Below are 121,896 nucleotides of genomic sequence, written 5' to 3' on the forward strand. Positions count from 1 at the left end.
AGACGATCACCTGGCCCAACAACACTTCCCACCTCAATGGGAGGCACATCAGTTGGCGGGCCACCGTCCCGCTCCGCATTCTCTAGTTTGCCAATCATAGTAGAAAAAGGGAATAACTCTGACTCAGAAGAAACTCCCTCCTCCACTACATCGACAACCTTCTCAAATGGATCGGGGTTGTTCACCTCTGGAACAAAACGGCTTTCCCACAACTTCCAGAAGTGAGCAAAGTCTCTCCCCAATATTGCATCGTACATCAGACCATGTACCAAACCTACAGAAACTATAGCAGAACCACATGGTGTCTCGATGTTCACCTCGGCAGTAACATAATATCGAGTATCCCCATGTATGCAGGTCACACCAACAGTTTTCCCCTCACGCCGCAAGGGGTTCACCAGCTCAGCTTTTATAAGTGTCACCCAGCTACCAGAGTCTAACAGTGCCTCTACTCGGTTGCCATCTACAGTGAGTACACACATGTGCTTATCAGTCACAGCCTGCCGGTCAGCCGTACAGGCTATCTGTGCAAAGAAAGACCCCCTGCGGTAGACATGAGCAGCATCACATTGCATAGGTTCAGTTGTAAGTGAACAATTAGCGGCAATATGGCTGAAGCCACCACATCGGAAACACTGAGTCATATTAATGTCTAGTCGTTTACGGGGCAAGAACCTTCCCGGCCTGGCAGGCCTGTCTCCAGGTTCTACACCCTCAGTCTTAGGTACATTCCACCGCCCAGCACCCTTCTCCCCTGGAACAGTCTTACCAGTGTCTGTGGGAGTTCGCCGGTGTGCCATCGGGGCTCGGTGGGGCATACTCATCAGCTCCTCAGCCGCCACGTACCTCTCCACCAGCTCGACCAACTGGTCCGCGGACTTAGGGTCTGCATGGCTCACCCACTTGTGCAGAGTAGCAGGTAATGATCACAGGTACCGGTCCATCACGACCCTTTCCACGATCTGTGGTCCCGTCAGCGTCTCGGGCTGTAGCCATTTTGAGGACAGATGGACGAGGTCATGCATCTGTGAACGTGGAGGCTTGTCCATATGGAACTCCCAGCGGTGGACCCGTTGGGCATGAACAAAGGTGGTGACTCCCAAGCGAGTTAGGCTTTTCAAAAAGCCGAAACTCAAGCCTGCTACACTGCAGACTTTCTCCTGGGGGTTTAAAACACACAAGACAGGAATCTGGGACAAATGTACCTGCCACAGACCACTTTACCAGTGATCCTATCACAAAATATATATATATATATATATATATATATATAACAATATCCGGGGTGTACTCACTAGTAGAAGTCCTAGAAGATAGTCATTGAGGTATACATCGGGTCCAACATTTGTCAAGAAACAACAATGGTCCCGTAGAGGACCGAAACATTGGACCTAAAGTAGGGGTGAGCGGGTTCGGATTTCTGAAATCCGAACCCCCCCGAGCCCCCCCGATCCGAGTCCGATCCGAATCAGGCTCGACTTTTCCCGCCTGACTCGGATCTGAAATCGAGGCAAAACGTCATCATCCCGCCTTCCGAGTCTCGCGGGTTTTGGATCCTATATAAGGTACCCACGTCGGCGCCATTTTCTCACTCGGCTGTGGACAGTGAAGAGGGAGGGTGGGAGTTAGGGCTGTGTAGTGTAGTGCTGCTGTTGTCCACTACTTCAAAGTCCATAGGGGCTGGCTGTGTTGTGCTGTGCTGCTGTTGTTAATAGGGGCTGTGTCCACTACTTCAAAGTCCGTAGGGGCTGGCTGGACTGTGTTGTGCAGTCAGTTCTCCATAGGGGCTGTGTCCACTCCAAAGTCCTGTGCAGTGTCCCAGTCCTAAAGGGGTGCTGTAGTGTTGTCCAGGGGGTGCTCTGTCCATCAGGGGTGCTCCCCCCAAGTGCTAAAAAAATAATATATTTTCTGTGTTTGTGAATTGTGTGCGCAGTAGCCGCACGTGCATCAACAAAGTAGTGCCAAGCGTGCGCCTGTGTCATAAGTAAAGGGCCGGCTGGCTTGACCGTTAAGGGTGCTGTAACCCCCGAAAGTACACTCCAGTCCAAACCAAAAAAAAAATTATTTTCTGTGTTTGTGAATTGTGTGCGCAGTAGCCGCATGTGCATCAACAAAGTAGTGCCAAGCGTGCGCCTGTGTCATAAGTAAAGGGCCGGCTGGCTTGACCATTAAAGGGTGCTGTAACCCCCAAAGTACACTCCAGTCCAAACCAAAAAAAAAATTATTTTCTGTGTTTGTGAATTGTGTGCGCAGTAGCCGCACGTGCATCAACAAAGTAGTGCCAAGCGTGCGCCTGTGTCATAAGTAAAGGGCCGGCTGGCTTGACCGTTAAGGGTGCTGTAACCCCCGAAAGTACACTCCAGTCCAAACCAAAAAAATTATTTTCTATGTTTGTGAATTGTGTGCGCAGTAGCCGCACGTGCATCAACAAAGTAGTGCCAAGCGTGCGCCTGTGTCATAAGTAAAGGGCCGGCTGGCTTGACCGTTAAAGGGTGCTGTAACCCCCGAAAGTACACTCCAGTCCAAACCAAAAAAAAAATTATTTTCTGTGTTTGTGAATTGTGTGCGCAGTAACCGCACGTGCATCAACAAAGTAGTGCCAAGCGTGCGCCTGTGTCATAAGTAAAGGGCCGGCTGGCTTGACCGTTAAAGGGTTCTGTAACCCCCAAAGTACACTCCAAACCAAAAAAATATATATTTTCTGTGTTTGTGACTTGTGTGCACTGTGGCTGCACGTGCATCAACAAAGGAGCAGCGCCAAGCGTGCGCCTGTGTCCCATAAGTAAAGAGCCGGCTGGCTCATTTCTTAAAGGGTGGTGTAACCCACAAAGTGCACTACTCTCCAGCAAAAATAAAAAAATATTTTCTGTGTTTGTGTGCGCTTTAGCCGCACGTATATATATCAATATAACATAAATGGAGGACCAAACTTTCTCCGATAAAAATAAAATAGGGAAAGATCAAGAACCACTTCCTCCTAGTGCTGTTGCTGCTGCTGGGAGTTGTTCATCATCCCAGAGAGGAAGTAGGAACATCACTACTTTTACTAAACAATTGACCCTCCAACAGTCCCTAGCGATGAGGATGAAGTACGACAGCAGTCATCCTGAAGCAAAACGTATAACTGAGGCCTTGACTGCTATGTTGGTGTTAGACGTGCATCCGGTATCCGACATTAGTGCAGTGGGATTTAGACAATTGATGGAGGTAGTGTGTCCTCGGTTCCAAATCCCGTCTAGATTCCACCTGCATCCTCAAAGCAGCAGCGACAAGCGTGCGTCTGTCTGTTAAAGGGTGGTGACACCCTCAAAGTGTGCTAAACAAACAATTAAAATATTGTTCTTTTTTTTTCTGTCTTTGTGAATTGTGTGGGCTGTAGCCGCACCTGCATCCTTAAAGCAGCAGCGACAAGCGTGCGTCTGTCTGTTAAAGGGTGGTGACACCCTCACAGTGTGCTACACAAACAATTAAAATATTGTTCTTTTTTTTTCGGTCTTTGTGAATTGTGTGGGCTGTAGCCGCACTTGCATCCTCAAAGCAGCAGCGACAAGCGTGCGTCTGTCTGTTAAAGGGTGGTGTAACCCTCAAAGTGTGCTCCACAAACAATAAAAATATTCTTTTTTTTTTTCTGTCTTTGTGAATTGTGTGGGCTGTAGCCGCACTTGAATCCTCAAAGCAGCAGCGACAAGCGTGCGTCTGTCTGTTAAAGGATTACATCGGTGACAGCATCCAAGTAGGCATGTCAGACAGTCCGTACCTGTACTGGCAGGAAAAAGAAGCAATTTGGAGGTCCCTGTACAAACTGGCTCTATTTTACCTGAGTTGCCCCCCCTCCAGTGTGTACTCCGAAAGAGTGTTTAGTGCAGCCGGGAACCTTGTCAGCGAAAGGCGTAGGAGGTTGCTTCCACAAAATGTGGAGAAGATGATGTTCATAAAATGAATTATCAACTCTTCCAGGGAGACCAGCCTCCAGAACGTACAGAGGGACCTGTGGTTCCAGCAGGGACGAATTAATACTCTGTGAGGATGAGGATGTACACACTGAAGAGGGTGAGGAATCGGTGGATGAGGAGGATGAGGATGACATCTTGCCTCCGTAGAGCCAGTTTGTGCAGGGACAGATAAATTGCCAGCTTGTTTTGTGGGGGCCCAAACGAACCAATCATTTCAGCCACAGTTGTGTGGCAGACCCTGGCGCTGAAATGATTGGTTTGTTAAAGTGTGCATGTCCTGTTTATACAACATAAGGGTGGGTGGGAGGGCCCAAGGATAATTCCATCTTGCACCTCTTTTTTTTCTTTGCATTATGTACAGTTTGGGGCCTAGTTTTTCAATGCCATCCTGTCTGCCACTGCAGTTTCACGCCTAGATGGGTCACGTGTTTGTGCCGCCCACTCGTGTCGCTTAGCATAGTCATCCAGCTACCTCGGTGCAACCTTTTGGACATAAAAACACTATTGTGAGGTGTGAGGTATTCAGAATAGACTGGAAATGAGTGGAAATTAAGGTTATTGAGGTTAATAATAGCATAGGAGCAGAAAAACCTACAAATTCTGTGATTTTAGCTGTTTTTATGCTTTTTTTCAAAAAAATACAGATCCAAAACACAAAACCCAGAACCCAAAACACGGAAGGGTGGTTTTGGCAAAACCAATCCAGATCCAAAACACGAAGAAAGATCCAGATCCAAAACCAAAACACAAAACACGAAAAGTGGCCGGTGCACACCCCTAACCTAAAGTATATCTGTATGCCTATCTAATTAAATGACTTATACTACACTGTTGAGTGCACACCAAATTTTATTCTATGTTTGGACTAAGCATCTTTATCCTCTTATGTATTTTGTGCTGAACTTCAGCAATTTATTTTTAAATATGTTAGTGCAAACCTACTCAGGTGTCTGTTTATATATTTTACAGTGGAAAAAAGTGCTTAATGGGACTACATGGGAGAGTTGATTAGGACACTGGAGCACGGCACATGGGAGAAATGATAGGACACTGGAGCATGACACATTGGGAGAGATTATTAGGACAGTGGAGCACTGCACATGGGAGAGTTGATTAGGACACTAGGGCATGGCACATGCAAGGGATGATTAGGATACTGGAGCACTGCACATTGGGAGAGATGATTAGGACACTGGAGCACGGCACATGGGAGAGATGATTAGGACACTGGAGCACGGCACATGGGAGGGATGAATAGGACACTGGAGCATGGCACATGGGAGGGATGATTAGGACACTGGAGCACGGCACATGGGAGGGATTATAGGACACTGGAGCATGGCACATGGGAGGGATGATTAGGATACTGGAGCACTGCACATTGGGAGAGATGATTAGGACACTGGAGCACGGCACATGGGAGAGATGATTAGGACACTGGAGCACGGCACATGGGAGAGATGATTAGGACACTGGAGCACGGCACATGGGAGGGATGATTAGGACACTGGAGCATGGCACATTGGGAGAGATTATTAGGACAGTGGAGCACTGCACATGGGAGAGTTGATTAGGACACTAGGGCATGGCACATGCAAGGGATGATTAGGATACTGGAGCACTGCACATTGGGAGAGATGATTAGGACACTGGAGCACGGCACATGGGAGAGATGATTAGGACACTGGAGCACGGCACATGGGAGAGATGATTAGGACACTGGAGCACGGCACATGGGAGGGATGATTAGGACACTGGAGCATGGCACATGGGAGGGATGATTAGGACACTGGAGCATGGCACATGGGAGGGATGATTAGGACACTGGAGCACGGCACATGGGAGGGATGATTAGGACACTGGAGCATGGCACATGGGAGGGATGAATAGGATGCTGGAGCATGGCACATGGGAGGGATGAATAGGACACTGGAGCATGGCACATGGGAGGGATGATTAGGACACTGGAGCACGGCACATTGGGAGAGATTATTAGGACACTGGAGCACTGCACATGGGAGAGTTGATTAGGACACTAGGGCATGGCACATGCAAGGGATGATTAGGACACTGGAGCACTGCACATTGGGAGAGATGATTAGGACACTGGAGCACGGCACATGGGAGAGATGATTAGGACACTGGAGCACGGCACATGGGAGGGATGATTAGGACACTGGAGCACTGCACATGGGAGGGATGATTAGGACACTGGAGCACGGCACATGGGAGGGATGATTAGGACACTGGAGCATGGCACATGGGAGGGATGAATAGGATGCTGGAGCATGGCACATGGGAGGGATGAATAGGACACTGGAGCATGGCACATGGGAGGGATGATTAGGACACTGGAGCACGGCACATGGGAGGGATTATAGGACACTGGAGCATGGCACATGGGAGGGATGAATAGGACACTGGAGCATGGCACATGGGAGGGATGATTAGGACACTGGAGCACGGCACATGGGAGGGATTATAGGACACTGGAGCATGGCACATGGGAGGGATGATTAGGACACTGGAGCACGACACATGGGAGGGATGATTAGGACACTGGAGCACGGCACATGGGATAGATGATAGGACACTGGAGCATGGCACATGGGAGAGATGATATGGACACTGGAGCACGGCACATGGGAGGGATGATTAGGACACTGGAGCATGGCACATGGGAGGGATGATTAGGACACTGGAGCATGGCACATAGGGGAGTTGATTAGGACACTGGAGCACGTCACATGGGAGAGATGATTAGGACACTGGAGCACGGCATATGGGAGAGATGATTAGGACACTGGAGCACGGCACATGGGAGGGATTATTAGGACACTGGAGCATGGCACATGGGAGAGATGATTAGGACACTGGAGCACGGCATATGGGAGAGATGATTAGGACACTGGAGCACGGCACATGGGAGGGATTATTAGGACACTGGAGCATGGCACATGGGAGGGATGAATAGGACACTGGAGCATGGCACATGGGAGGGATGATTAGGACACTGGAGCACGGCACATGGGAGGGATTATAGGACACTGGAGCATGGCACATGGGAGGGATGATTAGGACACTGGAGCACGACACATGGGAGGGATGATTAGGACACTGGAGCACGGCACATGGGATAGATGATAGGACACTGGAGCATGGCACATGGGAGAGATGATATGGACACTGGAGCACGGCACATGGGAGGGATGATTAGGACACTGGAGCATGGCACATGGGAGGGATGATTAGGACACTGGAGCATGGCACATAGGGGAGTTGATTAGGACACTGGAGCACGTCACATGGGAGAGATGATTAGGACACTGGAGCACGGCATATGGGAGAGATGATTAGGACACTGGAGCACGGCACATGGGAGGGATTATTAGGACACTGGAGCATGGCACATGGGAGGGATGATTAGGATACTGGAGCATGGCACATGGGAGGGATGATTAGGACACTGGAGCACGGCACATGGGAGGGATGATTAGGACACTGGAGCACGGCACATGGGAGGGATGATAGGACACTGGAGCATGGCACATGGGAGGGATGATTAGGACACTGGAGCACGGCACATGGGAGGGATGATTAGGACACTGGAGCACGGCACATGGGATAGATGATAGGACACTGGAGCATGGCACATGGGAGAGATGATTAGGACACTGGAGCATGGCACATGGGAGGGATGATTAGGACACTGGAGCATGGCACATGGGAGGGATGATTAGGAAACTGGAGCATGGCACATAGGGGAGTTGATTAGGACACTGGAGCACGGCACATGGGAGAGATGATTAGGACACTGGAGCATGGCACATGGGAGGGATGATTAGGACACTGGAGCATGGCATATGGGAGAGATAAGAAGGACACTAGAGCATGGTACATGGGAGTGATGATTATGACACTAGAGCATGAAACATGGAAGTGATGATTAGGACACTAGAGCATGGCATATGGGAGAGATAAGAAGGACACTGGAGTACATCACATATGAGTGAGGATTAGGTCACTGGAGCACAGCACATGGAAGAAATCATTAGGACATTAGAGCACAGACATCGGGAGAGAGGATTAGGATACTGGAGTTCAGTACATAGGTGAGATAATTAAGACACTGGAACACAGACCACAGGAGACCCACTACTTCATTAAAGCCTTCCAGCTCCCATCATAATTTGCTGCAACATGCTCCTTCCTCCCTGTTTACCCCATCTGTGTCACACCTGTTTGTCTGCCCCTCCCCTTTAGAATGTAAGCCCTTACGAGCAGGGCCTCTACCCTCTTGTGCTTCTCCTTACTTTACCTTCATCTGCTTCTTATGCCCCACCAGGACACCTAACACTCGGTTGCTTAAACTCTGTTGCACATCTAGGTATTATGGTCACTAATGTAGCAATGTATATTATAAATGTCCTTGTGCTATATTGTACTGTAAGTCACTTGTCAAATTATTTGTTTATGTACTTTGTAAGGCACTGCAGAACACTTGTGGTGTCATATAAATAAAGGATAATAATAATAAGGAGAGATGATTAGGACATTGGAGCATGTCACATGCAAATGAGAATTAGTACACTAGAGCACAGCACTTGGAAGAAATCATTAGGACATTGGAGCACAGAGACTACGGCAGAGAAGATTAAGACACTAGAGCATGACACACAGCAGGCAGTCAGGAATCCAGCAAGGTAAGATGATGGATGATTTGAGAAGCGACTACCAGAAGAACAGGTTTAAATAGGGAACTCCCATTGGCTGAGCAGATCACGTGATCAGAATTTACAAAGGGGAAACTAATGCTACCAACTTGTGGCTATAGGAAAGAAGGTGACCGGTTCAGCTTCTATCTGAAGTGGCTCTCATGGCCCAACTGGCATTTAACTGGAAGAATACCATAGCCCAGACTTGGTGGGTACACCCCATGCACCAATGCATGGCACTCACTAATTCAGCTGCAGGATAGATATAATATATGACAAGAAAGATATCTGTCTTTCATAGCTGTCATCTTAAAGCCTCAAGTACAAAGCACTCTGTCACCGCTTGTGAATGCAATCTGACATGTCCCACTTTCCATTAATTGCACACTGAGCTTTACACGCACTTCATTTACATAATCGTCCTTTGTCTATTTACATTAATAACCTCATCAACAATAGCTGCTTTAATAAGCTAACTTACAGATAAAATAAACTTTATTTCACATTGTGCACTGCGTGCTATACTGTATATGTTACAGAATATCAATTCATTATATTAATGGAAAATGAGTGATAATAATCTCCCAAATTCTTTGTACTTGATGAGCTAGAAGAGTTGAATAGGTCAATAAGCACCAATCCATTATTGAAGTGAAATGTATTTAGGAGTAACACCGGTTGACACGAATTTTGAGTCTGGGTCCTGCATATCTAATTTTTATTTCTTCCACATTACTAATTAAAGAAAAAATAGTTTTAACAGAAAAAGTTTGCTTTTGTAGCTATCAGAATGAAATTACGGATTTTAAGAAAATTTCCCTATTTTCATACCTTTATTGTATGTAAAAATCAAACAAACTTTTGGAATTACTTTTATTTACATTTTTTTTTTAAATAAACAATTACTGTAACAGAATATATAAAAAAAAAGTTTAGAAATGAATATTTTTCGTATTTCTTCTGTGATTGTATGGACTTTCTCGTATTAGCCCCCAAATATAATCCCCCATCATACTCTCATTGTTTTACCTCTGATAACAATGTTCCAAGTGCACCACATCTTGATGAAAACGTTCACCTTGCTCTTCCGAATAGGTCCCCGCGTTATCTTTATATTGGTTCAAATGAGCATGTAACATATGCACTTTAAGGGACATTCTGCAACCCATGATTTTAAAGTTATCAAGCATAGTTGAAATAAGCTCTTTGTAATTCTCAGCTCTGTTTTTTCCGAGAAAACCATGAACCACTGCTTTAAGGCTGTCCCAGGCTTGTCTTTCGTGAGTATTGAGTACCTGTGGAAATTCGTCTCTGGCCATTATTTTCTTTATTTGTGGTCCGACGAAAATACCAGCTTTAACTTTGGCTTCGGATAACTTAGGAAAATAATTCTTTAAATATTGAAAAGCTTCAGAATCTTGATGAAAAGCCTTTACGAATTGCTTCATAAGGCCTAATTTTATATGCAATGGAGGCATCAATATGTGTTTAGGCCACACAATTGGTTCTAATTTGACATAATGTTTTCCTATCTGGAACTTGGTTCGCTTAGGCCATGAGTGCTATTGGTAATGCACTGTGTCTGCTCTACTGTCCCATAAGCAAAGGTAGCAAGGATATTTAGTATACCCGCCTTGCATTCCCATCAGAAAGCCAACCATCTTAAAATCCTCTCTCACTAGCCAGGTGTACTCTTTATATTTTAAACTCTCAAGCACCATTTTCATACTCTCGTAATTTTCTTTGAGCATTACGGAATGAGCCAAAGGAAGAGATGGAAATGTATTTCCATTGTGAAGAAGGACAGCTTTTAAGCTTTTTGTAGAACTGTCTATGAAAAGATGCCAGTCAGAAGGAATGCATGGGATTCTGATTACTTCAAACAAGCCTTGCACATCAATACAATAGCAAAGTCTGATTTTAGTGAAAATGCAAGAAAATGCTCATGACCCTTTCTTTGAGCACTTATTTTAACATTTATTTCAAGCAATTCCACTGTTTCAACCGAGAAGCTAGGATTTCTGCTTTACAGGTTCAGATCTCTAACTAAGTTGTTTAGTTAATGAGGTGTGGTTCACAACTTACTGATTTGATCACAAAGTTTTCGCTGTCATAGCTACTACTAGAAGTTTGTGATGCAGGCACTTGGGAATCCTTCAGTTCTGGATGAGAAGGTACAAACAAATTTTCACTATGGGGCACTGGAGCAGACGTTGAAGGTAGATCTGGACAAACAATCTTTTTGTCATTTTTTCCAGCCCGACGATTACCTGGGTTGACAATACAAAAATAGCAATCTTGAACATGATCAGTGGGTTCCCTCCATATTCTTGGCACTGCAAACCTCATAAAAAATAAATTCTCCCTGATACCAGGCTAAAAATAAAAAAAACTATCATAAGCAATGAAAAAATATTAAAAATAAAGATTAAATTGGCTTAAAAGATGTATTGTGTCTACTTACCTTCTAAATTGTTTTTGCAGTTATCACATGAGAAATGAGTCACCCAGTTTTTATTTTGACTTTGAATGGGTAGTTTAAAATAAGCTTCATAGACTTCAAAAGGATTTAAATTCGTAGTCAAAGCAATTTTTTTATTTCTTGTTTTGATAAATTTGCCAGAAATATAGCAAAATGAGTCTACATCATGTTTACAACTTCTTGAGGCGATTTTTGGACCTAGCGTCACACAAATATCATATTGTCTTGTTAGTGATCTCATGTGACAAGTTAATGTTCTGCTCTCTGCTAGTTCATTCTACTGTGTTCTGTGCAGATCTGCATTTGTTCGTCTATGCTTAGCTGCCTTTTGCCTTGTGACAGGTCAAAGGGTTAGATCCTCCTTTTTTGTTACTACTCAGCATACTTGCCTACCCTCCCGATTTGGTCGTGAGCCTCACGAAAATCTGATGCCGCTCCCGACCTCCCGGGAAGGCAGGCAATCCTCCTGGCTGGCGTCCACCCCTTATATGTCCCCCGCAATTACCTTAGCAACCCCGCAGCGGGGGGTGGCAGTGACGCGATTCACGTCATTTTGGCCCCGCCCCCTACATCACAATGCCTATATTATCGGTATTGTGTAGTGGGGCCAGGTCCAAACTGACGCAATTGGGTGGCCCCACCACCACCACGCCCACAAGTGCCCATCACCCGCCCGGCCACTCCCCTTTGTCCTGGCCACTGCCCCCCGTGCTGCTGATCTGGCTGCTCCCTCCCGGAAGGATCAGCCAGAAAGTCGGCAGGTATGCTACTCAGTTATCTGTGCATGAGTTGCTGACAGAGGGCCTGATTCAGACCTGTTCGCGAGCGCTGAGCGCTCACAAGCGGGTTGATGTAGCCCAAGTGGCAAGAGGCGGCTCCGTCGTGCGCATGCGCAAGACCCAAATGGGTCTCACACCAAAGGGGGCATGCTGTCGATGGTGATTGACAGCACGCCCCCTTTGGTGGGCGTGCCGGGGGTGTGGCTGCCCAAACGGAGGCGTTTCCATGGGCCGGCCCCACTGACATCACTAGTCATGTCAGTGGGAGTGCTTTTGGCTCTGATAGAGCCAAAAGCACTCCAGGGCGTGCGGCAGCGAGACCCTACCGGAAGGTTCTCGTCGCAAGCCCGATGGTCGCAATGGTCTTAACCATCGCGACCATCATTTTGGCCTCTTGCTTAAGCTGTGGGTGGTCACCCACAGCTATGCGAGCGGCCAGGAGGCCACTCCAAAAAGTAGGAGGGATGGCCCTGATTCAGAGCGAGCGCTCTATCAGAGCGTCTGGCTCTGAATCAGGGCCAGAATGTGTTAAGTCTCCTCTACCCCAGAGACTTATATCTTCTTACTATGCACTGTTTAGTCTCTTATTTGTTACATGTACAGTGATCTATTCTGCAGAACTACAGCTATATTATATAGACAATGATTGCAATCATTACAGTCTGTATTAATAAAAGGTTTACAGTTCCAGAAACCTCATCGTCTGTGCATTGAGAGATTTACATCGTTTAGCTATCCGAATAGTTACACACTGCTTACGTGTAATGAGGGACAGAATACCACTTGCGTTCCCCCCCCGCTCGTCCCCTCCCTTATTAAAACACCCTTCTCCTTATATGGTCATTCAAAAACTTTCATATTTATTGATCATTGTAAATGGGACAAAAGCAAAGTTTTTTTTTTTTAAAAATGAAGGTTTTGGATATTTTTCGATATAGAGCATCAGAAAATAATCATTAAAATAAAGACTCAAAAAAACATTTTTTTTTTGTTGACCAGTGTAATTGTCTGCAGCAAACATTTAGATTGGCGATGAGTTGGTCCAGTTCTCAGAGAACTATATATACGTATTAGGAATTAAAATCCTGACAGCGGCAGCCTGGCAAGGGTGAAAATCCTGATCGTTAATTAAGGTAAGTACCGCTAACCTTTCTACCCCCCCCAACCCTCCCTTAGGGGTGCCTAACCCTAACCTTCCCCCCAAGTTCCTAACCCTAACCCCCCTCTAAGTGCCTAAACCTAACCTCCCATTCCCCGCAGCCTAACCCTAGGCCTCCTGGGGGGTGCCTAACCCTACCCTTCCCCCGGAAGTGCCTAACCCTAAGTCTCCCCTGGGAGCCCCTAACCTTCCCCCCCCCCCGCGCCCTGCTTACCTTCGAATGGGATGCCAGGCGTCGGGCTCCCGGCGTAGGTAAAATGACAGGCGTTGGGATGTTGATGCCTGTCATTAGACCTTTGCTGGGATTAGACAGTCGGGATGCCGATGGTTGGCATTCAGACCATCAGCATCCCGACTGCATACCACTTATTAACATTCTTATTAACATCCCTAACTATACCCATTATCCCCCTATCGGGGTGGATCATCCTCATAATTAGAGATGAGCTGGTCCGGTTCTCCAAGAACCAGACCTGCCCGAACTTTGCTATTCCGAGTCGGATCAGAGTTCGGCTCGGGTTTTCCCTCCTTACTCTGATCTGAAAATGACGCAAAATGTAATCAATCCTGCATCGGATTCTCGCGGGTTTCGGATTGTATATATGACTCTCCCTGTTGTGCTGTGCTTCGTCCAGGGGGGACTATGTTGTCCAATCCAGGGGTGTGCTGTGCTACATCCAGGGGGCTGTGTTGTCCAATCCAGGGGTGTGCAGGAGTGTGCTGGGCTCTGTCCAGGGGGCTATGTTGCCCATCCAGGGGTGTGCAAAGGTGTGCTGTGCTCCATCCAGGGGGCTGTGTTGTCCATCAAAGGATGTGCTATGCTCCATCCAGGGGGCTGTTTTGTCCATCCAGGGGTGTGCTGTGCTCCATCCAGGGGGCTGTGTTATCCATCCAGGGAGAATACCTTATTGTGCAAGGTGCTGAAACCCTTCAAAGTAGTCACCTGGGAAGTGAGAGCCTGATGCAGGCCCAGAATCTAAGCCGCGATTGCATGCTATGGCCAATAGTCGCCCGTCTGCACATGCGTATGCGTCGCAGTGCACATGCATGAGCCAGTCACTGTGATCGGGAATCGTGTTCTCGTAGTACACAGACTGAGTGCTAATTTGAGTGACAGATAGTGCCGTTTGAGGGTGGTGTCAGGGGATGGTCTATGAAAATGGGAGGTGTGGATGTGTGAACACAGGCATGTCTGTGTGTTCTAATGGTGTTTCACGAACGTGCATAATTAGCATGGAGGCATCATTGTACACGTCACCTCATTGTATTTCAACCTACAGTGATCGCAGTGCTTGCGGCGGGACAGGACCTGCCTCAAAGGCCTCGAGCAGCTCCGATGGCTCTCGGTGCTACTGAATAATCATTCACTTCCTGGAGATGATGTGTGGGTGTCATTACACCGGTGTTCGATCACTTTGCCATGTCTCTAAGAGATGGAGGGCGTCCTTAAGCCTGGCCGTGTGAAAATGGAATTTGCATACCCGGTCCCTGATGGCTGCAAAAGTGCGCTGTGTTGCATCTGGGTCAGAATCACCCCCTGAGTTCAGACACTGCCAGCTTGAGTCAGGTAATTCCCCTATATAGACTGTTAGATTGTTGGAAAAGCAGCTTGAGAAACTGAAGGAGGAGCTGAAACGCAGCGATTTTGCTAAGTATGTTGGATTTGTAGATCAAGTCCTTTATTTGCTTTGCCAGGTTCTAAGGGTTGTCAGGATCTTCCAATCATATCAGTACATTTTGGCAACCTAGGTTTAAGTCATACTTCGTGTCTTTCATCCCAACGGACAAAGATCTAAAGAGATGCAAGAGCTGTTGGTAAGCAAATTGTCAGCTCAAGTGGCACATGATGCAGCGATAGCTTCTCCTTCAGTTTCTCCAAGAAAAAACTAAACTTTCCCAAAAAAAACCCCTGGTGATGCAGATGAGTCAACACAACCAAGTTTTGACATCTGGTTAGGTCTAAATGAATTGCCTACAATTAATAAGACCTCTACCATGACTCCATCTGATATGGTCACCATTCAAAGATTGGTTGAGGACTATTTTAATGATAGTGTCCAAACAAGTATGTCAGATAGACTTTTTGACTAATGGCAGGAAAAAAAGGCAATTTGGAGAACCTTGCACAAATTGGCTTTGCTCAAGTTGAGCTGCCCACCCTCAAATGTGTACTCTGAAAGTGTTTTCAGCACAGTCGGGTACCTTGTCAGCCATCTGCATAGGAAGCTACTGTACTTCTTCAAAATGTGGAAAAGATGATGTTCATCAAAATGAACTACAAATTCTATGAGGAAGACCTTTACTGCCAAGTATGTCCAAAAAATACAGAGGCACTTGTAATGGTGGATTCCAGCGGGGACAAATTAATATTGTGTGAAGATGATGTACACACTGAGGGTGAGGAATCGGATGACGATGGCAACAACATCTTGCCTCTGTAAAACCAGTTTGTGCACGTAGAGATCATTGCCAGCAATGTCAGCTGCCCATTGGTAGCTTCTTTTGTGGGGGCCCAAACAAACCAATCGCTTCAGCCACAATTGGCAGTCCCTGTCGCAGAAGTTTTTGGTTTGTTAAATTGTGCATGTCCTGTTTAATATATACAACATAAGGGTAGGTGGAAGGGCCCAAGGACAATTCCATCTTGCGCCTTTTTTCTTTGCATTATGCGCTGTTTGGGCATTGCTGACTGTCTTTTTGCGTAGACGACAAACATTTTTTATAGATTATTAAACTGCCATACTGTCTGCCACTGCAATGCCACTCTTGTTTCCTAGATGTGCCATGTTGGAAGTCGCACTGCCAAAAATGTTCTGAAATTGTTATGGCCACAAACAGCATCTCCTGTATGCCCCTTTCATTTAAAATAAAATGTGAACCTCCAAGTTGATTGGGTGGGCAAAACATGGTACATTTTCAAATTTACCCAGTTTTTTTAATTGCTCCCCCCAACCGGTTGCCCCCAACCCTGGCGAATTGATAGGCTGTTATAAATAACGGTTCAGTTCAATAAACAACTGCGTTGTATGTAGGTGACTCTAAGTGGAATAACTGGATAATGTAGATGGTGGGTGTCATGCAAGAGACCAGAAATATGAGCAGCAGCACAGAGTATCTTCCTGCCAGGTTATGTGCAATAAAGTGCAAATACATTTAATACAAAAATTAGTTGTGTATATTGGTCACATACATACATATTTACATGGTACATACCGAGCATAAAGCAGGCTGAGGTAACCTGAGGCACGTCACCTCATGCTGGGAGTTGTAGTTCAGCCAATGTAAACAGAAAGTCTTGGTCCCATTATCCTCAACAACCTCCCTGAGCACAAAGTAAACATCTATTTACAGTGTGTACTATTTAGCAGCACCACCACAAGCAAGGCCACCACATTTCTATTAGATGTATAAAAAATATACAGTGTATATGGGCTGAATCAATATTCAATGAGAATGTGGCATAAAATGGCTACCCTCACTGTGTGTTAGTGACAGGTACTCTGCAGATGTCACTTAGGTGATCAGGTTATAGGTGGTTGGTTCACATAGGATTGGACACAAGTGGGCTTCAGTGAACCTGCTCCCATATATATATATATATATATATATATATATCTGTGCAATGGTGCAGACACTGCATAATATCTTCTGAGAAACTATCCATGTGTGAATACCGAACCTTCTCCGGATCAAAGGTGTCTTTTAGGACCTGAAGAACTTGATACTACATTGATCCTCCCTCATAAATTTTCTTTAGAATAAAAAAATTTAAATACATAAATGTACAAACTATTCAATTATTTCGTCCCTTCCCTGTCTTTAACTCCATAAACATACTCCAACTCCCTCAGGCCTCTGATCTAGTACTTAATCAATGAAAACATTCTTGGTTTCTTTTTATGGGGTCGTATAGTTTATTAAACTACCATACTGTGTGTCACTGCAGTGCCACTCTGTTTCCTAGATGTGCCATATGCGAGGCTAAACTGCCACATGTTTGTGACGCCCACTGCTATTGCTTAGCTTAGTCAGCCAGTTAGCTTGGTGCAAACTTTTGGCCTAAACTGGATTAAATCAATTTTGTGAGCTGTGAGGTGGTCAAAATTGACTGAAAATGAGTGGAAATTAATGTTATTGAGGTTGCAGATTCAAAATCAAAACCAAAACCAGATCCAAAACATGAAGAAGATACAAAACCAAAACATGGGGTTCGATGCACATCTCTACTGGGAATCTGTAATGCCGCCGGATATATTATCCGGCGGGCAAAATACCAATGCTGGAAGCCTGAACCATCAGGATTCCGACTGAGGCTGGTAAGTATCCTAACCCTCCCCTCTCCCCCCCCTAACCCTCCATTAGTGATGCCTAACCCTAACCTCCCCCCAGTGATGCCTAACCCTAATCCCCCTTCCCGCAGCCTAAACTTAACCCTCCCAGGGGGTGCCTAACTAACCTCCCCCCAGTGGCCCCTAACCCACCTTTCCCCTAGCCTAACCCTAACCCTCCCCGGGGGGTGCCTAACCCTAAGTCCCCCGGGGGTGCTTAAAACTAACCCTTCCCCCTGAAACTAACAGCTAACAGTCCCCACTTACCTCTGTTCTGGATGCCTGGCAACAGGATTTTGGCATCTGGCTAAAGATAGGCATCAATATTTAGATGCCTATCTTTATTACAGAGTCAGGCTTCCAGCACTGGTATTTTGCCCGCCGGATAATATATCCGGCGGGCAAAATACCAATGCTGGAAGCCTGAACCATCAGGATTCCGACTGAGGCTGGTAAGTATCCTAACCCTCCCCTCTCCCCCCCTAACCCTCCATTAGTGATGCCTAACCCTAACCTCCCCCCAGTGATGCCTAACCCTAATCCCCCTTCCCACAGCCTAAACTTAACCCTCCCAGGGGGTGCCTAACTAACCTCCCCCCAGTGGCCCCTAACCCACCTTTCCCCTAGCCTAACCCTAACCCTCCCCGGGGGGTGCCTAACCCTAAGTCCCCCGGGGGTGCTTAAAACTAACCCTTCCCCCTGAAACTAACAGCTAACAGTCCCCACTTACCTCTGTTCTGGATGCCCGGCATCAGGATTTTGGCATCTGGCTAAAGATAGGCATCGATATTTAGATGCCTATCTTTATTACAGAGTCAGGCTTCCAGCACTGGGATTCCGAAGTCCGGCATTCCGGATGCCAGTAAATAAACTGCATCCACTCAACTGTATACATAGGTATACTCAGCATTATGATACCGCTGAATTGAACATAGAAACAAAGTATGGTCCCATGGTGGTCACTATGGGATTAGTTCCTTATTTGATGTTTGTTTCTATATTGGGGAGAGCCTTTTCCCATGTCTGGAAGCTGTGTTAATCTCAAATTGTTGCAGAAGTGAATAAGCCAGACTTTTTTTGATAATGATACTGTTAGAGTGGTAGTGGGAGTTATCCCTGAGTCTGAAGAGTTCCCTTTTTCAAGCATGATTGGGGTGCAGAAGGATGCACCCCCTACTGAAGTATAAAATGTTGTTGAGCCAGTTGACTGTGTGCCTGATCTCGATATAAGAAAATACACATTTGCCTTCAGAACAGTTAAAAGACCCCACTCTGGTTAAGTCTAGAGAGAATGTAAAAGTGGCTAATGGAAACCCAGTAGAGCCTGATAGTAGGTTGTCACACCTCACATAGTGGTACATCAAGATTTGTTGTATCAAGTGGCCAAGAAAGTAGAAGATATTGTGGAACAATTGATAGTTCCTAAGCCATATAGAATAACAGTGTTAGACCTGGCTAATGGTTACACAACTGCAGGACATCTAGGGGTAGAAAAAACCTCTGAGAGAATTTAGTTTGTTTCTGGCCAGGGGTCCATAAAGATGTACAGTGTCTGACTACTGTGCATCCTACCCTGAGTGTTAGTACCATGCTCCCAGTCCGCATTATAGAAGTCTACTTGTCCCATTACTCATTATTGAGGTCCGAATAGCTATGGATTTGGTTGGATCTCTAATAAAGTCTGCCCGGGGTCATCTGTATATTTTGGTGGTTATGGATTATGCTACCAGATACCAGGAAGCAATACGATTCTGAAATATCTCAACAAAGACAATTGCTACTAGTACATGTCTTTAGCAGAGTGGGAATATCTAAAGAAATCCTAACTGATCAGGGTACCCCATTTAAGTCAAGAGTCATGAAATAGTTGTGCCGCCTGTTTAAGGTTACTCAAGGACCTCTGTATATTATCCTTAGACTAATGGTTAATGAAGAGATTTAACAATACTTTGAAGAATATACTAAAGAAAATAATGGCTAAAGATGGGAAACATTGGGATTGTTACCTATTTTTAACGCTGTAAGACGTACCCCAGTGTATTCACGCAGTGTCATTTGTGAGTAAAGTTTAAAATAAAGTTTCAAAAATAAATTTTGTACAAATTGTGGTGTGTGCTGTACCCCACTTCATTTGTGTTTGTTGATATGGAGAACGATCAGTTGACAGGAGAGCAGGAACATCATACAAGTGCTGGAGCTGCTGCCACCAGTCATGATGATACTAGTCTGTCAACGTCATCTACCAAAGCCGATGCCCAAGGGCATAGAGGGCTTAAGAGGGCTTAAGTAAGGCATCTAAAATCAAATAACCTATATTTTACAGTGGTAAAGAAAAAAAAACATCAAAGGGAAAGTAAGCTGCAGAAAGACATAAATTTGGCAATATTGTTAATGTCTCTTAATGAAGAGATTTAACAAAACTTTGAAGAATATACTAAAGAAAATAATGGATAAAGTTGGGAAACAGTGGGGTTACCCTATTTATTGCTGGCTAGTAGAGGGTTCCACAATCTTTTACTTTGCTGTATGGGAGACACCCAAGGGAATTGCTGGATATTGCAAAAACATGGGAAGGGCAATGCAGTCCTTATAAGACAATTATTAAACACGTTTCTCAGATACAGGAAAGAATAGCTGCAGTGGTTCCGATAGTGAGAGAGCATTTGGAACAGGCCAACAGGCACAGGAAAGGGTGAGTGTTTGTTTTGGTTCGCATGGTAGAAAGTACATTTTTGGCCAAATTTCAAGAACCATTTGAGATCATAGAAAAAAATGGGTGAGGTTAATTATAAAGCATTTTAGACTAGGAAAAGAAATCCAGAACAGATCTAAAATGTAAATATAAAAAAATCTTGGAAAAAGAGTAGCTCTGTCAGTTACCCCTGAAGCAACTATAGCCAAAACCCTTTCAATTATTCAACAACATTAGGCTAAATAATTTCTTAATAGAAATAGAGATTTGTTTTCTGACATACTGTATGTGGTAAAACAACAGTCATTAAACATGACATAATCACTGAACCAGGGGTTAACTTAAAACCCTATAGAATCCCTGAAGCCCAATGGGAATCAGTGTCTTTATGAAATTTAAAAATGTTGGAGTTAGATATAATTGAAGAGTCACATAGTAAGTGGTCATGTCCCATTATACTCATTCCAAAATCCGACGGGAGCTTACACTTCTGCAATGATTTCCGTAAATTGAATACTGTGTCTAACTTTGATGCCTACCCAATGCTTCATGTGAATGAACTTATTGAAAGGCTGAGAGACTCAGGCAAGGCTGGAAGAGGCATCGGTGGAGGGAGAGGAGGCAAAAAGGGGTAAACGAGTGGGTATTAGAACCAGGCTCAATCTATGTTCTTTTAGACCCCCTTGCCTAGTTTATTTGTATCAAATTTTCAGTCTTTGTCTTGTAAACTAGATCAATTACAAATGGTTCTTACAAATAAGAAGCATCTGAAGTTATGTTCTCTACTAATCTTTACCGAGACTTGGCTGAATGACTTAGTACTTGACTCTGCAGTGTCCTTTGATAAGAGGATTTAACTTAGAGCAGACAGAACTTCTGCATCAGGAAAAAGCAGGGGCAGAGGGCTGTGCTTGTATTTCCAGCGTACTTGGTGTACTGATGCTGTCTGTATTGGAAATCACTGCTCAAATGATATTGAATATTTGACAATCAAATGTAGACCCTTCTATCTGCCCAGAGAAGTTTCAGTGGCAATTATTGCTGTTTATATTCCCCCACAGGCTAACATAAAAACTGTCTTGGAGATTCTGTGTGAGGAAATTGTAAAGCTACAATCTGCTTATGTAGAGGCAGTTTTCATTGTTGCCGCTGATTTCAACCAGGCTGACTTGAAGAAAGTATTGCCTAAGTTCTATAAAAATGTATCGGCTCCAACCAAGGGCGTGCACACCTTAGATCAGGTATACACAAATTTCAAGCTAGCTTATGAAACTGTTGTTTGCCCCCATATCGGTCGATTTGATCATATGTCCCTGTTTCTAATACCTGTTTATAAACCGCTGGTTAGGAGATCACGACCGGTCAGACGCTAGGTAACCACTTGGCCAGAGGATGCACTGGTCATACTACAGGACATGTGGGAATTCACAAATCGGGATCTGTTTATTGATGAGAGTAGAAAAAGTAATGATATAGATATTAATTTCTTAACATCAATGGTCTTATGCTACATTAATTGCTGTACGGATAGTGTTACAGTAACAAAAAGTATTAAAATGTTTTCCAATATAAAGCCTTGGTTGAATGGGGAGGTTTGATCCTTACTCAAAGCTTGTGATAAGGCTTTTAAATCTGGTAACCTAGTGAAGCTGAAATATGAGTTGCGGAGAGGTATTAGGAGGGTGAAAACTAGTTACTACGTTAAGATCGAAGCTAGAAGCAGTGAAAATAGGAATCTGAGAAGCCTGTGGCAACTGATCCAGGATATTACTGGTTGCAAAATAAAAAAAAGGGTGAGGTTAGCAATGAAAATAATTCACTAGTTGAAGACTTGAATCTGTTCTTCTCTAGGTTTGATGGTGAAAATTGCCTACCCATTATTCCCCGAATTCCCCGGGAGGAGAGAATTGTGGTCGAATGTTTACGTCGGGTCGATTTGAGTAAATCCGCAGGCCCGGACGGGATTAGTGTAAAGTCCTTAGAGGATGTGCAGATCAACTAGGTTGGATATTAACAGTCCTATTTAATTTGTCCCTTTTAATTTGTGTAGTACCAAAATGTTTTAAGACTGCAAGTATTGTTCCAGTCCCCATGAATGCTGTGGCAAAATGCCTTAATGATTATCACCCAATTGCATTAACCTCATTAGTGATGAAATGCTTTGAAAGGTTGGTATTAAGATGCATCCAATCTTCTATCCCTGTAGATTTTGATCCCTTTCAGTTCCCGTATAGGAAAACCCATTGCACTGACGATGCGGTACTGACAGTGCTACATTCCTCTTTATCTCATTTGGAAGCGAGTGATCCCTATGTTAGGATTCTTTTTGTTGATTTTAGTTCTGCTTTTAATATGGTCATCCCCATGTCACTAACATCTAAATTGTTCGACTTGGGTTTAAGTGGGTTAATTTGTAACTGGATTTTACATTTTTTAACTGATAGACCTCAAGTGCTTAAAATGGGAGGTGCAGTGTCTGGGGAGGTGTTGATTAAGACAGGTGTTCCCCAGGGCTGTGTCCTCATATTCGCTACTTACCCACGACTGTGTGTCGACTTCTGATTTTGTGAAAATCATTAAATTTGCTTACGACATTGCAGTCGTTGGGCTAATTAGCGGAAATGATGAGTCCCACTACAGAAAGGAAATTGAAAAATTGGTTGCTTGGAGTGGTGATAATCACTTGCTTGGTAATTGATTTTCGCAGGAGATGTTTAGAGCAGAAACTGCCAGTATCTATCAGCAGTCAGGATGTGGAGCTGGTAGAGTCCTTTAGATTCTTGGGCAATCATGTTTCATCGAACCTGACATGGTCTTTAAATACACTGTCACTAATCAAAAAATCACAACAGTGCTTCTTTTTTTTAAGGCATTTGAGGGCTTCAGGAGTAAGTAAATTAACCCTACTGAAATTTTATAGATGCTCAATTGAGAGCATTCTGACATTTGGTATCATTGTCTGGTATGGCAACTGCACTGCGAGTGAAAGGAGGGCACTGGAACAAGTTGTCAAGACCGCTAGTAAAATCATTGGCGTGCAGATGCCAACTATTCATGATCTTTATGGGCTTAGGGTTCTAAAGAGAACCAGAAGTGTCATATCAGACCCAAGCCATCCTTTTTATGGATTTTTTGGCAAGCTTCCACCTCTAAAGAGCAGGAACTGAAGACAATTGCAGTAGAGGCCTGGCAGAGCTTCACCAGGGATGCAACCCAGCGTCTGGTGATGTCTATGCGTTCCAGATTTCAGGCTGTAATTGCCTGCAAAGGATTTGCAGCAAAGTATTAAAAAGTGAAAGTTAGATTTAGGATTGTTTAGTTTGTCCCATTACTTTTGGCCCCTTAAAAAGTGGGAGGCACATATAGAAACCATTTTAATTCCTACACCGTTCACCTGATTTGGATGTAATTACCCTCAAATTAAATCTGAAAGTCTGCAGTTAAAGCACATCTTGTTTGTTTCATTTCAAAGCCATTGTGGTGGTGAATAGAGGCCAAAATATGAAAATTCTGTCAATGTCCCAATATTATGCACCTAACTGTATAATAGCATATAACATAGCATGCATTACAGTATTCTTAAAGAAAATGCTATACTGAACAATATTAGGTATTTTCCTGGGAACTAAACAATAAATATTTTTATACTGCAGTATAAATTACTCAAACAGTTTAGTGTCTCTGGAGCCTAGACTCTAAATATGAGCTCGGTGGTCTACAAGGACTTTGGTTATCTACATAAATGTTTCCAGAATGATTTTTGATTGAAGTTAGTGTTATTAGTTAATTTGAGCTTTGTCCCAGTAATGAGAGTTTTGTGAACACACTAAAGCTGGCCATACACCTGCACGACCAGCATACGTTCTGATTCAGCATCCGACTCCCCGGCGCTCCCTGGCAGTCCCGGCAGCATGTTTGTTGTTTTTCTTAGCACAGGATCTGTCGTATGATCGATCCTGTGCCTCACGTGCTGATTAGGGAAACAGTAATTGAAATTACTTGAATTGCTGCACGATGGATTGCATGAACAAAATAAATCGCACGATCTTCACACGATACAATGGAACATATGGGCTGCACATCTGATCATAAGATCCGATTATAGGAGCTGCAGGAGCGCGCATCGAATCTTATCTTATCTTACTAAAAAATACACGATTTTCACAAGTTCCATCATATGACTCATCGAAAATTGGGCAATTGGCCCGAAATCGTGCAGGTGTATGGCCAGCATAAGGTACTGCTATGGGTTCTCCCAATAGGAGAAATAAGCATTTTCTAGTTGGCTAGTTGTAACTGTTGCTAACAGGCTAAAGTTTATTGCAAAGCAATGGTTACATTGTGGCTGCAAGTTATCAGGTCTGTGCAGAGAGCCAAATAATAGTTACTGTGTGCTATTTACTTAATCTCTAATGAGTCTGGTTGTCCTTTTGCAGAATTCTTTATTTATCCTAAGCTCCACATCACCTAGATTTGGATCAAATTAAACAAGGCTTAATACTTTCCTCTTCCAGAGTTAATATGATGAAGCTAGGTCAATACTGCAGGTGATCTGAGAGTTTGTTTAACTCCTCTAATACACAAGTTCTCCTTTGCTCTGTTTGTGCTAATTACTTTCCTTCTCACCTCCTGAACTGTTCTGTCAGCGTTATCTGTTGGGTGGAGATGTGGGTGATGTAGGACAGGATTGTGTTTCTATGAAGCAGGTATCAGTAACATGATCAGTTGTTAGGCTCACCACTCCTGTGCAGGCACTGAGGCCCCGCCTCCTGCTGATAAGGACTCATCATGACACAGCTCTCCCTGCTCTCGGCTCCCTGCAGACTGAAGCATTAGTATCTGGACTGTTCAGGTCCTTTCTTGGCAACTCACTGAAATAGGACTACACTTCCAACTCCATGATGCCGCATCACACACAGCCCATGTCAGCAGCACCAACTGTTCCTTCAGCGCCGCCCCCAGTGAACTGCCACAGGGTAGAAGGTAGACAGAACTGCACAATGAGTTCCCTGTCTGTGTAGCTCCCTCCAATGCTGTCACTGCCTGTCAGCTGTAATACTAGCGACACTTCCGCTTTCTGACTGGCCAGTCAAATAGGGACAGCTTTCTCCTCACAGGCTGTTCCCTCCGACCACACGCTAACGGTCAGAGCACCTCCTTTGATCAGTTCCTGCAGCGCGGGCCACTCTCCTTCCCACCAGGGCAACGAGACACCGCACAGCCGGCACGTGGCCATCCAGAATCTTCTCCCACACGCTGGCTACTGCAGCTGCTATCCCAGTGCTTTTCACTGTCACCAATATTATGCACCAAATACATATACAGAGGGCTGTTGTCAGACCCCCACACCGACAGAGTAGATGTATATACACTCATAGTATATCTTCAGAATAAGTGGGGTACCACATACTTCCCCACTAGAATCATGCGTGTCCCCACGCATTAGGTACTTTTAAGAATTAAATATTCAAATAATCACTTAATAATTTTTTTATGAACTATTTACACAAAGCAATCTGAATTGATACATTTTTCACATATTTACTATAGAATATATTCAACTTATTCCTTTAAATACTCTATTTTCTACAGCTAATGGGAAGTATCCCCTTTATACCTCTTTCCTGAGGGTCTCAATGCTTTTTGCAGAGTTAAGGACACTTTTCTTGAATTTATAACAGTATATTCATCTTCTGGGACCCCATATTCTGCTAGAACAGACATTATGGACTTCTTGGCCGCAACACAAGGTTCCTCAGGAACAGCATTTTTCCACTCCTGCACAACAGTATTTAGATGTTTCAGCACTGGAGATCCCAACCTCTCGGTTGTGGACAAGTTAGCAACCCTTTCTATGTCTTCTCTACAGTCAGTGACATACCAATCTGATTGGTTATGGTGGGCCATACTGGAATGGGTGTCTTCCCTGTTAGGTTTACTCTGGCATGAAAACTCCGGAGGAAGTCGTGGTCTAAGAACTTCTTGCAGGTTCTGTTGCAACTATTTCCTCATTTCCTCTATTTTCCTTGACACTACACCCTGTACAAGGGCATTGGGACACTGCTGTTTGATCCATATGATCTCCTTGGACGATATGGTGGCTAGAAATGTCTCCGGTAGGGCCGTGGTTGACTAACACCCTCTCCCACTGCAACACTTCCAACTTATTTTGGCATCTCTCCACTTTCACGGTGTCTGTAGTTTCGTTGGTAGTCACGTGGAGGATCCCAGTAATCATTGCAATCTGCTGCATGTTTGCTGCCTTGCACTGGAACACCACCAGGAGAAGTCACATTAATGGCCTTGACACCCTACTCTTCATTTACCACATTAAACTCAACAGTTCTCCTCCTGTCAGGCATCGGAAGTATTTTGTAGGATTGTTCTTTTTGATGGGCGTGTAGTATACAAAGATATCTTTCTTGGTGTCATCTTGATTTATGAAGCCATATCCATGTTGTACACTAAACCATACAACTTGGCCTAAAAATTATCTCACACAGACTGTTGTAACATCATCTGCAGGTGGCATACCGACAGCTTTTGTTTGGTTCCGCAACTTTGGACGGATGCTCACACCTTCCTCCAAGAGTGGACCTATTCTTTTCGTTCTTCCTGAGGGTTGCTCCTTGACTTCTGAGTTTAAATTCTTCAACTGTTGACAGCTGTGTTCGAATTGTCCAGTTTTCTGGCAACCCCTACAGATTGGCCGACCCAGTTCATGAAACTTATCCGCAGCTCGTCTTCCAGAATTCCAAGCTACTTCCCGTCGGCTGTCATAGTGGTGCCGACTTTCTGATTGCCAGTCCTTCTGTTCCCTTCTAGGTGTTTCCTTCAAGCACTTTATCACTCTACACAGGTCTGACATCCAATGGGTAAGATCAGCAATTTGTTCCATCAAGGCAACTAAGGTGTTAGGATCTGTAGTTAAGCAGATCATATTGCTTGGAGCTAGAGCCTTAGTTGCTACTAAGGCACTGCGCTAATTACTGCCTGTCTGTTTGCAGTGTCAGGTGCACTAATTGATTCTCCTGTCTGGACACAGCCCAGCTGCACAGTAATCTGTCATTAAGGGAGACTTGCTCTGATTGGACTCGCTCTGAATCAGGGCGTTTTTTTGTTGTTGTTGTTGTTGCGGCCTCCTGGCCGCTCGCTAAGCCACAGCTTTTGTGAGCGGCCAGGTGATGGTCACGATGGTCGCAACCATCGGGACCATCGGGGCTGCAACGAGACCCTTGTGGTAGGGTCTCATCCATCGCAAGCCCCAGAGAGCGTCCTGCTCTAACAGAGCAGGAAGCCCTCCACTGACATCACTGGTGATGTCAGTGGTGCCTCGCACAAATGGCAGGTGTTCCTTCGGGAACGCCTCCATTTGTGTAGTCACCCCCCCTCCCCGCCTACAAAACGTGGCGAGCTGTCATTCAACATCAACAGCTGCCCCTTTTGTAGTGAGTCCCGAGCAAGAGAAATTCTCTCTCGCTCCAGGGCTTGCGCATGCATGCTGCGAGTGCGCAATACCCCACCATCGACCCGCTTGTGAGCGCTATGTGCTTGCGAGCAGGTCTGAATCAGGCCCTATGTCTCTGTTAAAATCCAGCCAGCCCTGCACTCCATGCCAGTGATAGAAGTTTCTTCGTACTTCCGGTTTCCTGTATCCTGCCTGTCAGTTGAGTTCAGAGTCAGTCTTGCTGTGCTCCATGTGTGCCATTTGTTCCATCCAGGTGTAATCTGTCCACACGTGTTGCTTGTACCATCTGGGCAGCACGGAGTGCTTCCTACCTCCGAAGCGCCTGTCACCATCCAGTGGCTTGTGTCAACCCAGCGGCGCTAGCCGCAGTTCTGTGGTCCAGGTGTGCAATCTAGCACACCGTCGCCAGTGTCATCCCGGTGGCACTGGTTGCAGCTCTGCGTTCCAGGTGCACAATCCAGCACACCATCACCAATGTCATTCCGGTGGCACTGGTAGCAGCTCTGCGTTCCAGGTGTACAATCCAGCACACCATCACCACTGTCATCCCGGCCGCACTGGAAGCAGCTCTGCATTCCAGGTGCGCAGTCTAGCACACCATCGCCATTGTCATCTCAGCGAAACTGGTAGCAGCGCTACATTCTCTGTTGCATTCCTCTCCTGAGTCTAATTAGCCCAAAGGCTGCAACGGTCCTGGGGCCCCAGGTCACTATCAGCCCACAAGGCTGCTGCAACAGCCCAAAGGCTGCTTCACTCCAGTAGTCCCTTGGCCATGACTATAAAGGCCACAATCAGCCCCCAAGGCTGCTCCAACAGCCCAAAGGCTGCATCACATCATCTGCCCATTGGCCACGACTAGTCTCTATCAAATCAGCCCTCAAGGCTGCTCTCTGTGAGAGTGCTGAATCTGCAGTTAACCACAGGGTGTGACGGCATAGCATATCTGTATTGTGCAAGGAACACGTCCATTAAGGCGTCAGCCTTAATTATATGAATTTCATTGCTTTTTTCAAGTTTGAGTGTCACAAATTCAGTAGGTTTTGTGAAATTTCAGATCATGTCTAAGAAGCCTTAATGGGACATGTGAAACCGTAAGGTTTTTTTGTCTATGGAATATATATATGTGTATGCGTTTGTGAGTGTGTATATATAATCTCCAATAAATCCACACTTGTGTCCTAATTAAATTTTCACTGCTGGGGTAGCAATCTTGGTCTGAGCACAGCGGCTCCAATGCAAAGTAATCCAAAACGTAAGATGCACTCACCAGACTTGCAAAGTAGAAAAACTGGACATTAATCACAATTCAGCCATCAAACAGAGGATCAACATTTCAGTCCTCACTGGGGACCTCATTCAGAGCCGCTCGCAAAATGCGAGTGCTCGCTCTGAATGAGGGCAGCTGCTTCCATTTTCTGATCCGGCCTCCTGGCCGCTTGCTAGGCTGTGGGTTACCACCCACAGCTTTAACGAGCGACCAGGATGATGGTCGTGATGGTCCAGACCTAATAGTCTAATAGAGCTGGAAGCTCTCCCACTGACATCACTGGTGATGTCAGTGGGGCCACCCACAAATGGCAGGTGTTCGCTTGGGAACGCCTCCATTTGTGAAGCCACCCCCCGCCACGCCTACAAAACGGGGCAACCTGTCGATCAACAGTAGTGAGCCACGGAGCGAGAGAATTTCTCTCTCGCTCTGGGGCTTGCGCACGCGCAGTGCGGTTGCTGCGCGTGCGCACAGCCAAACATCGGCGCTTGCGAGCGGGTCTGAATGAGACCCTGGGTCTGTTGTCAAGACAAAAGTCAAAAGTCAAGGAGAGGACTTAAACATCGATCCTCTGTTTGATGGCTGAATTGTGACTAAAGTCTTATTTTTCTATATAGAAAATAGAAATAATGATAAACTTGGAGCTGTCTACACCCACTACACTAGTGGTTAGGTACTGTATACAAAAATAAGGTGAACACTCTCTACTTTAATAGGTGGTTGCTTAGTTCCAGTGATGCACGATGAAGAGCCACACCTTAAAGTGCAAATGTGTATAAAAAAGAAACAAACAGCGCCTTAAAGTGCATATATATGTGTATGAAGTGAACACTGTGTTAAAAAGTGCATAATTTAAAAATATATTGCTTCTTCTATCCTTCAATCCTTGGCTAGTCCACAGGTCCAATAGGACAATCAAAAAGATATAAATTGGGAAACAAGATAGACAATAATCAAAACATTGGCCCTGATTCAGACCCACTCGCGAGCGGCTGTCCGCTCGCAAGTGGGTCGATGTTCTGCACTGAGCATGCGCACGACGGAGGGAGCTCCGTCGTGCGCATGCGCCAGACGCGACGAGCGAAGGAAAGTCCTTCACTCATTGTGTCTGATCAAAGGGGGCGTGCTGTCGATGTTGAATGACAGCACGCCCCCTTCGGTGGGCGTGCCGGGGGCGTGCCTCCCTGACGGGGGCGTCCCCACTGGAACGCCTCCCGTCAGAAGCCGGCCCACTGACATCACTAGTGATGTCAGTGGGAGTGATTTTGGCTCTGATAGAGCCAAAATCACTCCGGAGCTTGCGGTTGAAAACCTCAACCACAGGCTCCGGCTCGCAGTTTCGATGGTCGCGATGGTCATGACCATCGCGGCCATCAAACTGCACGCTCGTATAGGCTGTGGGTGGTGACCCACAGCTATACGAGCGTCCAGGAGGACGCTCCATTTTTATGGAGGGCGGCCCTCATTCAGAGCGTGCGCTCTGCTCAGAGCGTACGGCTCTGAATGAGGGCCATTGTGCGGATTTATTAAACCTTTGTAGAATAAAATTTCACCTAAAATAGGAAGGCAGCTTTTGATATGCTGTAAATGACTTTAAATACCTCACATCAATTTCCAAGGATCCCCTGAACCTTGGTAAAACACACGCACGCTGATAATGTATGCTTTATAATACATGCATGTTAGTAATATTAAAGTTTGGGTGTGTTTACTAGATTTGAGTTTAATAGTTCAGCTTCATTTTTTAAATTTGATTCCCCCAGCAGCAGGACTACAATACAAATGACAGGAATCAGAGGTGAAAAGCAGCTGTTGTCACATGGGATTTGTTGCTAAGGTAACCTCTTGCTTGGATTCTTAATATCTGTGTTTTCACAGTGTGCATGACCCATTTTGATTTTCAATGGAAAGAAAAAAAAAAGAATTACTCAGAGAATTAAATTGAAATAGTTATCGTTAAGCTTTGGTAATATGGGTAAAACTATAAATCAAACGTTACTCTTTAGAATAAAAAGTTATATTAATTACTTTTGAAAATAGTTATTTGTAGCCATATAGCAGTATCCAATAAACAGCGGTAAATTACCGCATCTTATGGATCTCCCTGGGGCTTTCCAACTAGCCCCATCACCGGCACTTAGCGGGGATTATTTTTTTCAGGATCTGATGCGTTCTGAAAAATATTCCCCGAAAAGTGCCGTGTTTTCGCCTGCTCAGTGGCAATAACACATAGGTCCGTGAACTTACCCTATTTGTTTGCCCGAACCAAATAGGATTATAGAGTAATAAAAAAAATGTAGAAAAACTGGGATTATCGGTGAAAAATCCCTGTTCTTTCGCCCCCGAAAAATATATCGGGGCTAATTGGATACCAGGGATAGTCTGATGTTTTGTTTCAGATATAGTTATCAGTAAACAATGGGCGCAGTTGAAGTGGACAGTGTGTTAGAGGTGAAGTTATTGTCTACTATGGGCCATATAAACATACATGTAGTTTGTCTGAACTGCAGTTACTGCTTACTGCACTCGCTGCTTGGACATTGCAAGTACTCCCCTATCTGTGTGCTGCTCTTGTTGATTGAGCTTGTTGCTCAAAACACTTCTGACTAGATCGGCTCTGTATATTGTAATTTTTGCCTTCATACTACAGAAAATCTTGTTTGTATTTGGCTTTTTCAATTGCATCACATCAATCCACTTCAATCATTCTTTAATAATTAATTCCTTCTCCCACTACTCACATACCTCTCTTTATATATCACTTTTGGAGCTGTGCTCATACATTAGAGGCGCTGTTCTTTTACCTGTATTTTTGAACATTTAACAACTTTTATCCACACTGTCTCTATATCACACAGACTTCACTCCAGTTTTCATCATGTTTATTACCTCGTCCACAGCATGAACGCTCTTACTTCAAACACCCACTTATACAGTGTCCACATAATCCTCTACTTTATCCATCCCTATCCTCCCCCTCTTGTCTCCTCCACTTGCTGTTCCCCCTATTTTCTCTCATCAGTCTTATTTCCAACCCTCTGCTCCTTTCCCCCACCTTTCCTGTTCCTCCACTCTACTCCACCTCCCTCCCTCCATGGCTTTGTTACCCCACCACTAAGCCCCATTTCCTCCTGGTTCTGTCTGTCACCTCCAGGGCTGCCAAGAGAAATTCTGGGCCCGGAAACAGCAACATCCTTTGGGACCACAGTATGTTGGGCATGGCTGCACCCATTTGTGGGTGGGTCTAGCATGTGAGATGCACCCACTCACAGGAGCATGGCATAGCACCCAGCATCTAGGACTAAAGTATTCACTACACTATTAGGAATGTCGGGACAATCCCATAATAGCTGCATTTTTAGCAGGATGTATTTAGATGATAAAATGGAACACACAAAAATTAAAGCGCTACAGCTTTATTTTGTACATCTCACAAGTAATAACACATAAACAAATCTATTTTCTGTCATAGAGATAGATGAATGACGGACTTAATTTTCACATAACATCAAGTCATTTTTAACACACACATTCCGCAAAACATATCCTAACCCACTGCTCCATGCTCCTTCCTCACTATCTGCCCCATCTGTGTCGCCCCTGTCTGTCTGCCCCCCCGCCTTTAGAATGTAAGCTCTCACGAGCAGGGCCTTCGTCCCTCAAGTGCTTCTCCTATCTCTACTTATAGTATTATTAACTCCTAACTCCCCAATTTGCACCCAACATTTGGTTGCTGAGGCCCTGCTGCTTGTGTTATGCAGCTAAGCTTTGTGTATAAACCATGTCCTTGTCCTGTATTGTTTTGTATTACTATTAACTGTTTTTCTTGTGTGCTCATTTATGTACTGTGTAAGGCGCTGTGGAACCTTTGTGGAGCCATATAAATAAAGGATAATAATAATAATAATAATAATAATAATAATAATAATAACTGCAGGGCCGGCAACATAATATCATTCAGTTATTATTTTTCTGGGCATCAGTGCCCTGAGCACTAGCTTTCCCATTTTATATTTGAGACAATGGTATCGCTATCACTTTGCTTCCATGTTCAGACTCTGTGTGTGCACTGTGCATGTGCGGCTGGGATGTAGTCATGTGACCGGCGGACGCAAGGCCGCCGGTCACAATCCCGACAGCGGAATGCCGGCTAGGGATTTATGACAGGTGTCTAAATACCAACGCCTATCATAATCCCGGAACACTGAGGACATCCCGAACGAAGGTAAGTCTGGGGCGCCCTTAGCGTTAGCCGCGGGGGGGGGGGTGTGGGTAAGGATTAGCGAGTCTAGTGGGGTTAGGTTTGGGGGGGAGATTTGGGTTAGGCACCCCTAGGACCCCAAAACCCACAAATAGACTGCGCTGAAGATCAACAATTAATACATAATAATAAAGATAAAAAAAATATATAAACTTATGTTTGATTGATAGGATTAGTAAGAAGACTACAAAAGGCTTCCTCAGTACCACTTATTTATTTTAATATAAAAAATGCAACAAACGAACAGCGTAATATTCAAAATATATCATCACATCAGGAACAGATACACATCTCTTCATATTAGTATACAATTGAATAATAACATCATCAATTACTAAAATAGGAATAAGGTCACTTTAAGAGAGATAAAATCCTAGAAGTATCCACTTGATAACTGCAAGCTTGTACAGGTTTTATAACTTAATGTTTAGTTGTTCACTCGTATAATGAGGATGATCCACGTATGCAGGATGATACTCTCTTGTGTCCAGCAGTAGTGAAATGGCGAATATACAGTCACTAATCATTCAAACCTATTACTGTTAGATGATTAGAGTGAAATGGATATAACATTTGGGTGTGCCTCGATTATAATGCCTGTAGGTATGGGCTATTATTTAAGCGTATTAACTAGGGGTGTGCACCGGCCACTTTTCGTGTTTTGTGTTTTGGTTTTGGATCTGGATCTTTCTTCGTGTTTTGGATCTGGATTGGTTTTGCCAAAACCACCCTTCGGTGTTTTGGGTTCTGGGTTTTGTGTTTTGGATCTGTATTTTTTTTTAAAAAAGCATAAAACAGCTAAAATCACAGAATGTGTTGATTTTTCTGCTCATATGCTATTATTAACCTCAATAACCTTAATTTCCACTCATTTCCAGTCTATTCTGAACACCTCACAATAGTGTTTTTATGTCCAAAAGGTTGCACCGAGGTAGATGGATGACTATGCTAAGCGACACAAGTGGGCGGCACAAACACGTGGCCCATCTAGGAGTGACACGGCAGTGGCAGACAGGATGGCAGTTTGAAAAACTAGGCCGCAAACAGTACATAATGCAAAGAAAAAAAAAAGAGGTGCAAGATGGAATTGTCCTTGGGCCCTCCCACCCACCCTTATGTTGTATAAACAGGACATGCACACTTTAACAAACCAATCATTTCAGCGCCAGGGTCTGCCACACAACTGTGGCTGAAATGATTAGTTCGTTTGGGCCCCCACAAAACAAGCTGGCAAATAATCTGTCCCTGCACAAACTGGCTCTATGGAGGCAAGATGTCGTCCTCATCCTCCTCATTCACCGATTCTCCACCCTCTTCAGTGTTGTGTACATCCTCATCCTCACAAAGTATTAATTCGTCCCCGCTGGAATCCACCACCACAGGTCCCTCTGTACGTTCTGGAGGCTGGTCTCCCTGGAAGAGTTGATAATTCATTTTTATGAACATCATCTTCTCCACATTTTGTGGAAGCAACCTCCTACGCCTTTCGCTTACAAAGGTTCCCGGCTGCACTAAACACTCTTTCGGAGTACACACTGGAGGGGGGGGCAACTCGGGTAAAATAGAGCCAGTTTGTACAGGGGCCTCCAAATTGCCTCTTTTTCCTGCCAGTACAGGTACGGACTGTCTGACATGCCTACTTAGATGATGTCACCGATGTAATCCTTTAACAGACAGACGCACAAAAAGAAGAAAAGAAAAAAAAGAAGAATTTTGTATTTTTTGTGGAGCACACTTTGGGGGTTATACCACCCTTTAACAGACAGACGCACACTTGTCGCTGCTGCTTTGAGGATGCAGGTGCGGCTACAGCCCACACATTTCACAAAGACAGAAAAAAAAAGAAGAATTTTTTATTTTTTGTGGAGCGCACTTTGGGGGTTACACCACCCTTTAACAGACAGACGCACACTTGTCGCTGCTGCTTTGAGGATGCAGGTGCGGCTACAGCCCACACATTTCACAAAGACAGGAAAAAAAAAAGAATTTTTTATTTTTTGTGGAGCGCACTTTGGGGGTTATACCACCCTTTAACAGACAGACGCACGCTTGTCGCTGCTGCTTTGAGGATGCAGGTGCGGCTACTGCGCATACATTTCACACAAACAGAAAAAAATAAGAATTTTTTATTTTTTTTGGAGTGCACTTTGGGGGTTACAGCACCCTTTAACGGACAAGCCAGCCGGCCCTTTACTTATGACACAGGCACACGCTTGGCGCTACTTTGTTGATGCACGTGCGGCTACTGCGCACACAATTCACAAACACAACATTTTTTTTTTTTTTGGAGTGCACTTTGGGGGCTACAGCACCCTTTAACGGACAAGACAGCCAGCCCTTTACTTATGACACAGGCGCACGCTTGGCACTACTTTGTTGATGCACGTGCGGCTACAGCGCACACAATTCACAAACACAAAATTTTTTATTTTTTTTGGAGTGTACTTTGGGGGCTACAGCACCCTTTAACGGACAAGCCAGCCAGCCCTTTACTTATGACACAGGCGCACGCTTGGCACTACTTTGTTGATGCACGTGCGGCTACTGCGCACACAATTCACAAACAGAAAAAATATTTATTTTTTTTGCACTAGGGGGGGAGCACCCCTGATGGACAGAGCACCCCCTGGACAACACTACAGCACCCCTTTAGGACTGGGACATTGCACAGGACTTTGGAGTGGACACAGCCCCTATGGACAACTGACTGCACAACACAGTCCAGCCAGCCCCTATGGACTTTGGAGGAGTGGACACAGCCCCTATGGACAATAGCAGCACAGCACAACACAGCCAGCCCCTATGGACTTTGGAGGAGTGGACACAGCCCCTATGGACAACAGCAGCACAGCACAACACAGCCAGCCCCTATGGACTTTGGAGGAGTGGACACAGCCCCTATGGATAACAGCAGCACAGCGCAGCACAGCACAGCACAGCACAACACTACACTGCACTACACTACACAGCCCAGCCAGCCCTAACTCCCACCCTCCCTCTTCACTGTCCACAGCCGAGTGAGAAAATGGCGCTGACGCGGGTATCTTATATAGAATCCAAAACCCGCGAGACCCGGAAGGCGGGATGATGACGTTTTGCCTCGATTCCAGATCCGAGTCAGGCGGGAAAAGTTGAGCCTGACTCGGATCGGCCTCGGATCGGGGGTGCTCGGGGGGGGGGTTCGGGATTTCAGAAATCCAAACCTGCTCACCCCTAGTATTAACCAGTGTAACAAAGTCACATAACGTAATTCCCCATTCACTTACGGAGTATGGTAGTAAATATGTTGCTGCTCAAAGAACCAATGCGGTCTTAGTAAAGACCACGTGGTAAAAGACAGTCTACTCCGTATAGCAGGGAATGAAGAGTGCACCATCGTCCTCTACCGCAAACTCCGCTGCAATGCGTGGCTTACAGCTTCACCGCAAATGGCTTGTCTCTGTCGACAGGTAGTTGGGGGCGTGATAACCAGCCTTAATATTACCTTAGAGGGGTATTCAATATGCTGTCGAAGTTTATGTTTCATATCGGAGCTTTTACCTGGGATAAAGTATCGGGCGCGCGCCCGCTTATCCCCGTATTCAATATGGAGCTAACGAAAACGGGAGCCTGCGAAGTGGGATTTGCGTAAAGTTACGAAATTTTCCTTAAAAAAATTGTAGGACCCCCCTAAAGTTGTAAAAACATGGGGGATCACTATGGGTACCCCCGTTTTAGCCTTTAAATGAAAGTCGGGGATTTAAATAGCCACAGCAGGTGTTTTTTCCCGACATTGAAGAAGTGTTGCAGAAGAGCACTTAGGTTATTTCTTTCATTTTTTTAAGTGGTCCCATCAAATTTGGGGTACATGAAAATGGGTACTAGCATATTTTGATGTCCCTAAAGTAAGTTTTTTCAAATTCTGCAATTGTGCACCTGCCGCTATAAATCTATTCTAGAAAACACCTGCCGCATACTTGCAGAATAGCCCTGAACCTATTTCCCTATTGTTAAACAATTTTTTCCCATTTTTTTTGTTTTTCACCCCAATTTTTAAATACATTTTTTGGGGTGTCCCTATTTTTTTTTTAAACTTTTTTTTGACACAGTTCTTTTTAAATGTCATTCCCAGGGGTGCAGGCAATTTTTTTTAAGCCTGCACCCCTAAACCCCAATTCTGCACTTTTTTTCGACACCTATTTTATCAAAGACTTTTCGAACCCGCGAAAAGTCTTTGAAATTGAATACGGTGTAAAACTAAAACCTGCGATAATGACATCATAGGTGCAATATTAACGCAAAAACTGAGTTTTCGCTCCCATATTGAATACCTCTGTTAGTCTTTGTAGAGGGCTGTTACCGCATATGCACTGGGTGCTCAATAGCTGATGAGGCACAACATCCAATATGATCCAAAGTTTCCTGTATTGTGATGATCCAAAAAGTAGATAAAAAGTAAAAACAAAATAGTCTCTCCCTCATCGACCTAGTTTCGCTCCACAACTGGGGGCTCTTTCAAGATCATATCATTCAGTTATTATTTTTCTGGCCATCACTGCCCTGAGCACCGACGCTCCCATTTTATATTGGGATGCTGCACTGCTGCTGGGCGGTACTGGCGGAGACGCTGGCTGAGCACTGTGGTGGGGGCGGAATTACCCGATGACTCCTAGGATCTCTTAGCCAGTGTTCCGAAGAGTCAGTTCAACTGATATCAGACTTCTCGGACCATTGGCTGAGGGATCCATGGAGTCATCAGCTAGCTCCGCCCCCACCCCAGTGCTCAGCATCTCCAAGGTCCCGACGTCGGCGACACTTTGACAGTGAGTGTCAGATTGAAGAGCAATACATGCAACATGTGGCTGCAGGAAACTGGTGCCCCCCAGGGTTTAAATTGTACCGGCCCGGGGGGCAAATGGCACCCTGCCCCCCTGCCTAGCCCGTCCCTGCCTAGGGGGCAGGGTTATGGTTAGGCACTGTCTAAGTCAAATAATTGGTTATGATCGTTGTACAATTATTATCTGACGATATAGTCGTCTATGGTCGGATGACTTGTTACAAGGACGCTACTTTGCATTGCGCAATCCGATGCGCTAAACTGCATATTCACAAACACACATACACTGATGCACATAATGCACACACATATAAATGTATATATATACATATATACACGGACGCTCATATGCATATGCACATACTTACACATGGATGCTCATTTGTATATAGTCACATACATACCGACACATATTTGCTATTTCAACACACAGACGCACATATGCAGACACATATGTGCAAGATGGTTCCCACACATTATAGTTAATAACCAGTGTTATTAAAGGTATTTTTAGCTAATTATTATGATGTAATATGTACTTAAATGAGATCTAAGGTTTAGAATATAGTGGACATGTCATGTTTGGTATCATACTAAATCCCTGTTTAATTGCAGTCATCCGTATCTATCGGCAAAGAAGTTGCATCATGCATCCGCTAGTTATGGATGACAGGGACTTATTGGATAGAAATGTTATTAACCAGTTGTTCGGCGGGACGCTTCACAAAGAGACCGTTGCAGAACTGAGCCATGCCCCTGATGACACAGTATGAACCGACCAATGACCAGATTATCCAGAAGCAAGAACCAATGGAAACCTGTTACTTAGTCCCTTTGTTAACTCTGAACTCTGTAAGGTATATAAGCTGTGTCCCTATCCCAGTGTAAAGGTATCTTTTTGCGACCACAGACGTCTGGATTGATGACTGTATGCTGGGACCTGTGCGCAACGCATGCGTATGTATCGGCTTGTTCTTTATTATTGCTTTTTACTCTAATTGTTAAATCTTTCATCGTGTTACTTTTTCTTTACATAAATAACTTTTTGTGCTTTGGAACCACACGATTGGACTGGAAAGCAATTCTTTCTTAAGCGACTTGCAGCGCTAAATAGCGACTAGCGACTATTAGGAATCAATAGCACCCCCAGGGAGAGTTTAGGGTTAGGCACCCCCCGGGAGGGTTAGGTTTAGGAAGCGGTAAGGGGGGGTTATGGTTAGGTACCCCCTGGGGTAGGTTAGGCACTAAGGGGGAGGTTAGGGTTAGGCACCACTAAGGGAGGGTTAGGGGGGGACAGTAGAGGTTAGGGTACTTACCTGCCCCTGTCAGGATCTTGATCCTGTCAGGCATCCGCTGTCGGGATTTAAACAGCCGTCGGCATTTCAATCCCATTCCGTGCGGACGTCAGGCTGCGCATGCATCAGTGGGGTTAACGGAAAGGGATATGGAGGATCGCTCTCCGCAAAAAAATGTGCGGCAGAGTAGGCTACTAAGGGCTAACACCATCTGAAGATTCTGGAGCTTGGTAAATCTGACAGTTTAGCAGACCCCATAGGAACCTATGGGGGCTAATTTTGGGGGTTGGAAATGTAGGAATCGCAGCAGATCTCAGAGAAATCTGCTGTTGTTCCTCTTTCTTAAGTCCTAGGGATACTTACCTTCTGCAGGGATCCCCCGAAAGCATCTGTTTCCAGAGGGATATCCAGCAAAATGAGTTTCATAAATATGCCCCCAAATGAGAGCAGAATTTACATGCAATAAAACAAGGGCACCTGAAGAAGGATTACTCAGTATTAAAAGGAGAGCAACAGATAACATTTCCAAAAGAGTACAAGCAAAAAGTTAAGGGTCACCTTTCCAATATATATAGAACCGGAATCAGCAAGTGCGGAATGTATGAATGTGATACGTCCCGCCACTTACTGCATGCATTGCAGTGTTTATTAACACCATATGCATTAAGTTCTTCCAATAAGATCTGTTCATTGCGATATGAGGACTTCCGGGATTATGACCCGTGGTTCCTACTGTGATGCGCAGCTGTCGTGGATTCAGGGGCTGGCTGGACTGGAGAGCACGTGTATTAATGACCGAGCACCTCTTCAGCATTTTCAAATAGTAACAAGCTGGCTCTTGTACTTATTAAGCATTCCAGTAGATGGCTCATATTATTTCATTTACAGTAGAATGGAAGCTGGAAGGGTCTCAGATAGAGTCTTATAATACTAGTTTAGCAAAGGCAATGCAAGATGTGACAGTTTATGTGCCTTCTCTGTCACATGAGGTGAGCCAGAAGCAAGATGAGTAAGAGCACCATATTGAATAATATTGAATTACTTGGAGGATGGGTCCATTACACATGTGAAAATGCTAGTTTGAAGCCTATTCATTATATGGGGCCTGATAAATCTTTTTCTCTAATTTAGATCCAAACAGTGCATTACCAGAATAGCATCCCGAGATTACTTTGATTCTGGATCAACATGCAACAATTTGAGCCAAGGAGTTTGCTGTCAAAAATATTAGCAGCAGAATTACCTGTTCTTCCTGGACTCCCAAACTGCCTAGTAAAATGGATGGGGTGGAGCTTGCAATGATGTGGCTCTCTGACAATTGCAATATCTTGGCCCTGCCCTCAGAGGCCCTTGTGTCCAGTGACCAGAAGCTACCAGTGAGAAGTTGCATCTCCCATTTGGAGATAATCCTGGAGGGAAACATTGTACAGTTGGCAAGCAGATATCTTACTTACACATGCAATGTAATTGGATGCTTCCTGAATATGCACAAGTAGCATCACTAATTTTGTCACCCTCAATACCTTCAGACTGCCGTCCAGACCACATCAGAATTCTTTTTTAACCCAAGTCATACCCAGCATAGACAGTGCCGGATTAACAATAGGGCAGCAGGGGCGGTCATCCAGGGGCCCACACACATGGGAGCCCTCACACATAGCTGTATCACCAGATTTCTATTTGGCATAATGTGAACTGGGAACACTTCAGTGTGTTTACCAAATTTGTTGTGCTGGGAATTTCTTTACACATTATACAGTACTTATATCATATTGACAGTTTTATAGACAGGGACCCCAAACGTTAGTTGCCTTGGGCCTCCACAAACTTTAATCCAGCCCTTAGCATAGGCAGTGCCAGATTGAGGTCCACATGGACCTGGAGCTGAAATTTGTGAAGGGCCTATTGTATGCCGCTGAAGGGTGTGTGTCCAATGCCACGGAAGTGTGACTAGTTATGTATGTGTGTGGTCTATACAGGGGGCGGGATGCACTAACACAGGGCGGTCCGTACCGCCAGACATCACATTCGTACTGATCGTATATGCACTAACATATGCGATCAGTACTGCAGAGGACAGCTCTTCCAACAAGAGCTGTCCTTTGCGATAAGCGCTGTGCCCTGGACTTCTGGGTTTATGACCCGGGAGACCATCTGCGCATTTGCAGAGTGACGCGGCGGCCACGGTGCATGCTGGGAGGGATCCGTTCGGATCACTCACACCAGTGCGATGGGGTAGATGCCCATATACTTCTATAGGGTAACGCCAAAATTAGTTTTTTATTGCATTTTCTATTGATATATAAAATCAGTGCTCAATTAATGGAAATTGAAGTTATTATTCAATACTCTATGTCCTGGTGGGAGGGAGGGACAGGAGCATGCCTATGCATATAGATATAGATAGATATTAGATAGATAGATAGATAGATAGATACATGGGCGTCTTTACAATGGGTGCAAGGTGTGCGGTGCACACGGGCCCCTGGGTCCTGGTGGACCCACACCACACACCTTGCACTTCAGGTAATCATACTTACCTCTCTGCCGATTCCCGAAGTGCTGCTCCGCAGCGCTGGACCGGTGCTGCTGAGCAGCAAACACTCACTGTGATCTGCGCATGCGCAAAAAAGATGTCCCCGGGAAAGTAGGTGCGGGCGCCATTTTCCCGGAGACCCACGCATGCGCTGTAGATTCTGGCATGAAGCCAGAATCTACAGCGCTGTGCCGTGCTGAGCCGCCGACAGAGAGGAGGGGGTCAAAACGGAAGCTACACACGGGCCCCCTCCTCTCTTAAGACGCCCCTGGATAGATAGATAGATAGATAGATAGATAGATAGATAGATAGATGTGAGATAGTTAGATAGATAGATAGATAGATAGATAGATAGGTGATAGATAGATGATCGATAGATGATAGATAGATAGATAGATAGATAGATAGATAGATAGATAGATAGATAGATAGATAGATAGATAGATAATCAGTGCTCAATTAATAGAGGTTATTATTTAATAATATTTACAGATTTAACAGGTAGTTTGTTAGCATTCAATCAAATCCATTCACATGCCTCACCCTCCATTGGTATTTTGGGAGCCCTCGTTCCAGTCAGACTGTTAACCAAAAGAATGCCTGATTAAACAGGACATCTCCGTCTCCTGCCTACCTCCTCCTGGCTCCCTTTAATGCCTTAATAAAGACAGCAGAGGAGAGTGCGCACCGTGGTCAGTGTGTCAACACAAACACACTGACTGACTGAGCCTGCGGCTGTGCTGTTAAAGTGAGCCGAGGCAGAAGACAAGAGCCGAGGTTCGTGTCCCACAGCGCCGATGAAGGGTGATGATGATTGATCATCAATCATCACCCTTCATTTTAAATAAGCAGAGTGACCCACCTCAACGGCCGGCACCCCACTCCTGTCTGTCACCGGGGCACTGAGTGCAAGCCGGAGGGGAGAGGCTGAAACATTATGCGGCGCAGGGAGGGCTTTTGAAATATCCCGTTGTGCTGCCATCTGTGTGACACCCAGCCTGTATGGGTGGCCGGGATTTGTTCGTGTGGTGACAGCCTGACGGGGGTTCTAATGGGCGGAGCTTCGGAGGCTGATTGTCATGCTCCTCAAAAGACAGGAATTATTTTCCTGTCTGCAGCAGCACACCAATCCGGTGCTGTGGGCCTATTTTAATGGGTGGCCTGGAGCTGTAGCTCCATCCGCCCCATTGCTAATCCGGCCCTGTCTGCAGCAGCACACCAATCCGGTGCTGTGGGCCTATTTTAATGGGCGGCCTGGAGCTGTAGCTCCATCCGCCCCATTGCTAATCCGGCCCTGAGCATAAGTCTAAGAGAAGCTCCTGCTGCAACAAAAAAGATGTTTCAGAAAAGCGTTACACTTCCTTTATGAACCATCCGTTAATGGTTGTTGCGCCGGATGCATTAAGCATTGCATTTTGGATGTGGTGCACCCTGCCAATGATCACATGCATACCGGCATTTAGTAACGCTATATGCATGTACATTTAAGCAAAGGATGGCTCTTCCGATAAAAGCTGTCCTTTGTGGTGTGGGGACTTCCGGGTTTATGACCAGGAAGTCTCTCTGTGCTTGTGCGGCTGTCGGCCAGTGCATACGTGTGCTGCTCGGGACCCTGGGAGGGGTCCTATTGGATCCCTCTCAGGCAAGGCTCTGAAAATAAGCACATAGGCTTCTATTAGGTAATGCCTATTGGGTCCAAGCTATGGAAAGCTTAGCTTTCCAAGGTTTGGACATATTAAAAGTGCAGTCAAACCTCTGAAAACTGCATTTTTGGAGGTTTGACTACATTTTTAGCATTGATGTATCCCTCTATTATCTTAGAAAGCCTTGCAATAGGTGCATTAACTTTAGGGGAGAGGTAACAAACTAAAAGCATACAGTACTTGCCTACCCTCCCGGAATGGCCAGAAGGCTTCCCCAGTGAAGTGAGTGTAACAGGTGGCTGACGACACAATTATCGTTGAATCATGTCATCGTGGCTCCATCCCCCTGCTCCACAATGCTGGTAGTCTCTGCATTGCATAGCGGGGGGTGGGGTTACGATGATGTGACTGTGTTGTCGGGCCACCAGATCCGCTCTCTTTGGCTGAGTCCCACCCTACTCCACCCCAGTCCCGCCCACCTCCTCCTAGCCTCGCCCTACTCAGTGCCGACCTGGCTGTCTCATTCCAGAGAAAGCAGCCAAAAAGTCGTCAGGTATGACTAAAGGTGTGTGAGAAATCTTGTCCTTTCTGTTAGGCTTTGCCCATGCCTCTACCAATTGGTTGAACTGGGAAGAGACCTGAAACAAACTGTATCTTATTACTTTTAATAAAGGAAATCTTAGAAGAAGCTGGATTATCAGCTATTTCAATTTGTAGAGTGAAGCACAGCTCTTGCCAAATGGGCTTCGGTGTCACAAGACTGTCATCGAGCATCCACACCAGTCCTGCAGGCAATTTAAAGTAGCAATAGAACATTAGAACAGATGAAAAATGTCACTAATGTCACACCACGCATACATCCCAACTGACCCAATTTCAGTGGGACAATCCCGTTTTAGAGGCACTGTCCCACTGTCCCACCCGCATGTCGAAGTTGGATAATTGGCTGAGAGAGAATCTGTTTAAAATTAAATCTGCACGACGCCATTTTGCGAATGGCAACAAGTCGCCATTTTGCGACTGGCCGCCCAGTGCCATTTTAGCGAATCTCACACATAAGTACATACGGCGATGCTATTATTTAGCGTCATGCGATTCCCACGCAATAGAAAGATGTTAAAAGTCCTCATTATATAAATACCGACAGTTACTATAACATATAATATGATCAACTCTGCAAAACACGTACCACGGTGTACTCCACAAAACACGTAGTCGCACAATGCTAACTAGCGTCTTTTCTCAATACCCCAATACATACACTCTACACACTTTCATAAAAAGGTTCCCTAGCATTAAGGTTAATATGTAAGGTTTAATTTATTATCAGTAATGTTGTGAAATACATGTTATTTGATATCTAAGGTTTAGTATATGATAAGCAGACCGTGTTTGGTGTCATTCTAAACCACTATGTCTTTGCAGATTTCCGGTTCCATCGGGGAAGAAATCGCAACATGTGTCTGCAAGTTATGGATCATAGAGAGTTAGGGATTGAAATGTTTCCTGTAATGTAGCCAGTCTAATTTGTTATGCAGCGGGAAAATGGACACAGAGAGCTGTTGGAGGCTGGAATGTGACCATACTAATTGACCTATGAACTGTACTGTAACAGAAGAACCAGAAAGAAGAACCAATGGAATCATGCCAACCTGTTCTATTGTATTGCCTATCTCTGCTAGAGTATATATGTGGGCTCTCTGAAACTAGATGCCAGTCTTCTTGCTTTGCTGTTGACGGAGGTTTCATCTTTGATGCCGGAATCTGGATCCAGAATGCGTGCATATGTAACGACTGTACCTTGTGACTGTATGATTTATTTGTGCTAATTGTATTTAGATCACAGCCTGTAACCATCTGCTTTTATATTGAATAATAACTTTTTTGTGCTTTGGAACCACAAAGTCGGAAAGCAATTATTTCTATTGTGCAACTCATAACACTAAGTAGCGACAATTTTAGAGTGTATAGATAGGTAGGAATCGTTAGTAGGGGGCTTGCAGTGTGAAATCATGCTACTACTTACACGATAGACACACGGTCAGCGATCTCTCACCAATAGGGTGGAAAGGTGCCATAAGCAGGAAAGAACGCTTTGCCTTCAAAAACCTGCAATCCACGGACAAGGGAGGAAAAAGTTTGTTTTCCTTCGTTGATAGAATTTTCATGTTAAAAGGGGAAGTCGGAACAATAGCGTAAGGGTAATAATACGTTTTGTGTAGTAGTCGCATTATTGTGTATGTGACTAGTCGCACAATAGCATATACATATTGCCCGTATTGCGGCCACGTGTTTTAAACAAAGCCGCTGAGATTGCATTGTGATATTGATAGATAACATTGTTGTAAATATCTTGATCAGTGTTGCCATAATCTGGGAAAACGTTTATTTTTCTGCGCAGAAAAAGGGTATGTAACAGTGAACATTTGTTGGTAGGGGTAACATGTTCCCTATCGTAGGACCCTTAAGTGCTAGGCACCTGGTGTCAGCCTAGTGGCTCGGTAGAAGATACCACAGTCTATATACATAAGCAGGTTTAGTTGTTGTCTTTGTTGTAGGTATCGGCTCTCAGTGTGATTGCAGCATTCAGTGATCAGTAAGGGTTATTGGAGCATTGCAATTGAACTGCACAGTTGTGGCAAACTGTGATTGTGAACTGAGCAGAGGGTGGACGAAATCACTGAAAAGGGTAGGTGTCATTGGAATGCCTAAATGCTAGCAGTTGAAAGGTAGTCAAAAAGGGATTAGGTGCATGGAAGCAGCCTGGTTAGTCTTCCATAGGTGTGTGGGCGCACCCTGTTAATATCGTCCACAGGTAAGTGAAAGTAGTCTTGACGTTCTTTCACCAGTCTAAATGTCTATTGAAAAGCATAAGGTCATTTTCCCAGAATGGGAGCCAAGCAAACAGTAGAGATGCTAGATGATTGCTGCTGTTGGAAGCGCCGCTTGGGTCAGCATGGCATATTATGCATACTAGGTATGGTGCCTATGCAACTAGGTACTGTGATGTATGTTTTAAAATGACTAGGAAGAGTGTTAAACCGTTTCCCAGAATTGGCAGCTTTGATAAGGAGGTATTGAACAATGTCCGAGACAGCATCTGTATGGTGCACTTTCGAATGAAAAAGATAAAGTATAACGAGTGTTTAAAGTTGTGGCAGCATGAGGGGGATGCATGGCTTAAAAGTGTGCACGCGGCGCAAACTAGCGTCACGAGCACGATGCAGGAGAGTGCACACGCGGTGCTAAACTGCAGTGCGGGCGCGCCGTGAAATAGCACGCACAGCAAGGTAGCATTGCGGAAAGTAATGTCAGTAGTTCACGCGCACCGCCACCGCCCTATGCGGATGGGGGTGTAGGTACAGTCGATGTCAAAACTCATAAATATGTAACATGTAACTTGTACCCTCTCTTGAGTAATCACAAGGAAAATGTTTCTGATGCGGATGATGAACCTGTTGTTATGTCTGCCATTTCCCATGCTGTACACATGTTAGATGCTCCATCACAACAAGTACGAGTGGTGACCCCATCTTCATCAGTGGTAGTACAGGAAGTGTTAACATCCACTGCACCTGTAGAGGAATTTGTTAACTCTATACGTAGCAGTAGTAGGCTAAATCCCCAGCCAGGTAACAAGGTCAAAGGTAACAGTGTGGCTGGTCTCCATCCCATCCGGACAATAACTGTTCCAAATGGGAATGCATATGCGAATGGTGTAGTGCCAACAAGGAAGGTAGCAATGCATTGTCCTTGGACAAGAGCTGAGCTAAATTCCATAATGAATGATTTCCCTGACCCTAAAAAGGAATTAGCAAAATGCCAAAGATTTTTGAAAAATTTGGGTAATGCTCACGAACCAACCAATAAGGATTGGCGAGTGGTGTTAAGGGCTTGTCTTCCACACAATACTGACGTGAAAAAGTCTATCACGGATTGAGTATTGGATGGAGATAGTCCCTTAACAGACAAGGGTAACCAAGGTTACATTACCCGCATAATAACTCAATTGGGTGTATATTTTCCAGTAGTAGTTAACTGGAGTAAAATTTTCACCATAAAACAAAAAGAGAGTGAATCTGCAAAGGATTACTGTACCCGAGCTCTACAGTACACTGGGATAGAAGATATTAAAGATAGCACTCATTACAGGGAAATGATAATCACGGTACTTATGGATGGTCTAAAAGAGAATCTAAAGACCCGAGTCCAGACCTCTCTACCTGGCTGGAGAGGAGTTACTGTAAACACACTTAGGGAGTCTGCTATTGAGCATGATAAAAACATCCTCAAGAAGAGAGAGACCCAGAGCCAGAAACTAATGGCTGTTAGTATTCAAGTTCTAGAAGGAATGACTGTAACATCACAGCCACCAGACACAAATGCACCTGCACTGCTACATGCTCTCACCAATCCTGCACCGACACAGCCTTACCCCACTTATCACACACAGCCACAAAACCCATACTATTCACAGCCACCATATTACCCTCAAAATCCTTATCCACACCCACAATCTTTCTCTACCTCTCAACCCACACAGCAACCCTTTCATCCACCCCACTCATGAAGGTGCTTTAACTGCAACCAAGTGGGACATGTAAGTAGGAACTGTAAGGTGAAGAAGGTAGGACCCCCTAACCAGGGAGTACCTGGATATCCACATCAGGGATATACACAGAGTGAAGGAAATTTCCAACAGTTACCAGCTCCAACTGTGGTCTTAAATGCTGTATTGGAGAGTGAGAATCAACACTAGGGGTCAGGTCATACCTGTAGTCTACAGATAGTCAGGTTAATGGGAAGTACTAGGGAAGAACCGGTGAATGATGGTTGATGCCTAAACATCCTTTTCTTGTAGACACAGGGGTGACCAGGTCAGTGATAAAATCCTTAGCTAACTTACAGGTGACCAGTGAGACAGTACCAGCAATGGGTGTAATGGGTAAAGTGCAACATTATCCTTTAACCAAATCCACAGGGGTTACTATCGGGCCATTGCATACCAGGCATTCTTTTCTCCTGGCAGCAACGGCTCCTACTAACCTACTGGGAAGGGATTTGTTATGTAAGATGGGATGTGTCATATATTGTACCCCTGATGGTATATTTCTAGATATTCCAGAGAGAGTTGCGCACGAGGTGAGGGATATGTTGGACACTCCCCAAAGGTTAATGTATCACTCTACCGGTCCAGGTAAAAATCCATCTAAGGTAGATCAAATGTTATCCCAAATACCAGGTTCACTTTGGTCCAAGTATTGAAAAGGACAGGACACTGGATTAATGGCAAATGTAGCTCCTGTAATGGTAAATCTAAAAAGTGGTAGGCAAGCTCCAAAAAATTCACCAGTACCCATTAAAACAGGAGGTAGAGTTAGGGGTTTATCCCATAATTAAGCGGTTATTACAGCAGGGAACTTTAGTCTGTACAGCAAGTGTAGCCAACAGTCCCATCTTCCCTGTGAAGAAAAGTGGTGGGAGGGGTTACAGGCTGGTACAATACCTTAGAGGGGTTAATAAGGTAGTAGAGAGCCAATTTCCCATAGTGCCGAATCCAGCTGTCATTCTTATGCAGATCCCACCAAATGTGACCCATTTCACTGTCATTAACCTCTGCTCTGCATTCTTCTCTGTACCTCTTCATCCTGACTGTCAGTACCTATTCGCTTTTACATACAGGGGTTTACAATACACATGGACGCGATTGCCCCAGGGCTTCATAGACAGCCCCAGTATCTTCTTCCAGGCCTTACACTATTGTTTACAATCTTTTCAACCTGCCAATGGATCTGTTCTAATACAATATGTGGACAATTTATTGTTATGTTCTGATTCGTTTATGTCATGTTTAAATAGTAAACTTTTATTGCTTCATCTCTCGCAAACAGGACACAAGGTTGCTAAGGAAAAACTGCAGCCATGCCAGTCCAGGGTTAAATACTTGGGACATTGCCTAACCCAGGAGTTCTGACATCTGACAAATGACAGAATCCAAGCCATACAGACCATGACACTGCCGCAGAACCAACAGCAAATCCGTACCTTCTTGGGAATGTGTGGATACTGCAGAATGTGGATCCCAGGTTTTTCTATTTTGTCTTGCCATTACAGGACTTAGGACCTCATTCAGAGTTGGTCGCGAGCACCGATGCGCTCGTAACCGACTCGATGGTTTGGCCTGCGCACGCACAGCGGCCACACTGCACGTGCGCAAGCCCCGGAGCTCGCTACCATTGGGGTGGCTGTTGATGTTGATCGACAGCTGCCGTCGTTTGGTAGGTGCGCCGGGGGGGTGGTTTCCAAATCGGAGGCGTTTCTTTATGAACACCTACCATTTTGTGGGTGGCCGCACTGACATCATCAGTGATGTCAGTGGGGAGCTTCCTGCTCCATCAGAGTAGAAAGCTCCCTGGGGCTTATGAGTGCCCAGACCCTACCCTAGGGTCTGGTCATAAGCCCCGATGGTCGCGATGGTGATCATCATCGCGACCATCAACCTGGTCGGTCGTTAAGCTGTGGGTGGTGATCCACAGCTTAACGATCGACAAGGAGGCGGCCATTCAGGATGCAAGCGGCCGCCCTGATTCTGTGCGACTGCGTGCATCTAATGACCGCCTCTGAATGAGGTCCTTAGGGGGACATTCAGACCCGGTCGTTAGCAACGATGCGCTCGGACCGGGACGATGGCCCCCCACAGAGCATGCGCACGACGGCGACGGCGCGCGCATGTGTGAGACCTGCTACGACCGACAGCGCCGGTCATAGCGGGTCTCGATCCAAAGGGGGCGAGCTGTCGATGTTGATTAACAGCTCACCCCGTTTGGAAGGCGGGCCGGGGGGGGTGGCAGCCCAAATGGAGACGTTCCCATGGGAACGCCTACCATTTGGGGGAGGCCCCACTGACATCACTAGTGATGTCAGTGGAGAGCTTCCGGCTCAGACAGAGCCAGAAGCTCTCCGGGGCTTACGACAAGGGAGACCCTAGCCTAGGGTCTCGTCGTAAGCCCCGCGACCATCGCGACCATCAACGGAGCGGTCGTTAGAGCTGTGGGTGTTAAACCACAGCCTAACGACCGCAACAGAGGCGGGCGGTCAGGATGCAAGCGGCCACCCAGTTTCTGAGCGACCGCTTGCATCCTCCAACCGCCTCTGAATGAGGCCCTTAATCTCTTCCTCAAAGCCCGATCATGTCATACACACAGAGGAATCAGAACAGGCTTTCCTTAATCTTAAGGATAGTCTGACAAGAGCACCTGCATTGGGAATACCTGATTATGAAAAACATTTCGATTTGTATTGTACGGAAGTTGATGGTTGTGCAGCAGGTGTTCTCACACAAAAACATGGTTATGCCGTAGCATACTGCAGTACACAATTAGACACTGTGGCAAGATCACTCCCAACGTGTTTAAGAAGTGTAGCAGCAACTGCTCTATTGGTCAATAAGAGTGAGGATGTGGTATTAGGCCATGATATGATTGCCTATACTCCCCATGCTGTATCTGCTTTGCTAAACTCTGCCCAAACCAGACATGTCTCCTCAGCTAGGTTCACAAAATGGGAACTAGCCCTTATAGCCTGCAAACATCACCATCAAACGGTGTAGTATGTTAAATCCAGCTACGTATTTACCATATGTGCAACATGATGCACAAAGGGTGGAGAGAGGTGAGTCGCTGACGGAAGGTGAGTTCTGCAGGTATATTGATGCACATGATTGTATGGAATATCTGAATCAAACCTTTACTGCAAGACCTGACATACAGGATACACCTTTAGAAAATGTAGATGTGACATTTTACACGGATGGGAGTTGTCATAGACAAACTGACACTGGAGAGTTATGTACAGGTTATGCTGTGGTAAATGACGAAGATGTCATAGAGGCTGAACCTTTAGGTCCACCACACTCGGCCCAAGTGGTGGAACTGGTAGGATTAAGGAGAGCATGTGAATTAGCAGAAGGTAAATCCGCTAATATCTACACTGACTCTAGGTATGCCTTCGGGGTAGTACATGATTTTGGTGCTCTATGGCGTCTGAGAAATTTTATGACAGCAGCAGGCACACCAATCGCACATTCCAGACATATAAAAGGACTACTGACAGCGATCCAATTGCCTAAGACAGTGGCAGTAATTAAGTGTAAAGCCCATACATGTGAGGATGATCCGGTGTCACTGGGCAACAACAGGGCAGACAAAGCTGCCAAATGGGCAGCATGGTTAAAAGTAAATGTGCCAATTAACCAAATGATGTTTCAAACAATTGATATGCTGAAAATAATTGAGATGCAAAATTTGTGTTCCATCCTGGAAAAAGCAGTCTGGAGGTCCAGGGGATGTGGGCAAGAGTCTGGACTCTGGAGAGATGGACAAGGGAAGCCAGTGGCTCCCAAACCTGGCTGAGGCAGCGCACGGTCTGACTCACTTGGGAAAGCAAGGTATGTGCAAATTGGTGAGAGCATACTGGTGTGCACCAGCTTTTTCTGCTCAAGCAGAAAAGAGAGCAATGTCCCGTCTAACCTGCTTGAGAAAAACATTGGGAAAACGATCCTTACCGAACCATCCCACATTCCTCCAACCGATGGACCTTTTCAGGTAATACAAATTGATTTCATCCAATTGCCACCCTGCAGGAATCTCAAGTATTAGTGTGCACTGATGTGCTTTCTAATTGGGTTGAGGCATACCCAGCTGCCACTAATACTGCTGCGTTTACTGCTAAGAAAATTGTTCAGGAGTTTGTATGCAGACACGGTATCCCTAGAATTATTGAAAGTGATAGGGGCACTCATTTCACAGGTGATGTGTTCCAAAACATGTGTAAGTTAATGGGTATTAATAGTAGACTCCACACCCCCGACCGACCGCAAGCCAGTGCCAAGGTGGAGTGGATGAACGGCACTATTAAAAATAAATTAAGTAAAATCATGGTGGAAACTGGACTGGGTTGGCCAGAAGCACTACCATTTGTCCTTCACAGTATCAGAACAACTCCTAGACCCCCTCTCAATCTGTCCCCCTTTGAAATACTGTTTGGTAGACAACCTCATTTGATTATAAGTCCGCAGTAAGATTTGAAAAAGTAACAACGACGTAACTGTAAGGTATCTTATAATAATGAGTAAACAGTTAAAACAGCAACAGCAAAAACTGAAATTGTTGTCACATGAGATGCTTGAAACAAACTGTCATGATGTTGAACCTGGATAATTTGTTATGATCACAAATTTCTTGCGTTCAGGTTGACTGATCGGTGGGAAGGTCCGTATCAAGTGTTACTGACGAGTACAACTTCATTGAAGGTGGCGGAGAGAGATACCTGGGTCCATTCCACTCACTGTAAGAAGGTCAACCAACCGGTGGAGACAAGGCGGAATCAAGGCAGATAAAGTAGACCTGTCAATTGCAAGCCTGTTCCGGGAGGGTTAAAAGGTTACAGTGAGATACCTGAGCTAAAGAAATTTGTAGATCCGTGTTTTCAGCAATGGATTGGTTTGCTGTGGTTATCTTTGTGTTTTCTCCCAGAGTCCTCATTATCTTGGGTTGTTTCGGTATCTCTGGTTTCTGTGATGGAGGACAGAGGACGGAGAGGGGAGCTGATGGTGATATTAATGGAGTGGAGTCGGGAGAAGGAGTGCTAAACCTACTGGGAGAGTATCTGACCAAACCCAGTACAGTAATTGGTAAGAGATCTGCTATTCTGGATACTCGGAGACAGTGTGAAGGTCTATCGTATGAGGAATATTGTATGTGTGAGTTCTGTGAGTCCGTAGTCAATGAGAGATGCATCCAACAGTGCCAACCTAAGTATAACCAGTATTGGGGTGGGTATCCTTTAGAGGATTATCATACCATGGTGGGCAAAGTTTTAAACCAAACCGACTGTTGGATGTTCTCTCGCGTTCCCCAAGGACAGCATAATGTAGGATTAGTGCCATTTCCATTAAATGTCTCTGAGATGCTAGAATTACAAAAAGAGAAGACACCTGATGGAAAATTTCTTAACACCAAACCACCCCATTTTAAACTCCACCAGTACCAGGTAGATAAAACACTTTTATGTTTAAACATCACCAACTCCATTGAACCAGGAAGTTGGGAGGTGACTGGGAATAACCAGACGATGACCTTCTAAGAGCTGATCATGAGCCTATGAATTATGAACTGTTACGCACAATTAGGTCGGGTGGAAGACACTTCCAGTATAAATATACACTAAGTTCCACCAAAGAAATGGTTGGCAGAGTACCAGAAGGGTACTGTGCTAGGGTTATACAACCAGAAACGTGTATTAGCCAGATGAGAGAACCTGAGATAGGATCATTTGTTAGGGAAATGTGTTGGATGATCATGATGCATTCTATTCCTTATGTTCTCCCCGATGATGTATATTTTATATGTGGAAGGAAAGCGTATAAGTGGCTCTCTCCGAGTTCCGAAGGTTTGTGTTATCTGGGAAGAGTACTTTCAGAGGTTATGACCCTTACACATGGTGAAATGCTTGGTATTCATAAAAACACACCATAATCATATCTTCACACACAGTATGAACACAGAGACAAAATAAATATGATACCTGGTGACGTACATAAAGCCACACAGTTAATTAGTGAGACAACTGGCTTTCAAGTTTGGTAGCGTTGGATCCCACCAGTATCGCTCGGGGTACACTAAATTTTAGATATATCCAAAATCTTGCTAAATTAATAGATAATATCACCGAGATGTATGATGACACATTTAGGTACACAGGTAAGGAGTTGCAGGCCTACAAGAAAGAACTGGTGCAACACAGATTAGTTTTAAATTATTTAACAGCTGTCACTGGAGGGTACTGAGGAACTTGAAAGGCGTGCAGGTGAGTGGGAAAATTTTAAAAGTGCAATATTAAAGGCAACAGACCTTTGTATCAAAATGGTTAGGAAAACCACAAGGAAAAGGAAGCCAGTGTGGTTTGGAAAAGAGGTAGCAAGTATTGTGAAAGCAAAAAAGATGGCCTTTAGGAAATAAAATAATGAAGACAAAGAGGAGTATCTTGTAAAGCAGAAGGAGGCTAAGAAAGTAATCAGATGTGCAAAGGCAAAAGCTGAGGAGAAAATGGCACAGTCAGTGGGTAAAGGGGGCAAAACTTTTTTTAGGTATATAAGCGAAAGGAAAAAAACAAAAGGAGGAATAAAAAGACTAAAGACAGAAAGAGGGAGTCTTGTTGAGGGAGACAATGTAATAGCTGATCATCTTAATAATTATTTTTGTTCAGTATTCACTACTGAAAGGAGAGGGCAAGGGGTCACAGTTAAGTTGCAGGTGTAATCAGAAAAATGAGGTAGGAACAAGAACATTTACAGAGGAGACAATCCTAACAGAACTCTCAAAACTGAAAGTGGATAAATCAATGGGGCCAGATGGGATACATCCAAGGATACTAAAAGAGCTTAAAGGGGTGCTGGTAACACCATTAACAGAATTACTCAACCAGTCACTAGCTACTGGAGTAATTCCAGAGGACTGGAAAAGAGCAAACGTTGTCCCACTGCACAAAAGTGGAAGCAAGGAAGAGACAAGCAACTACTGACCAGTGAGCCTTATATCAGTAGTAGGGAAATTGATGGAAACACTCTTAAAAGAAAGAGTCATAGATTATCTCAAATCCAACAATTTGCAGGATCCCAAACAGCAAGGATTTACATGTCAAACAAATCTTATTGACTTTTTTGACTGGGTGACTAAGGAAATAGATAAAGGGGGAGCCATAGATATAGCTTATCTAGACTTTACTAAGGCTTTTGACACTGTTCCACATCGCAGACTGTTAAATAAACTGGAAAGCATGGGATTGGATACAAAGATAGTTGAATGGATAAGATCATGGCTGCAGGATAGGAAACAGAGAGTTGTAGTAAACAGACTGCAGTCTCAAGAGGGAAATGTTACCTGTGGAGTACCTCAGGGATCTGTACTTGGACCAGTGCTTTTTAATATCTTTATTTGTGACATTGCAAATGGTATTGAAGGGAAACTATGACTTTTTGCAGATGACACAAAGGTATGCAACAGGGTAGACACACCAGGAGGAGTAAAACAAATGATTGATGATCTAGGTAGACTAGAGGAATGGTCAAGAACGTGGCAACTACAGTTTAATGCCAAAAAATGCAAGATCATGCACTTGGGTCTCAAAAATCCAAAGGCTAAATATAGCATTAATGGCACTATACTGGAAACTACTGAAGAGGAAAGGGATCTAGGAGTCACTATTTCAGGTGACTTAAAGGCAAGCAAACATTGTAACAAAGCATTGAGGAAGGCAACTCAGATGCTTGGTTGCATAGGGAGAGGAATCAGTAGCAGAAAAAAAGAAGTGATAATACCACTGTATAGGTTATTGGTACGTCCTCATCTCGAATACTGTGTTCAATTCTGGAGGCCATATCTCCAGAAGGATATTAATACATTAGAGACCGTACAAAGAAGGGCAACTAAAATGGCGCAAGGTCTACACCACAAAACGTACCAGGAAAGACTAAAAGATCTTAATATGTATTGTTTGACAGAGAAGGGATAGGGGGGACATGATAGAAACATTCAAATATATAAATGGTTTTAACAAGGTAAAGGAAGGAGACATTCTTCAAAGAAAGAGAAGTATTAGAACAAGAGGATATGTTCTAAAACTGGAGGGTGGTAGGTTCAGGGGAAATTTGAGGAAAAATTACTTCACAGAGAGGGTAGCCTCCCATCAGGGGTGGTAGAGGCTAAGACAGTAGAGCAATTTAAACATGCATGGGATAGACATAAGGATATCCTTCAGAAGAAGTAAGGATCAATAAGGGTTGTTGTAATTATATGTTTAAAAATGGGGCAGACTAGATGGGCCAAGTGGTTCTTATCTGCCGTCAAATTCTATGTTTCTAACTTTGGCCACCCAATTTGGTGTAAAGTGTTGCACATACATTACAAATAATACTAGTGAGCCCAAGGAGGTGATAGACCGGAAGATGGATAAAATTCTGCAGCTGAAATAGGAATTTCGGAAGAACCATAATGCTTCAGTGGCTGAAGTAGAGGAGAAGGTAGAGGAATGGGTTTCATGGTTGAACCCAGTGAAATGGTTCTCAGGTCTATGAGGGTGAGTCCAGGAAATGATTGAGAGTATAGGTAAACTCCTGATCCTCATACTGGCTGTCATCATAGTAATTGGTTTATGTGTCAGGTGAGTTCCTATTGTGTTGAAATGTGGAAAATGTAAAGATAAGGTAAACCAAAAGAATGAAATTATGATGGTGGGCAGTTGTAACAATATGAATACTGAGGTAAATGTAGGACTGCATTACAACCCTGAACTAGAAGGTACCATCATATGATGTATAAGATTTAGACATGCATTAAATGTGTTATTAAAATTTTATTTTAAAACATCTTAAATAATGTAAGTCCCTATCCCCTTCAAGACTTCCTTTATAGGATTGGTGCATCCCCACATCTTTCCCCTTGATCTCCCAAGATCCGTGGTGTGCGTATAAGGGTAGTATTATGACCTCTCCTAGAGACACATTATTGATGGTTTAAGAACCCCCTTGTGCCATCCCATAATATAACACTAAATAATATATCATAATATAAGCCTAAATTAAATTAATTGTAAAATCCGAGTGTGATAGCATGTTGTTTGCTATCAAAAGGTGGACTGTCGAAGCTGGATAATTGGCTGAGACAGAATCTGCTTAAAATTAAATCTGCATGACACCATTTTGCGAATGGCAACAACACACCATTTTGCGAATTCCCGCCCAGCGCCATTTTAGCGAATCTCACACATAAGTACATACGGCGATGCTATTATTTAGTGTTGTGCGATTCCCATGCAATAGAAAGATGTTAAAAGTCCTCATTATATAAATACAGACAGTTACTAAAACATATAATATGATCAACTCTGCAAAACACGTACCACGGTGTACTCCACAAAACACGTAGTCGCACAAGGCTAACTAGCGTGTTTTCCCAATACCCCAATACTTACACTCTGCACACTTTCATAAAAAGGTTCCCTAGCATCAAGGTTAATATGTAAGGTTTAATTTATTATCAGTAATGTTTTGAAATACATGTTATTTGATATCTAAGGTTTAGTATATGATAAGCAGACCGTGTTTGGTGTCATTCTAAACCACTATGTCTTTGCAGATTTCCGGTTCCATCGGGGAAGAAATCGCAACATGTGTCTGCAAGTTATGGATCATAGAGAGTTAGGGATTGAAATGTTTCCTGTAATGTAGCCAGTCTAATTTGTTATGCAGCGGGAAAATGGACACAAATAGCTGTTGGAGGCTGGAATGTGACCATACTAATTGACCTATGAACTGTACTGTAACAGAAGAACCAGAAAGAAGAACCAATGGAATCATGCCAACCTGTTCTATTGTATTGCCTATCTCTGCTAGAGTATATATGTGGGCTCTCTGAAACTAGATGCCTGTCTTCTTGCTTTGCTGTTGACGGAGGTTTCATCTTTGATGCCGGAATCTGGATCCAGAGCGCGTGCGTATGTAACGCCTGTACCTTGTGACTGTATAATTTATTTGCACTAATTGTATTTAGATCACAGCGTGTAACCATCTGCTGTTATATTGAATAACTTTTTTGTGCTTTGGAATCACAAAGTCTGAAAGCAATTATTTCTATTGTGCGACTCATAACGCTAAACAGCGACAATTTTAGAGTGTATAGATAGGTAGGAATCGATATGCGGGCCGCAGTGTCCCATGGGCGGGGAAGTTGGGGAGGACCCGCTAACACCGCTGCTCTACATAGCTGAGCAGTGGTGAATGGATGACGCTCATCCATATACACATTGCTGGCTCTTGAAGAGGCTGGGGGGCTGTGCAGCAGCTCCCGGATTGCTGGGCAAGCCCCCAGCATAACGAAAACGGGACCTGGCTTGCGGGCACGACACGCCCCTTGTCGATAGGCCACACACCCTATTTTGTCCGCACATCTACGGTGCGCGCAACTGTCCCTCCTGGCAGGACTTACATGTTGGGAGGTATGCACCACTTGTAGAGACTCTGGTACTGCTCCTTTTTTCCGACATGTTGAAAGTAAAAGGATGAAAGAGATAAACAAGTATAGAACAAAATCAGAAAATAATAACTATGTAAAATATAATTTAGTATAGAAATGACAAGCAAAGGGCTCTCAAATACTTCCCTCTGGCAGAGTCCTATCAAAACGTCTTACAAATGGAAATGCCAGACAAAAGGGAGCTTTAGGGTTCCATTTATCAATGATCACATACTTAATGTGATCTGGGCACAATATTAGTGTCCATAATTGCACTGCAGTATGTGATATTAGTGACGGAATGTATAAATAGTACAGGCAGGGCCGATTAAAGGGGGGGGGCGACCAGGCCCGCCAAGAGCCAAGGTGTGGCCTAATCTCGGGAGGCGTGGCCACGCCCCCTTGCTGAAAAAAAAACAAATAAAAGAGATTTGTAGCGCCGCAAAGCGGCGCTGCGCTCCGGGGAGGGGGGGGCGCTCTGAGCCACGGGCAGTCTCCAGCTACAGCTCAGCACACGTGTGCTAGGCTGCTGTGAGGGAGGGGGGGGCGGCGCCGGGCCCCTCAGGAAGCCTGGGTAATCTGTATCCGCCCCCCCCCCCTCTCGCCGCCCCTGGGGGCGACCGTCCCTGGGCCCCCACACATTAAGGGCCCCCACACCCAGCCATCGGGGTTAAAGTGAACCGGAGGAGATGGAACCAGTTCCGCCTCCTCCGGACACCTAACCCCGTTGCCGCACGAAGACACCAGGCACCCGCTGAGATTGTAACCAGCGGGCGCCCGGCTCCCCCTCCGCAGCGGCAGCCAGAGCCGGAGACTAGAGCTCACTCGTGAGCTTCGGCTTCTGGCTCAGGCAGTGAACTATGGGAGAGACGTCATGCGTCTCTCCCATAGTGCAGAGGAGCAGCGCCAGCCGAGCGGATCAGAAGGCAACGGGAGCGGGGCTTAAGGTAAGTATGATTTTTTTTTCTCTTTAGCGCAAGCGGCTTTTCCACTGCTGGGGGGGGGGCATTACTCTGGGGGAACATTACTACTGGGGGCATTACTCGGGGGGGGGCATTCCTCGGGGGGGGCATTACTACTGGGGGCATTACTCGGGGAGGACATTACTACAGGGGACATTACTCGGGGGGGGGGCATTACTACTGGTGCCACTACCACAGGGGGCATTACTATTGGTGCCACTACCACAGGGGGCACAACTACAGGGATATTACTACTGAGGGCAATGCTATTGGGCACACACAGGGGGCATGACTACTGGGGGCACAACTACAGGGGTATTACTACTGGGGGTATTTATACAGGGGGCATTACTATTGGGAACACTACTACTGGGGGTATAACTACAGGGGGCATTGCATATAAGGGGCAACACTCCTGGGGGCACTACTACTGGGTGCACCGCATAAAGGGCACGTAATAGGGGCCCCCACATGTTTGTTGCCCAGGGGCCCCCATAGACCTTAATCCGGCCCTGAGTACAGGCAGGGACAGCATGCTGGGACTTGTAGTTCCACAACAGCTAGAGTGCCACAGGTTGCTCAGACATGAACAATCATTGTACAGAAAGCTCTCTCTGCCCAGGTACCATCGTCGCCCTAGTAACCAGAGCATTCTCGTTGCCCTGGAGACCGGTTGCATCAGTACCTGATGCTGCTCTTCCATTGGCCGCCCCCGAGCGAGCGCTCGAGAAGAGTCCAGAACGCGGAAGCGGAAGCGGCACGTGTAGCCGGCGAGGAGAAGCCGCAGCAGCATCTTCTGGAATCTTCCACAGGAGTTATATGTAGCTGATCCGCCCCCTCCTCCAGCCGTCAGACGCCGCCGGGCTCCTCGCATCAGCATCACCCAGCGCCGGGATACAGCGGGTATTATTACACTCGGGCTCTCGACGCTCGCTCGCACAATGTCAGTGGTCGGATTCGATCTCGGATTCCAGAACTGCCATGTCGCTATTGCCAGGGCCGGCGGCATCGAGACCGTCGCCAATGAGTTCAGTGACCGATGCACCCCGTGAGTAGCGATCAGTGTAACGCCGCCTCTTACAGCTATGGGTATGAGGCGGGGGTGGAATCATTATAGCCTGGTATCAGGAGAACCAACCCCTTCCATCCCCTCCAGTGACATTCAATATTACCTGGCTGTAGTTATTATATACATTACTTCCCGATGTGTATATTATAGTATGATACAGCCTATTGTGTAATGTTACAGTATACTGCCAGGTGTGTGATATTACAGTAACACGCTGCCGGGTGTGTGATATTACAGTAACACGCTGCCGGGTGTGTGATATTACAGTAACACGCTGCCAGGTGTGTGATATTACAGTAACACGCTGCCAGGTGTGTGATATTACAGTAACACGCTGCCAGGTGTGTGATATTGCAGTAACACGCTGCCAGGTGTGTGATAGTAGCAGTAACACGCTGCCAGGTGTGTGATATTGCAGTAACATGCTGCCAGGTGTGTGATATTGCAGTAACATGCTGCCAGGTGTGTGATATTGCAGCAACACGCTGCCAGGTGTGTGATATTACAGTAACATGCTGCCAGGTGTGTCATATTACAGTAACATACAGCCTGGCACATGTGATATTACAGTAACATACAGCCTGACACACGTGATATTACAGTAACATACAGCCTGACTTGTGTGAAATTACAGTGACATACAGACAGGCATGTGTGATATTACAGTAACATGCTGCCAGGTGTGTGATATTGCAGTAACATACTGCCAGGTATGTGATATTACAGTAACATACAGACTGCCATGTGTGATATTGCAATACAGTATTTGCAGTCTAGTAATTATATAATATTGGTAACAAGTATTGAGTTGTATTTCCCTAGTTATTAATTGTGATGTATCTAGTCTAGTGTGTGTGGTCCCTGTCTTCTGACGTCAGGACTCCCACATCACTGTGATGTGAATGGAAGGGTCTGGAATCTTCCAGAATTTTTATCCTCTGTTTGCAACAATTTCCTCCTACAATAACTATTCACATGCTGCCTGCAGTAATGGCTTAATGATCTGCCCTCAAAATGGTTTAATTACGAATGTTAACTACATCTTTGTAAATTAGCTTAAACAGATCTATTTTGTTCTGATGCTTTATATGATCACATTTGATTGCCAAATAAGCTAAGATGCCAGAAGCCCAACGTATGTATTCCTGGGATGTTTAAGAGCAAAGTTTTATGTAATATGTTATTCAGATAAAAATGTAAATAAGTGATCTTATTCCATTAATGGCTTCAAACAGTTTATTAGCTGATTTTTGTTACTATTGTAGTACCATGATTCTCTGCAAAGATGATGAAAGTACAGTTTGTGTCTGTATCTGGTGCTGCCCTATGACTACATTGGGGCCAGTGAAGCAGCTCTTAAGGTACCCAAACTCATAGCGACATTTTAAACGATTTGGCCGATTTCGACGAATCGTGACGACGAATTGGGTAAAAAAAGTACAAATCGTGAGTTTATACTCACGAGCATGATGCCGATGCACGTCCCCGCTCGTCGTACATCGCATCTTCTGATCTGCCGTGCTGTAGGGCAGATTAGCCAATCTGGGATACAATGCATTGGCTGCAAGATAGATCTTTAGTCAGATTGGACATTTTTAACTCCAAACCGTGATCACGACGGCAAGGGAGCTCCCGTGAAAGTTCATGAGGAAATTGGCCATAAAATCGTATCGTGAGGACATCGGTTTGTGTGTGGGCACCTTAAGGATGTAGCTACTGGCTTCGGCACGCCCAGAAAACTGGGGCGATATTCCCCCTGCTTTCTGTAACACTTCCTGTCCCCGCCCCCAAAAGCCAGCAGCATGTCAATCTTGCTGCAGCATTTGGGGCACTGCGAGCAATATCGCATCCCCAGATCTGTGTCTTCTGCGCATGTGCAGATCTAGAAACATTCGGCCCAATTCCTATCCCGAAATAACGTTAAAATCTCAGTATTGGGGAGAAAAGTCAGCAAAAGCTTTATATTTTTTTATTTTCATTTACTCTCCACCTCTGTCCTCTCTTGAGGGGCGTTTTAAGAGAGGAGGGGGGCCCATGTGCAGACTCAGTGCGGGCCCCCACCTCTCTCCGGCGGTGCAGTAGATTCTAGCTAAGTGCCAGAATCTACTGCACGTGCGCGGATCTCGGGGAAAATGGCACCCGTGCCATTTTTCTGGGGACAGCAGTACTGCGCAAGTCATTGGGAAAATGGCTCCACACCCTGGACCCATTATAGATACGCCCCTACCTCTCTGCCATCCATCCACCTCCTATTCTCTCTGCTATCTGTCTATCCCCCCCGTCCTCCTTGCTATCCTCCAGCCTCTGCTATACTTCTGTCTCTTCTACTCTTGCTATCCTCCCTCTCACCACCCCTTTTAATTACCTTAGTCACACTGCGGTGGTCAGGAGGGGCTTCTCTTTTCGGTGGGTGTATTTTCCTCTCCTCTACCAGTCCCAGCTGCTGTACAAGAGCTGAAGTCCCATGATGCAACTGCCCTCAGTTACTGATAGGCTTGGAGCGCGCAGTGCAGTGACATCATCACTGCGTAGCGCTCTACCAGACAATCAATGATTGAGAGCAGCCGCATCATGGGACTCCATCTATACTACAGGCCGCTTTGAGAACCTGAGAGAAACTGGTAATGTAACCAGAACAGAGAAAGTAAGTATTATTATCCCACAGCCCCCCAGCTCAACCAGTGTGTTTTGAATCCCATAATATCTAGGATTTTATTATTAGAATCCTGGGTATATATTTAGTACTCAAAAACATCCAATACCTAGTGTGATCACACAGCTGTAATATATAGTCCAAGTGGAAAGTCAGTTTGGGGCAGAAAGTTACAGTAAGGAGCGCATATGCTGTATTTCTGATCCAGAAAGTTCCAAAAGCCAGAGGAAAAGTAAAATGATATGACTACTTGGGCGGAATTCAATTCTTTAGAGCCGCTATTGCGCCCGACGGAGCTATTCAATTCTTGCTCCTGTCGGGCACGATGAGCTGCCAGCGCTACATTTCAGCGCGCAGCCCCTGGGGGATGAGAGCTGAAATGTGCGAAAAGTGACATGTTTGGGCGCCCAAACATCACTTTTCGCGATCGCGCCCAGCACTTTGGTCGGGTTTAGCTGCTTTACGCGGCTAAACCTGACCTCTATGGGCACGATCAGCGCGAACATCTTGGACAATTGTATAGCGGCCCGCGATCTCCTGTCACTTTAGACAGGAGATGCGGGCCGCGAATACAATTGAATTTCGCCCCTTGTGTTAGATGATGTGCTCACCCATAGCCACAGAGTCCTTACTTTGGGGTCTATGTACTAAGCAGTGATAAGAGACAGAGTGAAAAGTGATAAGGTGCCAGCCAATCAGCTCCCAACTGTCATCTAACAGGCTGTGTTTGAAAAATGACAGTTGGGAGCTGACTGGCTGGCACCTTATCACTGCTTAGTACATAGACCCCTTAATCTTCATTCTAGCACCCTGCACCTGTCAAAATGTGCAATTCCTCTTTCCGGCCTGGGGTGTCACTCTATGCTCTGGTGCTTCTAGTACACTCTGGTCTGTATATCAGAAGTTTATTGCATCAGCTGAGTGTGCTTAAAGCTCCAGAGCAGAGAGTGACACCCCAGACAGGAAAGAGGAATGCACATGTTTTGACAGGTGAAGGGTGCTAGAATGAAGACTGCTTACATCTGTAGTCACAGTGTTTGTAGCAGATTTGAATGTACGCTGTTTGTGGAGTTCATCTTGCGTGTTTCCACACTAAGCATGCTCCAATATGGAGAGGACACAACTACGGACAATGCAGCAGAGTCGTACGCTTTTCAGTCGCATATAAACCTGTCCATGCGTGTCAGTGGAATTGCGCATATGCAGAGTTAGCCAGAAGCGTAAATATGCCAGTTCAGATGTATGTGTTTCACCAAGTATAGGGCTAGTCCAGGCTCACGCTGCTGATGATGGGTATCAAACCAAATAGGGCTGGGCCACTCAGACCTGATTATGGCCCTCATTCAGAGCCGTACGCTCAGAGCAGAGCGCACGCTCTGAATGAGGGCCGCCCTCCTAAAAAATGGAGCGTCCTCCTGGACGCTCGTATAGCTGTGGGTCACCACCCACAGCCTATACGAGCGTGCAGTTTGATGGCCGCGATGGTCTTGACCATCGCGACCATCGAAACTGCGAGCCGGAGCCTGCGGTTGAGGTTTTCAACCGCAAGCTCCGGAGTGATTTTGGCTCTATCAGAGCCAAAATCACTCCCACTGACATCACTAGTGATGTCAGTGGGCCGGCTTCTGACGGGAGGCATTCCCTTGGGAACGCCCCTGTCAGGGAGGCACGTCCCCGGCACGCCCACCAAAGGGGGCGTGCTGTCAGTCAACATCGACAGCACGCCCCCTTTGAAGAGACACTACGAGCGAAGGAAAATCCTTCGCTCGTCGCGTCTGGCGCATGCGCACGACGGAGCTCCCTCCGTCGTGCGCATGCTCAGTGCAGAACATCGACGCACTTGCGAGCGGACAGCCGCTCGCGAGTGGGTCTGAATCAGGCCCTATATCCCTAGTTCCATTCAATCAATGCAGTAGAGTTGCTGCCAACTCGTGTTCAACTCTGCATCAGCCCCACTGCTAAGCTCTATAATGAGGATAGGAATGCCAGAGACAGCGTGGTTAAAGACCCACCTGACTCTGGGAGGAGATCGCATCAGGGCCAAGCCAGTCCCATTGGTGGAGGAGGTGGTGTAGTCGTTACATCTACCAAACCTGATGTTTAGATTATCAGTTTGCGCTCTTCTGGACTCCGGGCTTAAGGACCTGAAGTTATAGAGATGGAAGTTCTACAGTGTCTAGGTAGACAGTCAATATATCGACACCAGATGGTCAACAGGGTTACATGGTCAACACAGAAAGGGTCGACAAATGGTTTTTCATAATTTGTAGTGTTTGGGTACGGAAGGGATGATTAGGGTTAAGCACCAAGGTAAGAGTTAGGCACTAGGGGGAGTGTTAGGATTAGGCACTAGGGGGAGGATTAGTGTTAAAATAACATAAAACATGTCAACCATTTAACCCTGTCGACCATTTGGTGTCGACCCATTGACTGTCTATATAGAGACTGTCTATCTTTCATACCACACCCGGACCTGAAACTTTGTTTATATAACCTAGCAATTGCTAATGCTGATATAGCTATACTTTGTTAGGTATTGTGAGAAACTCCATACTGGGTCCTAAGCATACATATTACATGCCATTTTGGCACCTATCTTTTACATACTGTTGCACTGTGCCCACACATGTCCTTGGCATACAATAATTTATGTGTAGGCATCTGCGGGAAGTGAAGATTTATTCCTGTCAGCTAAAACTCCCTTTCTTTTCTCACTATAGATGACAGATGTGCTGTGTAGAATGCATTAATATTATTATAATCATCTGTTTAATTGTCCTTGTATGTCTGACTGTATTTTATTTTCAATCAGGTCTGTGGTTTCTTTTGGAACAAAGAACAGAACAATTGGTGTTGCGGCCAAGAATCAGGTATGTTTTGTTGTGCAGACTCCCGCTAGATAGTATATAATCTTCTGACTAAAGCTGGGTGCACAATATGCAATCCGGATCGGAACAATATATGGTGCGGATTGTATAGTGTGCACGGCGATTGTTCATCGCATCGTTTCATCTGCTGTGTTGCATAGCAAATGGGATGACTCAATGAACTACGCCGAGCTACTAAATGTAGCATGGAGCGATCTATATCGCGCGGTCCTACACAGGATCGTGTAGTGTGTACAGCCAGCGCGATATATTGTTCCATTGCATTCTGCCGTAAGTGGGGTACACACATTGTATAGTGTATACCCAGCTTAAGCATGCAGTCTGTGGATATAGGGCCTGTTTCAGCAAGTGCAATGCTGAACGCAGGTTCCCAATTATCATGATTCTACATGCGCAGGACCCGTTCTGCGCATATGCAGAAAGGGTCCTGTGCGATCGCAAGCAGGCCCCTGACTGACAGGTAGAGGCGTGGGCGGGGACGGCCTGTGTACCTGGAAACAGGAGCCCCTATTTTCTGTGAGTAGCAAGGCCAGGATCTGCGTCCACAGACACCATTTCTTGCCCTCAATTGCCGGCCAGCTTACTCAGCTGGTCGGTGCCGTCCAACACCGACGGTCGCGATGGTGATCCCATGAGGTGCATTTTAAATTCGACCAAGAGACAAAAGAAGACTCTTTTTTTGGGGGGGGGGCACTACTTAAGTAAGATACATGATCTAATTAAAAATTAACTTTTAATAAATTACACTTAAAAAATCGAGAACTAGACACACAAACATACACAGTACAAAATATACATATATAAACCTTATTCAATAAGGAGAATATTATCCAAGAAAGATATATCCTATACAAGGTCCGATAACCCTTATATATTTATAGTTAGTGATCAATCCATGCAAATGTTTAATAGACAAAATAATATATTCTAGTTCATAATCCAATTTGTCTATAACAATATAGTATAAAGGATATCTATTCATAATCTTACTTGCCTGAACATACACATTCACACTGACTCTTATTGGTAGTAAAACTTTATATTTCTATGGATGCAGTAGTATAGAGACAGGATGATATGTATACCTAATTGTCTGTACCCTTAATGTCTCACCCTTGTCACAGATATAAACATAAATTGATACAGGCCCTGTTATTGATATGCCCCTATATAAAAATAAAAGAAAGAGGGGGAAACAAAATTTCTTGTGAACAGAGATACTGCAATACCAAAAAGGTTTCTTCTTCTCATATAAGCACAAACTCTTTAAAGATGTATCTTGCATCTATAGCTGTTTCAGTAATATTCAGATTAACAAACACATTGTATCAATGTATATCACATATTGTAATTAAACAGTATAACACGTTCAAACGATATACCAAATTGGATGGTATACTAAGAAAAGAGAGGCTACCCGTAAATCATAATGAGATACAGTTTGCAACTTATCTTGTATTGGTTCTCTGTTAAACACTGCATCCACTATTGCATTCCAATCGTCAATGCCTGAACAGCATCAGTGAGGGATCTCGCCTCACGCTATAACCCAGACTAAGTCCGGTCATTCCCCCAGGCTACTCCGTTATGAATAAGGTGTATTCAGGCATGTGCATAAGTCACAGGCATCGGGAGTATCCCTCTACACTGCACACTAGGAAGGTACCTTTCCGCTATCAGTCGTCTGCCTGCTGTGTAGTCGGATCGGGGAACACGGCAAAGGCAGCGGGAATGACCCTCCACGCTGCGCTACAGGAAGGTACCTGGCCGCTTCTGACCATGCGTCCTGTTAGTGGTCAGGTGACGTATGTTTCGCCAAGGCTTGATCACACCTTTTTGTCTCTTGGTCTATTTTGAGTTTTTCCCTGACTCTGGGGAGCACCACCAACAAACATTGATATAGTCCACTGTGTGGCAATTAATATCTGAAGTTGGTAATTGTCAAATGTCAATAGGCTGATATTATATTTGTCTAATCGGGTTATTTTGGATCCGACATTATTTCACCAGTCCTGTGCGATTCTCATTTCCTTGTATTCATGAGATGCATTTTAGCGAGGACGGAATTGCAAAGCTGCTCTTATGTGGCTTTGTAATTCACCCCCATACACTCTTCCACTCATGTTGTACAGATAAACTAGACCAGGTCTAAGCTAAATCTCTCGTTAGAGTATCCCCAGGCACTAATTTTACTTTGACTTCTAGTATATTGTGAAGAACTATGATTTCATTAAAATGTAATGCTTAATATGATCTTTGCCTTTCTACAGCTAATAACAAATGCTACCAACACAGTATACAACTTTAAGACGTTTCATGGTCGATCGTTTTGCGATCTCTTTGTTCAGAAGGAGAGGAGTAATTTGGCCTATGAACTGGTTCCAACCAACAATGGTGGAGTTGGCGTTAAGGTACGGATTTGTCACGTGTAAGTGGTTTTTATTTTTTCCGAATTAAATTGTTTTCATGAATTTTTATCCAAATCTATGCATTCCGTGCAGGTGATGTACATGGAAGAAGGACACGTGTTTAGTGTTGAACAGATAACAGCCATGCTCTTGACTAAACTAAAGGAGACTGCTGAGAATAACCTGAAGAAGCCGGTGACGGACTGCGTCATATCCGTAAGTGAACCCTTGTTTAACACAGTGGATCAATTGTAAGAGTATTGCGGAGTTTGTCAATTTAGCTGCAAGATTTAAAGCTACAGGTAATTTTTTGTGTTTTTCCAGATAAAATCAGGTTGGTCAGCTTCAGTAACCCGCAGGCTATTACATTTGGCCCTATGTGTTGCATTTAAGATGTTCAGTGTAAAACTTTTTAAGCTCCTTGGTAATGTATTGTACTCAGGCTGGTATTTGTCTGGCAGGTTCCCTCCTTCTTCACAGACGCAAACAGGAGATCATTGCTGGATGCAGCTCAGATAGTTGGATTGAACTGTCTGAAATTGATGAATGATATGACTGCAGGTAAACTGACCGTTCACCCCTTACGGTTATGGCTATAATTTGTTTTTATATGTAGAATTAATTAGTCTTATTGCTGTATGGTTCAATGACCGAAAAGGTTTTGGGGTGTTGGGTGAGCGATCACCTTTCATCAGATCTGCTTCGTCCAGCTAGGATAAAGTAAGGGAATCGGCTCTCCCCCATCTTGTCATATAAAAAACGATCTGAAATTTTTTAAATTTTTCTTCTTAAAAAAAGCATTTTAATTTTAAACAAAACTTTTTTTTTTTTTTTTGTGCTGCTTGTAAGAAAAAGAAAAAAAAATCCAGTTTGCTTTTGTTTCCCTTTCTGGCAATTTCAATAACCTCCCCCCCACCCCTGTCCCCTTTTTTTATTTGGGTTACAATTTAATAGATTTGTCAGAATGATTGAAAAGTCTAATGACATAATACAGTGGTTCCAAACTTTCTCAGTTCATGGTACCCTTATTGCCCCAGAATATTTTTTGCACACCCCTAGGCCAAGGGGTAGATTCAGTTAGCGTTGAGATTCTTTTGGAACTTCTCATGCTAAAGTAATGTAACATTAGCAAAAACAAGGGTCAATAACCTCTTATGTGCGCAGCGCTTAATTGAATCTCCCCCTAAAAATTGTCTGTCGAGATACTTATTAATACATTTAATGACAGAAAAAATATATTTGTTATGCCCACATTACAGCCCTAACCTACATGCCCCCACAGAAATACCCAGCACCTGGGCTCCATGCTGTTATGCCACATAGATATGACCCACATTGGCCCTTTAGTACAGCTTGCTCCCTCAATGCCCCTTTATGTAATTACATCCATTGCCCCTTTGACATTGTGCCCACAGAAATGCCCCACATGGGACTCATAATGTAGTGACTTAGATATGCCCCCACAATGTTTCTGTGAAAAAAATACACACCCAAAATCACAGATAACCTGAGAGGCTGAAAGCCTTAGCTGAGGTGAGTGACTGCTGCAGCCTCTGCTGTTGTGTCAAACTCTGACGCCTGGCAGCCTTGCTTCCTGCTGACTGCAGTGACTGACTGGGGTGGATTTTTCATGCAGGTGCACTGTGCTCCTAGCCCTGACATGGAAGAGGATATTAGAAGCAGGAGGCAGACAGTCCACTTATCAGATGGACTTGTTACAGCTTGGAATCTGGTTGGCTGCTCAAGGAGCATCCTCTGTGTAACTGGCCGCAGACTCTATCTATATGGCTAAAGCAATGTGCGTTTAGCCTAATAACCCAAAATTTGGGAATGGACTAGACCAACAGGCCACGGCACCCTTGCAAGTCTGCTGTAGCACCCCAGGGTGTGGCGGCGCACAGTTTGGGAAACGCTGACATAATAAGTCTTTTGAAAAAAAGGTATAATTTTGTGTGGGTAGTGCATAAAAAACCAAAAAAAAATCTTCGATATGTTGGAATGTGACTATTTCAAATGTGAAGAAAAATTACCTCCACACAAGGATGAGAGAACCTTTAGCAGCGAAGGGGTTAAATGCCATGTGGCATGCTATGCAAATATGTGACTATTGCATTGGTTAGAATCAAACATTTCCCCAAGTGGTCACATTTCCATAACATTTAGTTGTTCTCTATTTTGTGCAGAGCATCTTGCACATAAGTGTACGTGGGATTTAGTGTGTGTTGGCAAAGGTCTTAATGTAATGCAGTTTTCTTCTTCAGAGTCCATAGGGGATCCACAGGGATACCATGGTGGGTGTGTGGTTAGTGATCCGGGCTCCAAACAGTTAAAGCTTTAGCTCCCAGGATGCCCCGGGCCTCCTCCACATGTACCACGCTCCCAGCCATTGGCAGACCGTTTTTTAGAGACTGCTTAGGCAGCCCCAAGCTTTATTTTTATGAGTTTTTTTTCTTTTCTTTTTTTATTATTCTGAGCAAACAGCAAAGCATCCTAATGGGCGCCTGTGCGGCTGCTCCAGTTACCGGCGCCGCAACACCGGTGGGTGGTCTGGTGATTTACTGCGGGCACCAGTGGGGCTCTGCGAGCTGCTCTACTGGGGACCCAGGACTGCAGCCGGGCAGACTGAGAGGTACAGGTATGGCGTTTCCCTGCTTGCGAGGAATCTCGTATTGTGCAGTCCTTACCTCCGGCGGTGGAGACCTGCCGGAGGATGCTGCAGTGGGGTGGCTGGTTCGTCCACTCCCCTACTAGACCACAGGGCCAGTTAAATGCTGGCGTCGGGGACCATGTTAGAGGCCAGCGTCACCCAGTTGCAGCAGTGGTGAGGTAAGCTCTCCCTTGGCAGCCCCTCCTCCAGCCCAGAGCCTGATCCCTCACAAGAGGTTTCCCGTCTGTGAGCTGCTCCTCCTCACCCTCCTCCCAATATGAGATGCTCAGCAGCCATTAATGAGAGGCTTTTCTGAAGCTACAGGTCTCTGGCGTTTCTGGTACATTCTCCCTTTGTACCTCTCCCTACGGCCAGGTTACCCAGCACACAAATCCTACCAGCCCTTTGAGGCTTGAGTAGTTGATTTAGTGCCCATTATAAGTATATTTATATGCATTGTATGTGACTTGTGCTAGCTCTGCTGTGGTCATATTCTGCCTTAAGCTTTCTGACTGTCAGTTAGATCTATCCCTGCTGCTCTTTCTTAAAACCCTCAACTACCAGGTGTGTAGGGGTTCATTAACTACTATTACTTCACATATACTTGTATTGTGAAGGGTGTCACATTGCATTATTAGCTTTACACTTATTGTGTGCTACTTACTAGCTATTTCTAGGTCTTCTAAAGGCAAGGATAAACAGGAGGCTGACCCCTGTGCTGGTTACATGCAAATCCTGTTCGCGGACTTGCCCTCTCAGGATTTCATACAGGATGGTCTGTGTGCTAATTGTTATAAATCTACTCACCAGTCCACCTTACCAGACACTGTCCAGGAGCCACCTTGGGTGTCCTCCTTATCCCAGGTTATGACGCAGCTAGTGGATTGCTTATCTCCCATGGAGTACCCACAGCTATTACAGCCTACTATGTCGGTACCCCCTATGCATTTCCCTTGGATGGATCTTAATGCCCACTCAGTTCAGAATATGGCTCGTTCGTCTGCCGCCTCTCAGCAAAAGTTACAGGCAGACTGTATCATCCTCTGTCTACCCAGCTTTCGGATTCTGATGCATCATCTGAGGAGGCAGATGATGCACAAGGTTCTTTCTCCAAGTCGCACTCGGGCGAGGAGCACAGTCATTCAACAGTGGATGTTCCTGCTTTAGTGAGGGCGGTTAAAACAATCCTGAATATAGAGGATGATTGACTGGCCCCTAAGCCTAAAAACCTGATGTTTAAATGTCAAGACTGAGGGCCTGATTCAGAGCCGGACGCTCTGACAAGAGCGCTCGCTCTGAATCAGGGCCCTCCTACCTGTTATGGGAGCGGCCTCCTGGCTGCTCGCATAGCTGTGGGTGACCACCCACAGCTTATGCGAGCGGCCAAAAAGATGGTTGCGATGGTCAAGACCATCGCAACCTTCGGGCTTGCGACGAGACCCTGCGGTAGGGTCTCGCTGCCGCAAGCCCAGGAGTGCTTTTGGCTCTATCAGTGCCAAAAGCACTCCCACTGACATCACTAGTGATGTCAGTGGGGCCGGCCCCAGACGGTAGGCGTTCCCATAGGAACGCCTCCGTCTGGGCAGCCACGCCCCCGGCCCGCCCACCAAAGGGGGCGTGCTGTCACTCACCATCGACAGCATGCCCCCTTTGGTGCGAGACCCATAGCAACGGCTTGGCCGTCGCTATTCGGGTCTCGCACATGTGCACGACGGAGCTCCCTCCGTCATGCGCACTAGGGCACATCGACCCGCTTGCGAGCACTCAGCGCTCGCGAGCGGGTCTGAATCAGGCCCTGAATTCCCTGAGTCAAAACAGCTCACTGAGCTCATGGAAGAAGCTTGGGGTACTCCTGGCAAACTGTTCCAGGTCCCAAAAAGACTAGCTCCTTTTTGCCCTCTGTCTACTAGGGAGTGTACTAAGGCCCTCATTCAGACCCGCTCCCAAGCGGGTCGATGGTGGGGCACTGCGCACGTGCCGCGCGCAAGCCCCGTAGCGAGTGAGAAATTCACTCGCTCCGGGGATCGATACAAACGGGGCGGCTGTCTATGTTGATTGACAGCTCGCCCCGTTTTATAGGCTGGGAGGGGGGTGGCTGGACAAACTGAGGCGTTCCTGAAGGAACGCCTGCCGTTTGTGGGAAGCACCACTGACATCACTGGTGATGTCAGTGGAGAGCTTCCTGCTCTGTTAGAGCAGGAAGCTCTCTGGGGCTTGCGATGGACGAGACTCTACCACAAGCGTCTCGTCGCAAGCCCCGATGGTCGCGACCATCACCTGGCCGCTCACAAAAGCTGTGGGTGGTCACCCACAGCTTGGCAAAAAAAACAAAAAACGTCTGCACGCTTTTTGCGAGCGGCTCTGAATGAGGTCCTAAGTTTGAAGTCTCTCCCACTGTTGATTCACATGTGGCACGCTTGGTCAGCAGCTCTACGCTGCCTTTACTGTCTACATCCTCCCTTAAAGATGCCACGGATAGAAGACTGGAAACTTGTCTAGTCAGTCTACTCGCTTTTTGGCTCTATCACTAGGCCAGCTATGGTGGCTAAGGCTATCCAAGGATGAGTCACTGGATGAGAGCCTGCCATCAGACGCTACCAGGGAACAACTGGCCTACATCTCCCATATTCCGGAAGCTGCGTTGGATACTGGACTCCTTGCCTCTAAGGCATCTGCGACCTCGGTAGTCACTCGCCAGGTCCTTTTGGCTGTGGTCCTGGAAGGTGGACTCTGGATCCAAGAATGCACTCCTTGCCCTTCTCGGGAGGCAGGCTGTTTGGCGCAGAGTTGCCTGGGTCCAAGAAGTGGTCTCTCAGGTATTCTCTTTCCGCATGGAAACTGTAGGATCAATTGTCCTGGCATTGGAGCCTGGGGATTTCAGTGCCAGTATGATCTGGTTTCCCTACAACATGTATGGCAGACATACTGGCACTGAAGGTAAATTGTACACACTAGACCAATACAAGCTGTGTCAAATTTATTCAAATATAATGTTGGGGACAGCAAAGATAAGCATGCACACAGAAAAAACTTTTCTGTATCAAATGCTGACAATAGTGGTTTTGGAAATACGTACTGTATGTAAGAACACAAACTCTGAATGAATATAGATGATTTTGTCTGGTGTATTATTACCAATGATTTACACCGAACCTGCCAATACACTAATTTAAAGAGGAGTAATTATCTGAATAATCTCACCACTGAAGTACTAATTTTGCCATTTGAGGACCTTATAAATGTCTTATTTAAACTTATTTAATTGAATACAATTTGTATTAAGTGTGCCCCACACAGGAGTATCTTGCTGTATATTGACTTGGGCTAATAACTTTGATTTGAGTGCCTGATATTCAATTCCTGGGGCACTTCCAGTCACTTTTGTATAAAGAGGATATTATTTAACCTGTTAATACATTGCTGGTTTACGTATACACTTAACTTATCCTTTTTCTTCTTTTTATCTTGTGTGTGGGGTCCACAAAGTCCCCAGATACGGGTCCAGGACCAGAGACCCCTCAACCGCCTTCGTGGATGCTCTGGCAGTGAGGTGGGTCTTCAGCCTTGCATATCTCTTTCCTCCCAATCTCCGAAGGTTCAAGCAAGAAGGTGGTACGGTGATACTAATAGCTCCAGCCTTGCCCAGGCGACATTGGTTCAACGGCCTACGGAGTCTTTCCATAGACACTCCTTTTCCACTTTCTCTACGGCAGTATCTACTAGCACAGGGTCCTTGCCTGCACCCGGACCTACTGCGTCTGTCTTTGACGGCGTGGCTCTTGAGTCATCCCTCTTAAAGGCCAAGGTTTTCTCTCGCTCTGTGGCTGTGGTCCATACGATGCTCAGGACGCGTTAGCCTGCCTCACACCGCATCTATTACAGAATTACAATGGTGCTCCCCCAGAGGCTATGACCTACAGTTTTTAGGGCCTCCCGGGTGCTTGCTTTTCTGCAGAATGGGTTAGACCTCGGATTCCGTCTGGCATCCCTTAGAGTTCAGGTTTCTGTTCTGTCAGTCCGCTTCCAGCGAAGGATTGCTCCCCTGCCTGATGTCAGAACATTCTTTCAGGGTGTCCTCCGCATTCAACCTCCTTTTTGTCCCTCCGGTGTCTCTGTGGGATTTGTCCTTGGTTCTCCGGGGTCTACAGGTTCCTCAGTTTAAACCTCTGGACTCAGTAGACTTCAAGTGGCTGACAGCGAAGACTTTCTCCTCACTATATCCTCGCAGGGTCTCTGATTTTGAAGCACTCTCCTGTCACTCCCCATTTTTGATCTTTCATCCGGACAGAGCTGTCCTCCGTACCAGGCTTGGGTACCTCCCTAAAGTGGTATCTCCTGTTCCATTTGAATGAAGCGATTGTGGTTCCGGCCCACCAGTCCTTGGATCTTTCTGCAGGTGATGTGTTTCGTGCTCTTTAGATCTACGTGGTTCATACAAATTCCTTAATGAAATCCGATTCTTTTTTGTGTTGTATGGCTTTCACAAGCGAGGCTGTCCAGCTAACAAACAGGCACTGGCTCGATGGCTCCGCATGACAGTCTCTCAGGCCTACACGCAAGCTAATCTTCCTGTTCCAAACAGGGTTACAGCACATTCTACTGTCTGTGGGACCCTCGTGGGCGGCTCGACATGGTAATTCTGCTGAACAATTTGGCAAGGCGGGCACGTAGTCTTCCGTCCACACCTTGCTCCGGTTCTACACCTTTGATACCTTTTGCCTCTCCAGATGCTTCCTTTTGGCGTCAGAATCTTTTTTTCTGCTCAGGAGCGTCCCCGTCCCCCCCTTAAGGGAAACTGCTTTGGAACATCCCTGTGAATCCCTTATGGACCCTGAAGAAGAAATTAAGTTATGGTAGACTTGCCTTTTTGTTAACTCTATTTCTTCGAAGTCCATAGGATCCACAGGGCGCCCACCCTGACGCACCTGGCCTCATTGGGTATTTTTACTCTTGATCACAGATTTCTTCATCTTCTGGGAGAGTTCTTGAGAATAATGTTCATCCTTCTCCCCTTTCCAGCTCCTGCCTTGGGCTTGTTTACAAAATTGTCTGCCTATGGTAGGGGGCGGGATATATGTGGAGGAGGCCTGGAGCATCCTGGGAGCTAAAGCTTTAACTGTTTGGTGCCCTGATCACTCCAACCACACACACACCACATTGTGGACCTTATTCAGAGGCGGCCGTACGGTCTACGACCGCACGGCCGCCTCGATGTTTGGCCACTGCGCATGCGTGAGACCCGTTACGACCGACAGCGCCGGTCGTAGCGGGTCTCTTTCCAAAGGGGGCGAGCTGTCAATGTTGAGTGACAGCTCGCCCCGTTTCGAAGGCGGGCCGGGGGGGTGGCAGCCCAAACGGAGGCGTTCCTATGGGAACGCCTACCGTTTGGGGGAGGCCCCATATCACTTGTGATGTCAGTGGAGAGCTTCCGGCTCTGACAGAGCCAGAAGCTCTCAGGGGCTTACGACAAGTGAGACCATACCCTAGGGTCTCGTCGTAAGCCCCGATGGTCGCGATGGTCTCTGACCATCGCGACCATCACCCGAGCGGTCGTTAGAGCTGTGGGTGTAAACCCACAGCCTAACGACCAAAACAGAGGCGGGCGGTCAGGATGCAAGCGGCCGCCCAGTTTCTGAGCGACCGCTTGCATCCTCCGACCGCCTCTGAATGAGGGCCTGTATCCCTGTGGATCCTATGGACTTTGAAGAAATAGAGTTAACAAAGGTAAGTCTACCATAACTCTTAATATCTTCTTACAGTATATTGATCAATATAGCAACATTTGATTATAAGTATACATCTAATTGCCTGGATGTGCAGGCATTTGTGCAGAGTCCCATTTTGATTGTCCAACTGTGTGAAAGCATGCTTGTTGTTCCTCCATTCTGGTGTATAAGCCAGAGAGGTGAGAACCAGCATTGTAATTGCTGCTCATTCTTTACTTATTTGGTTTAATGGCCCTCTCAAGATAACATGATTAAAAGAAAAAAAAAAATGTAAAATATCTGTTCAGTTTTTTTTTTTTTTGTATTACACATTTACGTTATGATTGGACAGTAACTTTCATAAAATTAGCGTGTTTATTCAATAATGTCATTTTTACATTTTAAAGTTGCATTGAACTATGGGATTTATAAGCAGGACCTCCCAGCTCCAGAAGAGAAACCCAAGACAGTGGTTTTTGTTGATATGGGACACTCGTCTTTCCAAATCTCTGCCTGTGCTTTCAACAAAGGCAAATTAAAGGTATGATTATCATAACTTTTAAACAATCATTGACTACTTGGGCCTAAAATTCTGGTCTAATAAAGTAATCAACCCAAGTCCTCCTTTGTAGGTTTTAGGAACTGCCTTTGACCCATATTTGGGAGGAAGGAACTTTGATGAAGAGTTGGTTGAATACTTTTGTGGCGAGTTTAAGACCAAATACAAACTGGATGTAAAGTCCAAAATTCGAGCTCTTCTGCGTCTGTACCAGGAATGTGAAAAGCTGAAAAAACTGATGAGCAGCAATAGCACCGACCTCCCTCTCAATATTGAGTGCTTCATGAATGATCTAGATGTGTCGGGACGTATGAACAGGTGAGCAGCATTTTTTGCCAAACCCAATGTTTCTGTTATGGGCCTGGAGCATGTTCATGTTATCTGATGTAGGATGTGTTCTCTTACAGGTCACAGTTTGAAACGCTGTGCGCTGACCTCCTGCAAAGAATCGATGCTCCTTTGCGCTCATTAATGGAACAGATTCATCTTAGAGTTGAAGACATCAGTTCTGTGGAGGTCATTGGGGGAGCTACTCGTATCCCGGCTGTGAAAGAGCAGATCGCCAAGTTCTTTGGGAAAGACGTCCGCACCACTTTAAATGCAGATGAAGCGGTTGCAAGGGGCTGTGCTCTCCAGGTACGCAGAATGACTTGACTTTCAAATTTATTTTGCGTCCTGCTGTGGGTGTCAGGTTTGACGCAAAGTTTGAAGAGAAAACATTAAAAGTCTGCACTGAAAAGGTTAATCTGAAAATATAATCGATTAACCAACCTAGGTAAAATAATTCACTAAGGTAATCCACTGTACATTTAAAGCGGTTGGATTCGCACCATGGACAGTATACTCTATACTTCAGTTGGACCCACCCTGAAATCCTTCACCTGTTATTGACACAACGTTTAGCAGAACATGCGAAAGGAACGCAGCTTATTACATTTTCCTTTAGAAACATATACATTTATCTCCAACCACCTGTAATATCCAAAGCTATTTATGCTAATCCAAAATCGGTTAAAAAAAGTAGCATGGTTCCCTCCATTAATTCCCCATAATCTGATTTTAGAAGCTTTTTAAGTATTTTTACTTATTTGAAATATGAGCCATGTTCGGTAGGTTATGCCACAGTTACCAAGGCTGTCATGTAATAAGATGTAAAGTCTTCTATAAAATGGCTTATTTACCTGACACTTGCTTGTGCTGGCACAATATTTACCTACAGTGTATTGTTTAGAAATGATGAGCTGAGTATTCTATGAGGGCCATTCCTGCATTAAACCCCAGAGAGACACTGTATGTTGAATGCAGTCACTTGATGTATGTTGGTGAGGAACCCTTGTGGTTAGGAAGAGGACTCGATGGAGGTCACTCTATCTACCCCAGTTTGTTTAATTGAGCTGAATGCAAATAAATAATGAAAGGGGCTTATACTATTTTACAAGAGTAATTCAGAGATTGACCAAGTCCGTGTCGGTGCTGCATCTTTGGACGCTGCGGATCTGAGAACATATGCAAATGATGCAGGTGCCGTCTTCTGTAATGAGATGCCCATCGCCAGTTTCTTACATCCACTGCATACGTCTGAAGATGCAGCATCAGATGAACATTGCGAACATCTCTTGGACACTCTCTGACATCTCAGCAACTCTATGGTTGCTCAGAATGTCCTCCACAACTAAGCTGCTAAGGCCAGTGAATCTGCATCCAGAGACTCAGTCACTGGTTCTGGCACGCCCCTAAACCCTGGCGACACACCTGCGTTTTATACTCCTCCCAGTTACCGACCCCAAATGCCTACAGTCTGTCAATCAAACTGTCTGAAGACGCACTGCGACCTGCGTTGCAACAATACCACCACAACACGTGCAGTGCTGCTCAGGTACAGACTACAAAGCAGAGGCCAGTTCTGACCGAATGTAAACTGCGTCCACCTCTGAAACCGGCTCAGAATGTGGAGTCTATGGGCCTGATTCAGTGCACGTGCAGAACGGGTATGCGATCCCGCTCACAGATTGTCAGTGATTGACAGTCTGCTGCCGTTTGTGCGGGGAGGGGGCGGCAATGGCCTTCGTTTCCTGAAACAGAGGCGTATTGCGGGGGGGGGGGAGTCAGGAACTCCGTAGGCTGACGGAGATTTCCTGGCCTCTTCGTCTCAACCGCAGAGGCCAGTTGTGTGACCACATGGGTCATCTCAGCTGGCCGATTATTACGCAGATTATCCGACACTTTGAACAACTCAGCTCGGATAAGTGATGCACAAGAGGCGTGATGCCTCCTGCTGCATTACCATATCTGCATATCTGCAAGAATTGCAATTGCAAAGCTGCCTGTGTGCATACATCATATCTGTAGCCTGTGTGCAGCTTTGCAATTGCGATCCTTGCTGAATGAGGCCCTAAATTATGGTGTGTGCGCTCTCTGATGGGACAAGCACTGTCATATGAAGAAGCAGTGAGTAAGCATGATTCAGAGGCGTGCCTTGTCCGTGGTATTGCCCATAAGGTTATTCCCATTTGTGCAGAAACTGATTTACCTTTTGGCTACCGAATGTTGCTATAGAGACTGAGTAAGTGGGAATGAAAGGGAATTCTTCAATGCTAATTACATTTAATGTGTCTGTTAGGACAGAAGCTAGACCTCTAAGATGAGCTGCAATGAGGTTTAAGGATGGGTAATGATGGCAGAGATCAGATGGTTCGTCGCCATCTATGCCAGCCTATCAGCGATGTGGGGTGTTGTGTGGGTTTTTTGTTTGTTTGTTTTTTCTGTTAACCCATAACAGCCATTCATAAGGATTGGTAAATTTATGAAATAAATATATATATTTATGTATGAGACAAAATCTTATAATCCGGCACTAACCGGATACGTAACTACTCCGGTGCCTTTCTTAATGAGATTCCAAGTCCCCAAATGTATGGAAGGTGAAGAAGGCGGCACTCTGAGACTGAGAAGAATGTAAAATACAGTGTGCATTTCTTGTCGTTTTAAAGAACGTATCTATTTCCGTGTGTCCTGAAGAAAGATACGTATGTTCTTTGAATTGTTGGCAAATAAACACAATATTTTACCATCTTCCCAATCCGCGTGCCGCCTTCTTTGCCTGATATTGTGTATGTGTGTGTGTGTGTGTGTGTGTGTGTGTGTGTATATATATATATATATATATATATATATATATAATGTTTCCAGGTCCGGCACTCCAGATAATAAACCAAATCCTGCAGGGGTGCCCTCACATAGGGATAAATAGACGCATGAAGGTGCAGCACTCCCCTCTCAATAAATCAAGCAGAGACCAAAGGATCAATAGAACGTTTCAGTACTTTTAGTACTATCTTCAATATATACAACCGTATATGGTTGAAGATAGTACTGAAATGTTCTATTGATCCTTTGGTCTCTGCTTGATTTATTGAGAGGGGAGTGCTGCACCTTCGTGTGTGTGTATGTATGTATGTATGTATATATATATATATATATATATATATATATATATATATATATATATTTGCAATCCCTATTATCCAGAATAAGGATTTTTGGTACTTACTGTTGAATACTTTTTTAGAGTCAGGCTGGGGGACACAGGACCATGGGTTGTAGGTGGGAAGGTGTGGATTTGGCACTAAACACTGAAATCTATAACTCCTCCCCTCTGCAACCCCTGACTTCAGTACAACTTAAAAAGTGCCTGCTGAGGAGAAGTCTGGTACCAGACGCCCCACATCAGAATAAGCCTTTGAGATCACTGAGCGGAGCCATCTTGCAATAGTCTGCTTCGTCTGCTGCTGTGCGGGGCCTGGCCCCGCACAGGGCCAGATAAATGGCTTGGAGCTCCAGCACATTTATCGAAAAACCGATGACGACCAGGTGCCCTGGAGACAGTGGTTCTCCGTCACCACTCCCCAACCGCTGAGACTTGCGTCTGTGGTGACAATGATCCAGTTGGTATTAACCAGGGACCGACCCTGGAGAAGGTGATCGGTAATCAGCCACCAGCGAAGTGACTGACGAGTGCTGCCTGACAGAACCAGCAAATGAGAAGAGAGGTCGTCCAAGCGGCCCGTCCAATTCCGGAGAATCGCCCACTGGAGAATCCGTGAATGGAAGCGGCCGTACTGGATGGTCTCGAAGTGAAAGACATAACGTACCCAGTAGCTTCATGCCCAGCTAGACGGATGGGCGAGGGTTAGACCGCACTTCCCTGACTAAGTCCTGAAGGGTTCGGGCTATGGGCTCGGGCAAGAAAACTCTTTGCAGTGCCGTATCGAAGATCACCCCCAGAAACATCAGACGTTGGCACGGCGTGAGGTGACTCTTCTCGAGATTCAGTATCCACCCGTGATACTGTAACACCTGAACCGTGTGATCCAGGTGGAGCTGAAGTTTGGCAGCCAAATTCGCCTTCACTAGTAAATCGTCTAAGTAGGGTACAATAGTTACCCCTTCGGAATGCAGCAGACTCTCCATCGCTGCCATGATCTTTGTGAAGAACCGCGGAGCTGTAGCCAGTCCGAAAGGTAGAGCCTGGAATCGGTAATGAGCTCTCCCAGCTGTGAACCTGAGTAGAGAATGATGCCCCGCCCAAATCTGTTTGTGGAGATATGCGTCTTTGATGTCGAGAGACGCCAAAACTTGTTTGCCGACATAGCCTGGATCACTGATCGGAGCGATTTCCATGCGGAACCAATCTACCTGTAGGCTGGCATTCAAGGCTGGCAGATTTAAAATCGGCCGATAAGTGCCGTTGGGCTTTCGGACCAGGAACAGGTTGGAGTAAAAACCCAGTTCATGTTGAGACTGTGGAACTGGTGCTATAACCCCCTCGGAACAGAGGGAACTGAGCCTGGATTAAAGCCAGTCTCTTCTCCTGCTCCCTGGGCAATGCAGTGGTGAAGAAACGTTTGGTGGTGGCCCCCTTAGGTCGATCACATAACCTCAGGAGACAACGCCACTTTCCCAGACATCTGCTCCCGAAGCTACCCACCAGTCTCTGAAAAGGAGGAGATGGCCCCCCCACCTTCTCCAAGACCGGATGGGCTGAGATCCTGTCAGGTACTCTGCTTCTCAGGTGCCCTAGCACCTGGGTGCCTGAATGTACCGGAGAATCTACCCCGTGGCGCAGAACCCCTACTGGGGGAAAAATCGTCCTCTGGCCGTTTGACCTCTAACCGGTCCCCACCCCACCCTCGAAAAGAAGAGCGAAAGACTCTGAATCTTGAGCCCTTTTGCTTCTGGGGCATCACAGCCAGGAAAGTGCTCTCTCCACCTGTCGCCTGGGATATGATAGTGTCCAGCTCGGAGCCGAAGAGGATGCCTCCGCCAAAAGGGAGAGATTCTAAAGCGCATTTAGATTCGGCGTCCACCTCCCAGGCGCGGAGCCAGAGTGCTCTGCACGCCACGACTGCCGTAGCTGAGACTCTAGAGGAAATCTACGCCCCATCTTGTACGGCCTCACACATAGGACCTGATTCAGACCCACTCGCTAGATGCGGCTGCTCGCTCCCAGCGTATGGAAATTCAGCTAAGTGACGTCAAGGCAGCCGCTCGCACGGCAAGGCATAAGCACGCCCATTATGTCTTGGCGAGCGATCTCTTTGTGTTTACAGACGCCCGCCAGCTTGTCTTTTAGCCACCCACTAGCGTACGTCATCTCTAGGAAGTATATACAACCATCTGCACATCTGGTTCCATCTGATCTGACCACAGTGCTTGCGGTTCACTGTACCCTACCGCAAGCACTCTATTCAAGCAGGAGATGTGTAATATGACGCTGCCTGTTAATTATGCACGCCCCAGAAACTGCGTTAAAACACCACAACTCCACTCCCCCGTTACTACTGGCCTGCCCCTGTTACCACCCACAAACGACCTCTCCTGTCACTCAAACCACTGGGCTGTCTTTGCAGGGCGAGCTAGCACATTACGATCGCTCGTACTAGTTTGCGCAGGAGCACTGCGAACTACACGCATGCGCACATTAGCGAACATCGTCTGCAACGAGCAGCCGCTTGCTAGCGAGTGGGACTGAATCCGGTCCATAGTCTGCTGCCGCACAAATCAGTTCCAGCAACTCCTCTCTGGATGAGTGACCGGAAAGGCCTGCCACTAATTTGTCAGCCCACGTTTCCATGGCTCGAGACATCCATGCAGATGCCAACAATGGGCGAATAACAACCCCGGCGCCCATAAAAATACTCCTAAGGTATCCTTCCAACTTATTATCAGTGGATCCTTACAGGAGGCTGCCCCTTGGACCGGGAAAGCCTTGTGCTTGGCTAAACAAGCCACGGTCGCATCCACTCTGAGGCAGCTCCCACTTAGCGACCTGCTCCTGTGGAAAAGGATAAAGGGCTGCAAACTTAAGAGGCGTAGCGTACTTTTTATCCAGGGTCTTTCATGCTTCTTTAAATAGATCCGAGAGATCCTGAGAAGCTGGAAAACAAATGACCCTCTTACGCCTTCGCTTGAACGGCCCCTCCGCCGCTGCAGAGGCGTCAAGATCCAGGCAGTCAAAGCACTGTCGTACCGCCATAATTAGGTCTTCCATACCCTGAGATGACTCCTCATTCTCATCCTCCTTGCAACCCATGGTCCAGTGTCCCCCAGAGAAAACAATGTTTTGAGGAGATTTGTTTGCTGCTCAGTTTTGAAGCATTTTTACAGTCTTTAATGACTAAATTGCTCGGAGTGAGGCACAAGAGGAAGAGAGTCTTGACGCCCCAGTTCTGAAAGAGAAGATCTACTGAGTTTTGTCCTGACGGCAATGAATATATCCTGATAATTACATGGTGTGTTTTATGTTCATCCCTTTCCTGTGCAGTGTGCCATTCTATCACCAGCCTTCAAAGTGCGAGAGTTTTCCGTCACAGATGTGGTGCCTTATCCTATCTCACTGAGATGGAGCACAGAAGCAGATGAGGCTGAAGGGTAAGACGTGACTTATAAACATGAAGCTATATTTCTAAGCAAAATGATGTCCATGCCTTCAAATATTTTATTTACTAAAACAAGCTAATGTATGTAGTGTTTCTTCATTGTAAAACCGTTTATTGGGCCACTTTAGCAATAGTACCGCATGGATGGTTCTAACTGTAAAGGTGCATACACACGTAACGATTTTGTAACCAACAATTGATTTTCTGTCAGATTTTCCCTTGAATAAGTGAACGATTTTTTTGTAGTGTAATGAACGATTTTTACAACGATGAATGAAAAATATTCCTTCCCTTAATGAAAATCGTTATGTTGGACAGTCTGAAATGGACGATAAACTACAAACGGGAGCGTGTTTGAACGATTATCATTCATCGTTATAACTCACGCGGAACGATTTTTTGAACGATAACGACATAGTTAACGACAAATTGTTACGTGTGTATGCACCTTAAGATAAGGTCATCTGCTGCTTCTATAAGTAGTGGTGTCCTCATTCTTGAAATTTAAACAAAATAACTTGCACCTACTGAGTCACTTGTAGTGAAAGATCAAACCAATATCTCTAGCAGCCAACCAGCACTAAGACCTGGAGAATGCCACTCTCCATACACAAAGGTGGTTAAGGAAAAAAAAATAGTGCAGTAAACTGAGGTGCTCAGAAATTATCGTATTAATTCATATTCCAATATAACAGATTTATTAAAAAGATTCACAGATTCAATGACTCCCGGGAGTACATATAAATAATAATGTACACAATACTGCTATAAAAATAATAGAAACCTAAGGAGTAAATAAGCCTCAGCGTTCAGCCGGCAACAAGCGAAAGCCCCACAGATGACTCGCGCTGCTGCACAGGCAATCCAGGGGGTCAGCTGATCGCAGGCAGGGAGCTGTAATACCTCCGGCGGTCCTCTGCTATACAGAAGATATTCAATGAGCTAGGCCGGCTGAACGCTGAGGGTCTGCTATGGACAGTGAGTATTAATGAGGAGACTGGATATTATGACTTTTTTTTCCACACATGCGGAATTACCATTCTTTTATTTACAGCATAACCGGACTGAGGATCAGAGCTATACCAGAGCTCATTAACATATGCAAACGTATGACTTAGACCTTGAGTCTTAAGGAGGACTAGAGAGGAAAATAAGCTAATTGTCCTCATTTACTCCAGGAACACTATTAGACACACTGTAATATATTGTGTGCTCAAGTTGCTACTGTTGCAATATACCTTCCATTGAAACAACTACAGAATAGCGTTTTTTATTATATGAAGGACTATTGCTTTTTTACTCTGTCTATTTTTATAGCAGTATTGTGTACATTATTATTTATATGTACTCCCGAGAGTCATTGAATCTGTGAATCTTTTTAATAAATGTTATATTGGAATATGAATTAATACTATAATTTCTGAGCGCCTCAGTTTACTGCACTATTCTTTTTTCCGTGTCATCATTCTTGCTTACTTTAAGGATCTCCCCTCCGGGAGATCTAACTGGCAAGTGCAGGGTGGGTTTCTGCCCTGTGATTTGTGTCGCCATGGCCATGCCCACCGATGCAAATTGCATCAACAGACCCCCCCCCCCCCTAACGCCCTGTCCTGCCCGTTTCACTAGTAAGTGGACGGAATGACATGCTCTACTGGGAGTATTTCCAGAAAGTCAGGAGTCTCCCAGACATGATGTGTAAAGAGTTAGGCCATTAAGCATGACTTAACAATAAGCTTTCTGCATTTAAAAGGCACAATTTCACCTGCACTGCTTTCAAAAAGAATATTTGACATCGGGCCAAATATAATAGCTCGTGTTTTTCCTTGAAACTATTCGCTGCTTTACATCTAATCTTGCCAGAATAGTGCCGGCTTTCCTAAATCACGGGCTATTACTTTTGACCCAAAGCCTCACACTAGTGAGAGAATGATACATTGCATTCACTTTAATGTTCAGTAAAATATTTTCATCTGCTCCTTTTATAGGATCCATGAGGTCTTCAGCAGAAACCATGCAGCTCCATTCTCTAAAGTCCTCACGTTCTACAGGAAGAATCCATTTCAGCTTGAAGCCTTTTATTCTGATCCTACCACCATCCCGTATCCAGAACCTAAAATAGGTAAGGTATCCTCCATCGCCATGGCATTGTCTGTTGTGCATGTTAGTGCTGTGTGTTCATTTATTAATCATTCCTAAAGTACTTTGATCACTCCATGGGCACCCATTACCATTTATAGTGTCACCCTTGCTGTAACACCAGCCTTACTGTATAGCAACGTTCCCTTACACAAGAGCAGAAGGAGAATATGAGCCCATTCTACTATAAGGATTCTCTGTATCCTCTGCAGCTTTAAACTTTACAATTTACAGTCCCCTAATTACAGTAGTTGTCTTATATCCGTCGATGGGATATTTAAGCTCTATGTACTTTCATTGGCATTAAAGTGGTAAATGAATGTAATAGTAACTTAAACATATGGAACATACTTAATCCTTCTAATTTATTTTAAATCAAATAAGATACTGTAGGCAATGCTGTAGAGTAGGCCTGGTAAACCTGTGACTCTGCAGCTGTTAAACTACAAGTCCAAGCATGCTTTACCAGCTGACCGATGGGAGGGTATGCTGGGACCTGTAGTTTAACAGCTGGAGAGAAAAAGGTCGGCCAGGCTAGCTATAGACGAAACGTGGTGGCTGGATTGCTAATACTTGACCAGCCTCTTCCATGTGCAGACAGGCGTCTAGTTTATTAGGCTAAAACTCCTATCTTGTTCTAGGCCAGTTTGTTGTTCAGAACATATCTGCATCTAAAGATGGAGAGAAGTCTAAGGTGAAAGTGAAGGTTCGGGTCAATACACACGGGATCTTCAGCGTTTCCACCGCGTCTGTGGTGGAGAAGATGGAGGTGGAAGAAAACGATGACCATGCTCTGGATAGTGTGGTGGAGATGAAAAATGAAGGCACTACAGAAACTATGGAAAACTATGTAAGTAACTCTCAGGTACTGATGGCAGGATGCTGTAGTGGACTCTTTAGCATGTGCTTGGTCAGCATAGAAGTTGATCATATTGGCTTTTTTGGTTAGCATCTAGGACATGATCTGTTTTAGTGTAAGTGTAAGGTGCATATATATAGACTCTGCCATTAGTGCGCGTGTATGTTACATTCCCTTTGCTCCTACAGCAGTCAGTTTGCGGTACTGGCTCTTCTCAGACCATCCCACATCATACATCTTTGTGCCTGGGTTTTCTTTCAGAGGCCTGTCCAGCAAGAAACCCATGAAGCTGGACCACAGCCCCAGGTACAAACTGATGGGCAGCATTCTCCTCCTCCACCCGAGTCCACCAGTGAGGAACACAAAATGACCGAAGCTGAAAAAGTGAGTGGTTTCTGTCCTCTATGTAATATCTATTTACTGATGCTACTTACCGATGTATAAGGATATGCTGCACATTGAGCCTTGCTACCAGTCACTGCTACGTTGGGTCTTTTTAAAAACGTGTCTGTGCTTTTCGTGAATACCCAAATCTCACCCTAGCATGGACATTAAATATGTTTGTGCTGACTGTTTATTTTGGATATATACTAAACAAAAAAATGGCTACTGTTTAGTAAGATAAGTGTCCCTGTATGTGCCTCGGGGGAAGGATTTGGAGACGAGATATTAAGTTACTAATGGCAACGTTTATCATTGGTGCTGATTTCCCAAATTAGAAATTGTCTAGTTGCTTTGATCTTCAGATGTGTTTTGTGTCCACATATAGAGGCTGATTCTGAGGTGGGAGCGAAGTAAAAAAAAGCGAGTGACTTTGTATTTGGAACAAACCATACTGAAATGCGAGGGGGGCACACGCATATTTGCATGCACGTTAAATTCTGGCTGCTTTTGCATGAGCCCACACATACTGGGCAGCTTTACAATGCAATTTAGATCTCCATTAGGACAAACCCCTCCCCTCCCAAAGCTAAATCTCTGCACATGTTACACCTGCCCCACTTGATGTGCAGCATGGTCTTACCAAGGTGCGAAGTTACTTGCTTTTCTACTTCAGGGTCCATAGGGGTCCACAGGGTGACCTTGGGGGTATATAGCTGGATCCTCGGGCACCACGGAGTTAAAGCTTTTAGCTGCTCCCAGGATGCACTTGGGTCCATCCTCCCCTATACCCCGTCCCCGAGCCACAGGCACCTCAGTTTAAGATGGTGCCCGGCCGGAGTCGGGTCACCCTGCGGGGGGGGGGTCTGCAGGAGCAGCCCCCTAAAGCTTTTTATTTATTTTTTTTAACTAAGTTAAATTTATTTTATTTTTACTTCAGTTTTTTTCTCCAGAGCGGCAGCGATAGGCTGTCTGTACAGATGCCCACGCTGCCGCTCCTTCTCCCTGCTGGCGCCGCGACGCCAGCCCTGAACTGGGGATCGCGGCGGGGGAAGCCAGAGTCTGTACTAGCCGGACTCTGGTTTCCCCCGGGACTGCTGCCGGAGACGCCGGGGAGATCAAGGTAAGCCGCGCACCGCTGATTAGCGGCGGTGCGCGGGTTCCTTTTAAATGCAGTCCCATGCCCCCGGTCTAGGGGACAGACCGGGGGCGCTAGCGGTGGCGGCGGGCCCCCCCTCCAGCGGAGGCATACCCCGCCAGACCACTAGACCACCAGGGTAAATAAACGGCAAGCGGGATGCCGGCAACCCGGGGGTTAAATTTGCTAGCCATAGGACGAAGCCTTCCCTGTCTAGCGGCTCCTCCCCTCAGCTCAGCGCGCCTTTCAGCACGTAGTCTGGCGTCGCTGAGCTGCAGATTCCTCGGCCACTCCTCCTCTGAGGTCTCCAGCAGCCATGTTCTTTAAGTGGCAGCGCAGATACTCTCAGGGAGCACGCGGACCGGTCCCCCTGTGTACCTCTCCCCTGCAAAAGGACAGTGTACACAGCACTATAGCCCTCCCAGACACTGAATCTGGGAGGTTGATTGTAGTGGAAAGGTGCAGTGAGTATATCTTCCTGCATGGTATGTGACTTTTGCTAGTGCTGCCTGTCTGTGTCTTTTTTCTACTTACTGTCAGTCTATACCTATCCCTTTCCTTCTCCTACAAGCCCTACAGGTGTGCGGGGGAAGGGTGTTTCTACTGACCTCACTTATATAGATCACGTATTTGTGAGGTCCGTCACATACAGTTGTGTGCTACACAGTGCCATATTGTGGGCTGTTGTCCAGCACACGGGTGAGTGCGCACGTTTTCTTCCTAAGTCATGTCTGAGGAGGAGATTGAGCACTCCGGGGCTCCGGTATTGTTCTCCTGCAGGCGCTGTTTTGCAGGAGTGGATAGGGAGGATTTGTCACAGGACGGCCTGTGCGGACGGTGCCAGGCGCTCCCTGGTATGTCTGAGCCTCCTATGTCGCAGGAGCCACCATGGGCGATGTTTTCCCAGGTGCTGGTGTCCATCGCGGACCGTCTGTCAGTCCCCGACTGCCGCCCCTACTTGGGCGTTGCCCCAGCCTGCCATCCCCCATTCCCCGGGTGTCCCACAATTATTGCAGACTCCCCCGGGGTCTCAGCCTGTTTGTCCCTATGCTGGGTTGCTAATGTATATACAGTCCACCCCTGTGGCGCAGCAGGCTGTGGTGCCGTTTCAGGCTCCTGGGGCAGCTCCTCCACCCTGGGTGGATGCGCTTTCCCACACTGTCCAAGATTTGGCGGCAGCATCTTCGGCTTTTCAGTCGATGTTGCGCAGTGACGTGCCCTCCAGGGCGTCTAAACGCACAGTTATGGCGCAGGCTGTGCACTTTTCGGACTCTGAGGGGTCCTCGGATGATGGTGAGGTGCAGGATGACTCAGTCCAGGAGGTAGACACTAAGTCTTCCATCAATGTGCGGGCTCTGGTTAGGGCGGTGCGGGCCATTCTTCTGATTGAGGATGAGGCACCCGCTCCCAAGTCGAGGTATCCTAGTTTTAAAAAAGCTAAGGTTCCTTCTGCAGCGTTCCCCTTGTCTGATCAGTTGACTGATCACATGGCGGTGGCCTGGCAGACGCCCAGTAAGCGATTCCTGCCACAGAAACGCTTGGCGTCCAATTATCCATTTCCGGAAGCGCATTGTAAGAAATGGGTAACTCCGCCTGCGGTCGATTCCCATGTAACACGCCTCATCAGGAGTGCTACTTTGCCATTGCCGTCTATATCCTCGCTGAAGGATCCTACGGACAGGAAGGTGGAGACTTGTCTAAAGTCTATTTATTCTCTCTCAGGGGCTGTAGCCCGGCCGTCCATGGCCATCTCCTGGGTGGCCAAGGCCATTGAGGGATGGGCCAACGCCTTGGAGGACACGTTTACGGATGAAGCTCCGGATGTCCAGAGGGCGTTGTTGGGACAGATGAGAGATGCCGCCTCCTACATTGGAGAAGCATCTTTGGATGCTAGCCTGCTGACCTCTAGGGTTTCGGCGGCAGCAGTGTCTGCTCGCAGATCCTTGTGGTTGAGGTCTTGGAGAGCAGACGCGGATTCAAAGAAAGGCTTGGAGGCCTTACCTTTTAATGGAGAATTACTATTTGGTCCGGACCTGGACAAAATAGTAGATACCCTGGCAAAATCCAAGTCAGCCTTCCTCCCTTCAGCTGCTACACCTGCTAAGGTCCGGAGCTCAGCCTTTCGTTCCTTTCGGGTTCAGGGCAAGGCAAAGGGTCAGTGCTTCCCGAGGCAGTCCGCACCCAAGACCGCCTCAAAGCCAAAGAAGCAAGCCTGGAGTGCTAGGCGCCCTTCTTCCAAGCTAGAAGATAAGCCTTCTGCGTGATTGGACGGGCCTCCCTCTGGGGGACCCCAGAGTGGGAGGCCGACTTCTTCAATTCGCCCAGTGCTGGCACAATACCACCACGGATGCCTGGGTGCGAGAAGTGGTCTCCCAGGGGTACGCCCTTTCTTTTCGGCACAGGCCGCCTCGCCAGTTTTTTTGCACAAGTGCTTCTCAGGACAAAACCAAGGCCTTGCAGGTTCAGGAAGCCATATAGAGGCTTTGCTGACGGCGGGGGTCATTATACCCGTACAACAGTCTCAATGTGGGATGGGGTATTACTCAACGCTGTTTCTGGTGCAGAAACCCAATGGCTCTCATCGCCCCATCCTCAATTTGAAGTCCCTGAACAGGTTTCTCAGGGTTCCCAAATTCAGGATGGAGACTTTGCGTTCCATCATTCTGGCAATGGAACCGGGGGATTATATGGTCTCCCTGGATATCCAGGACACCTACCTCCACGTGCCTATAGCAACATCGCACCAACGGTTTCTGCGGTTTGCTATTCTCCACAACCTCTACCAATTCAGGGCTCTACCCTTTGGCCTCTCCACGGCACCAAGGGTATTTACCAAGGTGATGGCGGTCATGGCGGCTCACCTTCGGAGCCAGGGGATACGGTTGCTACCGTATCTAGACGACCTCCTCTTGCTGGCGAGCTCCCCGGAGGTACTGATCCAGCATCTCCACCTGACGGTCGCTTGTCTACAGGCGCACAGCTGGTTGATCAACTGGAAGAAGTCCTCCCTCATCCCATCACAGCGGATGGTTCATTTGGGGGCCCTGCTGGACTCTCGTCAGCAACAGATTTTTCTGACTCCAGAGAAGGTCTCCTCCTTACAGCTGCGGATTCACAGATGTCTGAGCAGTGGCAGAGTGTCTGTGCACTCAGCAATGAGAGTTTTGGGGTCCATGGTGTCGGCATTCGACATGGTGGAGTTTGCCCAGTTCCATTCCAGGCCCCTGCAGGGGCTGATTCTTTCGGAATGAAACGGATTGCCACACAGGATCCGCTCTCAGATGCTGGTGTTGTCCTCGGAGGTGCGTCTGTCCCTAGCCTGGTGGCTGCAGACTGCTCATCTCCTCGAGGGGCGCCCCTTTTGGATCCCGGAATGGGTTCTGCTCACGACAGATGCCAGTCTCCGGGGTTGGGGGGCGGTGACAGGCTCCTTGTCACTTCAGGGTCGTTGGTCGGCGGAGGAAGCGATTCTTCCCCTCAACATCTTGGAACTGCGGGCAGTATACAGAGCCCTGCAGTCGTCCGGCACCGCTCTTCACGGAAGGGCCGTTCAGGTGCAGTCAGACAACGCCACCACGGTGGCGTACATCAATCACCAGGGAGGGACTCGCAGTCGAGCTGCGATGTCGGAGGTGTTCCGCGTCCTGGCTTGGGCGGAGCGCTATCTTCCAGCTCTCTCGGCAGTCTTCATCCCGGGAGTCCTCAATTGGGAGGCAGACTTCCTCAGCCGTTACGACGTGCATCCCGGGGAATGGTCGCTTCATCCAGAGGTATTCCAACTACTCGTGGACAAGTGGGGGCTGCCAGAGCTGGACCTGATGGCGTCCCGTCACAATCACAAGCTGCCCGTGTACGGGTCAAGGACAAGGGACGCAGGCGCAAGTCTGATAGACGCGCTGTCGGTGAGATGGCTGTTTCAACTGGCTTACTTGTTCCCTCCGATATCTCTGCTGCCTCGGGTCCTGCACAAGTTCAAGCAGGACGGAGGCACACTGATCCTGGTGGCCCCAGCGTGGCCCAGAAGGCCGTGGTACTCCGATCTGCGGAGCCTGTCCATCGACGCTCCGTACCTCCTACCTCAACGGCGGGACCTGTTGTCTCAGGGGCCCTGTCTTCACCCGGATCTGGGTCGACTATCTTTGACGGCGTGGCTCTTGAGACAGCCTTCCTGAGGTCTCGGGGCTTTTCTAGCTCCGTTATTACCACCATGCTGAGGGTGCGCAAGCCTGCTTCCGCGAGGATCTATCACAGAGTGTGGCACACTTACTTTCAGTGGTGCGAGACCAGAAAATATGATCCCCAGGTGTTCCGGGTTTCGCGTATTCTGGCTTTCCTTCAGTCGGGTTTGGATTTAGGATTACGTCTTTCCTCACTGTAGGTGCACGTGTCTGCTCTGTCGGTGTGGTTCCAGCGCAGGATTGCTGCTATGCCGGACGTACACACCTTTTTCCAGGGTGTTTTAAGAATCCAGCCTCCCTTGTGCCACCTGTGGCCCCGTGGGATTTGGCGGTGGTTCTTCGGGCCTTACAGGGTCCGCCTTTTGAGCCCTTGGAGTCAGTGGAGCTCAAGTGGCTAACTTTTAAGACTGTTTTCCTCTTGGCAATTGCTTCTGCCAGGAGGGTTTCAGATTTGGGGGTGCTTTCTTGTCGTCCCCCTTTTCTGATTTTTCATCAGGACAGAGCGGTGCTTCGCATTCGTCCTGATTTCCTGCCTAAGGTGGTTTCCAGGTTCCACATTAATCAGGAAATTGTTGTACCAGCCTTTCAGTTGCCTGATCTTTCAGCTGGGGAGACTTCCTTTAGACGTTGTCCGTGCACTCCAGGTTTATGTGGACCGGACTAGTTCTGTGAGGAAGTCGGATTCTTTGTTTATTCTCTTTGGTTTTCACAAGAGGGGTTGGCCTGCCAACAAACAGACTCTAGCCCGTTGGCTTCATTCTGTTATTATTGAGGCTTATATGCAGGAGGGTTTACCTGTTCCAGCCTCTGTTGAGGCTCATTCCACTCGGTCTGTGGGCCCTTCTTGGGCTGCTAGCCGTGGCGCCTCTGCTGTTCAGCTATGTAAGGCGGCCACCTGGTCTTCCATTCAGACCTTTTTGAGGTTCTATGCGTTTGACACCTTTGCCTCTCAGGATGCATCCTTTGGACGCCGGATTCTCCTATAAGCACAGGAGCGTCTCCGCCCTTAGTTGGACTGCTTTGGGACATCCCCAAGGTCACCCTGTGGACCCTGAAGTAGAAAACAAGAGATATGGTAACAACTTACCTTTGTTATCTCTGTTTCTACGAAGTCCATAGGGTCCACAGGGCACCCTCCCTGACGCACCTGGCTTCATATGGGCTCTGTGACTGGTCACCGGTTTTCCGTCTTCCATTTCTGTGAGTATGGTTCTTGTGTGTTCCAGTCTTCCTTCTCTGTTTCGTCTCCTCCTACGGCCTGGGCTGCTTACCAACTGAGGTGCCTGTGGCTCGGGGGCGGGGTATAGGGGAGGATGGACCCAAGTGCATTCTGGGAGCAGCTAAAAGCTTTAACTCCGTGGTGCCCGAGGATCCAGGATCCAGCTATACCCCCAAGGTCACCCTGTGGACCCTATGGACTTCGTAGAAACAGAGATAACAAAGGTAAGTTCTTATCATATCTCTTGTTTTTGCTTTGCTCCCAACTCAGAATCAATCCCATAGAATGCACAATGAAATGCTTTTATTTCTTGTTATACATCACTTCTTAACCTTCGGTGTCTATACTAAGATGGCATGGTGAGAGTTGTAGTTCAAAATACCGTACCGGCTGCTTAGGCCCATTCATAGAACGCTAACATTAATAGTGGTTTAATCCTCCTATAAACTTCTTTTCTATGATATTTTGTAGCTGGTTTTGCCTGCAAATAATTCTGTGTTACAGAAGTCTCTTGATAAGCTGTGAAGTATCTCCGGGTACATAATATTGATTTGATTGATCTTCTTTCACCCTATGAAGGTAACTGAAAAGAAAAGTGACAAGCCTCCTGAAGCCAAGAAGCCAAAGATCAAAGTGAAGAATATCGAACTGCCCATTGAGACCAACTTTGTGTGGCAGCTGGGGAAAGATCTGCTCAATATGTACATTGAGAATGAGGTGAGTGGGAGGGTGATAGCTGCGATTTTAAAGTCAAGTGATGAGTAAGAGAGACCTTTAGAGAATAGATGCAGAGGATGTTTGTTGCTGTGAATCATCAATAACCGCTCTCAAATCACTGGTCATATCCAATAGGATGATCATCTTAGACAATGTGTTTCATTCTTTTCAAGCTGCTATAAAGTACATCTCTAGCGGTGTCAACCATAGGATTTAAGGGAGCATATATCTTATTATTATAGCCCTTTAATCCTAGCGGCTGGAACCACCAAAGACGCAGCGGCTGGGACAATATGTATCTAATTGTGAATGATCACGTAACATTAACACCTGGCTTGGCCGGAGTGTTTGGACAAAACTCTATAGATAATCTGGGTATTTTCTAAACTTTTTTTCCAATTTGTAGGGCAAAATGATTCTCCAGGATAAACTGGAGAAGGAGAGAAACGATGCAAAGAACGCTGTAGAGGAATATGTGTATGAATATAGAGAGAAACTCTCGGGACCCTACAGCGGATTTATCTGTGATGAGGTGAGGTCATGTCCTGCTCTATGCTGTAATGGTTCTATAGCCTCCATGTGATGCACACATATTGCTAGGAGCCATTACTCAGGTGTTGGTACCGTACTTCTATTTTAGCTTTCTGGATAAGTAGCTCTTGTTCTTTTACACAGGACCTCAGTCAGCTTTCAGAGCTCCTAACGGAAACAGAAAACTGGCTATACGAGGATGGGGAAGATCAGGCGCGGCAGGTGTATGCAGAGAAGCTGGAGGAGCTGAAGGTAAAGGCCGCAATCCACCATGGAGAACAAATTATTAAAGTTCTGTAGGAAGTCCTAAACCGTTGTACGCTCTGTGTGCCTGATTAATGTGTAAAACAGAAGCCATGTTAAGAAAAGTATGTGTCTGTGTCTAGTAGCCGTAAGCTGAAATGGTTGATTATGGGGTTGATGTATCAAGCAGTGGACCAGTGGAGATGTTGTCCATACCAACCAATCAGCATCGGGGTAGCATTTATCAAGTACATTCTATAAAATGGTAGGTAAGAAGCTGATTGGTTGCTACAGTATGAGTCACTTCTCCACTCTTTTTACTGCTTGATACATCAACCTCTATGTGTATGTGTTTTTGATATTGGTTTAACTACCATATTTTTGAGGGTTAGTTTTATTAATAATCTCCATCCATCTTGTATATCTATGCACACGTACCTTTCTGCGCCCGTACTATGCACACGTACCTTTCTGCGCCCGTACTATGAATACGTACCTTTTGGCGCACGTGCTATGCACACGTTCCTTTCTGCGCCCGTACTATGCACGCGTACCTTTCTACGCCCGTACTATGCACACGTACCCTTTCTGCGCCCGTACTATGCACACGTACCTTTCTGCGCCCATACTATGAATACGTACCTTTTGGCGCACGTACTATTTGCGCGTACCTTTCTGAAGCAAAGTAATGAGGACTCCACACTCGCTTTGCAGATAAACTCATACAGTGCTTATTGATGAGTCAAAAGACTCAGGTCCAATCCACCCGGCGACTGCTTCATCCACTACCCAGAGGTTTTCTCTAGGGGCAGTATATGATTGTGGCATCACCCAAAACCTCCAGCGGCAATTACATTATAGGGCTGACTTCATCACGCTATCCCCTATGTGCAGAACAATGAGACCATCCCACAGTAAGTGGGCAACATATATGGACACATAAAACAATCATTAAGAAGCAGACCACGGAACAGCAAAGTACATAACCTACTAGATATGAAGTAGTTAGAGATATAAACACTGTAACAAACATCTAGAGGTGGTTCACACTTGTTTGTCTGCGGAGTCGCGGCAGTGATAATATGCAAATGATAGTTACAGCGTCCCCCCACCCTCTGTGGAAACTTCTGAATCCTCATGTACACACTTGTATTGTTAAGCCAGTAACACTCCCATGTCACGCCCATGAGACAGGTTTGTTTTTTTTGTGCTCCCTTCAGGCCACCTCCCAGACACTGCCCAGGAACGCCCATTCCTTTTGCCTTGTGAGCTCTGATGGCAGCACCTCCGTAGGCAACAGAGCCTTTATGCATACAGTCAGTGTAACACATGCGCAGTAACTAATCGCTCAGCTGCACAATCATCGGCATTGCTTTCAGTTAGCTTCCACCACTGATTCAGGCCCAGTGTTGTGTACCAAATACTACTCTAACTCAAAAGTGAGTGACACAAGATAATAAATGGATGTTACAGTAATAAACACAACTATAACATCTCATTAAACACATCAAGTAGACAATGCTGCAGAGTGGTGGGCGTGCAGTTTGAGGTGCAGAGTGGTGGGCAGGCATTTTGAGCTGTAATGATGAGTGATGGGCACTTTTGAGCTGTAGTGCAGGGTGGTGGACGGGCCCTCTGAGCTGTAGTGCAGGGTGGTGGACGGGCCCTCTGAGCTGTAGCGCAGAGTGGTGGACGGGCCCTCTGAGCTGTAGTGCAGGGTGGTGGACGGGCCCTCTGAGCTGTAGTGCAGGGTGGTGGACGGGCCCTCTGAGCTGTAGTGCAGGGTGGTGGACGGGCCCTCTGAGCTGTAGTGCAGGGTGGTGGACGGGCCCTCTGAGCTGTAGTGCAGGGTGGTGGACGGGCCCTCTGAGCTGTAGTGCAGGGTGGTGGACGGGCCCTCTGAGCTGTAGTGCAGGGTGGTGGACGGGCCCTCTGAGCTGTAGTGCAGGGTGGTGGACGGGCCCTCTGAGCTGTAGTGCAGGGTGGTGGATGGGCCCTCTGAGCTGTAGTGCAGGGTGGTGGACGGGCCCTCTGAGCTGTAGTGCAGGGTGGTGGACGGGCCCTCTGAGCTGTAGTGCAGGGTGGTGGACGGGCCCTCTGAGCTGTAGTGCAGGGTGGTGGACGGGCCCTCTGAGCTGTAGTGCAGGGTGGTGGACGGGCCCTCTGAGCTGTAGTGCAGGGTGGTGGGCAGTTGCAAATTGCCTTGCAAGATTGTTTAAATATGAAGTTTTCCTAATGGATGATCTGTGTTGAGATTATCTTTCTTTTAACATCATTGTCATACCTATGAAAATTAAATCAGACACATCAAAACCTATGCCATACTTGCTGTTGCAACTGAGTTTGTATTTTGAAATACATCTTTTTAGTAAGAGGATGAATAAATGTTCTTCTTGGTAGAATAGAAAGTTAGTACATCTGAGACATCTCTAGGCTCCTGGATTAGATTTCAACCAATTGAATTTGCCAGATGCATGTCAGCTAGTAACAGCCAGTGTCAGACAGTCACGGTAATTCACTAAGATCAGGTTCACATTTATAAGCAGAACCTGGCTGGTCGCTCCCCTTCATGCTCAGCACTGGTACTGTTGCTATCCGGTGCCTATGTTATAAAATGGGTCATATGATGGAGTTTGATTCTGCACTAAAAGTTGTGGTGATATTGGATCTCTGTGTTATCACGAGAAGTACAGATGTGTCCTCATACTCTGTGGCCTCGCTCACGCCAAATAGCCACTCTCGGCGCATCAGGTCCCGGACGACTCCACCGCACTGAGCGTTTCTCGCTCAACACGAGCGGATGGAAGCTAGTGTGCAGTAGGGCATTTTTATCCAAAGGTTTAGAAAAGATTTAGCTATGTATGTCTGTGCCAGATCGAGAGGGACATCAAGAAAGCTGATTCTTATACCCCTAAATGATTATCTGAATCGAATTTTACCCGGAACTGAATTCCGATCCAGGTTGAGTCTCCAATATCCAAAATGCTTGGGACCAGGGGTATTTTGGATAACAGAATATTCCGTATTTTTGGTATATTTGCATACCATAATGAAATATCTAGGGAATGGGACCCAAATATACACACACAATGCATTTGTGGAATATACACTTTATACACACAGCCTGCAGGTCATTTTATACACTATATTCAATAATTTTGTGGCTCAAAAAAAGTTTGTGTACAGAAATTAAATTCATTTATGTTCATATACACCTTATACACACAGCCTGAAGGTAATTTTATCCAATATTTTAATAATTTGTGCCTTAGACAAAGTTTGTACATTGAACCATCATGAATCAGAGGTTTCATTAGCTCAGTCATGCCAAAATTATTCCGTATTTCGGAATATTTGAATATGGGAGACTCAACCTGTAATTGATTAATTCAATTACCTTTCAGGCAATACAACGAATAAATACTCTGTCGCGTACATATATATAACCCGCAATTTGCTCATGTCCACTAATGTGTTTTGTTTCATACTCCACCATAACAATATTGGCATAAGATGTTGCCATATTTGAGTCCATTGTTTTGCTGTTTTTGTAAGAAAAGACATTTGTGAATAAATTTGTATAGAGGGTCACATCAGTCAAAAGCATTAAATAGTCTGACGTGGAGCAGAGTATACAGAGTTACTGATGGATTTTCTAAAAGCCTCCATCCCCCAATTCATGGGAATCTTGTATACAACTCGGCAGGACATAGTCAGCAAGTGGGTCAAATGTTATATTTAGCTACTCATACATTGAATGAAAAAAAAAATAAGCTAGCTAGCAGTGTAGATCCCTTCTTCAGTTTTTATACATAGTATATAACACTGATATAATCATATAATTGATTTGCTAGCAATCCAGAACAAAAATCATTAAATCCAGATTTCATTAGAATCTGACAGAATCATCTATTCTCTCCTGTCTCCTGTTTTGGGCATCCCTTGTTCAAAAATGACCTAATGGATCGTCTTACATTGTGAACACATTTTAGAATGGTTTTAGCTGCTTTGTGGAGAGTTTTTTTAGGTTAGTCCTCCTCTTATTTCCCTTTCAGAACCCAATTCAAGATTCTTACCTTCGTTTACAAAGCCCTCTCCCAAACTTCTCCCATTTAGATCTCTGATGTTAATCTCCCTTCACTCTCCTGTCCGCCCTCTTCGTTCAGCTAACACCTTTCATGCCAACTGATCACTCTCTCCTCCAAGATTTTGCCCGCGCTGCTCCCGACCTTTGGAACTCTCTCCCTCTCCCACCTCTTTACAATTCTTCAAACGGGCTCTCAAGACCCACTGCTTCATTAAAGCCTTCCAGCTCTCATCCTACCTTGCTGCAACATGCTCCTTCCTCCCTGTTTACCCTTCTGTGTCACATCTGTTTGTCTGCCCCTCCCTTTTAGAATGTAAGCTCTTAGGAGCAGGGCCCTCTACCCTCTTGTGCGTCTCCCTACTTTACTTTCATCTACTTCTTACTCACCACTAGGGCACATAACACTCGGTTGTTTAGTTCTGCTGCTTATGTGGGAGTTATGGTTGCTAATGTAGCAATATATATTATCCATGTCCTTGTCCTGTACTGTATTGTACTGTAAGTCTTTGGTCACCTACTTGTTTATATACTTTGTAAGGTGCTGCGGAACACTTGTGGTGCCATATAAATAAATGATGATGATTTGTTTTTGTCTTCTCATAGAAACTCGGAACTCCAGTCCATGAACGTTACAGGGAGGCAGCAGAGCGCCCAAAAATGTTTGAGGAACTTGGCCAGAGCCTGCAGCACTACGCTAAGATTGTAGATGAATACAATAGCCAGGTACCTGTCTAGATCTATTGTATGAAGGCTATTTCAATGTAAAAGGGTTGTGGTTTTTTTTTTATTTTTTTATTCATTTATCTATTGGTCTACAAATTCCCATTTTCTTTGTCACGATTTGCACTTTCTTATTCCTTTTTAACTACTTTTTATGTTAGAGTGAAGCATATCAACACATCAGTGCCGATAACATGAAAAAGGTGGAGAGTTGTGTCAGAGAAACCATGGCGTGGATGAATAATGCAATGAATGCCCAAGCAAAGCAGCGGCTGGATCAGAACCCAGTTGTATATGTGCATGAAATCAAAGCACATGGTGATGTGAGTATGGTCTGATTACAGCTTCTGTTCCTAAGCAATCAGTGCGGAGTGCTGAGCAGCGCATGTAGACCTGGCCTTTCCTAATGCTTCACTTTCAGCACATAACATAAATTGTCTATTAAATGCTCCTGGCTTGAGTGAGGAAATAAAGACCAGTCCTGTTTTTTATGATTATTTAGGCACTGGAAAGTGGCTGCCATCGTATAGTTACACAGCCGAAGCCCAAGGTTGAGGCGCCCAAATCTGATGAACCAGTAAATGGCGTAAACCATAATAATGAAAACATCAAGGCTGAGAAAAATAAAACTGCACCCACCCAGCCGAACGGAGACTGTCATCCTATCCAGAAGGAGACCATTGACATGGACTTGAATTAGAGAGGCCTGATCCCAATTTTCCTGTTACAGGGACTCGCTGGAATCTGTTCCTGGTTTTTATTTTATTTTTAGTTCTTTGCTCTTACATGTGCAACTTGTAAATGAAGATATGAGTTTTGTTTTTTTTTCTTTCTTTTTTTTTTAACAGGTTTGTTCTAATATTTTTCTGCAAGACGTGACCAAACACTGTCTATTATAAATAGGGACTATTTATTATCACCATTTTCAGATTTTAACATTCATTGTTCTATATTTAATTGTTCCCTGTTTCTTTCACTGTACATTGTACGGCACAGGAGTAGATAACACATGCCTCGTTAACTTGGGGAAAAGCAAAACAAATTCCTGTGGAATTGTGACCTTCATATTGGGCTTCTGTCACTGCACTGAGACGATGGCATTCATGGGGCTTTTTTTTAGAAGTGGTGCTGCAAGAACTTGAAAGGAACCTGCTATTTCATTGTTCCTCTATGCCACGTAGAAGATCTAGCAAGGCTCTAAAGGGGCCCCCCCCCCCCATATGCACCTTGCGATCCGATGGCCGACATTCGGGCGATTCCCCACACACTGAGCGATCGGGTGGCCGACTGCCCGATATGTTGGCTCCCCCCCTCCCCCACCCGCATATCGCTGCTTGGGATCATACATCGCATCCCCAGGTCAAGTGAACATGCAGTAAGATCTCGAGTTGCGATGTACGACCCCATGGGAGCGCGCACTGGCCGATATCATGCCCACACACAGTACGATAAAGCAGTGATTATTGTACCAATCCGTCGGATCGGCTGCTATATTGCACCGTGTATGGGGCCTTATGAAATGGCTTCTCAGTTAATTGCTGTAAACGTTTTATTTCAAACAATGATTAGGAGTTCTTGTGTTGGCGCTGAGAGCAATCAGTTTAAATGCGTTTTCTTTAGTTTTTGTAAACTTAGAGAAAGCGGCAAAGTGAAAGATGTGTGCTTGGTCGTATTGTCACTGTCGTGGAGCCTTCAAATAACTTTGATAAATAAAAGTTCTCCAATATTCTGTCTTTACATTTCCTTGGTCCCTGACACTTACTCAAGGTGTATTTTTTTTTTTTGTTGTTGTTGTTTACAAAAACAGTCTCCTGATAGGTTTTATATGGCGCTTTTTTTTTTTTTTTACTAAACAATGTTTCTATTAAACAAAGTGTACATAGCCATACAATGTATAACAAAACAGAGAAATGGAAAAGAGACTATGAAGGGCAAAGCTATGGAAAAATACAACCATAATCAGATGGCAGATATATAAAGTCACATCAAAAGTAATAAAAAATTAAATGGTACAATATGGCAACTAAGGGCTACAGTCAGGGCCGTAACAGGGCTTAACACCCTTTGCGCATGATGTGAAGACTATGCGCATAGGGTGTGGGGCCGCCAGTACACGGAATTGCAGCAGTGCCTGGAGTGTCTTCAAGATGCTCATGGCAGCTGTACACACGGCAGGATGCCCTGAAAGTAAGGGCCATCTGGTAGCGACACTGCCGTCTATAGAGCTCTGTGCGGTGACACGGTCGCACACCTCTAGTTATGGCCCTGGCTACAGTATAGCAACTATAACAAAAGCGTTTTCCACTACGCAAATATACGAGAATCGCTGAGAACTTCTAAGGGTATCATCAGCCCTCAAGTTTGGAATTTATAAAAATGGAGCTGGAATGAAGGAGAGGAAGCCCCTGGATATAGGTGAAGGGCACTAACATTCCCAGTTTATTGGAGAAAGAAAAAAGTTAATGAACAAAATTCACAAGAACCAACTTCCATACAAAGCCCCTCGGAGTAACTGTTGTCCACTTGCCATCCATTAGTGGAAGTGGGGCTGTGGATTATTAGATCGGACGCAACTTGTTCGACCATTAAATGGTCGACCACGTTAGTTCAATATGTAATTTAGATAAAGTATAGATCAACCGTAACAATAGTAATCTAGTCGAACGGGACATTCGATCGATATGTAATATATCGAATATGTAAGATCGAAAGGTATATAATGGCGACACAACGTAGATCGACAACTAATAGACAATGTTCCAAGTTCGAAACCAAATGGCTAGACAAATAATAGATCGACACCACACAAATAGACATAACAGATCGAAATCAAATAGATCAACATAAAAGATCAACGCCAACTAGGGCGACGGTTGATAGATCGACACGTTACTTTTAGACAATACAAAAATGTATACATACCCTACACGCTACCCACTAATAGCGCGTCCCCCGACGCTACTTTCAACCATGGAACTACAGGTCCCAGCCAGCCCTTTCATCCATGCAAGCGCTCCTGGCAATGATAGCTCCAACGTACACCTTGCAGGCATTGTCCCTAATTGGTCTCAATAGGAGCTATTCATCATCTTTGAGCAAGTGGTGAAGAATGGCATTTTGCTACTTTTTTTGGGGGGGGGGGGAAACGATATCGTTATATCGAGCATTTTAATTGTCCCGTGTGTACACACCATAAGGGGCATTTTTATCACAGTCCGCATCTCGCATACGGATTGGCTGTGATAAATCCGTCCAATATCGTAATGCAATATTTGAATACATCACAAAGATCTATCAAAAATCTCATGCAGGGACAGTGGCCCTGATTCAGAGCCGGACTCTCTGACAGCGCTTGCTCTGAATCAGGGCCGTCCCTCTTTTTGGAGTTGCCTCCTGGCCACTCGCATAGCTGTGGGTGACCAAAAGCACTCTCACTGACATCACTAGTGATGTCAGTGGGGCCGGCCCCAGATGGTAGGCGTTCCCATGAACGCCTCCGTCTGGGCAGCCACGCCCCCAGCACACCCACCAAAGGGGTCGTGCTGTCAATCACCATCGACAGCACGCCCCCTTTGGTGCGAGACCCATAACGACGGCATGGCCGTCGTTATTCGGGTCTCGCGCATGACGGAGCCGCATCCATCGTGCGCATGCGCACTTGGGCAACATCGACCCGCTTGCGAGCGATCAGCGCTCGCGAGCGGGTCTGAATCAGGCCCAGAGTTTGTAATAAAGCTCTGTCTCGGCAAATCCACTTCACATACTGTTTTTTTTTTTTTCGAAAAAAATAGTGAAAAGTATGTGCCTGCGCATGTGCTCTCCTCGGTTATTTGCATTATATTTCTATAGCTGCATACACACACAACGATTTAGTTAATGAACGATTTTAGTAAATGATTTTCTCCCTTGAAAAAATTAACTAAAATCATTTACTTTAGTTGTTCATTTACTATATTCATTTAAATGTAATGAACGATTTTTTAGAACTACAAACGATTTTTGCATATTCCCTTACTGAAAATCGTTGAGTTGACGAGTCTGACTGAACTACAAACGTGAACGGGCATGAACGAAAATCGTTCATCGTTTGACTCAGAAAGTGAACGATTTTTACAAACGATTATCGTTAAACGATATCGTTTAAAAAATCTTGTGTGTGTATGCAGCTTTAGTTGTACATGTTTGTTTACTTCTGCTTGCGATACTGTTTTCAATATTATTACTATTATATACTTCAGATGTATACTCGACACTCTAATGTTTGTTTATTCTCATCTGGATGTTCATGATGTTATTGTCTTTTTGCACTTTTATTTGTAAATATACCATTTAATAAAAAACCTAATTTTAGCTTCCCACCCCTCCTCCTTAGGCTGACTCGTCTCTTACCGTTTCTCCTTTATGTATCCACCCATTTCCCCTTTAGTTTGTAAGATTGTGTGAGCAGGGCCCTCTCCCCTATGTCTTCCCTAAATAATTACTCACTGTAACTATGTATTTATGTGATATTGGATGTACCAGTCATGTAAATTGTTGTCAGGTGTATTCCCCCTACTCAGCACTAGTGTTTAATGTATCTATGTATCAAGCCGGTTTTTACATAAAATTAGTATCAATCCTATGTACTAATGGCACAATGCAGCAAATTTCACAGAAATCTCCGGCAAAGTGCTAATTAGCGCTGCAGATCAGTCTCCATTATTATGAATGGGCGCTATGATCTGACCCCTATGTACTAAACTCTAAAAAGTGAAGCTTATCGGAGTTTAGCAGCGGTAGTTTACACCATCTTCAGATGGTGTAAACTTCTGTAAGCCTATGGGGGCTCTCGGTGCAAGAGAGAAATCTTTCGATCTCTCCCCGGCAGTCCCTGACTAATTCCGGAAGCTGACGCTGTGCGCATACGTGGTGTCAGCTTCCCCCGGGGAAGTCTATAACTTCTGTGAAAGACTTCTAAATGCCAGGGATATGACTTGCAGGGAGAGCGGTTACCGCAACCAGTGTTCCCCGTAGCGGGGATATATTTTATTAAAAATTAAAATATCCATGGCGAGTTAGGTACATAATCACAACAGCACTGCGATTATTAGTATAAAAACCTCTTAGACATTCTATGGGCCTGAAAATCCATACTGTAGCTATTGAATGGATTAGTAACAGAAAATTGCGGGAAGGGCTCACTGAAGCCTTGTGAATATGGCGGTAACAATATAGTGAAGGTGTGTAAGTGCTGGTCACTGAAGTAAGGATAGGTGCACCAATGTAAAATGAATGTGTCATTTATTGGTGATATACTGTAAATGGTATCAACCTGAAGATAGGAAAAGGCATGGTGCAAAGAGTAATCACTGATACATGTATGTATGGTGTCCCTAATCACCTCACAGTGGGGAGTGACCTGTAAGTATGGTTTTATGGAGTATTTAAGCGTATGTCCCCCTTGATGCAACAGTTGCTGTGCACCCTTCTGTGAGGGATAAGTTATTTGGGGGATAAGTAATAAATATACTGTGACATCCCACATATACAGTAGATATATAGATCATTGTTTCATGTATCAGTCTCATTCACCCTTAAGTTTCTCTTGTGCTAGCCTGAAGTCCACACTGGAGCAGTGGGGGATCCTCTAAATCTCTACCTCAGTAAAGTGATGTCCATGAGAGTCACCCAGTAACAAGATTTTGACTCGTGCTCTGTGTTAATGATGTATCAGATGTGTCCCTGTTGTGGAGGGACTGAGACAACCAAGGTAGTCCTTGTGTAACCATAGGCATGCAGAGAAGCTGGCACAGGGGGTGCTGCAACAGGACCTCCCCCCGGCCGGGTCATGGACTACCTTCTCACCCCCTCCAGGATATACACTGCTCACCACCCAGGTCGCCAAAGTGAATAGTCTATGTCCCAGAGGAGGGGGAAATGAATATGCCCCATAGCCTAAGCAATAATGGGAATGTGTTAAAACACATAGGGGGGTATTCAATATGTGAGCGAAAAGTCCGTGCTGGACTCTTCGCTCCATATCGGAGGTTTGCCCGCTTATCCCCGTATTCAATTAGAAATCAACGAAAATGGGAGCCGGCGGAAAGGTAAGTATCACCAAAAACCGTGAATTTTTGGGAAATATACCAGGGACCCTCCTATAGCTGTCTAGATATGGGGGATCACTATACTTACCCCCATTTTTACTTGCTGAAGGAAGTTGGGGTTTCTAATTTGCGGCTATGAAGAAATGATGAAGAATAGCACTTACATTTTTTTTGTAAAAATAACTTCCTATCAAATTTGGGGTACATGAAAATGGGGGTAAGCATATTTTTAAGTCCCTAAAGTATTTAAAAATTCTGCAAAAATGCACCTGCCGCTACTCCTACAATGAAGAAAACACCTGCCGCATTTAATGGAAACCCTCTGGAATCAAACTTGCTATTTTTTGAACTGTTCCCTATTTTTTTTTTTTTTACACCCCAAAATTAAACAATTTTTTTTTTTAACACAGATCTTTTTTATTGGTCATTCCCAGGGGTACAGGCTATTTTTTTTAAGCCTGCACCCCTAAAGCCCAATTCTGCACTTTCTATTTGCTGTGTAAAACATGGTGAAAAGTTATCCCCATTTTTTTAGAAAGACTTTTCGCACCGGCACAAAGTCTTTGTAATTGAATACGGGGATAATTGAAACATGCGAAAATTAAAATAAATTATCGCCGATTCAGACTTTTCGCAGCCAAATTGAATTCGACCCTTAGGGGCATATTCAAATAGCCGCGGGACTTTACCTCGCGGCTAATTGTCGCGCTGATCCGATTCCAGGAGGAATCTGAATTGAAGCGCCGTGTAGAGATTTATTGTACACTATATTCTTATAATGACATAATAATGTAATTAAAAACTGTTAATCAACAATATATCAGCCTGAGAGTGGAAAATAGCAGGATTTGACAGTAGGTGAAATATATGAATATCAATATTTACACATACAAAGAATACATTCTGAGAAAAACATTATTACTATCCAATTGGTAATGTAATCCTATGATGTTTTTAGGATAAAGATTGTAATCATCCACACTATTAGATATATGGCAACTCACAGTTCACTGTAGTAATACAAGTGGAGGAATTGAGACAGTCAAAAAAAGTCAGTTTCCAACTCCAATAGTCCCAAAATGATATTAAATAGTCAGAGGACTATTTAATATCAAAAGTAATATTAGATGTAGTAAAGTACTGATTGCTAATTAATATCGGTATGTATACAAGGCTAGATATACTTGCAAGGATAGCGTATAGGTGGAGGGGTTTATTCGCCCGGCAGAAAGTCCGATATGCACCTTTCCAGACGCTATTTAGGTTAATTCCCCAGTGGGTTACGTCAGCTGGCACTCCAGTGTGGCACCATCTCTCCGCAATTGGAAGGGACCCGTCGGAGGCTCAGACACCTCCGGTGTGTATGCTCCACTGGATTGGGGCATTTTAACCTCGATGTGTTTGGGCCGCCAGTCGTATGCCGCTTGATGTGAAAGAGCAGTCCGCAGGTGTATCAATAGGGCTGGTTTGCTGTAGCCAATGCATGCTCCGTTTGTGCAATAAAGTGGTTCCTTGACGCGTTTCTCCAGGTAAAAGCACGCTCCCAGTTTCTTCATGGAGGTGCGAGGTAAAAACGGCCTAATCGGCCTCGCGCGCATTGGAAGAACACTGATTCAGCAATTTAGAGGGAATTAGTGTGTTTACGCACTCGAGTCCCGATTTAATGATGTGGGGGAAAAGCAATTTAATTGAATAGCTATTCCCCGTGCCACGGGAATTTTGGCCAGCAATTAGCCACAGGTGAACTCCCACAGCTAATTGAATATGCCCCCTAGTTTATGCTTCAATAATGTTTCTCATTTTTCCTAACCAAATAATAAAACATGAGAATCTCTGCAGTGGGGAGCAGAGAGCGTCAGGTATAACGTGAACAATACTCTATGAAGTAATCGCAGAGGGGAAAATACAAAACATTAGGGTTGGGGGTCTTAGGGTTCTATTTATTAACATTATTTTTACTAAAATAAAGTGAAAAGGGGTGTTTTCTCACCATTTTTACATTATGATCGTTTCACATGAATTTACTATTAGAGCAGGAAGTCCACTCGGGCTTGCGAGAACTGAGACCCTACAACAGGGTCTCCTCGCAAGCCTGATGGTCGCGATAATCGCCAGTCCGCTCGCAAAAGCTGTGGGTGGTCACCCACAGCTGAACGAGCGGCCTGGAGGCCGGAAAAAAAAAAATCCCCGCCCTGATTCAGAGCGAGCGCTCGCAAACATTGAGCTGCTCTGAATCAGGCCCTAAGTACTCATTACTTTTCAAAATATTTTGCACAAAAACAGTTACGCCCACACCAGGCTTATCTTTAACTGCCATGGTCGTCATGGTGACGACCAGTCAAAAACACCCACTAGGCAGCTGCGGGAAGGTTATTTTCCCACAGCCGCCTATGTCAGAGGGACCTACTGTTCCCTCTACACCCTCCGCTCCCCCTGCTTTGTGTCCTAATCACTACTGGCCACAGTGATCAGAACCCGGCGGTACCCCCCTCCCAGCGTGGCTGCAAGGGCAGCCTTGACCACCATAGATAAAAGCAGCAGCCGCGGCTCCTGTAGCCGTGGCTGCTGCTGAGTCCCGATCACTGAAAGACGCTGACCGGCCACTCTCACTGCACGATATTAATGCACAGTCAGAACGGCAGCTTCTTCTATCTCCCAGCAACCAGGCATGCAATGTGGTGTACGGCCCAAAGCGCTAAAAATTATACTGGCCCGGGGGCAATTTCCCCCGTGCCTTCCGTATCCGGCCTTCCCTGTTAGTGACACTTCCAACCCACATTGTAGTTCCAATTTTTAAAAGTGATGAGAATCAGAGCTCCCATCAAAACTAAAAAATGCAAAATGATAGGAAGGTGCCGCGGTAAAATTAGAGATGACAGCCCCGTGAAAATGCAGGTGCTGAGACAGAACAGTTGGGAGCTGATTGGCTGGAGCACCATTTATCATACGCAATGAGTTTTATCACTCGTTGTGAGTGATAAAACTCGTTGATAAATGAGGCCCTCATAGTTGAAATCAGTAGGGGCTCGAACACCAATCTCAGAGTCGCTCAGTAACTGAGTTGGATCAACCACATAGGTGGCACGGTCAACTTGTCATATATGTATGCTATCATTATGTGCAACAGATTTAACATCGGACCAGGGGTATTTTAAAAGAGGAGGGGGCCCGTGTGCAGACTCAGTGCGGGCCCCCTCCTCTCTCCAACGGTGCCGCAAGTGCAGTAGATTCTAGCTAAGTGCCAGAATCTACTGCACATGAGTGGGTCTCTAGGAATATGGCGCCCACGCTGTTTTCCCCGGGACAGCAGTACTGCGCATACGCCAGACACCAGGAAAATGGCCATTACGGATAGGTAAGTATAAAGACTATAATGGGTGCAGGGTGTGTGGTGTGGGCCCCCCACACCACACACCCTGCACCCATGGACCTCCATCACTGGTGAGTCAAGAAGAAGAGGTAGTGAGAGGGAGTACTCTTCTGATGGGGAGACCCTGTATGTGAACATAATGCAAGATTACAGAATTCAGTGTACAGTACCAAGAGAGACATGAACTAGATTGCAGAGAAAATGTCTAAACTAGGCTTAAAGTAAAACACCACTAGGTGGCTACAAAATCACACCTGCGATAAGGTGGTGGGGTGGCTTGATAGCCATAGTGGATGATAGCACAGTGTTAGTGCTCTCTCGGCAGCTTTTTAGAGCAACTTTATGGCTCCTACTCACCGCAGACGGGCAACAGAGGGTCTTGGCTATTCACAGGCACCTCCTCCAGTGCTCTCCCTCTGGCTGGATCTCTGCCGCTGGTGTGACCTTTCTGTGCCCCTGCAGCTACTGGCTAGATTGGTGGGTGTCTCCCTGCAGTTCCCGGCAGCTGGTTTATCTGTGGACTCCTGGTCTCACTGGTGGATTATCCCACCTTGGATGTCCCTGATTTCAGCTCTTTGCTCACCTTTCCTGGTCATCAAGGCCTTGCCCCTCAGATGCAAGTATCCTTAGTCTGTGTACTTGTATTTTTATTGCTATAACTAATTTTTCTCATTTTGGGATAAGTAGTATCATTGTTCTGCTAGTTTATGATTTTCATATGTTCTAGTGAAATTATTTTTCTAGTTTCAAATGGTTTATTTACCTGTTATGATGTTTAGCATCGACCATATCTCACACAAGACACTGCAAAAGCTCTAATCCATGCACTCATTATTTCCCACATTGACTATTGCAATAGTCTCCTTATTGGTCTTCCCAAAAATAGGCTCTCACCATTACAATCCATTATGAATGCAGCTGCGAGGCTGATCTTTCTTGCCAAATGTTCATCGTCTGCTGCTCCGCTCTGTCAGTCTTTTTTTGGGCTACACCCACTCTATGGAATGCCTTACCATGCACAATAAGACTTTCCTCTTGTCTCCAAACTTTCAAGCGTTCCCTGAAAACTCACTACTTCAGGCAAGCTTATCAAATTCCAGACCAGCCCCCATAACCTTCATAGCTTCCATATCTAATTACATCCCCTTTCATAGTCCACACATAACCTCACACAGGGGTACAGTATATTTACTAAAGTGAGAGTTTTTAGAAGTGGAGATGTTGCCCATAGCAACCAATCAGATTCTAGCTATTATCTTCTAGAAGGTGTTAGCTAAATGTTAAGTAGAATCTGATTGGTTGCTATGTGCAACATTTCCACTTCTAAAAACTCTCATTTTAGTAAATATACCCCACATTGTCTTTCTTTCACATCCTCCTGACATTTGGCCAACATATTCTGTGTGACTGGATCATGCAGCCCACCAAGAAACTCTGCATTCTGGCTGGACTAAAATGCAATATAGAGCACCTATCCTCGTGTATCAATGTCTATTTCTACATCAGGTTCCATAGGGTATCCACAGGATACCTTGGGGTATAGGCGATGGCGGCAGACATCCAGGCACCACAGAGTTAAAAACTTCTCCATCCTCCTAGGATGCACTGGGGTCCCTCTCCTATACCCCGCCCCCGAGCCTCAGGCACTCAGTTTTTCGTCGGTGCCTGGCCGAAGTCGGATGCACCGTACAGAGTGGGGGTCTGCAGGCCCCTGAAGTTCTTCAATGCAGCTGTGGCTGCACATCTAACGAGCAGACAACATGGACAGTCTGTACTGACATCCATGTCGTCGCTCCCACACGCCGCTGGTACCAGAACGCCGGTACTGATCTGGGGATGCTGGTGGGTGACTGGGGTCACAGCTAGCGGTGGCCCCGGTTGCCCGGACTGAGGTCGGATTTACAGGGGTTCAGGTAAGCGGCAAGGTCCCGCGGTGGGTCCCAGCCGAATAGCACAGTCCTTAGTCCCCAGGCAGGGGGCTCCCTGGGGACTGGCTGCAGTATGGAACCAGGCTACTGATCCCTGCGCTTTCCACTACCCCCTGGGACTGAGGACTGGACAGAAACAGTAAATGTCCAGCGTCCCAGGGGTTAAATGCATGCCTGGGGAGCGCGCTTTCCCTGCTAAGCAGCCTGCACCTCCCCCGCTGCACACGGCCTCTCCACGAGGTGGTTAGGCATCTGCATGCGCTCTGCCCCCAGACCAGTCCTCCCTCTGCTCCTCGGTGGCCATTTTAATACATGTGGCAAACACTGCTGGAAGCTGTTAACGTGGGCATCGTGGTCTGGGTCCCCCTGCATACCTCTCCTCCGGTGCAAGGTCAGTGTATGCAGCGCTGTTTCCTACCAGGCTGAGGTCTGGTTAGTTGATGAAGAGCAGATACTGCAGGGTTTTCAATATTCTGCATTGTATGTGACTTTGGGCTAGCTGATGTCTGTTACTTTCACTTTCACATACTGTCAGCTATTTTCCCTATCCCTGTTTTTCTTCTCTGCTAACAAGCCCTTGCGGTGCGGTGTTGCAAGGGGGATTTATACCTCACTATTAGGGGTGAGCGGGTTCGGATTTCTGAAATCCGAACCCCCCCGAGCCCCCCCGATCCGAGTCCGATCCGAATCAGGCTCGACTTTTCCCACCTGACTCGGATCTGAAATCGAGGCAAAACGTCATCATCCCGCCTTCCGAGTCTCGCGGGTTTTGGATCCTATATAAGGTACCCACGTCGGCGCCATTTTCTCACTCGGCTGTGGACAGTGAAGAGGGAGGGTGGGAGTTAGGGCTGTGTAGTGTAGTGTAGTGTAGTGCTGCTGTTGTCCACTACTTCAAAGTCCATAGGGGCTGGCTGTGTTGTGCTGTGCTGCTGTTGTTAATAGGGGCTGTGTCCACTACTTCAAAGTCCATAGGGGCTGGCTGGACTGTGTTGTGCAGTCAGTTCTCCATAGGGGCTGTGTCCACTCCAAAGTCCTGTGCAGTGTCCCAGTCCTAAAGGAGTGCTGCAGTGTTGTCCAGGGGGTGCTCTGTCCATCAGGGGTGCTCCCCCCAAGTGCTAAAAAAATAATATATTTTCTGTGTTTGTGAATTGTGTGCGCAGTAGCCGCACGTGCATCAACAAAGTAGTGCCAAGCGTGCGCCTGTGTCATAAGTAAAGGGCCGGCTGGCTTGACCGTTAAGGGTGCTGTAACCCCCGAAAGTACACTCCAGTCCAAACCAAAAAAAAAATTATTTTCTGTGTTTGTGAATTGTGTGCGCAGTAGCCGCACGTGCATCAACAAAGTAGTGCCAAGCGTGCGCCTGTGTCATAAGTAAAGGGCCGGCTGGCTTGACCGTTAAGGGTGCTGTAACCCCCGAAAGTACACTCCAGTCCAAACCAAAAAAAAAATTATTTTCTGTGTTTGTGAATTGTGTGCGCAGTAGCCGCACGTGCATCAACAAAGTAGTGCCAAGCGTGCGCCTGTGTCATAAGTAAAGGGCCGGCTGGCTTGACCGTTAAGGGTGCTGTAACCCCCGAAAGTACACTCCAGTCCAAACCAAAAAAAAAATTATTTTCTGTGTTTGTGAATTGTGTGCGCAGTAGCCGCACGTGCATCAACAAAGTAGTGCCAAGCGTGCGCCTGTGTCATAAGTAAAGGGCTGGCTGGCTTGACCGTTAAGGGTGCTGTAACCCCCGAAAGTACACTCCAGTCCAAACCAAAAAAAAAATTATTTTCTGTGTTTGTGAATTGTGTGCGCAGTAGCCGCACGTGCATCAACAAAGTAGTGCCAAGAGTGCGCCTGTGTCATAAGTAAAGGGCCGGCTGGCTTGACCGTTAAAGGGTGCTGTAACCCCCAAAGTACACTCCAGTCCAAACCAAAAAAAAAATTATTTTCTGGGTTTAGCCGCACGTATATATCAAATCGATATAACATAAATGGAGGACCAAACTTTCTCCGATAAAAATAAAATAGAGAAAGATCAAGAACCACTTCCTCCTAGTGCTGAAGCTGCTGCCACTAGTCATGACATAGACGATAACATGCCATCAACGTCGTCTGCCAAGGCCGATGCCCAATGTCATAGTAGAGGGCACATACAATCCCAAATGGCAAAGTTCAGGAAAATGACCTTGAAAAAGACATTTAAATCAGCTGAAGAGAAACGTAAACTTGCCAATATGCCATTTACGACACGGAGTGGCAAGGAACGGCTAAGGTCGATCCCTAGTATGTTCATGACTAGTGGTTCAGCTTCACATGACGATGGAAGCCCTCCTCCCACTAAAAAAATCAAAAGAGTTAAGCTGGCAAAAGCACAGCGAAGAACTGTGCTTTCTAAGAAGATATCACAAATCCCCAAGGAGAGTCCAAGTGTGGTGGTGGTTGCGATGCCTAACCTTCCCAGCACTGGACGGGAAGAGGTGGCTCTTTCCACCATTTGCACGCCCCCTGCAAGTGCTGAAAGGAGCACCCACAGTCCACTTGCTGATATGCAAATTGAAGATGTCACTGTTGAAGTACAACAGGATGAGGATACTGGTGTAGCTGGCGCTGAGGAGGAAGTTGGCGAGGAGGATTCTGATGGTGATGTGGTTTGTTTAAATCAGGCTCCGGGGGAGACAGTTGTTGTCCGTGGGATGAAAAAGCCCATCACGGTCATGCCTGGGCAGAAGACCAAACATTCCACCTCTTTGGTCTGGCAATATTTCTATCCAAATCCGGACAACAACTGTCTTGCCATATGTACCATATGTAAAGGTGAAATAAGTAGGGGTAGGGACGTCAACCACCTAGGAACATCCTCCCTTATACGGCACCTGCAGCGCGTTCATAAAAAGTTACTGTCAAGTTCAGAAACTTTGGCTAAGACCGTAAGCAGTCCAGGGACACCTAAATCCCGTTGTCCTGTTGTATCCAAGCGCCTGCAAACCACACCGTCAACTCCCTCCTCGTCAATTTCCTCCTTAGTCAGGATCGGAAGTAGTCCTGCAGGCCATGTCACTGGCATGACTGACTCTCCTATCCGGGATTCCTCTGGAGGATCCTGCATTGCTACGCCTACTGCTGCCGCTGCTGCTGTTGCTGCTGCTGGGAGTCGTTCATCATCCCAGAGAGGAAGTAGGAACACCACTACTTTTACTAAACAATTGACCCTCCAACAGTCCTTAGCGAGGAGGATGAAGTACGACAGCAGTCATCCTGAAGCAAAACGTATAACTGAGGCCTTGACTGCTATGTTGGTGTTAGACGTGCGTCCGGTATCCGCCATTAGTGCAGTGGGATTTAGACAATTGATGGAGGTAGTGTGTCCCCGGTTCCAAATCCCGTCTAGATTCCACTTCACTAGGCAGGCGATACCGAGACTGTACAGAAACGTCAGAAAAAGTGTCCTCAGTGTCCTGAAAAATGCCGTTGTACACAATGTCCACTTAACCACGGACATGTGGACAAGTGGAACAGGGCAGACTAAGGACTATATGACTGTGACAGCCCACTGGGTAGATGTATCACCTTACGCAGCAACAGCAGCAGCGTCACCAGTAGCAGCATCTCAGAAACGCCAGCTCGTTACAAGGCAGGCTACGCTGTGTATCACCGGTTTCAGTAAGAGGCACACCGCCGACAACCTCTTAGAGAAACTGAGGGAAATCATCGCCCAGTGGCTTACCCCACTTAGACTCTCCTGGGGATTTGTGATATCTGACAACGCCACCAATATTGTGCGGGCATTACATCTGGGCAAATTCCAGCACGTCCCATGTTTTGCTCACACAATAAACTTGGTGGTGCAGAATTTTCTGAAAAGCGACAGGGGCGTGCAGGAGACGCTTTGGGTGGCCCGAAAAATTTCTGGCCACTTTCGCCATTCAGCGACTGCGTGCCGAAGACTGGAGCGCCAGCAAACACTCTTGAACCTGCCCCGCCATCACCTGAAGCAAGAGGTTGTGACGCGGTGGAACTCAACCCTCTATATGCTTCAGAGGATGGAGGAGCAGCAAAAGGCCATACAAGCCTATACATCCACCTATGACATAGGCAAAGGAGGGGGTATGCACCTGACTCAAGCGTAGTGGAGAATGATTTCCGTGTTGTGCAAGGTTCTCCAGCCCTTCGAACTTGCCACACGTGAAGTCAGTTCAGACACAGCCAGCTTGAGTCAGGTCATTCCCCTCATCAGGCTTTTGCAGAAGCAGCTGGAGAAAGTGAAGGAGGAGCTAAGACGGAGCGATTCCGCTCGGCATGTGGGACTTGTGGATGAAGCCCTTCATTCGCTTTGCCAGGATTCCAGGGTGGTCAATCTGTTGAAATCAGACCACTACATTTTGGCCACCGTGCTTGATCCTAGGTTTAAAGCCTATGTGGTGTCTCTCTTTCCGGCCGACACAAGCCTGCAGAGGTGCAAAGACCTGCTGGTGAACACGCTGTCAGCTGAAGCGGAACGTGACACGTCAACGGCTCCTTCTTCATTTTCTCCCGCAACTGGGGCTGCCAGGAAAAAACTTAGGTATCCTAAGCAACCCGCTGGCGGTGATGCAGGGCAGGCAGGACCAAGTTTGGACATCTGGTCCGGACTGAAGGACCTGGCAACAATTTCTGACATGTCTACTGTCACTGCATATGATACTGTCACCATTGACAGAATGGTGGAGGATTACATCGGTGACAGCATCCAAGTAGGCATGTCAGACAGTCCATACCTGTACTGGCAGGAAAAAGAGGCAATTTGGAGGCCCCTGTACAAGCTGGCTCTATTTTACCTGAGTTGCCCCCCCTCCAGTGTGTACTCCGAAAGAGTGTTTAGTGCAGCCGGGAACCTTGTCAGCGAAAGGCGTAGGAGGTTGCTTCCACAGAATGTGGAGAAGATGATGTTCATCAAAATGAATTATCAGCTCTTCCAGGGAGACCAGCCTCCAGAAGGTACAGAGGGACCTGTGGTGGTGGATTCAAGTGGGGACGAGTTAATACTTTGTGAGGATGAGGATGTACACACTGAAGAGGGTGAGGAATCGGTGGATGAGGAGGATGAGGATGACATCTTGCCTCCGTAGAGCCAGTTTGTGCAGGGACACATTAATTGCCAGCTTGTTTTGTGGGGGCCCAAACGAACCAATCATTTCAGCCACAGTTGTGTGGCAGACCCTGGCGCTGAAATGATTGATTTGTTAAAGTGTGCATGTCCTGTTTATACAACATAAGGGTGGGTGGGAGGGCCCAAGGACAATTCCATCTTGCACTTCTTTTTTTTCTTTGCATTATGTACAGTTTGGGGCCTAGTTTTTCTAACTGCCATCCTGTCTGCCACTGCAGTGTCACTCCTAGATGGGTCACGTGTTTGTGCCGCCCACTCGTGTCGCTTAGCATAGTCATCCAGCTACCTCGGTGCAACCTTTTGGACATGAAAACACTATTGTGAGGTGTGAGGTGTTCAGAATAGACTGGAAATGAGTGGAAATTAAGGTTATTGAGGTTAATAATAGCATAGGAGCAGAGAAACCAACAAATTCTGTGATTTTAGCTGTTTTTATGCTTTTTAAAAAAAAAATACAGATCCAAAACACAAAACCCAGAACCCAAAACACGGAAGGGTGGTTTTGGCAAAACCAATCCAGATCCAAAACACGAAGAAAGATCCAGATCCAAAACCAAAACACAAAACACGAAAAGTGGCCGGTGCACACCCCTACTCACTATACAACTTGTTGTGAAGTGCGGTGGTCACATATAGCTCCGGGTCACACACTCAGTATGTCTGACTGTGAGCACGATTTCCCCATTCCGCCTAAGTGTACTGTATGCAAGGTACCATTGGCAGAGGGTGATGGTAACTCTGATGGATTGTGTAAGGCGTGCCTGCGGTTGGCACGGCCGATTTCTGTCACTACACCTGTGCAGGAGCTACCATGGGCTTGTTTTGCTATGGCACTTACTATCCTGGTGGGCCAGTTAACGACAACCCCTGCGTGTCCCCAGATGGGGGTCTCACAGCAGTCTTGGGTGTCGTCCCCTATGCAGGGGTTTCCTAAACAGTTTATCATACCTCAGAGTTTCCCGTTGTCGCCCCTTCAGGTCATCCATGAACCTGCGTGGGCTAATTCACTGTCTACCTCAGTACAACAGCTGTCAGAGGTGTTACAGGGCGAGTCGTCTGTGCGGGCGCAGAAGCATCAGCTGCAACCTCATCAAGATCAGGATGCTGTGACGACAGATGATGGCTCATACGTGAGGTGCACACGGCTTTGGTTATTGAGCATGGCTCTCCTGTAGCTAAATCAAAATATACCTTTTTCAAGGATATTAAAAGTGATGCTATGGTGTTTCCCCTATCTGATCAGCTAGTGGATCATTTAGAGGAGGCGTGGAAAACGCCGGGTAAGCATTACCAGCCCCCTAGACGGTTTGCAGTGGCATACCCTTTTGCAGATAATTATTTAGCAAAATGTGATAACCCACCACAAGTGGATTTACACGTCTAGTAAAGAGTGCTACGTTGCCTATGCCCTCTATGTCCTCCTTAAAGGATCCAACGGATCGCAGGGTAGAAATATGTTTGAAAATGATTTATTCCCTTGCAGGAGGCGTGTCCAGACCGGCTTTGGCCGTGTGCTGGGTGTCAAGAGCTATGAAGCACTGGGCTGATACCTTGGAGGCATCCCTGGACCCAGACTCTTCACCTGAACAGGTGGAGTTGGTGGGTAATGTAAGGGACTCGGCTACCTACATTAATGAGGCAGCTTTAGCTATGGGCCTCATGGCGTCCAAGATCTCCTCGGCAGCAGTGGCGGCTCATTGTATCCTGTGGCTGCGTTCTTGGAAGGCGGATGCTGATTTAAAAAAAAAAAAAAAGGGTTTGGAGGGGTTACCCTTCACTGGAGAAGTGCTGTTTGGCCCTGATCTAGATAAAATTGTGGCTACTTCGGCAGCAGCTAAGTCTGCGTGTCTGTCTTCCACTACTGTCCATCAGGAGCGGGTTCTTCGTCCTTTTGGCCCTACAGAACGCAGAACAGACCCAGGGTACAGTCCTTTCCTAGGAGGACTGCCGCCAAGAAACCTGCAAAGCCCAGGACGCAGGCCTGGAGTACCAGACATCCCACTCCCAAGTCCGATGACAAACCTTCGGCCTGACGGGACGGTCCTCTCTTTGGGGGACCTCAAAGTGGGAGGCCGACTTCTGAAATTCGCCCAAAGCTGGTGTCTGACCACTTCAGACACATCGGTCAGAGAAGTGGTCTCTCAGGGGTATGCCCTCTCCTTCCGCAGGAGGCCTCCCAGACGGTTTTTCACCACAGGCCTTCTGTCCAATCAGGACAAGGTCCAGGAACTCAAGAAGGTAATGCACTCGATGCTCCAGAATGGAGTTATAGTGCCAGTTCCTTTGTCTCAGAAGGGATTGGGGTATTACTACAATCTTTTTCTGGTGCAGAAACTCAATGGGTCCTACCAGCCAATACTCAACCTCAAATCCTTCAACAAATTTCTGAGGGTTCCTCAGTTCATTATGGAGACCCTGCGTTCCATTATTTTAGCAATGGAACCTGCAGATTTCATGGTGTCGCAGGATATTCAGGATGCTTACCTGCATATCCCTATTGTCCCAGCACACCAGTGCTTCCTCAGATTTGCAGTGGTCAAGGACCACTTCCAGTTTCAGGCTCTGTCCTTCGGTTTGGCTACAGCACCTCGGGTGTTCACCAAAGTTATGGCCCTTGTGGCAGCCCACTTGCGGTTGCAGGGAGTCCGCCCGTTACCTTCTCTGGACGATCTCCTGTTACTGGCGGAGTCTTCAGAGAAACTTCAGCGCCATCTGCAACTAACAGTCTCTGTATTGCAGTCTCTCGGCTGGCTGATAAATTGGAAGAAGTCCTCCCTGGTACCATCACAGAGGATGCTCCCTCTAGGTGCTCTGTTGGATTCCCAACATCAGAGGATCTTGGTGACGGGAGAAAAGATCTCTGCATTACAGGCAATGGTCTGTCTTTACCTGTAGAGTCACCGGGTGTCTGTTCACTCTGCAATGAGAGTTGATCCTTTCCAGATGGAATGGGTCGCCCCAAAGAAGAAAGACACAGACTATGGTGCTTTCCCCAGGGGTGTGATTATCTCTGGTGTGGTGGCTACAGACGGCTCACCTGAACAAGGTGCGCCCCTTTTGGATCGCAGACTGGGCCCTTCTGACGATGGATGCCAGTTTCTGGGGCTGGGGAGCGGTGATGGGTCCACGCTTCTTTCAGGGAAGGTGGACATCAGTAGAATCTGCTCTTCCAATAAACATATTGGAAGTGCGGGCAGTATTCAAGGCTCTCCAGCAAGCAAGACAGGTCCTGCAGAGAAAACCTGTGCAGGTACAGTCGGACAACGCCACCACAGTGGCATACATAAACCACCAAGGAGGGACTCGCAGTCAGGCAGCTCTGACAGAGGTGTCCCGCATTCTGGTGTGGGCGGAAAAGCATCTCACTGCAATATCAGCAGTGTTCATACCAGGAGTTCTCCACTGGGAAGCAGACTTTCTCAGCAGTCAAGACGGGCATTCAGAAGATTGGTCTCTTCACCAGGAGGTGTGTCAGCTGCTGGTGAACAAGTGAGGACTTCCAGAGATAGATCTCATGGCCTCACGACACAACAACAATCTGCCGATGTTCGGGTCAAGAACATGTGACGCAAAGGCTTGTTTAGTGGACGCTCTGGCGGTCAAGTGGACCTTCCAGTATGCATACCTCTTCCCTCCGTTCTCCCTTCTTCCTCGAGTGATACGCAAATTCAGGCAAGAAGGCTGGTCGCCACTGCTGATTGATCCAGCGTGGCCCAGGCGGCACTGGTACACGGATCTTCAGGGTCTCTCAGTGGACACTCCGCTGTGGTTGCCTCAACGTCATGACCTGCTGTCTCAGGGTCCTTGCCTTCATCCGGACCTGAGTCGGTTGTCTTTGATGGCGGGGCTATTGAGACTGCCCTCTTGTGGTCCAGAGATTTCTCCAGCTCTGTGGTCAACACCATGCTGAGAGCTTGGAAGCCTTCATCTGCCAACATCTACCATAGAGTGTGGCGGGTTTTCTTCCATTGGTGTCGCACTAGTGGTTATGCTCCTCAGGTGTTCAGATGGTGCAGGGTTCTGGCCTTCCTACAGGCGGGTTTAGACCAGGGTCTTCGCCTAGCTTCACTGAAGGTGCAGATGTACGCACCTTTATGCAAGGGGTGCTTCTTATTCAGCCTCTGGTGGTGGTCTTGAAGACTCTTCAAGGACCGCCATTTGAACCACTGGGCTCAGTGGATTTGAAATGGCTAACCATTAAGACTGTATTCCTTCTGGCTATTGCTTCAGCCAGAAGGGTTTCAGAATTGGGAACTCTATCATGTAGACCTCCATTTCTAATTTTTCATAGAAACAGGGCTGTGCTGCGCACTCGTCCTGGGTTTCTTCCAAAGGTGGTATCTAGTTTCCATATCAACGAGGAAATTTTTGTACCATAGCTTACTTCACCGGACCTTTCGGTTGGTGAGGCCGCCTTGGCTGTGGTGCTGGCTTTGAAAATCTATGTGGACCGCACTTCTGTCTATAGGAAGTCAGACTCTTTGTTTGTCCTGTATGGCTTCCATAAAAGAGGTTGGCCTGCCACTAAACAAACATTGGCAGGATGGATTCGACTGGCTATCTCTGAAACTTTTGCTCACGAGGGCCTTCCTGTTCCATCTTCTGTTAAGATCATTCCACTAGGTCTGTGGGTCCTTCGTGGGCAGCTCGATGTGGCGCCTCAGCTGTTCAGCTTTGCAAGGCAGCCACGTGGTCATCTGTCCATACTTTCGTTCGGTATTATGCTTTTGACACCTACGCCTCTCAGGATGATTCTCCTCTCAGCACAGGAGCGTCCCCACACTTGAAGGATACTGCTTTGGGACATCCCCAAGGAATCCTGTGGATACCCTATGGAACCTGATGTAGAAAATAAGAGATATGGTAAGAACTTACCC

The 121,896-nt window shown here is 46.0% G+C and overlaps 1 protein-coding gene across 1 annotated transcript; it reads left to right on the top strand.

Annotated features, from left to right (window-relative positions):
• Positions 1-60,171: 60,171 nt before the first annotated feature.
• Positions 60,172-104,821, top strand: HSPH1 (heat shock protein family H (Hsp110) member 1). Its single transcript, XM_088460255.1, has 18 exons — positions 60,172-60,472; positions 65,959-66,016; positions 68,305-68,445; positions 68,536-68,658; positions 68,904-69,003; positions 77,202-77,335; positions 77,427-77,671; positions 77,761-77,989; positions 84,177-84,283; positions 86,277-86,410; positions 87,069-87,277; positions 87,548-87,670; positions 94,782-94,919; positions 95,326-95,451; positions 95,595-95,702; positions 100,384-100,503; positions 100,662-100,823; positions 101,003-104,821. The coding sequence occupies exons 1-18, from the start codon at positions 60,366-60,368 to the stop codon at positions 101,198-101,200; spliced, it is 2,562 nt and encodes an 853-aa protein (XP_088316381.1). The 5' UTR covers positions 60,172-60,365; the 3' UTR covers positions 101,201-104,821.
• Positions 104,822-121,896: the final 17,075 nt, after the last annotated feature.

This window comes from Taudactylus pleione, unplaced genomic scaffold (assembly GCF_031769625.1).
Source record: "Taudactylus pleione unplaced genomic scaffold, aTauple2 ptg000043l, whole genome shotgun sequence".
NCBI classification, from domain to species: domain Eukaryota; kingdom Metazoa; phylum Chordata; class Amphibia; order Anura; family Myobatrachidae; genus Taudactylus; species Taudactylus pleione.

Coding starts and splice junctions, on each gene's coding strand:
- HSPH1 (XM_088460255.1), top strand. CDS start 60,366: ATGTCAGTGGTCGGATTCGATCTCGGATTCCAGAACTGCCATGTCGCT. Junction 60,473..65,958: donor TTCAGTGACCGATGCACCCC/GTGAGTAGCGAT, acceptor ATTTTCAATCAG/GTCTGTGGTTTCTTTTGGAA. Junction 66,017..68,304: donor GTGTTGCGGCCAAGAATCAG/GTATGTTTTGTT, acceptor GCCTTTCTACAG/CTAATAACAAATGCTACCAA.